The following is a 144179-nucleotide window of genomic DNA, read 5'->3' as shown; positions in this document are numbered from 1 at the left end:
GAAAATGAACGATAGCTGTGATGCATCCTCGGAACTTCCCTAATGTTACGCTGTCTGCTTATCCCGGAGAACATGAAAGGACAAAAATGAAACTGTGTTATAACCGGTCCGGTTGTAATTTTCTTCTTTTCTGTAAGTACAGTCATGCGCGTAAACCTGGGAAGGTTTTTTCTTTTTCTTTTTTCCTGATATGGTAAAAATGGTAGCCCTTGTAAGTCTTTGTTTATTCTAGTTTTAATACTGGGAGATTTTTCCTTTTTACTTGAACGTTATTTACCAAACTGTTTCGTCAGTAAGGGCCCTCACTCCAAACTACAGGTTTGAGGTTTTTCCCTTAGAGCCAAATTACCATGCAGGCTCGAAAAAGGTCCATAGAAGGTGGATCTCATCTGTGGAAGTCACACGGTGTTAAAAAACGTTTTTCGTTCATTTTCTTGTTTAAGGCATTTGTAAATAGTTTGATGTTTAGCTGTTTTGTTAAACTACAGGGGAAATGTAAGCACAGTTTCGTTATGATTTGCTTAAGTGTTAATATAAACTTTATAGTACATGGTTGGCTCAGACTACACCTTTAAATTAGTTACATATAATATAAATGGAGTCCATAATCCCATTAAGAGAACTAAGATTTTGTCAAAACTAAAAAAAGATAAGGTTCAAGTGGCATTTCTACAAGAGACCCACTTGAATCAGACCGAACACTCTAAATTGGCACGGAATGGATTTAAATATGCATTTTCTTCATCACATGTTTCTGGCAGGAGGAGGGGAGTTGCTATTTTAATATCAAATAAGCTTGGGTATGACCATCGGACCGAAATTAGAGACAAAGAAGGTTGTTATATTTTAATTAAAGGACAAATTGAAGGTTCTCCAGTTACATTCATAAATGTCTATGTTCCTCCAGGTAGCAAATTTAAATTCTATCAAAAAATCTTTAATATCATCTCAACTGAGGCACAAGGAACATTAATTTGTGGGGGAGATTTTAATACAATCCTCAATTCAAAAATAGACACTTCTAAAGTGACAGAGAAATATGTAACTCCTATGGCAAGAAAACTTAAAGCTTTATTAAGAAATCTAGGACTGATAGACCTGTGGAGAGATTTTTTCCCTAAAGGACGCGATTATACCCATTACTCACACCCACATTCAAAATACTCAAGAATAGACTATTTATTTATATTTAATAAAGATCGACATAAGATAATTAAATGCAACATAGGAACAATGGACCTATCTGACCATGCACCTGTATATGCTTCAGTGTGTTTAAATAGAATACATATTAATACAATATGGAGACTGAATTCTAGCATTTTAAATAATGAGCAGTTTGTAGTACGTATGAGGACTGAAGTTAAACAATATTTGGAGGAGAATGACAATGGAGAAGTTTGCCCTACTGTACTATGGGATGCTTGTAAAGCTGTCTTGAGAGGAAAAATAATTGCAGAAACCGCATTAGCTAAAAAACTAAGACAGGAGAAATTCATGAAATTACAAACAAAGTTAAAGGAGTTGGAAATGAAACATAAAAACATACAAGTTCATAGACCTGGCCTTATGCAAGAAATTGCAAAAATAAAAGAAGAAATTAATGAGCTACATAATGTGGAAATAGACAAGAATCTCACATTTTTAAAACAACGCTACTATGAAGCTGGAAGTAGGTCAATAAAACTCCTGTCATACAGGCTTCGAAAACAACAAGTTGATAACACAATCTACAAAATCAGAGATCCCAAAACTAAAAAAAACTCTTCACAGATTGTCAGAAATCCATGAACAGTTTGAAAAATTTTATAAGAAACTATATACAGAAAATTCATCTGGATCAGAAAATGTTGTTAAGGCATTCATAAGTTCTTTAAAATTACCTAGATTAACAGAGGACCAAAACGAAAATTTAATAAAAGATATAACCTCACAAGAACTGCTAAAAGAGATATCTAGATTAAAATCAAACAAATCACCAGGTGCAGACGGGTTTACGGGGGAATGGTATAAAAAATTTAAGGAGCAACTTGTCCCTATCCTCCTTCTTGCCTGTAATACTTGGATAAAAGGACTTGGACTCCTGCGTCGATCGCGGTATATTCACAGAAGTTGCAGTCGGAAGTTTGTCTATCACCAGACGGACCGCTCTGCTTCTGCCATTCCATCTATCAAAATGTCTTCAAAGACTTCAAAATGAAAACGGGACCTGTACGGGAAATAGCGCGAGATCGCTTTACACTGAGCAGGATACAAACTGTGGAGTGGATTTCAGTATACTACGGCCTCTGAAGAGATTTGTTAATCCATCAATGGTTAAAATTGAACTGTTTAATGCACAATCTCTTACGAACAAGTCAGCCTTTATACAAGAACATATGGAAAAGGACTTGGACTTTATGTGCTTAACAGAAACATGGCATCAACCTGAGGTTTACTCAGCATTAAATGAAGTCTGTCCCCCTGGCTACAGTTACTTGGAGAAAGCCCGTACTACTGGTCGTGGTGGTGGCTTAGCTGTAATATATCGACAGCAAGTAGAGCTGAGTCTACTTCCTTTACCAACACTGTCTTCATTTGAGTGTCTTGCATTTAAATGTAAACCTCCTCTCTCACTGACAATACTTCTTATCTACCGGCCCCCCAAATTTAACTCAAAAATTTTCTCAGAGATTAATGACTTTCTCACGACACTTTGCTCTACTACTGGTAATATTTTAATACTTGGAGATTTTAATATTCATATAGATACTCCCTCATGCAAATTTGCAGCTGAGTTTCTGCAAGTATTGGAATGCCTTGATCTCCAGCAACATGTTGATGTTCCCACACATTCTAGGGGTCACACACTGGATTTGGTCATTTCAAATGCTTTTGACATTAGTAACCTTCTGGTGTATGACCTCGGTGTGTCCGATCATAAGGCTATTTCAATCGAACTGCCTATTCCCTGTTCCCCAATTAGAGAAAAGCGTCAAATCTGTTTTAGAAATTTGAAAAAGATAAATGCTGACTCCTTAGCAAATGATCTTGAGCATCTATCCTCTGCTAAATTTCATTCTGTTACAGAGTCAGTTGAATTTTATAATACATCCTTGAGCAGTCTTTTAGATTACCATGCCCCACTTAGAACTAGAACGGTTACCTTTCCGCGTTCTGCCCCATGGTTTACCTGTGAGCTGCGAAAGGAAAAGGTAGCTGGACGTGTTCTTGAGCGTCGTTTTAAAAGCACAGGACTCTTTGTTCACAGAGAGGCTTACAGAGAACATCAGAGGGCCTATGCAAAATCCTTAAGAGACGCAAGGTCACAATTCTACTCTGGTATTATTAATAATAACCCTGGAAACTCAAAACTGTTATTTTCTACTATTAATAATCTCCTTAAACCACAAGCTCACCCTCACATGGAGGCTTCTAAGGAAAACTGTAATAATTTTATTAATTTCTTTAGAACAAAAGTAGACACTATTCGTTCTAATATGTCCAGCTCCTGTGCTCTACCGAATTTGAGTGAAGGTTTACATTTTGAGACACCTCTACCTCTTTCCACTTTCTCTGATACCTCACAGCCAGAGATTGAGGATATAATCAAAAAGATGAAACCATCAACTTGTGCCTTGGACCCTCTGCCTACAACCATGGTGAAATCCAACATCTGTGCTATAAGTCCTTTGATTGGCAAGATTGTAAATCACTCTCTCCAGTCTGGGCATGTTCCAACTGATTTGAAAAGTGCTGTCATCAGACCACACCTCAAAAAAACATGCCTAGATCCAGAAGTCATCGAAAAACTACAGGCCCATCTCAAATCTCCCATTCCTTTCCAAAGTGTTGGAAAAGGTAGTTTCTGCACAACTTCAGATCCACTTAAAACAAAACAATTTGTTTGAGAAATTCCAGTCCGGCTTTCGCTCCGGCCATAGCACAGAAACAGCTCTGGTGAGGGTCACAAATGACCTGCGGATGACGGCAGATGCTGGCTCTCCATCTCTTCTCATCCTTTTGGATTTGACTGCAGCATTTGACACTGTGGACCACAACATCCTCCTGCATCGCTTACGTCACACCGTCTGTTTGTCTGGTTCTGTTTATAACTGGTTTTTATCTTATCTAACTGGGAGAAAGGAATATGTCGCCCTGGGAGAGTTTAAATCCTTAACACACAATGTTACCTGTGGTGTTCCTCAAGGTTCAGTGCTTGGTCCCATTCTCTTCATACTATACATGCTCCCTCTCGGCCACATCATAAATCGATATGGAATATCATTTCACTGCTATGCTGATGACACTCAGCTTTACATCAAGATAAACTCAGACAATCCTGCTGCTCTGTCTTCCTCTATCTTAACTACATGTCTTGAGGAGGTAGAGAACTGGATGAGACAGAATTTCCTTCAGTTGAACAGCTCTAAGACTGAAGTCATTCTAGTGGGCACTCCACACCAAGTTAAGACATCTGTTATTTCCAGCATTACTTTTTCTGGTCAAACCATTCCACTCTCAACATCAGCCATAAATTTAGGCATTAAAATGGACTCTCATCTAACATTTGAAGCTCATGTAAATCAACTTTGCAAGACTTCTTATTTCCATCTTAAGAACATTGCAAGACTTCGTCCTATGCTCACTCTGGCAGATGCGGAAAAGCTTGTTCATGCTTTTGTCTCCTCCAGACTGGACTATTGTAATGCTCTATTCATCGGGTTACCCAGCAAGAGCCTGCAGAGACTGCAGTATATCCAGAACAGTGCTGCCAGGATTTTGATGAGAGTTCGCAAATATGACCACATTACACCCATCCTTAAAACACTACACTGGCTTCCTGTATCATCCAGGATTGTTTATAAGGTCATTCTTATTACCCATCAGTGTGTCCATGGAAATGCTCCATCTTACCTCAAGGAACTTCTTACTCCACAAACTACGGAACGTAGACTTCGATCTGCTTCAACTTACCTTTTAAAAATACCCAGGACTAAGCTGCATACTATGGGGGATCGGGCCTTCTGCTCAGCTGCTCCACGTTTGTGGAATGCACTTCCTGAACATTTACAGACTCCACAACCACTGGATGTTTTTAAACGTGGGCTAAAAACCTATCTTTTTCGAAAAGCTTTTAAATGATTTTATTGTATCTTATTTCTGTTGATTTTTAAATTGTAGCACTTTGGGATTCTGTGTGAATATAAAGTGCGTTATAAATAAAATGTATTATTATTATTACTGCACTTCATGGCAAGGGAATCCCTATCTCATGGAATGAGGCGATCATCTCCCCTATTCCAAAGGAAGGAAAAGACAAATTAGACTGTGGCTCATATAGGCCCATTTCAGTCTTGAATGTTGACTATAAATTATATACAGCAATTTTGACTAGGAGAATAGAAGGACTACTTCCAGAGTTAATTCATAATGATCAGACAGGGTTCATTATACAGAGACAAACACAAGATAATGTCAGACGCACACTGCACATATTAAAACATATAGAGGAGAGTAACATACAAGCAATGATAGTAAGTCTTGATGCTGAAAAAGCCTTTGATTCGGTCAGATGGTCATATCTATACATAGTTTTAGAGCATTTTGGCTTTCATACAAATATTCTCAAAGCCATAAAGTTATTATATTCCAGACCACAAGCTAGAATTAAAGTGAATGGTAGTTTGTCAAATTTTTGTAATCTGGAAAGAGGCACAAGACAAGGGTGCCCTCTTTCCCCCTTCTCTTCTCATTATACATTGAACCCCTTAGTCAGTGGATACGCCAGAATCATGATATTAGGGGAATAAAGATGGGTGAAGAAGAACATAAAATAGCATTATTTGCAGATGACGTTTTAATATATTTAAGAGATCCTGAGATTTCATTTGTAACCCTTATGTCAGCTTTAGATACATTTGGTTCTTTATCAGGATACAAAGTAAATGTGCAAAAAACACAGGTCATGTGTTACAACTTTACCCCCCCAGAAGAAACAAGAGTAAAGTACAAGATTAATTATAATACAGAGGTAATAAAATATTTGGGAATATATCTACCAAAGGATACTAGAAATTTGTCAGATGTAAATTATAGAATCTTAAATACTAAGCTACGAGCAGACATTCAAAGATGGAATGTCATCCCTTTCCTGAATTTAGGGGATAGAGTGGATATTATCAAAATAAATATGTTTCCAAGGCTTTTATACTTATTTCAGACACTTCCCCTGAAGGTTCCCGAAGAACAATTTAAAGATTGGGACAAATGGATAATAAGGTTTATCTGGCAAGGTAAAAAATCCAGAATTCGATATAGAACACTCCAGTTACCAAAAGAAAGGGGAGGCTTAGCTCTCCCATCCCTTAAAGACTATTTTATAGCTGCCCAATTAAGACCCATAGTTTGCTGGTGCAACCCAGACTATAACGCTAGATGGAAACAGATTGACTTCTCTTTTTTTTCTGAAATACCGATTCAAGCTGTAATTGCAGATTATAATTTATTGAGAAAATATATAGATAAAGAATACCCATGGATAACTACTATCTTAGAAATATGGGCCACAGTAATTAAAAAATATGATTTGAAAGATGCTCTAAAGATAATAAGGTGGTGTGCATACGATACAGATTTCACTCCAAATATTCTAGATGAATCTTTTAAGAACTGGAGTAAGAAAGGTATTACATCATATTATTCTATTACAAACAATAATACTTTCTTAACTTTCCAAGAATTTAAGAATCAGTTTAAGTTAGATAATCATGACTTGTTTAGATACTTTCAAATAAGACACTATTTTAATTCAAAAGTGAACAAGAGCGGGGAGTGGGCACAAAATGATGTAGTGAAGATATTCCTGTCGGCATATAGGGCTAGTACTATTAGTAAAGTAATCTCCAAATTTTATCATTGTTTTCAAGATTACAGATTAGATTCAACCTCTTATGTCCGAATTAAATGGGAGAATGAAGGAAAAGTTACTATAACAGAAGAGGATTGGTTAAAAACATGTAAATCCCAATGGGAAACTACAGGCTCACACCAGTGGAGGTTATTTGCCTGGAAAAATGTAATTAGATTTTTTATATCTCCGGCTCAAAAGTGCCATAGTGAAAAAGGAACTGGATGCTGGAGACACTGTAATACAGAAGTAGCAAACCATCATCATATATTTTGGGCATGTCCAGTTATACAGCCATTTTGGAAAGATATCCACCGGACACTGGAGGCCATATTCAAGATCAATATTCAATTTCAGTTTCATGTGTTATATTTGGGTATTCTGGATTTACATGAAACAAACTTTACTTATCTATGGAAAATATTCCTTGTTGCAGCTAAAAAAGCTATTACTCGTAAATGGCTTCAACTTAATCCTCCCACTCTCGAAGAATGGAAAGCAATTGTAATTGAAATATGTAAAATGGAAACCCTTACTTTTTCTTTAAAATTAAAAAAGCAAAAAGGGGCTTTTTTATGGAGTATATGGAAAGACTTTTTGGACTCTGAGAATTTGCAAGGTTAAAATAGTAAAGGTAAATTCAATGTAACGATGCAAGGTCACCATTACACTGTGTCTTACGCGGTTGTTATGTTTAATTAATTTATTTATTTCCCCTTGTTGTTCCTTTTGTTTTTGTTTTTTGTTCTTTTTTTCTCTTTATTATCCAGGTTCTGTAAAATGTATCCTGAAATGTATAGGAAGTCAGCTCAACGGATTGTAACTCTTTTCTAGTTTTTTTTTTAAATTTTGTATTGTATATTTTGACTCCCTTGACATAAATAAAATATAAATAAATAAATAAATAAATAAAATTTAGTAAAAAAAACTAAAAAGCATGAGACCATAACAATTGACAAAGTCATGAAGACCCCAAAAAATGAAGTGCACACAAAATTCAGAAATAAAATGATAATAATAATATTATACTTACCTACAGCGTTGCGTTAGTAGACTCGGCCTTCAATGGAGTCAGGTCTCTAAACCACCACAAAAAAAAAAAAAAAAATTATATATTAATAATAATAATAATATCATCTACCAGCCTGGCACTGAATATCACCAAGACCAAAGAAATCATTCTGGACTTCCGGCGGATCAGAGCCGCCCCTGCCCCCCTGTACATCAACGGCGAACGTGTGGAGCGAGTGGAGTCCTTCAAATTTCTTGGGGTCCACATCTCTGCAGACCTCTCCTGGTCAGTTAACACCTCAGCTCTAGTTAAAAAGTCCCAGCAGCGGTTATACTTCCTGAGGGTGCTCAGGAAGCAACAACTACACACAAGTCTGCTGGTGAATTTCTATCGTGCCACCATCGAAAGCTTGCTGACCTACGCTGTGTCAGTGTGGTACTCTAGCTGCACAGAAGCTGACAGGAAGAGACTGCAGAGGGTGACCAATACTGCACAAAAAATCATCGGCTGCCCTCTGCCCACTATTACCTCCATTTATAACGCCCGCTGTCTCAGCAGGGCCAGGAACATTTTAAAGGACAATACTCACCCCGGTTTTCAGCTCTTTAACTTGCTGCCCTCTGGCAGGCGTTATAGGTCTATACATGCCAGAACAAATAGACTCAGGGACAGTTTCTTCCCCAAAGCTGTTTCCATGTTGAACTCGGATTTGCACTGAAAACTGTTATATTACTATCACATTGCACTTACATTATACCTCCATTTTTGCACTATTTATACTACCTCTACCATACTGTATGCTGCTCGCCATTTTGGATCATAGTATGTCTAATCTGTTTTATTGTACGTCTGTGGATGTCTGTTGTAGTTGTAGTTCTTTAGTACAGTACTTATACATTGCGCTATGTGCACTTTTAAGGAGCTGCTCTAAATCTCATTGTACTATGTATAATGACAATAAAGGCTTTCTATTCTATTCTATTCTATTCTACAGCGTTACGTTGCTAGACCCTGCCTTAAAAAAGGAGTCAAGTCTCTGTACCACCACCACAAAAAAAAAAAAAAAAAAAAAAAAATATAATAATAATAATAATAATAATAATAATAATAATAATAATAATAATAATAATAATAATAATAATAATAATAAACTTACCTACAGCATTGCGTTGGTAGACTCGGCCTTCAATGGAGTCAGGTCTCTGAACCACCACCACACTTCTCTCAGTAAATGGTCCCTTGAAACTAGCATTAGTTGGTCAAAGGCTACACTAAAAACAGCTGCATTCTCCATCATTATGCTGACGGGAAACACTACTCAACCGAGTAAAGCGCCCAGAATTCACATATTAAAACCAGGAATAATGGATTACTACAATTAAGTCTACTAATGAAATGTTCTTCAGATTTCCAAAGGACAAATAGGAATAAGGCTACAAAAGAGTTAAGCATTTACCTGAATGAGCCTCATGCTGAAGTGAAACAAGTAGACTGCCATCAAGGTACAGGATAACAGCACATTTAGCTCTTCCACCATGTCCAGCTGACCTAAGGACAAAATAGCACATGCAACGTTAAGATTAATATTCATTGCACATTTAAAAAAAAAAAAAAAAAAAAAACTGCATACTTATTTTTCTAGGTATTAAACACAAGCAAATGACATCAGCTTTGGGACTATGGAGCTACCAGACAACCTGTAAACCCAAAGAGACGTGGGTGATGCAGTCCTAATAAGAAGCGATGCCTGTGACAAGAATGTTCTCAAAAACCAGAAACAAATACTACAAAGCGCAAGCTGTAACTGGTTTCTGGGGGTGAGGAGCCAGAGGGAAACACAGGGAAGCCAGGAGTAATAAAAAAAAAAAAAAGATTTAATTAAACAAAACAGGAATCCAGGGAACAGCAACCACAACGTCACATAGTAGACAGGACAATGAAATGACTATCGCTGCGTCCCAATTCGCCTACTTATACTACGCCCTAAAAGTATGTACTCTTTTTGTGAAGAAAAAGTACATACTTTTGAGTATGTAGCAGAATAGTAGGCAAGCTTTGGGACATACTACTTCGTCGTAACTGTGTCTGTAACGGACGCTCTGTTGCTTAGTTACCTTAATCCTGTCACTGTTTAAACTGCCCTGTCAATCATCACAGTTAACATTATCTACATTTCGTTTAATTTAATTTCCTACCGTATTAGAGAGAAATTAAGAGGCACGTTCTTTCAGGAGTCTTTCACACCGATAACTCTGCTACTGTTTGCATAATTATGCATTTAAACGTTAATGACCAAACATACCATTATAAAAGTTCATAATGTTGCTGCACATGAAATATAACGAGGATAACATTTAAAAAAAATAGTTTTTTATTAGGTTACACACTGATTATTTATCACTCAAACCCCTTTCTCTACCTGTCCATTGGTCGCGCATATCCTCCATGTTTGTAGTTTAACACTTTTTATGCGTGTTTGTAGTTCTAATCGAATCCTCGTTCACCGCGCAATGTGTTGTGGGCAATATTAGCCGTTAAAGTGCGCATTGATCCGCACTTCGAATTCCGAAGTTAAGTAGTAGACCATCCGGGAATCTTTGGAATACTTTTTTAAACATACTACGATTTGGGACATACTAATTCTATTTTCGAATACTATTTAGGACGGATAGTATGCGAATTGGGACGCAGCATATATAAAGAGTGGCGTAAGGGAGTGGCAAGGAACAAGGACAGGTGTAGACAATCAAGGTAACAAGGGGGAAGTACGAATATGGGCAAAAGGGGCAACCAATACAAACTGAACAATAGGGGGAGACACAGGGAGAAACCAAACCATTGAAACAACAGGGGGGGAATTGATTTGTACAAACTTTCAAAACAAGTTCAACAAAAGAAACAAATCATTACTCCAGTAACTCACCATTTCATAGCTTAATTTATCCAATTAAACATTCAAACACATAGGCCAATTAATACACTGTAAAAAGAAAAAAAAAATACATTAAAAATGTAAATCTCTTCACAAGTTAATGTGTAGTATAATTAACGGAATAATTGCGTGGAAAAAACAAATTAACAATTGAAAATTGCCATTAATCATTTAAACAAAAACACTGTTGTTTTTACAGAAAAAAAAAATCTGGCAGCTGTGGTTGCCAGAATAATTCTGTAAAAAATACATTTTAAAATGTACACAACTTTACAGTATAAAACGGTAAATATTATTGTAAAATGTTTGTGATCACAAAACAGTACTTTTTTTAAAATAGCAAAACCAAGCTTTTATTAAACTAATTTTAATATTATCAGTAGTCATTGCTTATTGTTTCTGTCATGAGATCAAACATTCATCTTACTTTCATATAAACTGTACCACCATATAAACTGACCCGAAATGTGAAAAATATAACCCAGTGTACACAGAATAGGCTTTGAAATACGGAAAAGCTAAAGCTAGGTATGCATTAAGAGATACTGCACTGAAAGACTTAAAAATCCAATAATAATTTGCCCTTCAAAGCATTCATTGACCTTAAATGAACAAAAAAAATCTGTCAGTTCTCAACAGAACTTTGTAAAGTGTACTTTCTTTACAAACAATACAATAAAGAGCATGTAACAGATTAATGATTATTTTACTGGAAATCAAAAAGGAAAGATGGAGGGACTAATCTCTTAAAATTGTTCAAGAACAAATAAGAGTTGTTTTATGAATAATAGTAACATTAACAGTCTTTAAGGATTACTGCATTTCTTTGGAATATCAGTATAACAAATGTACATGAGATACAAGTATGTGAATCATAAAATACTACAGCCATAGCAACTATAACATCTGTATACACTGTAACTTAACTTATACTGAGCATAGCAGCTGAAACAAACCTTCAAACTGAGAGTATGCCACAACATTCATTAATTATCAGAAATCTTACTGACTTCACTTCATGTTTCCCAGTTCATGTTTAGACATCACGCCACTCGTGATCTGAAAGGTCCTGAATCAAGGTAAGGACTAAAAGCAAAAACTTTTTAATTTTTTTTTAATTCAAGCTATTAATAATTACTTTGTCATTATTTTGATCAAAATAATGACAAATACATTTTTAATTATAGACAAGTACACGGTGAATCCATCTCACAAAAATTAGTATTTTTTCTTATCCTGAATCCAAACAGTGAGCATGCAAATAAGCATTTATATGGGGATTACTTTAGATCGGTTGCTTTACTTCTGCTGTAACCTAGTACCGGAGTGATTCATCAGATTAACAGAAAGTAGCAGCCCGACCTACAGTGTTCTTTCACAAGAACTTATTTATTAATCAGTAGAGCTCCAATATACATTATATATTTACATGTATATCCGTATGTGTGTCTTAATATATACAGTACATACTCATACAGTTGTGGTCACAAGTTTACTTACCCCTTGAAGAATATGCTAAATGTTGTTCATTTTAACAAAATAAAGAGGGATCATAAAACTGTTTTTAATTTAGTACTATCCTGAAAAAACTATGTCATATAACATGTTTACATTTACTTCAAAAGACAAAATAACTTAATATAAAATGACCCCATTCAAAAGTTGACATACCCTTGAATCTTAATACTGTGCGTCATTTCCTAGATGATCCAAGACTGTTTTTCTCTTTAGTGATAGTTGTTCATGAGTCCCTTGTTTGTCCTGAGCAGTAAATCTCCTTTCTGTTCTTCCTCCAGTTCGTGCACATTATTTGGTTTTTCTAGCATCTTCTGCATATTTGAACAATTTCCTAAAGTGATTTCCCTCAGTGCGAAAAGTTGGATCTCAAAATCTTACATTCACTTTGGGAAAGGCTTCAAATATGCAGATGCTGCTGGAAAACCAAAGAATGTGCAGGAGCTGGACGATTTTTCTGAATAACAGCAGGCAGCTGAACAACAATCACAAAACATAAAAACAATCATTGATCATCCAGGAAACAACACACATGGGGTCATTTTAATAAAATCAGCTAATTTGCCTTTGTGGAGTATACATAAACAGCTGGGTAACACTTGAGAACAAGGTTCATTAGTATCATTTTTGCAAACTAACAAAATCACTTGGTTTTTTTAAGCCTTTAACATTTAACTCACACCGAGTCATTATTAATACGACAGCAAAAAACCCTCGGACACATACAGGTGCCTGTAAGTCTTTAAAGTTTAAAGTAAAGTACTTTTCTCTCACCAGCTTCAGTCTGTGATTTTGCAGATCGTCACACTTCTCCAGGCGCTAGCAGATTGGGCGCGCACTCACTGAACTTCAAGAAGGCAGCTCCTGCAAAAATCAGAAATCAGCTTCACTGGTTAGTGATTGGAGGATGCAAAGCTCATTCGAAATTCAAATGAAGACGTTAAATGACCCTGAGGTATTATGAATATTACTAAATTATGGAATTCTGTAAAAAAACAACCTTATTTTGTCAATGAATTTACAATTATCGTTCAAAAAAAAAAAAAAAAAGAACTGACGAATAGCTAGACTATGTAACAAATTACCCTTAACTTTATACTTAATTGTAATATTTACTGTACAATATGCAATAAACATTTTACACCCTAAATATAAAAATAACTTGATATTATTGATTATGATATTCTATTGTTTGGCCATGTTCAATGCTATAATTTTTAATGAACTGAATTGCATTGCTTTCTTATTACAGCTTCTTTTTCTATTAAAATCACTGTGGTGATGATTTTTAAAACATTTATACTGTATAATTAACAGTTTTGTTTGGTTCAGTATTTTACAATTGCATTTTTAATACTTACAAAATATTGCTGTAAATTTAACACTATTTCATTGTTTTTCTGTATACAAAATTTTGATGTCATGATTTTACAAAATTTAGCTGTTAATTTCATGGACATTTTTTACAGTGTATGCATAAAGCCTAGTGAATTGTGTTTGATTTTAAAATTATACAAACACCTTGTTAATCAAAACTCATGCATTCTAAAGAGCCGAAATAAACTCATAAAAGCTTTGTGTGGATGTTTATCTGAACATTACACCGGTTTCACACTGCACGCGTAAGCAGGGCGTAAGCAGCGCGTAAGCAGCGCGTTTTTTTTTTTTTTTTTTTGTTCTTTTTGTTTTTTGGCGCGCATGTTAACAGATGATATCATTCACACCGCGGCAGCGCGGAGCAGGAGCAGAGCAGAAGCTTCAATGCAGCGATCGTTTTGGCGCCGAGTCTATTTTTGCTGCGCCGCTTGCGCTGGATTAAAGACACAGTGCATCGTTCTTGATCAAATTTGACTTGATTCACACGAAAAATACCAAGTAATCCATAAAAACATGTATCATATGTATCACAATCACGGTTTAAAAGGCTCACCAGCAAAAATAATGTAATTTTTTTTGTAAATAATGTCAAACCAATCACGTAAGCAAAGTTTGTACTATTTTCTGCTTGTTTTGATAAATACAAGAGTAAATAAATATATACTACTGCCATTAAAATGTTAATATAAAACATTTTAAAATACAGAAATAAAATCATTTTTAAAAGTAAAGATTCTAAAGGTATTGAAGGAGATCCTATAATTATTTAATATAGATTTACAGTAGTACCAACAAATTATATTTTTATATGAGATGTCTTATAATGTTTTGAAATATAATGGTTTCATTATAAACGTGGTGATTATCTCAAAGTTGGACAACCAGCATAAAAAAATATGAAATATACAATATGAATCTAACCATGTCATGGCAACAAATGTAAAAGTCATCTATTACTGTATTATATCTTGTAAATTATTGTGTCTTTAGCCCCAACAGCAGGGGCAATTTGTACCCCAAATACCATACTTTTACATTTTCGTTATTGAAAATCTGTTGCTATAATTATCATAAACCTAACTGGTAATCATTAAGACGATCTTTGTCTAAAAATATATTCAATATTTTAGCGTTTCTCATTTGCTACTTAAATCTACAACATACAACCATATCAGAAATCAAAGCACATGACAGACAGTTGTTGGAGAACACCTGAAATGCGTGACTGAATGAACTCTACTCGTCTATATTAGAAGTACACAACCTGCGGTTCAGCTGCGCGCGACAAACGCTGCCAGTGTGAAAGCAAAATGGATGCGCGCCGCTTCTGCTCTGCTTACGAGTGCAGTGTGAAACCGGCGTTACTCACACATTTCCAATGAAGAACCTGAAATAGCAATTTACTATTAATCCTGAGATACACAGATCATTTGTGAATTAAAAAAAAAAAAAGTTCATTCAGAATGTGGCAGCATCGAGTCTTATCCGGGAAAATAAAACTACACAAACTACACTAGTGATAGCTTAAAGAAATGCAAGTAAATGTATAATTAAAACTTACAATGTGATAAAAATGAAGAGTTCCTCACCTTTCTCTTGATGCAGCTCTTAACATCTGGGTCTGAACTCCAATCTTCAGCAGACTAATCACTCTCCAACTTCCATCTCAGACTGAGAGTCCCATTCAAGTTCAGCTGCTGGGCATTTATGCTCATGGGCAAAACCACTGATAGGGATGCAAGCAACCAGGAAATTAAATTTAACAAATAAACAAACCTTAATTTTACAAGTTTTTGGGATGGGCTCTGATTTAAAAAGAAAAAGAAAAACTGACAACATATTTCATCATTGTAAAGCTGTTCAATTAAAAAACACACTCACAGAAAAAAACACTCACCCTCAGTCTCCACAACTGGTTTCTCCCACCTCCCATAATGCACCACAGCAAAAAAATAAATAAATACATAAATAAATAAACACAACCTATTGACACCTATTAAGGTAGGGAAGATTGTGTTACACTTTTAAGAAAGATACGACGTCCGTTCTTAGAGCAACACATTTATTTTCTGTTAGAAAAGATAGAAAAGAGAGGTTAAGCAAGGAGCGCATCTGTTCGTCTACCATGAAGCTCATCATGTACTGAATACTATTTCTTTGTTATTCTATACTGATGACTAGCGCAGAGCGTGGGCACCCCTTTGCTGACGAACCTGAGTTTAACAAGTCATTTTACTCTCAACAGAATACAACAATTAAACTGTCATTATTTTCAGATTGGACAAAATTCTAAATTTGAAGAGGGTGTTTTTTTTTTTTTTTTAGTCTCTAAGTTATTTAGGGCTACAATTGCATATTCCCTAAATGGCATTTGGCACATAAATTACTGCATGACATATGTTAAACAACACCATACATTCATCATTTGGCTGTTTTTATAACTCAGAGCAACATATGTTCATTTTTACTTTGTATCCTCTTTTATGGTTCACTCTGTTACTAACCATTGTTTGTGGTTTTGCTGTTGCTACGATTGTAACGGCAAATTATGCACTGATTAAAATGCTGAAACTGATTTTCATAATACCTGCTGTAAGTTTTATCAGCAAGATATATGTCAGTATATCCTAATGTGTGAATTCACAACTGTGTATTGCCTGTGTTGATGAATTAGAAAAGGTATCGGTATCATCTATGAATGAGTAGCTCTGTAGTCTGTTCATGTATTATGATTTGATATATTGTAAATTAATTTGAATTATTATACTTTGTTTTAATTACACTAGGATTTTTTTTAGCTCCCTCGTCTAACACACCTGATTCAACTCATCGGTTCAGTCATAGAGACGACAAGACCTGAATTTAGTGTCTAATTAGGGAGACATGAGAAATGTGCAGTGATGACGGGACTGAAAACTCCTGCGTGAGGGTGTTTTGTACAATATAGTATTTTTTAGTGCAAAAATTAAATATTAAATATTGTATTTGTACACTAGTAACACATACCGTAATCAAGCAAAAATGATTAAAATGTTATGTTCGTAGGAGTATTTGTCTGATTGATCTGTTCTGAGTCTGTCCGTTCATCTGTAGATGAATCGTCCAGCTGTGATTTCATCGACATCCAGATTCAAACTGTGACAGAGCTCCTGCTCCTTTCACGCTGCATATAAAGAGGCAAAATAACTTTATTTACAGTGAAGAACTGTCTGTGAGACCTAGTTCTACAGCAGTTCTAGAATGTAGATCATCCAGAATCACTGTGTTTTTGTAGCTTTATGACCAACTACACACATTTCTGTTACATTTCTGAATGCAATGGCGTTTTCTGTTTAATCACAACCTTTGTTCAGTTTTCACGTTCAGAGACTGAATTCAGTGATTTAAACAGGAGTTTCTGTGTGAGCGCTGAACTCTTATGACCACTGAATAAACTTTTACCCACAATATATGACAAATGACTTGAGAATTTTCATGATATCACTCTTGAATAAGTCATCAACAGGTTTTCTGAAGACATGTCATTACTTCATTTTGATAATGAAACATTTCATACAGTTATTTCTACTTGCCACAAACAGCACCGTAATTTTGTTTGTTTTGTGACTCACTTGACAATGCAGATCTGAATCAGACTCTTTATGATAGATGTGGAGCTCAATAAGCCTTCAGTGCAAAACTACAGCATCTATTAAAATACAACAAACGTTCAAGCTAAGCACAGGTTTCATTTTATTTTTGAACAATTACAAGTTGTTTATTATTATGCAAGTTGTAGATTATTCAACAGAGGAAACAACACAGGCACTCAGGAATGAAGGCAAAAGGTAATTTTCAGTAAAGGGCAGGTCAAACTGGACTTTCGTCTGAAACCTTTGAAAGACCTGAACCCTGACCCCTCATCTGCCGGCATTACGACTCGTTCTAAACGGATCAAACCCGTCATAAACCTGTGGGTGCTGTGCGCTGGAGCGTCAAGAGCTCAGGGAGAGCAGACGCGTCTGTAGAACAGAACGCTCTTGGAGGGATTGTGGCGTATGAAGAAGAGGAACGGGTGATCGGCGTGAAAGCGCTCTGGACGCATCAGGCAGCGCATCATCATGACCGCACCAGTGGCCGCAGCGGCTTCCGTCCCCTCCTCGTTCACCTCAACAAATGACTTGTGCACCACCTTAGACAGCACCAGATCGTTGTTCGGGGACAGGCCGGAGAAATCGGCTCTCTGCAAGTCAAACGCGTCCACCATTCCCAGGCTCATCAGGAGAGCTTTCATGTCGTACGTTTCCTCCAGTCTGAATCTGGGCAGAGCCACTTCCACTTCCACGAGATCCATCATGTCAGGTCGGGTCCACTCCACAAAGTTCTCGTAGGTCAGCGCGCTCTCCAGCTGGACAAGAGAGACGTGTTAAAGCCTGGCATCTGAGCAGAAGACTCGACGCAATAAAAACCACAGGTGTTTACTGTCTGAGTTAAGCCTTCTACACACTGTGTGATTTTAGCAATCCTAGAAGTAGAAATCCTGTGTGACATGGATCTAATAAACTTGGGTATGACATGCATGTAAACTATACCATGTTTAGTGACAGTGACAGAAAATGATCGTAGGCTATCTTTGGTCACAAGACCGTGACAACGGCCGTCTTTGAACCTCTCTCACTGTACGACATAAAACTGCAGATTAGGAGCCACGATCACAGAAATCGCCACAATTGTTTCACGATTCTAAGCTTTCATCTGGAACAGCCGAAAATCGTGCAGTGCGTGTTGGGCTTAAGACATCACACCAGACCCACTGACAAAACACCTGTGGTCTCACCTTCTCCAGGCCGGTGGTGTCGTCCTCCATGGCGTTGGGAAGCATGATCAACATACTGAGGTCTTTCCCAGCGTACGGCAGCTCCAGAATCTGACATTTCATAGCAGGAATGAAGGCCAGAGGAAACTTGGCCTTCTGGAACATCATCTGCACTGGCTTCGATTCATTCTGTCAACCATCAATGGAAACACATGACAGTCACGCTCACTCATATCACAAGACACCTGATGCAGAAATCATCAAGAACTAAACATTTCTTAAATTAAAGAAAAACATAAAACACTGGACGTATTGTCTGGCAGCTGAAAGAATCACTGCCTGCTGTCTGTTCTTCATCCAAGAAACGCATTTCAAAAGAGCACAATCAAAACCAACAGCATCTATAGTCTCCTTTTTATCAGGAATGAAATGCATGACAACTACAACTAAAACGAGACAAAAAGAACTGATTCTTCCCCTGCTAAGCACAACTCTGTTCTCTGGAATTGTCTGACCCATCTCAATACTACTGAGCATATGTCACACACACTGACATTTAATTATACTGATCTATTTTATATTTATTTTATTTTATTTTATTGAGGCATTTGGGAACTGCTGCCTACTTATTTCCAATATTTCTAAGTTCAATATCAGCCATTACCAAGTCAACTGTTTTACAAGGCATTTGTTCATTTAAATACTGTGCATCTCACAGACAAAGGCCACAAACTGAAGAAGTGAACTGAAGTGCAAACTTACCGGTCCAGTACAAAGCTCTTGTGAAATCTCACCTTGTTGATCTTGAACGGCATCTCTCTGGTGTGTTCCTCTCCAAACTTCCTCTCCCAGTTCCCCTTGAAGTAGATGGCGTTCACCAGGACCAGTCTGGTCAGCGAATCCACGTCTCCCTCGGCCAGGAGATCCTTGATCTTCTCTGTGATTATAAATGAACATTCAAACCGACACAGCAGGAATGCAAAGTTTATTATTACTGATACAGCACATAATCAGTCGATAAAGTCGTGGCACATTAAAGGGATAGTTCACCCAAAAATGAAAATTTGATGTTTATCTGCTAACCCCCAATGCATCCAAGATGTAGGTGACTTTGTTTCCTCAGAAAAACACAAACGATGATTTTTAATGAAAACCGGTGCAGTCTGCCAGCCTTATCATGGACGTGGATGGGCACCAAACCTTTAAAAGTAAACAAAAACATGCACAGACAAATCCAAATTACACACTGCGACTCGTGACGATACATTGATGTCCTAAGACACGAAACGATCGGTTTTTGCGAGAAACTGAACAGTATTTATATCATTTTTTACCTTTGATACACAGCCACGTCCATCTCTCCTGAGCACAAGTTTGGCATCAGTCACGTCACATGAGCACGCGCTTCTGGCGTAGTATACGCAAACGCCGGAAGCGATCTGTCGCATGAATACGACACTCATTGTTTCCACAGTCGAGTCAAGTCAAGTCACCTTTATTTATATAGCGCTTGTAACAATACAGATTGTGTCAAAGCAACTGCACAGTATTTAAACAGAACAATAGTGTGTAAGTAACGCATTATTGAAGATAATAAATTTTAGTTAAAGGCAGTTCATCAATGAATTCAGTGATATCATCGTCAGTTCAGTTCAAATAGTATACGATATCGCTGGAAAATGTCCCCAACTAAGCAAGCCAGAGGCGACAGCGGCAAGGAACCAAAACTCCACAGGTGACAGAAATGGAGAAAAAAAACCTTGGGAGAAACCAGGCTCAGTCGGGGGACCAGTTCTCCTCTGGCCAGACGGAACCAGCAGTTTGTACTAATGTCCAATTGTAGGGAACTCACCAGGTTCCTGTGGTGTAGCGCCGATGGCTATCTAGGTTGGCGAGGTCTTCATTGATGATCGGTCTCTGGAGCTCATCTGGTTGACATCCATGGCTATTGAAGTCATCTCCAGGTGGTGATCCATGATCTAAGCTGGGTGCGGACTGGATCCGGGGGACTGCAGTGACCATCTGATCCGGATACAGGCTGGGTCTGGTGGCTACGGTGACCTCGGAATGAAACAGACTAATATTAGCGTAGATGCCATTCTTTTTACGATGCAACGAGTGCATCAGATGTAATGTGAGGTGTTTTCGGTTCCGGTTGACCTAATTAATGCAGCCTAACAATCCTTTAACGGATTTGAATTATAGGAATGTGTTAATGTTTTATGTGTAAGCCAGGTTAAACAGATGTGTCTTTAATCTAGATTTAAACTGACAGAGTGTGTCTGCCTTCCGAACAGTGTTTGGTAGATTGTTCCAGAGTTTAGGCGCTAGATAAGAAAATGATCTGCCGCCGGCAGTTGACTTTGATATTCTAGGTATTATCAAATTGCCAGAATTTTGAGAACGGAGCGGACGTGAGGGACTATAATGCGATAGAAGCTCACTCAAGTACTGAGGAGCTAAACCATTGAGGGCTTTATAAGTAATTAGCAAGATTTTAAAATCTATACGATATTTTATAGGGAGCCAATGCAATGCTGACAGAACCGGGCTAATATGGTCATACTTTCTAGTTCTAGTAAGAACTCTAGCTGCTGCATTTTGGACCAGCTGGAGTTTGTTTATTAAGCGTGCAGAACAACCACCCAATAAAGCATTACAATAATCTATCCTTGAGGTCATGAACGCATGAATTAATGTTTCAGCATTTGACATTGATAGCATAGGTCGTAATTTCGATATATTTTTAAGATGGAAAAATGCCGTTTTGCAAATGCTAGAAATGTGGCTTTCAAAGGAGAGATTGCTATCGAATAGGACGCCTAGGTTCCTAACTGATGACGACGAATTTACAGAGCAGCCATCTAGTATTAGACTGTTTTAGGTCATTACTTGTCGAGGTTTTAGGTCCAATAATTAACACCTCTGTTTTATCAGGATTTAACAGTAAGAAGTTATTCACCATCCAGTTTTTAATATCAGCTAGGCATTCTGTTAGTTTTTCGAATGGATATGTTTTGCCGGGCTGCGAAGAAATATAGAGCTGAGTATCATCAGCGTAACAATGAAAGCTAACACCATGTTTCCTGATGATATCTCCCAAGGGTAACATGTAAAGCGTAAAAAGTAATGGCCCTAGTACTGAGCCTTGAGGTACTCCATACTGCACTTGCGATTTAAATGATACCTCTTCATTTATTGCCACAAACTGATGACGGTCAGATAAGTACGATTCGAACCAAGCCAGTGCACTACCATTAATGCCTACATAATTTTCAAGTCTATTTAAAAGAATGTTGTGGTCAATAGTATCAAATGCAGCACTAAGATCCAGTAGCACTAATAGAGAGATGCAACCACGATCGCTTGACAATAGCAGGTCATTTGTTACTCTAATTAGAGCAGTCTCAGTACTATGATATGGTCTAAAACCTGACTGGAAATCCTCACAGATACCATTTTTCTCTAAGAAGGAGCATAATTGTGAGGATACTACCTTTTCTAGTATCTTTGACAGAAAAGGGAGATTCTAAATTGGTCTGTAATTAATAAGTTCATTGGGGTCAAGTTGTGGTTTTTTTAATGAGTGGCTTAATAACAGCCAGTTTGAAGGTTTTGGGAACATATCCTAATGATAGTGACGAATTAATAATATTCAGAAGAGGATCTATGACTTCTGGAAGTACCTCCTTTAGTAGCTTTGATGGAATAGGATCTAACATGCATGTTGTAGGTTTAGATGATTTAACAATTTTATACAATTCTTCCTCTCCTATAATAGAGAATGAGTGGAATTGTTCCTCAGGAGATCTACAACGCATTATCTGATGCGATACTGTAGCGGGCGGCTGTATGGTTACAATTTTATCTCTAATAGTGTCTATCTTGGAGGTAAAGTACTTCATAAAGTCATTACTGCTGTGCTGTTGGGAAATGTCTGCACCTGTTTCTGCTATATTTTTCGTTAATTTAACCACAGTATTGAACAAATACCTAGGGTTATGTTTGTTTTCTTCTAAGAGAGACGAAAAGTAATCCGATCTGGCAGTTTTTAATGTTTTTCTATAAGATGAGTTGCATTCACGCCAAGCAGTACGAAAAACCTCTAGTTTTGTTTTCCTCCAGCTGCGTTCCATTTTTCGTGCTTTTCTCTTTAGGGCGCGAGTGTGATCGTTATACCACGGTGTTACACTGTTTTTCTTAATCTTTTTTAAGCGCATTGGAGCAACTGTATCTAAAGTGCTAGAAAAGAGTGATTCCATAGTTTCTATTACATCATCAAGTTTTTCTGAGCTATTGGATATGCTGAGGAATTCAGATAAATCAGGAAGATTACTTACAAAGCAGTCTCTTGTGGTAGAAGTGATGGTTCTACCGTACTTGTAGCAAGGAGTTGAATTTACAGTTTTAGATATCTGGATTATACAAGAGACTAGATAATGATCTGAGATATCATCGCTTTGCTGCAGAATTTCAACACCATTAACATCAATTCCATGTGACAGTATTAAATCTAGAGTATGATTTCGGCAATGAGTAGGACCTGACACGTGTTGTCTAACCCCAATAGAGTTCAAAATATCTATAAATGCTGTTCCTAATGCATCTTTTTCATTATCAACATGGATGTTAAAATCACCCACTATTAAGACTTTATCTGCGGCCAACACTAACTCGGATAAAAAATCAGCAAATTCTTTAATAAAGTCTGTATGGTGCCCTGGTGGCCTGTAAACTGTAGCTAGTACAAACTTCACGGCGGATTTATCATTAGCACTAGTTTCTTTGGATAATGCTATATGAAGCACCATAACTTCAAACGAGTTATATTTGAAGCCCTTTCTCTGAGAGACATTGAGAATATTGCTATAAATAGTAGAAACACCTCCCCCTTTACCTTTTACACGTGGCACATGTTTATAACAGTAATCTTGGGGGGTGGACTCGTTTAAAATAATGTCTGGTTTTAGCCAGGTTTCTGTCAAACAGAGCACATCTAGCTTATGATCAGTGATCATATCATTTACAAAAAGTGCTTTCGTAGAAAGGGACCTGATATTCAATAAGCCAAGCTTTATCAATTGTTTCTCTGTATTATATATATTTTTTATTTGTTGAACATCAATTAAATTGTTAGTCTTGATTTGATTCAGCCGTTTTTTATATTTTCTTGCTCGGGGAACAGACACAGTCTCTATAGTGTGATATCTAGGTGAAATGGTCTCTATGTGCTGAGAATTAACTGATTTCTGTGACGTGAGGCGGCTAGCAGACGGTCGGTTTAGCCAGTCTGTCTGCTTCCTGACCTGGGCCCCAGTTAGTCAAGTGCAAACGCTAAGACTATGTGCCATATTTCTAGATAGGAGAGATGCTCCACATCCGGAGGGATGAAGACCATCTCTTTTCAACAGGTCAGGTCTGCCCCAGAAACTCATCCAATTGTCTATGAAACCTATGTTATTTCGCGGGCACCACTTTGACATCCAGCCATTGAGTGACCACAGTCTACTATGAATCTTGTCACCACGGTAAGCAGGAAGGGGACCAGAGCATATTACAGTGTCTGACATCATACTTGCAAGTTCACACACCTCTTTAACATTATTTTTAGTGATCTCCGACTGGCAAAGTCGAACATCATTAGTGCCGACGTGAATAACAATCTTACTGAATTTACGTTTAGCATTAGCCAGCACTTTTAAATTTGCCAAGATGTCAGGCGCTCTGGCTCCCGGTAAACACTGGACTATGGTGGCTGGAGTCTCTATTTTCACGTTCCGTACAATAGAATCGCCAATTACTAGAGCACTTTCACCAGGTTTCTCAGTGGGTGCTTCACTGAGTGGGGAGAACCTGTTTGATGTTCTGATCGGAACGGAAGAGCGGTGTTTTGATCCGCGACTATGCCGTCTCACAGTCACCCAGTTGCCCTGCTGCATGGGCGTTGTTACCAGAACCGAACAATGTACAGGGCTTTCTGAGCTAGTCACATCCAAAACCGTATCTAAAGCCCTCACATTCTTACTATCCTCTATTAAAGTTTGGATGCGTGACTCTAGTTCTGAAATCTTCTCTGTCAGCCTGACTATATTCCTGCATTTATCACATGTATAAGGCTCACTGCTGACAGAGATAGATAAGCTATACATGTGGCAAGCAGTGTAGACTACAATTGTAGGAGAAGAAGCCATTACTCACCGTGATTGTGGAATGTTTCCAACTTACCAACTGTTGTTGTTCGAATTCCTGAAAAAACGGAATGGAACTGGCTAAAGGAGTACTAACGATATCAAACACGAGAGAAGTTAAAAGCGTGAATGGAGTGCGAGTAGAAAGTTAACTGGCTAATGGAATGCTAACGTGCTGCACTCGTGATTATAGAATAAGGCGAACGATCAAATTAGTCAGATTAGTTTGATGGATAAGCCAGGAATCAAGTTAAGATATATCTATCAATTTAAAACGGCAGAATTAACAATAAGATAGGGAATCAAAAAAAAAAAAATCGAAGCTGCAGGGAGCAACAAACACAGATCACTCTGCAGCAAGGCAAGGCAAACAGGAAGCAGGGAAAACAGCGAAACAGCGACACCCACAGGACAGGACCTTGCAAACCAAAATAGTGTCATTGCATCTGACAGTTTTTCAGCACTTGAAAGTATAAAATCTGGCAGGTCATCAGCTAGGATGGATATTGTCTATAATATATTTTGCAAAATGTACGATCTGAAAGTTAACCCCTTAAGCTCTGCAGCTATTTGGGGGATTTCCGCCTGCATTTGGCCTACCTAAATTCAAATGGTTCCCCTATACACATACAATGGAGGAAATAAAAAAAAAATGGTTTCATTGTATAGAAAACCTTTTAAACTACATAATATCAGTGTAATTCTTTATAAATAACATTATATAGGTTTCAAATATTACAATAAAAACAAAAAAAAACATTGATTTATTTTTCAAAAGTTTTTTTTTGAAAGTCTGTAACTCAGGATTTAGGTGTCTCAGTTCTTTGCAAATTGTTTTGTTTGATTCCACTAGGTCTCAGGATATACCAGAAAAAATATTTTTTCATATAACAGTTTCTAATTGAAAGTAATTGAATTATAACCGAAGGGAGTCGCATTAGCCCATTTTCCCCCTTTTTCCCCCTAAAAGTGTCCTTCTGTTTCTTTGCAAAAACAGGTTTTATAAAGCACATTACCCCTTAGAATACTATTTTACTATGTACCATAGCACTTTTCATGATAATTGACTGAATTATGTTTCATTTTTATGTTTGCCTGTGTATTTACTGAAACACCTACTGTACTTTACTGTCAATATTCAATATACACTCAATACATAGCTTAGCAGATTGTTTTGGTGTCTTTTACGTTTCAAAGTAATTATAAGAATAAAACAAACCTGAATAGAAGCACTGTTATACTTATAGACGCGCTTATGAGCCGCGGATCCTCTGCTCTCCATGGAAACGGCCCGTTATTTATTCATTTAGCGTCTATTTTGGCTAATGTCGACGGCTATATTGCTCCGAGACACATATCTCCGGTTTAAGAGTCCAAAAACTACATATCCCACAACCGACTGCACCGTCGAAGCATCTTTTGTGACCCGGAACCTCTCCATGGCTCTGCTTCTTCTTCGCGTCTGAAGAGACGGAGCTGTCATCACAGCTCTGAGCAGCACAGCATGCGGCCGGAGAGTGTAATCTGATCTACTGAGACGCTCTGAGGGCAGCCGAAGACACACACACACACCTGTTTGAGCGGTTTTCAGCGCGTTTGGAAAGCCGCGCTCCCTGCTTCGAGGAGCGCATCTGGCAAAACAACGGATTTCTCAGCAATGGAACAACGCAGAAACGTGAAAATGGTCTTGTTTGAAAGAAGAGATCCTAATCTAAAAGATAAAATGGAGTTTGTGGCTATTTGCGGCTAACTGAAGCAGTAGTATGTGGAGGAAAGTAATAGAATATATTATCATATACTTCAAGTATATTCTGACATCGCGATTCAATTGAAGATTATTTGATCTGTGTTTGTCACACAATAAAATTTACATGGTCAGATTCTTGAGAATGAGCACTTTCTTGTGATATATGATTTGTCTGTTTTGAGAAAAAAATAAGAAATACACATTCTTTGTAATAATTCTTCACAATCGTTAGGCGGAAATTTGTGTGTGGAACGACATAAATTCTAAGCATAATTTTACTACTTTATGAATCATAAAACTAAAAGTTATGGTATTCCTAGTAAAGAAGAGACTCTAAGCTTTCAAATGAGATCATTTATGGGCTGATACTATATGAGGAAGGTCATGTAAATGAAGCAGCAACATTTTGAAACACTTTTTGGTGTTTAGAGGTTTAAGAGGTTAAGGGCATATCTTTTTTTATTTATTTATTTATTTGTTCGTTCGGGACAGTGCACATTAATGAACAATCTAACATTTCTGTACAGACTGTAAATGAGCCAGGTTGTAGCATAAATGCTAATTTTCACCTGTAGTCCCGAGGCAGGAAAACAACAACATAAAAATAATACAACATAAAAGAACAGACAATATACAATATCAAGCAAGAAACACATTAGCACACATTCAGGCAGATTACATCAATAAAGTTAGTCAAAATGAGGACATATCTGGGAACCTTTAAGAAACTGTTTAAGGTGCATTTTAAATGTACAGTAAGTAGGACATTCTCTAATAATTGTTGGGAGGCTGTTCCAAAAATGACCTCCTCTGATAGACAGAACAGTTTGTCCAAAGGTAGTTTTTCTGTGCGGGTACACAATTCATTTGGGTTCCTGCTCATACTGGAGTGGAGGGAAATGAGAAGGTGGATATTCTGGCTAAACAATCTCTGAGAATAAAGGAAATAGATCTATGTATTCCGTTAAGTAAAGCCGAAGCGAAAGTATACATCAGGAAATATACACAATCCGTTTGGCAGATGTATTGGGATGACCATGAAACAGGCAGACACTTATACAATATACAAAAATCAGTTGATGCCGGGAGAATAGGGAGTAGGAATCGAAGGGAAGAAAATATTATTGGACACACTGGACTTAACAGTTATATAGAACTGGCAAGCACCCGACTGGGGAATGTAGACACTGTAATCGACAAGAAACAGTTGAACATGTTCTACTTCAATGTACCAAATACAACAATGAGAGATATCGTCTCTTTCAGTCAATGAAAAAGGCAAATCATCATGACTTTTCTTTATCTGGTTTATTGGGGAAAACAGCTAATAAGGTATATGATGATATTATGGTCCGTGTACCTACGTATAATTGGTTTTCTCGTTTTTGTTTTCAAAACAAACAAACGAATAAATGATTGGTTTATGCAATATTTACATTTTCTCTGGCACAAAAACGAATTTCATTCATATTTTCAATTTTGTTTTCATTACACGTCGTTCAAATGCAGATATTAAAAAGTCAACAAAACCAAATCGAAAAATTAGAGTTTTTTTGAACAAAGCGCGTTTTAGTACACCGGAAGCTCGCTGCTGCCGCTGAAGGTTTTCACTTGAGACGGGTGTAAACATACGGAGCCCGCTGTGTCACCTGCAGGAGAAAAATAATCAATCCGTGGCGAAGGTTTTGCAATTCGTCCCCTGAGTTTATAAACCGTTTCTGAAAAATTATAGAGTTTGGAGAGGAGAAGGTAAAAAGCAATACAAAACTGTACCGGTTATGTTAATTATTTTGCTTTCAAACTGAATGCAATGTAATAATATATATTTAATAATAACATTAACAGCATGCATCTATCTCTGGGTGAAAAGCTTATAATAAAATCACCAAAATATGTCTTCATAGAATGAATAGTTCGCAAACACATTTCTAGGTTATTTAAAAATAGAACATTCATGAATTATTGTATTAGAAACATTTTACTGTCTTAAGTGCACTCATTTATTAGCCTATAAATTAAAATAATAATAATAATTACTATTAGTAGTAGTATTATTTATTCACGGTGACGCAAACAGCTTATATACTGTTTCAGCTATTAAAATAATTCAGCAAAAGGGGTTGCTTCATTTCGTTTTTTTATTAAGTTAATTTAGAAAAACGTTTAGAGCATTTTATTGTTCGTTCAATATACATTTTTTTTTAAGTAACGACCAAGCAGCCAGTGGCAGACAGTGAGTTGATCATAGCTTGTGTTTGATCAGTTTTGCCTTCTCAAATCATCACGACTTGCCTACAATAAAATCTATAGGCCTAAAAGTTTTCAAGTATAAAACAATCTTAATTTCAACATTAAACTAATATAAAAGTGTTTATATTCACCGCCTGTGTTTTATCCCATTGGCAAGTAGGCTATTGTAAAATAAAGCTAAAACGCTTGTGTTTTCTGAGTCAGTGTCTCGCAAGGATGAAGTTGCCGATCGCCATTTCCTCTTTGGACGCGCCTTTAGAGAGAAATTAATCTTTACAGACTACATAATGAAATAGTTTTTGTTTTTGATTTGTTCTCTTTCGTTAAGTAATAATTTAAAGCTTTCTATAAATAGCTTGTCTTTGAGTTAATTCGCTGAGTTTTGCTGAGAAGCGCTCCTTGAGATGACATGAGGGGATCATGTTTGTTTTCAATGTTTCAAGCACCGTTTGCAACATTTTGTTGATATTGTTGATGGATTAATATTTACAGTTCCGAATAATGTATTACTCGTACCTTTATGAGCAAAAATAACGGAATATTTTAAATTGTATCCACTGCAAAAATGCAAGTGATTGCGCTGGCTCCTCTATGTCCTGCAAAGCGGCTCTCAGCACGATTGCATTTGTGCCTAATACCGCACATTTATATTATTTTAACGTTGATTTAACATTGTTTTATATTTTAACTCTTTTAGGCCTAGATCTATATTTATTTTAGGCAAGTTGTGATTATCTGAGAAGGCAAAATTGATCAAACACAATATGATCAACTCATTCTCTGCCGCTTGCCGCTTGGTCGTTACTTTAAAAATCAAAAACTTATATTTAACGAACAAAAAAATGCTCCAAATGTTTTTTTCTAAATTAACTTAATAAAAACGAAACAAAATATAATCACTTTGCATTACATACAAAACTGGACTATTTTAATAGCTGAAACAGTAGTATACGCTGTTTTGTGAGAAGAGGGGGAAAAGACGGGTTTGGTCGGATTGGGGCCCATATTACTGAATTCTGATAAACTCGGGCCAGCATCTAGGGCCTATAGATTTGAGGCCTGTGCAGGGTTCTTATGTCTGTGACAGCAATGCTCACCGTAAATAATACTAATAATTGTAATTATTATTTTAATTTGTAGACTAAAAAAATGGAGACATTAAGACAGTAAACTGTTTATTATAATGAATGCTTTATTTTTAAATAACCTTTTACAGCTTTGGAAATTATACTCATTCTTAACACGTAGACGAATTTTGGCGATTTTATTATAAGCTTTTCACCCAGAGTTAGATGCATGCTTCACTGTTAATGTTATTATTAATTAAGGCCTCTTATTACATTGCATTCAGTTTGAGAGCAAAGGAATGACAACATAACCTGTAAATTATTTGTTTTGTATTGCTTTTTACCTTCTCTCCAAACGTTTTTTTTTTACAAAATTCAGGCGATTTTATATTTTGAAAAATAAGGCAAAGCCGTTTGAAGCCGCTCTTCAATTGTTATTTTATTTTGGTGCGTTAAATTAGCATGATTTGCACTTACAAAATAGTCCTCTTTTTAGCGTTTATTTTACATTAATCATCATTAGGATAAAACACAGATGTGGTGTTTTAGCAGCTATTCTATTGGTTATTAATGTAAAATAAACGCTAAAAACATTGTTTTGTCAGTTGTATGGTCTCATATAGCCTACTATGAAAAATAAAGTTTAATAAAGGCAATACAATGCATCCAGCACCTATAAACAGGTAGCCTTATTGAATCTGGGGGCGGGGCCACAAATCCGTGAGTACAGTTTACAAACCCGTGGGAACTGATTGCGAAAGCGTGCGCACAGATTATGAATTTGTGGGTACGGATTCAAAATCCGAGGGAACGGTTTACAAAATCTGAGCTCCAGGATTGTTAATCCGTGGGCACGATTTATTAAACCGAGGGAACAGTTTAAGAATTCGTGAGTACGGTTTATAAACTGAGGGGACGAATTGCAAAACCGTCGCCATGGATTGATTATTTTTCTCCTGCAGGTGACACAGCGGGCTCCGTATGTTTACGTTTATGTTTTATATCTCAAGTGAAAACCTTCAGCGGCAGCAGCGAGCTTCCGGTGTACTAAAACGCGCTTTGTTCAAAAAAACTTTAATTTTTCGATTTGGTTTTGTTGACTTTTTAATATCTGCATTTGAACGACGTGTAATGAAAACAAAATAGAAAATATGAATGAAATTCGTTTTTGTGTTCCGGAGAAAATGTAAATATTGCATAAACCAATCATTTATTCGTTTGTTTGTTTTGAAAACAAAAAAGAGAAAACCAATTATACGTAGGTACACGGACCTATTATTAAGTTTATACAAGAATGTGAATTAAGTAAAATAATATAGAATATACATAATGCGTTTGGTCATTTGATTATTATTACGAGGGTCTTTTAACTGAATAATCGTATATTGGTATTATTAATATAAATGAAAATGTATTTATTATTATTATTATTATTTTTTTTTTGGTTTGTTTGTTTTGTTTTCCCTATGGCCTTTCCCTTCTCTACCCATCATATTAATAAATGCATACATCCTGATCCACACTCCAGTCCAGTCGGTGGCGGTAATGCACCATTAAGCTGGTTTGCCAACCGCCATAAAACACCAGAAGAAGAAGAAGAAGAAGAGATCATCCGCCCTCGACTAGAGCATGACGTCATCAGTCAGCGCGGGGTCTCCTGAGGTAAGACAGTCAGTTCACGGTGTTTCATATCATTGTACAATTACAAAAACACAGTTTGTTAAAGCAACATTTTACGGAGTCATTCTGTATCGTTTTCATCTGCTTCAGTGCTGTTTGTGCGTCTTTTCTGGCGTCTGCTGACTGATCTAAACATTCAGCCTAGCAGACAACAACAATGTGAGCAGCTAATGCTAAACAGTTGCAGTTCTTTGTTGAGTTTACACCATCACAGTTAACCACATAAATATGTCTTCAAACTTTACGTTGTTGTTTTTTTTTCTTTTTTTTTCTCAAATACCCCACAAACAAACGGATAATTAGTTACATACAAAGATGACTTTGGCAAATTGGAATGAATATACATATTTTCATGAACTGGTACTTTAACGGTGTTCTTATTGGTACTTCACACACACACACACACACACACACACACACACACACACACACACACACACACACACACACACACACACACACACATCAAGAGCTTAATTAACTTTCTGTAAAATAAATAATATGAATGAAATGAATATAACATCAATTTGTAAATGCACCAGTTTGCAGGCATTTTTTATTGTGTTTTACGTACATAAGATGCAGCAAGAAACTGACAAACGCAGTATACAAAGATGCAAAATAAATAAACAGTGCTGCTTTGTTTTTGTTTTTTTCATGGAGATCTTCTAACGTTTTTGTTCAGGTGTAATATAGTTACAAAAGAAATCGAGTTAAGTAAATGTAAAACAACACTGCAGTTTTAAAGCTAACGTGTTCAGATTAAGAACTGTGAGGGAGTTTTTCTGGTGTGCCGTTTATAAGCAGAAATTGATTTTGGTGTTAATATGATATGCAATTGTTGACGTTTATATGATACGCAGTTTTGACATGCAAATAATACACACCATGCCACTAATCCTAACCCACTGCGTATCATATGCACACCAAAGTCAATTTCTGCGTATAAATAGTACGCCAAATAGAAACAGGATTGGTGGTATTAATAAGCACATCCAAGACATAAAGGCCCGGTTTCATAGACAGGGCTTAGCCTGAGCCAGGATTAGGCCATAGTTCAATTAAGACTTTTAAGTAATTTTAATAAACACGCCTTAGAAAAAACATTACTGGTGTACATATTGAGACAAAACAAAGGCACTGAAATATTTTAGGATCAGTCAGTACACGTTTCTTTAAGTTGAAACAGCTCAGACTTACATTTTAGTGTACGACTAGGCTTAAGTCTTGTCTATGAAACCGGGGGAAAGTGTGTTTAAGTGAATAGTCCCCAAGCCGGCCACTTTGACACATTTGTGTGTATTTTGTAGTTTGGAGCAAAATGTGTATTTTCTTGTCCGTTTTGGAGCACACAGCTGCGCCACACACAAGACTAGGGAACAGCATCTTTCACACGGATTATTGTGATTAGGGCTGGGCGATATGGCAAAAAAAATTATCACAATTTTTTTCATATCAGTCGATATCGATAATTATCACGATAAATGTCAAATCTTTGTATCTATCAATTTTAAAGGCAGATTTTTACTCCTGAATGAAAGAAAAACCAGACAGTTAATTATTATTTATGGTTTATTGTCAGAACATGACATACTTTCCAAACAAAATATACAAAACGTTTTTTTTTTTTATAAAAAAAAAAAATAAGATATATAAAATAAACTAAAGTATATTTTTCAAGTGTTCAACAACCAAAAACATTACCCTACAAGTTACGTGCAAGAAAGACAAGTCTGTCTACAGTTTTCTTGTCAGCAGTGAGTACCTGACTGATAGCTTTGTGCTGCTCAATCACCCTTGCCACCATCTTTTGACGTGAGCCCCAGCTGGTAGGTGATTCTGGTATCTTGTGTCTGGGCAGTTTAAGTTCTTCCTGAGCAGTCACAAGGTCTCTTTTCTTTTTCCAAGAGTAAGAGAAGGCAGCCACTGCTTTTTTTACACAGCCCGACAGCTCGTTCCACCCTCTTGTCCTTCCCCGCTTTCTCTGAGGAAGGAATGGAAATAGATACTTCATTTGTCTTTTTTCAACACAATATTTTTTCAAATTTGTCCACAATATGTAAATAAAAAATAAAAAATATATAATATAGCAACACTCGAGCAGCACAAGGCCATCAGCATTTTGAGTAACCAGAAAAGCGCTATATAAATTAGCTTTTTACATCAGCATCATCAGGCACATGCAGAGGGGTAGGGGGGCTGCCCTTTTTTTCTTCTGGAGAGAAACTGCCCTTTTTATAATTATTATTAATATATGTAATATAGGGCTGGGCGATTAATCGAAAAGTAATCGAAATCGACATTCAGAACCTATAATCGATCAAATTTTTCCAGGTCAATTATTTCAATTACTTTCCCTTTAAAAACATTATTGCTTGTGGAGTCAGGTGACCCTGCTCCGTTACGTTATGTTTTTCCTCCGACGTGTCGATGGAGAGCTTAAGCAGTATTTATACAGTAAAAAGTATTTACAGGATATACAAGAGTAATTTTATTTAGAAGAGATACTGCTTATTTTCTACTTTTAATATTTATTATTATTTTATAAATAATTTATTTTGTTTCCAAAAGTGCAAGTTATTTATTTTCACTAATTTAAGAAAAATGTGACTTTTCGTTTTAAGCAATGTGTGTTTTAATTTCAGTTGTTCAACACTGATGTTCAATAAATAATCATAGATAGTAGATAGTGTGTGCACCCTTCATTCAAAAATCTCTCACTTGTAATATGTGAGCATATTTACTGTACAAAACTTGTCAGTGAACTATGAGGGCAAAAAAATAAATATTATTTAAATATAATTTTATTAATGAATAAAATAATCGTTCATTAATCGTAATCGGGTTAAAATGTTCAATTAATCGAGATTTTGATTTTAGGCCAAATCGCCCAGCCCTAATGTAATATATGTATATGTGAGTTTCCCTGTCAAACAATAAAGAACCCTAAATATTAAAGTACATCCTGGTTCTAGTAAACCGCCTCAAACCAGCGATTACTGCGAGGCGAATGTTCTAAAAAAACACTATTGCATTGCGATGCGCTCGCCACGAAAATATCTTTTTGTGTGTTCAACATAAGAAAAGAACTAAAACAGGTTTGAAACAAGTAAAAGGTGAGTTAATGGTGACAGAATTTTCAGTTTTGGATTAACTATCCTTTTAATGGTCAATTTAGGGTGAAATATCCTTTAATATATTTTATTTATTAAAAAGTACAAAAAGTGCCCTTTTTTCCACTTGAGCCCCTGCCCCTTAAAATGTCTCTGCATGTTCCTGAGCATCATTACTACTACCACCACCACATTAAATATAGGCTAATTTATGCATTTCAGTTTTACATATTGCTGCTTGTAATCACTAATGTTTAAGAACACATAAGTAATACAATATTGATTTAATCGTTTTAAAATTCTTTTCTTTTTATTATCATTGTTATTGTTGTTGTTATTATTATTATTACTATAACTTTTTTGTTATTAGATGGAAAACGGAGACTAACCCTTACCAATAGCCAAGTGCAGTCGATGTCCAAAAAACTGAAGTCGTGTCCATTTGTTGAGCGATGCAGCTTTTACCATGTTTGTACCACTATCAGTTGTGATCCATACTTGTCTGTTTTCACTCAGCCCCCAGGAGGTGAGTGCTTCAGTCATTCCTTGGGCAATAACTTCACCGGTATGACCTTCAGGACAGTAAGCCGTTTGAAGGCATTTGCTCTGAAGATTCCAGTCTTTGTCTATAAAATGAATTGTAAGGCTCAGATAAGGCTCCGATGTGCGACTGGACCATATATCCGAAGTAGTAGCGAAGAATTGTACATTTTGCAGCTGCCGCTCTATCGTCTCCCTACACTCAGTATACAACCGCGGAAGCGCTGTCTGCGAGAAATGTTTTCGGCAAGACTAATGGGAAGCATGTCTTTTGCAATGCAATATGCAACTGCTTTTGTGATGTCTCCATGTCTTCTCGTTTTTTTCTCGTAAGGCACGGCTTTCGAAAATGATGACATGAGACTCTGCTGGGTAGTTGCGCTGATGCTTGTACATGGTCCACGTTTACAAACACTTGTTTGGGTCTGTAGTTTCTTAGCCTCTTCGTATTCTGAAGGGTGACATTGTTTTAAATGATGAAACGGGTTTGTGGTGTTGCCTGTTTTTGATGGCACGAGTCGTCTGCACAGTTTGCGGTGCACGTCGCTCTGTTTTGTGTCGGATTTCAAAAAAACAAAATAGCTCCAGACTACTGAAGTTGAGTGACCTTTCTTATCAACAATGTCTATGACCTTCGAGCTAGTCGTGGATGGTGCATTTTCTTCACTGTCGCTCATTTTTCTTACTCCTCCGTATAGCTGTAAACTAATACTGCGTGCGGCATCTGGAAGTGCAGACTGGAAAACGCCTGCGCAGCATTACGCATAGTGCGTAAACATTATCGAGCGCTTATCGAACTGCCATTATCGCTTTATCGAAAAAACTATATCGTGATAATTATCGTTATCGAATCATCACCCAGCCCTAATTGTGATCTAACGTTTTATCAAATGTCCTGCAATTTAGCAACAGTAAAGAGTGCATTTTGAAACAATCACCAATTTAGCTGATACGTTTGGGTTTCAGGGAGGAGCGAATGTGCACCGCTGTAAAGGTAAAGAAGTGTCTTCTTTTTTTTTTTAATCATTGCAAGTCAACATCGAAAACAACAATAAAATTGGCTTAATATCACAGCTGCAGGTTTAAAGTGTAAGCAGACGTTTGATTATTTAGTTCTGTCCTCTATTGTCACAGTCAAACAGGGCTTTCATGTCCTGCGCTCTTTAGCTCTTCGCGTGAGCGTGATCTCTCTCCTGATTTGCAAATAGCAAAAATGCATCATAGACAAATGTCCTAATATTAATGCAAATAAAAACAGCTGGCGACTCTGGGAAGATACAATTTGCATGATAATGTGTATCTATGCATGTGTATGTTCTTTATTTCTCCAGTACTGATAGCAGAACGTCAGAGCTTATCGAAAGCTTATCTTTCATAACCAAGGCTGACTTAATTCTGACTTTTGGTGCCCATCTCTGTTTGTGGTATATATGCAGGAGTTTTGCTGAAACAGGGGTGCAACTAGGGAGCGATGTAATTTCTTCATTATCTTCATCTGGCGTGTTCCTGTGATAACACAGCATGGTGTTTATCTGCAGATGTCGCTGTTCTAATAGTATATCTTAAGCATAAAGCAGAACTGTTGTAAATAAATAAACATACATTTTATATTTTAAAAAGCTGCGTTCCAAACGTCTACATAATGGCACACATGCCCTGCTCACTCCAGACTCCAAGGGCTCTGTCACTTCCATTTAGAATTTGCCCTGTGAACCGCTTGGTACGAATACATGTACTGTTGCACCCCTAGTACGTATAGTGTAGGGCTGCACGCTTAATCGCACGATGTTGTGAGGCGCATTTAGTCCGTGAAGCCGGAACTTTGATCAGTAGTAAATGTCCATCACGTGCTGGAGCGGCAGTTAAAGGTGCGGTCACACTGCACTTTTCGTTCCATTGACTTCCATTCATACCCTTGCGAATGCATTAGAACGGAAACACAAGCCCGTGCGAAATATTTTCACATTTCTCTGCGTCTGAAAGTTCAGGCTTGGTGAACTCTGACCAACGAAGTCGCATTACATGACTCTGTGTGACCAACAGGAGATGGATACGTCACAGCATGACCTCTTGCTGAATGAAAATAACCGTAAATTTAAAACTCCAGCGATGTGATAAAGTGTAGTAGATTGCATTTTTGTACATTTGAAATGTATTATTAGTTGTCATATGCTGAATTTAACTTTTTAAAAAGACTGCATAGCATGACATCTTATCACAACCGTTGCAGCAGCATCCGAGGGAGTTCCGCATGCGCAAAGTCTAGTGTGACCGCGGCTTAATACACAGCCGTAAATCACTGACAAACTACGTCAAATCGCGCTCCAATTCGAATGTGATTTTGAGCATGATTTGGCTTAGCTTGTCAGTATAGTATTTATACACTATAGCAGGGGTGTCAAACATACGGCCCGCGGACCAAATGCGGCCCACTGAGGCGTCCAATACGGCCCGCAGGATGCTTTGAACAATAAAATTATATATTATTATTTTTTTTTTTTAATCATTATTATTACTTATTACACGGCTCTCTGGAATGCTTGATTCTGATTGGTCAGTTGAGACATTTGCAGGTTCATTCTTTTCAAATAATCACCGCTCCAAAGTAATAACGCATAGCCGGTACTACTTGTATGTTTAAAATCCCTCCGTGCCAACAAAGATTACCGTTTGGCGCCATCTTGTGACAAACACTGGACAACCACAATTAACAATGGAAAATTTCGACATTAATCTATTTAAATTGTCTTACTAACGTACATAGTTTGAATGTTAGTCACGTGGTACTATATCGCGAAATAAGCCCCTTCAGTGTGATACAAGACCCTCCGCGTCGGGTCCTGATCACACTGTCGGGGCTTATTTCTGCGATAACTACCAGCTGCCTGTACGTTATCCCTTACTAGTAGTAGTATTAAATAAAGTCTATGTAAGGTTTTTTTTTGTGGCAATATTATCTTTGGTTTTATTCATTTTTTAGTTTAACGTTGATTGATCTCTGACACCGTGTCTACACCGGACGCGCTGCAACAGCTAAAGTCTGTGTACACTGGACGAGACAAAGTGGCCGTTGCGAATCATTTAAATGTTGTGTGAGCACGTCATAAATAGAACACGGCAGCAGATTACTGTCGGGGATTTGCCGTGCCGCATCCAGTGTAGACAGCATAATAGCTTCTATTGTATTTTGCCGCTCGCGTCCGGTGTAGACACGGCGTAACACACATTCTAAAGCGGCGCCTAAATCAAATTTGAACACGTCGGCTAACTGAGTAACTGAGCGCGGCAAGCACTCGCGTGTATGGTAAAGGCAGCGAAGCTTGTGTGTCCTGAGAAAAAACAGGCTTTTGCCAGGATTAGCTTGTCAAGAAATACTGTGGCTAAATGAATTGAGGACCTTGCAAGAGACTTGGACCATCAGCTGAAAGACAAGTTACTTGTTGTAGGGTAAGGTCGATAGACGATGCCATCATACACCACCGATGGCCGATAGACATCAGGATGCTGAGCCGGCATCGCGATCTTCCGCCCCGCCGCAGCAGCGACCCGCTCGCGAAAAACACACACTTAATCACACTATACAGCCAGATGAAATGCATGCTTTCAATTTCTGCATCTTTATTATTATTATGAGGAAATAATAACAAGGAAGTAGTTAGTGATCACAATACAAATTACAGTGAACTCCAAACGAATTACATGAACTAGTTCGTTTACATTAATAAATGAGGCATACAAAAACAGCAGACAAAAAATCTAAATAATTTAAATTAAATTAGATCAAATAAACTACACCAAATATGCCTTTTTCATGGTTTTACCATAACGAACAGAGCTTGGAACAAAAAACGAGAATATCTTATTTTCCATCGAAATACGAACGTACAATACAAAGCCTAGTATACATTATAAATAACAGTTTATCATTCAAATACATTGGGAATATGGAAACACTTGGATTTGTGCCGAATTACAGAGATATGTGAGCCCAACGCCTGCTATTTTTAGTTTCGCTTTGTTTTGGTTTCTTAACTTTATATATATTTTGTTTTATTCCTGTTCTGTTCTGAATACCGTTACATTTAAATGATTCATTTTGGAGTCAGAGTAACTAACTAATATCTGTGTTTAGTAGCGCCGATTTAAAGTCAGGCACGTCTGCGGGCAGCCCCGTGTTGTTGGTGCGGTAAAACGCGCTGCTGTGAAGGACCCCAAGCCAAAAGTTTTGTAAGATTCAATAACAGTTCTGAGAGATAAAGGCAAGGCTTAAATTCTGATATTTCAAAATCCCATGGCCATATGTGTACTATATATTACTAGTAAACTATGAAGTGTTGCTTCACTTAGTGCAAGAAAATCATAGGTCCGTCAGGAACTGGCATAATGCTACGGCTAGTTAAAGGTTTGCTTACTTGCAGTTAAGTTTAAGGACTGTAGTCGAAAACGTTCAGCAGATTGCTAACATATTAGCCCCAATGTTATAAGTTTTGTTTTATTTTTCCTGTACTGGAGTCGGAGAATTTCACTGTGTCCGTGGGGTGGAGAAGGCAGCAGCGGCGGCTCTCACAAACAATGCAGCGTTGTGATACTCCGCCTCGCTCAGAGACAGTAATATGCGGAGGGTGGTTATATCTGAGAGAGAGAGGGTGGTTATATCCGCTGGTCTGGTAATAAAAAAAATGCATTCTAATTACTTGTGGGTGGGTCGAGCGTGGATGAGATAAATCAATAATGATGTAAACATTAACTACATTTTCTAAAATCTGAACCTGGGTTTTGTGGTCAGGACCGTGGCGCCAGCTTCCTTTTAAATATACTTTGATGATTGCACCTGATGCGACCGTCCTCTCCGTCACCTCAGATACTGCGAGTTTATACCTATGGTCACGTCCAAATGTCAGTAAACTTAATTTTTTCAGCATGGATTTGGCTTAAAAGCACGAGTGATTAAGTCCTATATAAGTGTGCAGCGATGGGAAAGTCAGCTGTTAAAATGAACCATCCATTTTTTTAATGCTGTATAGTTTACAAGATAAAATATCTTTCTCTTTTTTATGTTGTAGATTTAAGTAACAAATGAGAAACGCTAAATTATTTAATACATTTTCAGACAAAGGTCGTCCCCATGATTCCCAGTTTGATTTAAGATAATTAAACCAATAACGAAATAACATTCAATAATGAAAAGAATATGTAAAACTATGGTATTTGGGGTAAAAGTCGCCCCTGCTGTTGGGGCTGAAGACACAATAATTTACAAGATAATTAATAGATGACTGACTTTTCAATTTGTTGACATGACATGGTTCGATTAAGATAGTAAATAACATATTTTATTATGGTGGTTGTCCACCAAAGATAATCATCAGGTTTATAATGAAACCATTATATTTAAAAACATAAGACATGTCATATACAAATATAATTTGTTGTTACTACTGTAAATCTATATTAAATTATTATAGGATCTCCTTCAGTACTTTCAGAAATTTCACTTTAAAAAATGATTTCTATATTTTAAATTACGTTTTATATTATCATTTTAATGACTTTAGCCTATATTTATTTATTTTTTGATTCTTGTATTTATCAAAATAAGCAGAAAATAGTACAAACATTGCTAACGTGATTGTTTTGAACAGGTAGCCTATAACTACGACATTATTTATAAAACCCCACAAAAACATTATTTTGTGCTGGTGAGTCTTTTAAGCCGTGATTGTGGTGCATATGATACACACAATTGTTATTTTTATGTTAATCAGGTCAATGACGGTTATGCACAACATTCTTCCGGGTTACAAAACAGCCTTAACTACAGCGAAGTTCTTCTATAGCCGGTGTTTACAGGAGCTACCACAAATAACAGTTTCGGATGTACAGCCAAACGGACGTCCAGAGCCCAGAGTACTCTGTTAAATAAGGGATTTAAGTTTTACGCCTCCTCATTTATTCATAATTATGAAGATATGTAGTATAGCTTTTTCTAATGGCACCCAGCGATGACGTTACAGCGTTAACGTTACACTCTAAAAAGTGCTGGGTTAAAAAATAACCCAACCATAACCCAGCTGCTGGGTAACTATGGGACAGAACACGCGTTGGGTTGTTTTGACCCAAGTGCTGGGTTAAATCATTTGACCCAAAATGCTGGGTTGTTTATTTGACCCAACCAGTGGGTCAGATTAACTGTGTTGCTGGGTTAAAAACTACCTAAATATTGGGTTATTTGTTGTCTAATTGCCTTGCTACCTTTATATTTACCAATAATAATATATAAATCACAAAAGAATGTAAAATTATTATTGTTTTTCTGTAGTACAGTTACACAACACAAAAAAATGCATCTGTAAATGTCAATTTAATGAGTTTTCAATTTAATACAGTTTTCAAATAGGTGCAGCTGTCACACATTTTGTCCAACCCTTACAGACACAAATAACGGTTTTAGTAGATCAGTTTCCTTTAATCACAAAACTGTAAACAAGGCACAATATATTCCTATTCTTTATGTCAACATTGCAGCAGCAGAACACTCAAAAATGAATTATTACCACATTAGAATCATTCCAAACATCGTGCCATTAAAACTAAGCCAAACAAAGAGTCCACTAGACAATTCTTACAATTTAAAACATGTTACAAGTGGATAAAAAAAAAAAAAAAAAAAATTTGCCCTCAAAAACTTCACACATGAAGACTTATGTCCATCAATATGATATACTGCAAGCTGGAGAAATTCCCAGGCAACAAGTCCGCTTCAATGGCATGGCCTGGAAAAATGGCGAAGGTCTAGAAATGTTGTTGTCTCATCCCAAGGCTCAAATCCACCATGTTGGTCCCCACCTGTTAATTATACGGCATTTAGTCTTGCAACATTACATTTTAAGTTAAGTGTATTTTATGAACATAAACACAGAGGCATGAAATAAATGCTCATTTTACTTCTCAACTTTTTATACAGTTGTGGTCAAAATTATTAGAACATTAGTATTTTAACCAGCTAAATAAGGTTTTAAGTCAGTGATTTCTATCTTTTGCTGTAGTGTGACAGTAGGAAATATCGGTTTACATTTCCATTCATTTTGCCATTAATTGTGATAATCCAGTGATATTTTTGTTTGCACAACAGCCAGTGCTCCACACAGGATCTGTTCCCATCATCATCCAGAAGAACAGCGTCTCCAAGATGCTTCAAGAGACCTAACTGCAAAGCTACAGTACTGTTAAAAGTTTTAAGCACTTGTCTAAAAATGTCATAAAATGATGCTGTCACAAATAATGTCATAAATAAATGTTCTTTATCAATTAACCTTGATTAACTAAATTAAATCAACATTTGGTTTGACCATCCTTTTACGTTTAAAGCAGCTTTTGCCCTACATTAGGTGCACTTGCACATAGTTTTTCAGGTAGCTTTGCAGGTAGGTCTCTTGAAGCATCTTGGAGACGTTGTCACAGTTCTTCTGGATTCTGTCTCAGTTTGTTCTGTTTCTTCATGTCATTCCAGACAGACTGGATGATGATGAGATCAGATCTCTGTCTGGAGGATTGGCTGTTGTGCAAACAAAAACCTCACTGGATTAATTGAAGGCAAAATGAATGTAAACTGATATTTCTTATATCTGTGCTGACACACTACAGCAAAAGATAACAAACACTGACTTAAAATCATTTTTTAGCTGGTGAAAATACTACTGTTATAATAATTTTGGCCACCACTGTGTTTATATATATATATATATATATATATATATATATATATATATATATACACACACACCCTTATTAGAGCAGAAAACGTAAAACAAAACTTACAGGTTGTACGTCAATGAATGGCCTCCGGGATTTCGTGGTTGTGTGTCTGAAGACCTTTTATCCAGAGTGGGCAGGACTTTGAAAGCACTTTCCCCTTTAGCATCTAAACCATAGGAATAATATGCAAACTGTGAAACATATTTTATAATCAAAACAACAAACTGAAACACTTTCATATGAAGATTTCTTCATTCCTTTAAATAATGCAAATTAATTCCCACCCTTATTCAACTACTGCAGGTTAAGTTTAGGTATGGGGTCAGATTCAGGGATGTAGAATATGCACATGCAGAATAAGGCATCAGTATGTGCTTCATAAGTACTAATTAACAGCCAATATACAAGCTAATAAGCAACTAGTTAAGTGTTACTGTACCATTGTATTTACCCGTTTATGTGTGTCAAATACAGTTGCATATTGTTTTTACAGATTGACATATTATAAGAAAAAGCTTACCTTAAGTCATGTCACCCAGGAATGTCCCTTGCTGAGCAGCACTGGCAAGAATTAGGTCTGCAACTGTAGCCCAGTCTTCAAAAAGTCTGCCTCTGGATATAGCTTCCTAAAGTCTTGTGAAATCTGATCAAATCTGGAAAACAAATGTGGTTCAATAAGTTTAAGGTTTATACTGGTCTCCTAGTTTGTAATGCAACACAAGCATTCACTAAAATAGAGGAAGAGTAAGGGGCCGTTCACATGCCGCGCCTAAAAACGCGTGAAAACGCAAGGCGCGTCGCTTTCTCTCATTCTTTCCAAAACGCAGCTTGCTCTCCCATGGCGTCTGCCGTTGCTAAGCAACCATGTCCCGCGCCTGGAAAAACGAGCTTCCAATATGAGCCAGTGTTGCCAGACGTACGATAATTATCGTATTTGTACCATAATTTTGACCTCTGTACGATGTACGATCAATAATACCACAATGTACGATAATTTCAGAATTTTGTGACACCATGGTCGTTGTAATTATAAGAGCTTCTATTCTCAAAGATCTAGCTGTGTGGATACTACATCTACCTTCATGATTGTGAGGAGACGTGAACGTGGCGTTACGCATGCATTTCATCCAATCTTACGTCTTCTCAACCAATATCATTGTGGAGAATGGCTCTCTCTCACAAGCACAAGTTAACGTTCCTGTCGCACTTAGGTCAGTTGTTTCAAAACTGAGGTTGTTAGTTTAACAATAAAGTATAGAAAATGAGTGCTGAAAAGGATAAATAGCTGTAACATCTAGATAAATATCTTTATTTTGAACGTTTGACTCAAATACGATAATTTTCTCCCAAATACGATAATTTTGAGCTTCTGGTACGATACTTGGACATTTCCAATCTGGCAACACTGATATGAGCGTATATTGGCATCTACATTTTAAATAACGAACTTCAGTGCGCAAAAAACGCGACATGTGAACGGCCACATACACCACGAGAGATTAAGTCTAACTTTACATACTGTAGCTAAGACAACATTACATTTAAGTAATAAACAATAGTACATACCAGTCATATTGTGGTTTAACGTTATTAAAGTAAGGGACATAGCGTTTTAGCTAATGCAGATACCTCAAGGAAAAAAGCGCGAAAATGCTCAACATAAAACATATGGACCTATCGTTGGATTCGGCACGTCGCAGACATTTACTTGAAAAAATATGCCCTTAAAAGATCAATTTTTGTATGAAATTATCTAATTTGGACAAAACATTACAAAGCCATACAGTATGCAGACAGTAAAGGAACTTACCCCCGTATTTCTCTGACCTACTCTTTCCATAAGGCGTTAAAATAAAGGCCATATGTATACTGTAATTTATACAAATAACACTACACACACACACACACTTTATACAACAATAAAGCGATTGTTGAGGCAAAAAAGTACATCGCTAGGCTGCTTAAGTTACAACGTTCGTCATTCACGGAATAAAATGCCAACCCCGCACAGCGACATATCAAATATTGCATTAAACAGTGAAATCAGTGTGCTCTAAAACACAACTTATTAAAAATAAAGGTAAATAATTATATAATCATATTATTAATTTACCTTATAATCCTGCTTGCTGCGAGGTGCCTGACCGCCTGGCGACGAGACGAGTGAAGAATCCAGAATGTTCGATGAAGTGAAAAAAATAAACAAACCGGTTGGGTCAAAATAACCCAACCCTGGTGTTCATAGTGAAAGAACCCCTTATAGTCCAATTGACCCAGCATGATCAACCCAACTGTGTGTTTACAGTGCCTCAAACAACCCAGAATTTTGACCCAGCACAATTAACCCAGCAATGTGTTTACAAAAATAACCCAGCACTTTTTAGAGTGTAGCTACATTAACGTTAACGTTAGTTAGTTTAGACTTGTATGTTATCAGTACTTCAGCCTTTTTGCTCGCAGGCGATTACAACAATCAAATGAAGACTGCATTTTAGCGATGTTGTTATAGTACCAATTACTACGATGTCCGTGTAGTCAACCTTTTATGTTAGGTAATCCATCTGACTAAGTTAGGTCTAATGTTTAGGTAGACTGCTGTTCTTTGGTGTTTCACAATAGTAAAACATTGTTAGAATAATGACAAATGTGATGATCGAATGCTGTATCTTCTTGTCCACCAGTTTCAAACAAAGACAGGTTGACCGGTAATGTCAGCGTCACAGCAGCTTGGTCCATGCAGAAGAATGAGAAACCACACAGCTTGAGAGGAGGCTAATGTTTAGGGAAGGGTTTGGGTATTCTGTACAAATCTTAATTCAGGGTTATTTGTTCTGGTAACTGTTTAAGTTGCAAAATTCACTTCAAAAACACTTCAAAGGACACATCAGTGACAATCTTTGTCCAATTGTCAACAGACCATCAGTCAAACTCACTATGAAAAATGAAAGTTTTCATATGAAGTTCAAAATGAAGTTTTCATATATAAATTCAGGAATCACGAATATGACAAAATAATATTATTTTATATATATTAATTGTATAGCTATAATAGTTGTATCGAATGAGGTAAATGAGGAAATTACAGTGCCTTGAATTAATTAAACAATGTTTAATTTCGCTCTCTGGAAATGTAAAGAAAAAATACAGTTTTTACTTGGAATTCGTTTTTAATCCCTGGTTTTAAACAAGCATATACATGAGATAATTTATATATTATTGCTTGAATAAATGTTTCAAAATAGTGCTAGACATTTTATAATTAAGGAAATTAAACAGACCTAGGCGTTTGAAAAGACATAGTGAAATGTAGACAAAAAACAAAAAGGCCAAATGTGCTGCACTGGTCTCTCAGTGTAATCAACGGTGCTCTTTGGATATTTAGAGGTACATATCAAGCTAAGAAGATGAAGTACTCCAAGGCACTCGTGAAGTAAAAAGCCTTTAATTCAATGGGCTAAATCTTTTAAAAAGTTAAAAGAGTAGATCTACGCGTTTCGGCTCAATCAGCTTTCTTCAGGATACAGATCAGTAGTTCAAACCAGTGTTCTTAAACCATCAGAAACAATCACAAGCAGCTGGTTAAACAGTGGGAGTGGCTAGAGCTATCCTCCTTGTGCATGGGAGTGGCTAAAGCCTTCCTAATACCCAAAAAATAAAAATAAACACAACTAATAATACAACAATACTAATAGTAATATACATACCTATAAAGTCTGCATACATACAACAGTAGAAATATCAAGAGGAAATTGATAATCACAGAAAAGGTAAAAAATTAATTTCTTCATTAACTCCAGGAGGCTTAGTTCCCTTAAGTGTATAAATCCAGAAAGTTTCTTGTTGTAAAAGCTGTTTTAGTCTATCTCCTCCTCTTATTGAGCATGAGATAGATTCAATTCCAATCACCTTAAGAGAACTCTCACTAGCATGACCAGCTTCGTTGTAATGCCTTGCCATAGGATACAACATATTTTTTGATCGAATGGCATATTTATGTTCAGACACTCTTAAACGTAATTTCCTTTTAGTTTGACCAATATAAAAATGTCCACATTCACATTCTAGCCTATATACTACATATGAAGAATTACCATTAATAAATGACTCAATTGGATATACTTTGCCAGAAATTACATCATTAAAATTATTTGTTCTCACCATGTTGCCACAGTGTTTACAACTTCCACATCTAAAATAGCTGGTTAGAGAACCAAGCCATGTTTTCTTTTCAGGGGCTGGGAGATAACTACGTACTACCTTATTTCTTATAGTTGGCGGATGTCTATAGCAAATCAATGGTTTTTCTGGAAAAATTGTCCCCAAAGTACTATCACTCTCTACAATGTCCCAATTGGAATTTATAATATGTTTAATTTGTGTAGCTTCACGACTATATGTTGAAAAAGAAACCCGATTAAAATTAGCATGTGAATGTTGTTGTACATTTTTCTTTTTACTCAATAATTGTTTCCTATCCAAAGATTTCACTCTTTCCGAGGCTCTTTGTAAATCTTCCGATTTGTAGCCTCTTTGTCGAAACCGACTAGTCATATCATTAGGGGTGGGTATCGTTTGAATTTTATCGATTTCGATTCCGATTCCGATTCCACTTATCGATTCCGATTCTTTTCGATTCCCAGTTTCGATTCCGATTTAGTAAAAAAAAAAAAAAAACAACAAACACAAAAGTCAAACATTAATATATTAAACATGTTTATTTTCAGTGCTAGCTTGCAACATATTATTTTATTACAGGGGTTCTCAACCTTTTTTATATCAGGGCCCCCTTCTTCTCGGGTCAGTTTTGCAAGGCCCCCCTATGCCTGACATTTCCTCTAAAGGTGTTTATTTTTTAACCTTTTTTATTAACCTAAACATTAGTTTTGCCTTTTTATTTTCTCCTGCATGTTATTAAAAAAAATCAAGCAAACTTTAAATTAAAGCTATACTTTTGAATTTAAAAGAAAATCCTCTGCTCTAACTTTTTAACATGAATACACACATACAGATTTAAAGCACCTAAATTATTTAATTCAGACATTCTTCACAACTTCAGAGTACTCTTTCTTAAGTGACTGAATATCTACTGTTTGTATTCATTATAAAATAAACATATAAATGAAAAATACAGTAAATACATTGTAAATCTGTTTATGCTGGTGCTCATATGTGCTTAAACACCACAGACCCTTACAAGATCCACCTCTATGGGTAAGCATTCATTATAAAAAAACTCACAGGACATTCATTTTGAAAACTATGCAAATATTTTGAAATTTCACGCAAAAATACTATGGATCAGAGCACCGAAAGCATGAATAGTTTGTGAATCAACAGCGGACTTATGCGTGCCTAATGTACGACTCCGATATACAAGAATGAATACATTAGGCACGCGCGAGTTCGTTACTATTACTCTGGTCATCTTTGCCTTTACATTACCGGGAGAGTTTGTTTCATGCAGCCAAGAGATAAAGTAGATACCTGTCTTCCCGCGGGGGTATAAGTGACTTTTATGTGGGCTTTTGCAGGACGAAATAACATATATTCCTTCTGGAGTGGGCGGGCGCAGGACTAAAATCCGTCCCTTGCAGATCTCTAAGATGAAGTTTGCGTGCAGCGGTAGATTTGTCTTCGGTTTTTACAAAGCGTAGACACACTTTTAAACGCTTACCGTGATCCATCTTTTCGACTGATGTTTACATTACCACGTAAAGTCCTGGCAGATTGCACGCGCGGAAGGTCCTGGCAGATCACTAGATGGAAAAAATGCACCCTGGAATCGAAACGAGGAATCGAAATTTTAATATTATAACAAGTATCCGATTCTTTATCTTAAGTATCCGATTCCAGAATCGGAATCGATTTTCGATTCCCAACCCTACATATCATGTAATTGAAATTCAGAATCATTTTCTGAGTCACAAATACGTTTCAGTCTTAGGAATTGACCATGAGGGATATTATCGATCAACCAAGGTGGATGGAAGCTGTTAGCTCTAAGAATGGTATTTCGATCTGTTAGTTTCCTAAAAATAGAAGTATGTAAATCACCATTAACATCCTTAGCTATTTTTAAATCCAGAAAATTAATTTCTGACCCCGAATACTCCAGACTTAATTTCAAATTAGGATTGTGCCATTAATATATTCATGAAACAAGTGTAATTCAGAATCCGAACCTGACCAAATCAACAAGATATCATCAATATATTTACCCCAGAAAACAATTTTATCCAAAAATAGATGGAGTTGAAAAAATATATCTTTCTTCCCACAATCCCAAAAGGAGGCAAACTTCCTTGAGGTCTATCACCCAGATATCGTTTTGCAGCCTCAAGTCCCCTCTGCATGATCAATGTTAGCATACAACGATTCAATGTCCATAGTTACAAACAACGATTCACCTACATTTTTTATATCATTAATCTTATTCAGCACATGAGTACTATTCAATTCAAGTTTATTTGTATAGCGCTTTTCACAATACAAATCGTTGCAAAGCAGCTGTACAAAAAATGTAGGCTACTACAATATATTTAGTAGCTTATTAGTGGTGACTACTGTATGTTAAGTCGATGTACATATGGTATAAATATAAAAAAAAAGTAATGGTGTAATCAAAAACAGATGATGAACACTAATAGTAATGATTATGTGTTGCAATCAAACTTGTAGAAAATTTGTGTAGTGCTGTATGTTGTTTCAAGGCTGGCATCATCTGCGGTCCTCTGGGGGGTTGGCATCATCTCTTCTTCTGAATCCGGGCTGAATCTTGTGTAATTCCTAGTTACCACGGGATGGAAATCCTGTGGCAGAAACAGAGAAACAAATAGAGAAATAATTAGTGTAGCTGCTGTTCCAACCAAGCAAAAATTGTGTGTTTTGCCCAAGCTGAAAAATGTTGATGTATGTGTTCAGATGTAACTGAAGTACAACGTTATGAGATCCATTATGTGAATGCTTGGCTAAAGAGATGAGTCTTTAATCTAGATTTAAATATACAGAGTGTGTCTGAACCCCGAACGTTATCAGGAAGGCTATTCCAGATTTTTGGAGCCAAATGTGAAAAGGCTCTCCCTCCTTTAGTGGACTTTACTATCTTAGTACTCACATAGTGAAATGTGTCTAATAAATCCAAAAAGAAAGAGAAGCATTGGACATAATCAAAATATTCGAGTCATTTATTAGGAATACCATTTTGTTAACAATTAAGATGCTGCATGTGTTTATCCAGTCTAATCGAAGACTTTCCCAACAAAAATCCCAACCCCTGTCAGAAAATACATAAAACTGACATTACTGAGCTATATGCGTTTAAAAGTAGTCTAATAAAATGGTACAGTGGCATTGCTCAGTTCAACCTGTTGGGAAATCGGGCATTTTGTCCCGCGTCAGCATTTATTCAACAGTTAATAACGCTCAACATTCAAAAGATAAATATTATTCAGCCAATAAAGTGTAGGTCTATGTAATTCATAGAAAATTGTGTCTAGTACTATATAAATTGCAAAGGTTTAATTGGCATCTTTATTTCAACCGTCGTCGACCCCCTTCAATTATATCTTCTGTCATAAAATGCCGACTGCAGACAGTGGTGTGTCTCCTTATAACGAAATTATCACGTCTAATATTTCGGACCCAAATCGTCCTGACTGGTTCATCCTTTGGGAACTGGTGGAAACTTACCCCTGAGTTAATTTTCCCCGAAACAGAGTATCTCGGCACACAACAAAAACTGCTGTTCGGATGTTCCCGTTTCTGATATTTTAACATTCGTGACATTTTAATTAAACCAAATAGTCTACGCAAAAGTTTGATCACAAGTAAGAAGTGTATTAATAATTAAACGAAGCGAAATTCAACAGTTACATCAGAGATCACCTAGGCTACTGCTGCATCTGTGTACGGAAGTGAAAAGCGGAAGTGATTAGTCCTGTTTTCCGGTTCGAACGCTGGGCGCTTCGCATAACCCGAATTCTGGTGAAGAACAATGCCCTGTGTCAAAAATAGACTCGGCGCCGAAACAATCGCAGCACAGAAGTGCTTCTGCTCTGCTTCTGCTACGCGCCGCCTCTGTGTGTGGTGTGAATGCTCTTATCTGTTAACATGGGAGCCCAAAAAAATATGCGCTGCTTACGTCCTGCTTACGCGTGCAGAGTGAAACCGGCGTTATCGCGCTGATGTGACCGAGCCCGACCCGAACCAGAGCATCCTTTCTAAATATCTGTCTATCTTATCTAATATCTGTCCGAACCCAACCCTACCGTCGGGCTTGGGTCGGGTATCCATCCCCTAATGTACAGCTGTAGAGACTACTATGAATTGATGGAATTATTTTATGGTCCTTCAGACTTATCCTTTAATACAACATGAACAAATATATAAAGTGAACTAGAGTATTGTTATTATCTGACATACACTTGACAGTACTTTTTTTATAGTTAGCATTACTACTTCTGGTTTTCTGAAGTACATCAGCGCTTTTTATAGCAGAGAATTCTGGGCAGAATTAAAAGATTCTCACTAGATCTCACAGCAACCTTATTCATTGTGCAGCAAATTCAAGCTCTTTTCACTTCCTCCAGCAGTAACTGTGTTGCAAAATCAGCTTAGTTTGTTTGTGTTGCAGTCCGAGCTGATAAACGGTCCACAATGGGCAGATCAAGTGCAGCAGGGTTTAGTTTTGTTTGCCGTTTGATGTTTCTCATATGCAACATAAATGGCAGCACTTCTGAGTTGAACACAATGGTTGCGCCTGTGCAATTGCTCATAAAAAAAAAAACAGTCGTACCGCCATAAAAAATGGTTGCAGTCTGGGGCCCTGTAATAATAACGCAAGTGTCACGTCGTTTTGCAGCGGTGTGTACACAGTATACCATAGCGCATGTTTTCATATCAGTACTAAGTAGGGCTGGGCGATTTTGCCTAAAAAAAAATCTTCGATTTTTAAGGAAAAATTTGAGTTTCGATTAGATTTTCGTTTTTTTTTTTTTTTTTTTCTCCAATGCACTTAAATGACTGCAGACATCAGATATAGTGTCAAAAGTGCAACTTTATTGCTATGATTGTCCTCAAGAGTTAAAATGCGTAGAATCCCAAAACAAAAAGTAAATGAGGCTCTGTCATTCAACAATTTCAAGCTTTAACCCAGGTTTAAGCAAAAGTGCAACAACTTCAGTAGCTCAATTTTTCTGTTCAAGAAATCAGATAATTACAAATTTTGTTACATATAACATTAAAATTAAAAAATAAACTCTTCTCAGTATAGTGTGAATATAAAAAATGAAACATGCCTGTGGCAGACATATAGCCTGCTCAAAGAGTGAACAAATGTAAACTTCTATCTATAACAACAAAACACGTGCTTGTTAGATCTCTGAAACATTGTGCATGCTCATTCTAAACATTTTTTGCAAGAAAGATGAGCCTGTCCACAGCTTCTGGCTTAAGACAGGCCCGGTTGCAGGTAACTATTCCCCCACCCACACTAAATACCCTCTCTGAGGGGGCACTAGTGGCTGGAATAGAAAGATATTTTTTAGCCAGTAAGCTTAGCCTTGGAAAGTTGGGCTGATGCAGCTTCCACCATTCAAGAGGATCTGTGTCTGGCTCTATGTCTGGAATAAGGAAATACGTTGCAAGCTCAGTCTCAATTTTTGTTTTCTCAGATTGTGGGTGTGGCGTGGTGGATGGTGCACTGTTTTTAAAGAAGGCACCCAGAGTCATTTTCTTTTATGGTGGGGTGTTCTCTTGAACAGCTGAGGGACCAGCTTCCTCTGTGGTAGAGTTGCAGAGAGCAGAGATCTCAGAGACCGCTCTTTTTTTGACAACTTCCAGTTTGCTAGCATCAATGTAGGTTGTACGGAACCTCGTGTCTAAAAGTGTGGCCATGTCCAAAAGTTCCTCTTTCTCCAAATCACAGCTCACTGCGGATCTTTTCCCGAGTTGTATTGTACAGGTGAGGCAGCGCTACATCGGCGAAATACTTGCGACTGGGGACAACGTACCTCGCATCTAATACTTTCAGCATGTGATTAAAGCCTCGCTTTTCGACAGAATAAATTGGCAGCATGTCTGTGGCAATAAAACGTGATCGCCTCTGTAATCGCTTTCCAACGCGCTCCGTTCTTATCATAAGGCACACAGTTTGTAAAGCTCTCAGGAAGTGTAGTTTGCTTTTTAGCAGGTGTCCTAGAGGAGCCGTTTTCACTACGGAGCCGGCTGCACTTCTTCCATTCTTCGGGATGTTTATTCCTCAGGTGCTGGAAAAGATTTGTTGTACTGCTGCTTCCAGTAGCAACAGCCTTGAAACATATTTTGCAGCAAGGCTTCGTCTGTGTTTTGTCTGCTGCATCAAAACCAAACCAGTTCCAAATTACGGAATTACCTGTGCCTTTCTTTGGAAGTAGTTCTCTGCTACATGCTGCCATGTTGTTTTGACTGTGTTACGCGGGGCGGGGGCTGGCTCATATCGCGCTACGGTAACGCACAAGGACGAAACGTGGAAAAGTCCGAAAAAACTATTGTGGCAAAAAACTAAATAAAATAAAAATCGTTTTTAACTACAAAATCGATAAATCGATTACATCGATTTTTTGCCCAGCCCTAGCACTAAGTGATTAATTTAACAACATTTTCCCATTTGGTGATCAAATAAACTCTTGTAGACCACCGCTTGAATTGAAGACGACATGTCCTGGGAATGTGATGAAGGATAGCTGCGAGTTCTTCTCCACACAGCACTGCACTTTTGCCCGGTTCGTGACTAACATAATTTGATTAGATAATCGCAAAGGTTCTAGAATAGAAGCAGTTAAATTGTGAAAGTACACAGTTTCCATATGTATGTAATTTCAATACTGTGGCCTTCGTGTAGATATTTAAAGATGGCCATTTTTAGCTTGACTGTTGATGTAATGGTAACACTTTACAATGAGTCCATCTGTAACATTAGGATTGATAAAAGTTATTTAAAGCTATAGAATATAAGTATTGTTCCCTGATAGAGTGTGTTAATTTCTTTAAAAAATTGTATCTGTATTAGTCACTTTTTTTTTTTTTTTTTTTGCTGGATTAATAGATAATCCATATCAGAATGGTAATACATTTACTCACATGTTCACTTTCTAATAACCATGTATCCAATATCGCCACTTGCCATTATGTTGTGTATTCTGCATCAGTTAACTCAGTGACGGTGAAGCAGGTGCTGTTCAGTGGAATATGTCTGTATAGCCACGCTGCATGTGTCCTGGGGAAACTATTTTTTCTTTGACTATACAGCAAAAGTAAAAAATAAAATAAATAAATACATTTAACCATTAGCTGATATTATTAATCAGTTCAAATTCTTGTCGGTTTACAGTTAAAGGGTCAGTATGAGCATCCCTAAATACAAACTTTACAGTTTAAAAATGTGTTACTTAAATGTGTTATAAATGTTAAAAGTCATTTTAATTAAATTACATTGGACAATGTAATTTTCAGACGGTCCCTTACGCATCAAGCACTGCGATAGCGCGTCAAGGCTTTCTCCGGTTTACATTTGCTGCTACACCTGTGGTTTTAAAATCTTTTTTTCCTGATGTCTATATAAAGTGGTTGCATATTGTTAAACTAATTGTGGTGGTGATATCTTTGAACAGTGGCAATGTCCGGCGAATAACGAACTTAAAACTTTACCACGCAATCTTACAGATAATCTGTGTCGGTTAACAAGCAATCACAGTTTATGAGTTCTGACGTAGACAGTAAATTATTGCATGGTCAAATTAATGAACCATATTCCTATAGTGCTCTGTCTGTAGGCTAATCCAGCCACCCGTCTCCTCCCTCGACGGTAATGGTACAGACCATCACAAGTTGCGTTTTTTTTTTTTTTTTTTTTTTTTTTCTGAAATCTGAAGTCTTTTTTTTTTTTTTTTAAGAACAAAAACAGGTACTACTGCACCCCTACTGCAAACCGTTACACAGACCAAATTAATGGCGGTTAAACTTGATTTATTTTCAACATATTCACATATCCTGTGTATTTGTTTTTTGGCTGTGGGTTAATGTATTTTTAACATTATCTATTATGAAGAGGCTTGCTTGTTTGTAACACTCAATTTGATAATGAAAGCATTGAATTGATAACTGGTTTATTTATTCATTCATTTATTTTATTTTTTTACAGCAATTCACCTACAGTTTACCATTTGAATGCTGGAATATTCTCATTAGCCTAAAAGTGAAGAAGACAGTTTGTGAGAGAAAATTGAAAACATGAATGATCCAGAGTCCTGCAGAGTAAAACAGGAAGATACTGAACAACAAATAGGTTGGTGTTTGTTCTTAATTCTTAAATAAGCTTAAAAAAGGTTAAAAATGTTTCAAAATCCATTTTTGATCAAGTACATATAACCAATCAGTGTTTTAAAACTGTATCCTTACCTTTGCCTGATTCACAACAGTAAGCTTGCACACTGCAAACATAAAATTGTGTTCTAGTATTAAAATCTTGAATCAGGATGCATTTACTTGACAAATTGTGCAAATTGAAAATGTGGCTAATGGAAATGCATCAATTGGGCAAAACTCCCATTTCCAAAGTGTACGCTTGCACAAGGTGATTTTTCAGGCATTTCAAAAAAAGGAATATTTTGCAAAACTGCAATGGGAAGTTGTTGTTTTTTTTTCACGTTGAAAAGTCACATGCTCTAGTCATGTGATCCTCCTTCAATGTACTAAAACATCCAAGAAACACCTGGCTGCTCTCAAGCATAAGGGGCTTTACCTGTCATTACTGCTTAGACCATTTACACTGCACACGTCTGCGGCTCTGTCACAGCTACCAGAGCTGATCGCAGACACTCTAGCCAATGCTTGTGTTTACTAGGGGTGCAACAGTTCAACTTACTCACGGTTCAGTTTGTATCACGGTTTTAGAGTCATGGTTTCGGTTAGGGGTGGGCGGTACACCGGTGTCATAGTCAGCACCGGTGTGACATTGCGCCACGACATGAATTTTCTAAAACCGTCAATACCGTAATAAATCAATTATGTTCCTCGAACGGCTGCATTTACATCAGTAATAGCTAATTCTAAATAATAAGGCATTCAATTTTCTTCAAACGTTCAGTTGTGGTCTGAATACCTGTCCTTATACTATATATCTTGTTGTAAATAAAGTAAAACATATTCGTATCAGCTTTGTAGGTGGGAGGTAAAAGGGGAGTGGCCATTAAAGGACTGGTGAAACACCGTGAAGAAAATTCGGGCCTGTAGCCTATACCAGGGGCGGAGTGGCAATCGGGACGACCGGGACTTTTCCCGGCGGCCGGCCGAAGGATTTACACAGCGGATCACAAATTGAGCGGCGCGAGGAGAACGCGACCGGCCTGTTTACTTTTACTTTTGATTTTGCGATAGCGCACACTCTGTGTAAAGGGAGCAGCACATCTTTTAACGTTAATAGATATTTGTCAGTGAGTACAAGATTGCAGCAAATCCTCCAGTCTATGTTTGTCATCTCTCTTTACTTTCGACCCGTGATCATTTAAATCTAAAGGTCATTGTACACTGAGTCCGATTTTCGTATGTTTTTTTATTTATTTTTTTAGTTTTCTCATATTCGCCATCTTTATCAAAATGCTTATTATGGATGCGAACATGCATGAAAAACAAACACGATCCGATTTTTTTTTTTTTTTTTTTATGACGGACGAAAGTTTCAGAAGCAGTGTGTAAACTCAATTAACATAACCTGTATTTTTTTTTTTAACGTGCAAAAATCTCGGACGAAAATTTCGTACTCATGTGTGCAATGCCATTAACTCCAGCAGCTCGTGTTGGATGCAGGGTTGCCAAGTCCGCGTTTTTCCCCACAGAATTGGTCTACTTTTAAACTGTTGCCATGGGTTGATTTCCCCCAGTTATTTAAAGGTTTTAAATATTGCAGAAATTAAATTTCAATAAAAAATAATTTTTGTTTTGTTGTACACTGTTAAGTAAGATCTTTAGGTTTTTTGCTAAATAAATATGTTAAGAATGCACACTCTCCCATGTCTCTTTTTGATAAGGATACCTACCATTTACTTATTATATTATAAAAATATTAACTTTATTCACATACTAAAGGGACAGGACAGGCTGCTACTCCCAAAATGTACCAAAAAAAGTAATACCGTGATATTATACCGTCACCGTTCAAAAGATGAAAAATACCGTGATATTAATTTAAGGTCATATCGCCCACCCCTAGTTTCGGTACGGTTCAGTATGTGGTATGATTAGGGAAAACAAAAAATGTAAAAGTAAAGAAATAAGAATAATCTATCTAACTACAAACAACTGCACAAATAAATAGAATAGAGTAAAGATACAAATAAAATAAACAGATTTTTTTTTTTTTTTTTTTCTTCAGGTAGGTCTAACATTAGTTTTTAGGTACAGAAACTGAATAAAATGATCAAATGTAAAAAAGCATTGCAGTATAAATTGTTTATTAAAGTTACAAAAGCTATTTAATCAAGAGCAGTGAGTGATTTCCTTGTTGTTGCTGTTTGGTAAATGTTAAGAAATTGCTGTCATTAAGTGAATGTACTGATCCAGTGCACTGATACTTAACGCTTAGCCAGCTAAGTCTGCTAGGATACTTGCCAAGACAGGAATTTTGACAAATATTTAGCGTGAATTTGTCCATTCAAACAATAAAAGAGCTTAATATTTGTGCGCGTTCTGAGTCGCGAGTTTGCACGCTTCGGATGAGCGCACACACAGATCTTCTCACTTCTCACTGCATGCGCAGGTTTGCGTCTTATGGCTTTTAAATGTTGAAACTGGCAAAGCTTAAATGAGTTTAGTTTAAATCCAGATTAGGGCTGCAACAACGAATCGATAAAATCGATTACTAAAAGAGTTGGCAACGAATTTCATAATCGATTCGTTGTGTCGCGCGACGCAGAGACATTTGGTTAATTATATATAAAAAAAAAATGGAGCGCAGAGCGGAGTGGACCCATTCGGTCTCTCTCCCGCACTGATGCCAGCAGAGTTCGGCGCCTCATAAGCTGTTTCCATCCAAAACTGCGAATTTAACTTATGCGCAAAACTGGAACATTTGAGCATAAAGCACCGTTTCTACATATAATATATATATATATATATATATATATATATATATATATATATTAAATAGCTTGCACCTCAAGGTGAGCAGTAGGGATGCGACTGTGAGGAAATTTCCCCACCGGTTAAATTTTTTTCGGAGCAAAAATCAAGCACCTCGATCGGCCACGATGTTCGGCGGAGATTATCTGGTAATGTAAGGCGTTCGAAGATCGAATCTTGCACCTCCCGGTCTGCTAGCACACAGATCGGTGCTGCCCCGATTTATATCAAACATGTTTGATATGTAAGCCTACTTAGGCTGCCTACTTTCACAGCAGCCAATGCGCGATCGCAAAACAGCTGCTGTACGGGTCGTTGGATAGTGGAGATGGAGAAAACTACTTCTATAGTTTTTGTAACACTGTCTGTCTGTATAATGTGTCGAAAACATACCACAACCGTAAGGAGAAAGAGGAGCTCTGCTGAGGTGAAATCGTCTCAGTTTTGAATAGGGCTGTGACGGTGGCACGTTGTTGTTTTTTTTTTATATATATACACTTCAGTCAGCGAACAAGCAGCCTAAAACCCTAAATTAAATCAAAGAAATAATATATTTAATTAAGAAAGTAGCCTAAGAATATTAAATAGGCTATTAAACAAACATTCCTTGCAACAATGTCCGACAGTTAGTTCATCATTTCCAGTCCGACTGTCTTTTTTTCTCTTTCTCTTCCTCATTACACAGCTGCTGTTTTTAATAGCAAAGTGATTACATTTATTTTCGTTTCTTTAGTTTATAAAGTTAATTTAGAGATATATTTGGAACACTTTTTGTTTGTTAAATTAAAGTTTTCGTTTTTTAAAGTCATGACCTAGCAAACAGCGGCATACAGATCAATAGCCTGTTCAAGTCATCGCGATTTAAATTAAAATCCATTGATATAAAAAATAAACTTAACACATATCACAATATTAGTTTAATCATTCAATCAATATAAATCCAAAGTTTGTGCGGAGAGAAGCGCGCTTTGCAGGACATGGAGACGCCAGTGCAATGTGGAATTTCTTTTTTTGCACATAAAGGTAAGAGTAAAATACCACCCGGAACTGTAAAGGGTCTACCTTAGTTTCCATCCATAAAGATGCATTAGGCATTAATGAGCAGATGACAGGATCGTCAGCTTCATCTTTGCAACACTGAATCAGAAAATACTAGTTTATTAATAAGTAATTCAAATATTTTCTTAAATTTTGCCCTGACACATTCATGGTAATTACTTTTGCTGGGGCTTTGAGGCCAGTTTTGCGTGCATTTGAATGCGGAACTCTTCCAGCTGGTCGCTGCTGATGGCAGGACACTAAACACCGCCATGGCAGAATGAATGTAGCAGAAAGTTAGTCAAGTTATCCCGTTCCAGCGTGCAAAGTCACATGACTTTTTTAATGCGCACTGAGGAATTTAATTTGAGAGGCTTCTTGATGGGAAATGCATCATGTACACCACAGCAAGCCGCTGTCTTGACGGATAGTATTTTTATAGTTTATTTAGTTAGTTTATTTATTTAAAAAAAAGTCTATAAATTTGGCAGATGTAAAGCATACAAATGTATGTTTTTTGTGTTAGTCCATTTTTATTTTATTTTATTATTATTATTATAACAGTTCAAGGAGCAACTTGTTCGTGCACTTTCTAAAGATTTTAGTTCTGTTTTTGAATAAAGGGTTGTAAATTAATCCCTTTCTTGTTTTTTTGTTTTTTAAATCCGATTCATCGATTAATCGAAAAAATAATCGACAGATTAATCGATTATTAAAATAATCGTTAGTTGCAGCCCTACTAATTACAAACATTTTAAAATTTTGGAAATATTTTGAAAAAACGCATCAGAATATTTCTACTATTATGTCAGAATTCAAAGGTGGTGTGGTGTGTATGTTTGGGCATAAAAACATCTACAAAGTTACAAATCCCAAAGTCCACTCCGAAGGGAAATATTTAGTTTTTAAATAATCAATTTTCAAGAACTACAACGAACGGCTCATTTGGACTACAGCGTTTGTTTTCCAGATGCTATGATGTCACAATGTAAATCCCACCTACGGAATTCGAATTGTGGAAGAGGTGCAGGATTCGCCTAACTTTAGCAAAGTAGCATGACTAAAGTGTCCACAAACTGCTGCGATAGCCTTGCTGGAGCCGCGGCGTTGACATGCGGTATAGAGGGTCAAAACACAAGCAGAGGCTAATGTAAACATAAACACTGACTAGTGACGATCATCGGTGTCTGTGTCGGAGCCGCACCATAGACACGTTGTAACAGTCACGGTCTGTCACGGGTTTTGTCAGTACTGTTTTAGTTGTGTTCATACTAGCCACTAGAGGGACACGTGTAGCTCACTCTGGACTAGATAAAACAGGAAGTAGTAGAGTAAGAGATAGGTTCTGTTTGAAGCTGCCTCATGTTGCCTTTAGCCCCTGCTCTTTTTTGAGAAACCCTTTGTTTCCTGCTCAAACGTAAGTTATTGATTATGTTACCCCTTACTTTGTTTTTTCTTAATTGAGTTTAATTAGTTATTCTGTGTTTTCTCTTGTAGAGGATTGTTTATGTTGTAGTTCTTGCTCAAATACTGTGACTAGCATTGATGGACCATTATACTGCTGAAGCCAATTCTTTGGCATATATTGGAGCGGGTCCTTGGTGCAGACTGGACATTCAAGTTTAGGACATCAGCTTGCCATCTGCTTATCTACAGATAGGACTGGTTACTTTTGCTTCAGGAACTGTTTATGATCTCAACCTGTTTTGGACTCTGTGGACCGTATTAATTCTTCTCACACATGTACTCATACGCACGGTAGATTTATGGAATTGTATATATTTGTATGTGACTTGCACTGTCTGAAGAGTTGTGTCTGACCAAAGTATTGATTGAAAACATGCAGAAAGAAACGTCTCTAGGTTACGTATGTAACCATGGTTCCCTGAGAAGGGAACGAGACACCGCGTCCCCTAGGGGTCGCTATTGGGAAACGCTGCAGCGTGACTCGTGTCTGAAGAATGCATATAGAAAAACTCCATGAAATGGCCGGCGACAGCGTATGGTGGCGTGCACGTCGCTGCTGGTGCGTCACTACCGGGCGACACAGTATAAAGAGTCGCCGAAGTAAACATACACCCGCTTCACTGTCTGAAGCTTCTCGTCCGAGGCATGGTAAGAAGCGTAGGGGACGCGGTGTCTCGTTCCCTTCTCAGGGAACCATGGTTACAAACGTAACCTAGAGACGTTCCCTTCCGAGGGAACTCTCACAGCGTCCCCTAGGGGTCGCTATTGGGGAACAGTATACCCACGTCTCCATGCTGAGGGGAGTGCATAGTAGCGAGCACTAAGTGTAAATTCTGTGAGGAATTATCCCTATAAGACGAGGTGACAGCTGTCAGAACGTAACCTCCCCGGCCAAAGCCTGAACTTTTACTCACTTACCTGAATGGGTCAAAGGACCCAGAGCACAGCTCAGGTTGGAATCGGAGATTCCTTCGGAGGAACGGCTAAGTTAATACTTAGACTTAACTAGAACAGGAACTGCCAGTACTACTGAGTCTAGTTCCCTCAGTGAACTGACTCAGAAATAGCGACTAACAGGCCTATCCCAAGACAGAGACCGTTCTAGCAGGGGTTATCCTCAGATAACGCACCCTGGATAACAGATGGTCAGGAGATATCTGAGGTGATATCGATTGAAGTTGGGCCCAGGGAGACCGGGGTTTTAAACCAACTCAAAGAATGGGAACGAGGACCGCGTAACCCATACCGTATAGGATTTTAGAAAGAACCCAGAAACTTGGTGGGAACTTACCACTTATGTGGATTTTAGGAAGTGCACAAAGATTCCGTGCGCACTTACCACTATTGTGGATTTCAGAAAGTGCCCAGGGTTTAGCGTGGGACACTTACCCTAGTAAAATGGGATTTGGAGACTGTGTTTTCCCCCATTTTGGGGGTTTCATATTAAAGCTCCATATTTGTCATAGGATGACAAGAATTAAAATAGGGGAGGAACCCTCCCTGCTTAGAGAGGGGAGCAATGCTACACCCCAATCAGGACAGACAGTCCGCAAACTGTTAGTCGACTGATGAAATCATGGAGCTACTGACCATCATGATAGTGGATGCAGACAGCGGACAGACCCCTAACCCCCGACTTGCAGGGAGGAACATCCGTCCTTAAAAAGGGCAATGCTCTGAAGGGACCCTTTAGTGTAAAGGGGAGCATACTAGACCCAGTACACATGGATGCTTACTAGGAGAAGGTGGTGCTCAGGAATTACCCTTCCTCGGAAGGGGAGCATACTCATCCCACTAGGAGCCGTGCTCTAAAATGGGACCCTTGCGAAGGGGAGCGAACGTGCTCAAATCAGGACCTTGAGAAAGATAGAGGTTATTTCTTCCTTAGCCAAGGGAGAAAAATTCACCATGCGGCAGTGGCGCTGCTTTGAGGGAACCCTAAAGGGTGAGCTGCCAGCAGCCTGAAGAGGCTTTAATCGTAGGAGCCTTCGCTTCTAGCATGTTAAGGGTAGGTTTCAAAACCCTGAGAAACAGGGAGAAATGCCAACACCCGCCAGAAGGTGGTGCTCTAGTAGGACCCTTTCCGCAGAAAAGGGAGCAGCCAAGGTCATTTCAAGGTCCTGAAAAAGGGGGGAACTCCTAGTTAGTCATAAAGCCTGAAGGGGAGGTGACACTTGACCCGGAAGTCAGGCGCAGACAGGCTCCTAACCCTGATTAACAGAGAGGAAAACCCGCCTGCCAGGAGGCAGCGCTCGGATTTCACCCTTCCTCAGAAGGGGAGCTTACTCCTCCTGCCAGGAGCAGCACTCGAGAGGAACCCTTTCTCAAAAGGGGAGCAATCATACCTGACTCAGGAAGCCTGATGACAGATTCTACCCAAACAAAGGGGAATTTGTCCACACGACAGTGGTGCTACTGACGAACCTTGAATTAAGGTGAGCTGCTGTCGTTGAAGAGCTCTGAGAGGACCCTTTCCACGGAAAGGGGAGCTACTAAAGTTACTTCAAGTTCCTGAGAAGGGAGCTCCTGGATAGTCATGGTGACAGACTCCTAACCCTGAAGGCCAGGGAGGAACGCCCGTCCTGACGAGGGGTCGCTCATTGGGGACCCTTTCCTCGGAAAGGGGAAAGCCCAGCTCGTGCATGAGGCCTGAAGAGTGAGAATCAGCCTGGACAAGAAGGACAGGCCCCTAACCCAGATGAACCGGGAGGAGAACCTGGCTCTGTCAGCGAGAAACAGTACTCTAAATAAACCCCTTCCGCAGAAAGGGGAATACTACCTCGGTTGAATCGACCCTGCCCTCGGGCTAACAGGGGGATCGACAGACCCCAGTCTAGGTGGACTTATGTTCCTGTCTCAACGGGACATAAATCCCCCGGAGCAGGAACTTATGAGGATAGACTCCTAACCCTGAAGGCCAGGGAGGAACGCCCATCCCGCCGAGGGGGCGCTCGTTAGGGACCCTTCCCTTGGGAATGGGAGAGCCCAGCTCGAGTGTCAGCCTGAAGAGTGAGAATCAGCCTGGACAAGAGGGACAGGCTCCTAACCCAGATGAACCGGGGAGAAAACCTGGCTTGTCAGCGAGAAGCGGTACTCTGAATAAACCCTTTCCGCGGAAAGGGGAGTACTACTTTAGTTACTGGAGAACTGAGAAATTGCTCCTTGGAGACAAAACTCAGGAGGTGCTGGAAAGAACCTTCGGCTGATAAGATCACTTCACAGGATCTAAAGTCCACAGAGAGAGTCTGGAAGAGGGATTCTCAGAAAAAGGCCTGCAAAGGACAAATGTTAAACATGCCAAGGGCAATCCTAAGAAAGAAACTTAGGGAGCTTACCTTGAAGAGGACATAAGTCCTATGTCTAACATATGCTGAGAGGGTGGTTTACCGCACGACCTGTAGCGTGGATAGGACGAACACTGCCGTAACCATAACCCGTAGGATCAGAGGGGGAGCATCCGCCGTGAACTCGTCGTGTTTTTGTCTGAGAAGCAAAAACACAACACACAGGCCTGAGACAGTATTAAGTTCTTTTTCTTTATTAAAAGAAAAATATGGATCGTACTCACCCATGAGTGACCTGCATTTAACTCAAACTTAAACAAAACCTGTTTAAGGAGTTAAAATCCAGACCATCGGTAATGGAGGTTGTTATGGGACATTAGAACCGCTGCGTGCAGGGAGCTCATGTTGTAGGGCTCGGACCTGGGCCTTCATGGAGTGAAGGACTCAAAGGCAGTGATCTACCTAGCCCAAGTCACATAAATCCAGAAAGGCCAATGAGCCTGGGAAAAACTAACAGATCAGTGAAAGACCTCCGGTTAGTCCTCCTGAAAACAGCCCAAACCAGCAGAGTGGGCTGTCTATTTAAACCCTAGCAGGGGAGACGGCACCATCTAGGCAAGAGCTTAAAAGAACTGCTTTTCTGTTTTCAAACAAAAAGTAATCAGTAAGCCCACACACAGATATCCGCAGATATCTGTATGTGTAGGAAGGACTACCAGAGGTAAAAACTGACTGAAAGCCTCCAGCCCTAAAGTAGGAAGAGTTAACATACAGCTAGCCTCAGACAGCTGTAGTTAATAAGACTGTTCTGCCATGATCTGCATAATTATGGTCGAACTAGTCTAGGAAAATCTCTCCCCTTTATATGTACACATATACGCATATATAACATGCATATGTATATACATATACATGCACACACATATTTTATGGCAGTAAATTAACTCCACAATCGCGACGCGCAGCACATATTCGGCTCCCGCGGGAGCTAAACAAACTCCGCCCAGACGCCAAATTCCCTCGGGAATAAAACGAGCAAGGAGCCGCTGGCGACGCCGCGAATGCGTCTGTTAATGCCGCGAGAGGCAAACACACTCATGCAAAATGAGGAACAGAGAAACTCACCTCCCTCCTTCGCGTACTGCGTTTTCGCGATAAGCCCATTAGTCCCTCGGGAGCTGAACGAGCTGTAATTTACCACACCCACGTAGCAGAGAGTCGTAGCAAGTGGGTATGAGAGCGTGCCTCTCGTTACAAACAAGCAATGAATGCACCGATCGCATTCTACTCTCTCAAGAGCTAATCTTGCTTGCATTCTCCCCTCACAGCTCGGGCAGTGTGAAAGTGCGGGTATCAGATTACCACACACGTCACCAGCAGGCCTCAGGTGAGAGAATATGCACTCCTAGACAAAGAGAAAGCTGAAGACAGCGAAGAGGGTGTATGTTTACTTCGGCGACTCTTTATACTGTGACGCACCAGCAGCGACGTGCGCGCCGCGGTGACGTCATACGCTGTCGCCGGCCATTTCATGGAGTTTTTCTATATGCATTCTTCAGACACGAGTCACGCTGCAGCGTTTCCCAATAGCGACCCCTAGGGGACGCGGTGAGAGTTCCCTCGGAAGGGAACATCGTTGTTTTTGGATGTTTTTATTTGTCGATTTAACTTTCACGTAAGATCAGTTTGATATTTGCAAAGTAGATGATTTCCCCCCTTTTAAATTCTCGTAGCTTGACCAGTGCAAAGTAACTGGAAACGTTACAACGTGCAGTGTGTGGTGAGAGATTTATTGATCATACAGTGTAGATAGCTTCACTAGCCTTATGCTGAAGCCGGTTTCAGGCATGTAAATAATAAATAAATGTGCACAATAATGACAATATCATGTATCTGTGATCTCGTAGGCTGACGATAGGACCATTTACACCTAGGATGCATGGAGGCTGAGTAAATAATACCCTGAGTAAATGGCTTTCAGACGAATGCAATCATTATATAAAGAATAATCCAGCACTCCCAAGTTTAAGAACTCAATGGCACAGACAAGTGTTTCTCTCCATCAGTCCAAACCAAGTCGATCCATAATAAAAAAGTCACTCACATGGCTCTGGAGGGGTCAGTATAAGCTTCCTTTACCAATCCGATGTGTTTTTGTAAGGAAAATATCCATATTTAAAATGTAAGAATCACTTTAATCTAGTTTACTCCGCTGTACAAAAGACTAGCTGCTTTGTGAATGGGCGTGGCAGGACTGAAGCACCATATAAGCTGTTCATCAATCCCAACGCAGTGGGACTGCTAACCAATCACAACACATTTGGTTTTTCGGAAGGCAGACCTTCACCAAACCCCGGAACTAATCAAGCCATTTATCGAAATTATGTAAAAAAATAATGCATTTTTCGAACCACCAAGCATGAGAGCATGTTCTAGTGCATTCCCGAAACTAAATCAAGACCTCGTAAAAGAGCATATTAGGCCCCCTTTCATTTATTTGAGTAATGTTTTAGAGATTTGTTTAAAATCAAACTTTTGAAACATTTTAAACCTATTACTTTTTACTTTAATTTCAGACCTGATAGAAGAGAACAGCCAGATTGAAGAATTAATTGAAGTGGGAAAGAAACATCAGGTCAAAACTGAAGAGAGATCGTGGAGTTCCTCACAGAAAATTTTCATAATAGAAGAAAACCTTTTTGAACGCATGAAAAATCACACTGCAGAGAATCCATACCCATGTGATCGATGTAAGAAGAGATTCCCACAAAAACAAAACCTTGATGAACATAAGAAAACCCACACTATGGCAAGGCCGCACGAATGTGATCAATGTGGGAAGACTTTCACATTTAAAACAAACCTTAACAAACACATGAGGACCCACACTGGAGAAAAGCCATATACATGTGATCAATGTGGGAAGAGTTTCGCATATAAAGAAAACCTTAAAGATCACATGAAAATCCACACTGGGGAGAAGCCGCACACATGTGATCAGTGCGGGAAGAGTTTTGCACATAAAGGAAACCTTAATGTGCACAAGAAAATCCACACTGGAGAGAAACCATATGCGTGTGATCAATGTGAAAAGAGTTTCGTAGCAAAAGTGTCTTTTGATGAGCACATGAAAATCCACACTGGAGAGAAGCCACATACATGTGATCAATGCGGGAAGACATTCACTCAAAAAACAAACCTCAACCAACACCTGAAAGTCCACACTGGAGAGAAGCCGCACACATGTGATCAATGCGGGAAGACATTTACTCAAAAAACAAACCTCAACCAACACCTGAAAGTCCACGCTGGAGAGAGGCTGTTCGCGTGTGATCAGTGCGGGAAGACATTCACATTTAAAGCGAACCTTAAAAAACACATGAAAGTCCACACTGGAGAGAAGCCGTATGTGTGCGATCAGTGCGGGAACAGTTTTAAACGTAAAGCGACCCTTACCAAACATATGACAATTCACACAGGAGAGAAACCACACACATGTGCTCAATGTGGGAAGAGTTTTACACAAAAAGGAGGCCTTAAAGAACACATGAGAATCCACACCGGAGAAAAGCCATACACATGTGATAAGTGCGGGAAGAGTTTCAGAAAATCAAGTGTTTTTAAAGTACATCTGCTCTCTCATTCTAGAGAAAGGCTATATAGCTGTGACCAATGCGATAAGAAGTTTTTCAGGCCAGATTTCCTGAAGGATCACCTGACAATTCATACAGAGGTGAAGCTTTACGTATGTTCTTTGTGTGGAAAGAGTTTTAGACAGATGGGTACTTTAAAATCTCACCAGAAAAGATGTGAAGGTTCATGTTTGCTCTGAATGTGGTAAGGCTTTTTTTTTTTTTCAAACTGTGACGAACATGCTCAGAACATCTGAACATATACGAGAGGATCCACGCTGGAGAGAAGCCGTATCACTGCCATTCATGTGGGAAGGGTTTCACTCATTGTTCTGCTTTAACCAGTCATAAAAAAAATGCATGTCTGAAATTATAATTACAGAGTAGTAGTTTGAGTTCTGATCTGTAAGACTGCTTAAAACAATTATATCAATTAATCGTAGATTACTAGAACAATTAGTGAACTGATTGTTGATTATTTCAGATCAATGTTTTGTATTAATCATGTTATTGGTCTAATCATATTATTATTATTATTATTATTATTATTGTTCTTCATAACAGTTTTCCCCAGACACAACACACATCAGTACTGCAAGCACATTCACAGTTCTGTCAATGGACATTTTTCTTTTTCTGTTTATTTTTATTACTATTGTTATTTATAGTGTGTTGTTATTTCTTCCTAATATTAGTGTTTTATTACCTTAGTTTTATGTGTGTACGCTGTTTCTGCACTATACTTTCTGTACTGGAAGCTCCTGACAGACAAATTGTGAAAGTGTAAACACCTGATTCTGATTCATACGTCTTTCTATGTTTTTAAACTTATATCACGTACTGTGTGTTGCAGAACTAATTAAGGATTTGTTGGTTTGGGTTTAATATTAGATTGAGTCGTGTTGTACCACTTAATTTTAAACACTCTAACATGCGATTAAAATCTCCGGCTATGATTAGTTTTCTCCACCATGATGTAATGTAATATTAATATTCCTTATCCTAAACTCTGTCTCTGACAGAAGTTGCTTTTGTATAAACTTGTGAAAAGTCAGACAGTCTTTATAAACTGCTTTGTAGAGAGACAATTGATCAAACATCTGATCAAGCAAGTAATTAAAACAATGAGACAGTGCATATGCATTTACTATGGGCTGCCAAGACCCTCACAATTCATGTTAATTTTTATTTTTATTTGTAATAAACACCTCTGAGACCTGATGACACACACCCATTGTTTCCATCTTCGTTCAGTCAGCCGCATATTGTAGCTGTAGGTGCACTGTTATTTAAAGGTTGTATCAGCGATTTCTAGCCTAAAACATAAAGTGTCAATTTCAGCTGACCTTTCTTCACGATCCGCTCGCTGCCTGCCCCATAAATTGTCTGTGAAAAAACCGCGTCTCTCTGGTCAGCCTAGGGTCCGAGATATGCCAAAAAAACAATCGGCACTACCAACCTTTCCACACATAAACAAACAGTGTTCCAACCAATCAGCGTCAGGGGTTTGGTGTTGTGGACTTTCCTACTGGTGCTGGGATGTGAGGGAGGCGGAGCGAAAGTCCACAACACCAAACCCCTGACGCTGATTGGTTGGAACACTGTTTGTTTATGTGTGGAATGGTTGGTAGTGCCGATTGTTTTTTTGGCATATCTCGGACCCTAGGCTGACCAGAGAGATGCGGTTTTTTCACAGACAATTTATGGGGCAGGCAGCGAGCGGATCGTGAAGAAAGGTCAGCTGAATTTGACACTTTATGTTTCAGGCTAGAAATCGCTGATACAACCTTTAAACCTCCATAACTGTAAATTAATCCCTAATTGAGATTTAAATGTAAGTTTGGAGATATGCAAGCAATATTTATTTATTTGTTTTTAGTAGACATTTATTTATTTCACAAAAAGGGACAATGTACATTCATCAACATTCATGAATGTGAATGTACCCAAATTAGCCCGAAGGCTAGTTTTCATTGGTGTTCCCTTTGCCAGATGTTGGTAGGCAAAAAAGAAAAGAAAAAAAAGAGAAAGAAAATAAAAACACAGCTCTCTAAAATAGTTAAACAACAATTTATACAAAATGACAATAAAAATGAAAGGCATTAGTAATAAAGTAAATATAAAAAGCAGCTTATCAGGATAATTAAACATCATGATGCTTAAATGAGTTCAATGATGTACATTCTCTAACTGATTGTGGTGTTGATTTATAATGTAGTTGAGGCGCAGAATCTTTTATTCTTTAAAACCACCAAGAAATGCTGCTTGGAAATGCTTAAAAGCGTCTGTCACCTCTCTACTGCAATCTTGGCCCATTCCTCAGCCTCTCTACTGCAATCTTGGCCCATTCCTCGCCTCAAAAAGGTTTCAGATCACTGATAATCTTAGGTTTTAACTTTGCCACAGCTCAACCAAATATTTTCAGTGAGAATTAAATCTGGAGCCTGAACAGGCCACTCAAGAACATTCTATGACTGAACCCTGAACCAAGAATAAGTAGATTTGGATGTATACTTTGGGATACTTTCCTGCAGCACCTGCTTCTAATGTTATCACTCAATTGAATGGGCGTTATCAGTGGTTATCAGCTGATAGATATGGGTCAGTAGGGGCCTGCTGCGCCTACTGGTAGGCTCAGAAGGCTGTTATCATCCATCCACATGGTTAATCAGCTATACTAATAGAGAAGACTCCAGATCCAGTCCCAGAGGAATCCAGCTCACCGGTAATCGGAAATCTATTGGATGACGCGGGAACGTCGCGGCCGCGCAGTTTTTCCCGTTGACATTTTCAGGTAAGATCATTGAAATGAGCATGTAAACTGTAATTAATTAGTCAATAAGCCACAACAATACAGAAAATGTGTTTTAAGGTGGCGTGACACGAGTGTTGACATGAAATAACCATGTTGCAATTGCGTTTGTAAACGTTATATATTACGTTATAAGCCTGTCGTTACTTTATATGATATATGTGAGCATTAGCGTTGCTAATTAGCATGTTTTTTTACGTGTCTGAAGCTAATGGGGAAATTTAGTTTACTAGTTAAATGCAAAATTAGCCTGTAAATGACTTATTTTAGTGTATTGCATATATTGTGTCACTGAAGCTATATCATACTCATATTGAGTGAAACATTCAAACCGAAGACCTATTTTATGGCTCTTTGGTATGTTTGGGATCTTCACTATAATTTAAAATAAAGCTTGACTGCATTTGTTCCCACATGAGGAAGCTTACAATTACATTTCATGCAAAAGACGAACACTGGCAATCTATTAGAAGTAAATAGACTGAGGTGTCTCTGTGTGTCACATATATTGCTGTCCTCAACATTGAACTTGAAAAATAAAACCCAAAGTCACAGGTCTGCCTGCCTGTGAAACATTAATATCTCCTTACCTAACTTGTTTTCTCCATTTACCATTTCCAGCAGGTTGCAAGGAGTTCTGTGGTAAGTTTGTTTTATTACTTCCATGCTTTATGTCTATGTTGAACAATCTAAAATTGGTTTTGGGCTGTTTAGAGAGAGGGCCCATTCACAAATCTGTCTGTGCAAGTTTCTCTCTGTTTATGTCTTAGGTTAAAGGACTTTTGCTAATCTAGAAGCATTAGACAAGTGTGTCTGAGAACGATGGTATGATCTGCAACACTGTCTTTTTTTATTACTGATTTATTACTGACTAGCTTTTTCTTTCTTTGTTTTTATTCAACAAGAGAGAACGCACATTAATGCAAAGCAAAGGGAGACCTTGATTTCTTTTTTTCAGGAGGGAATGAAGCATGTCGGCTCACCCTTAATAGCAAGAGTTGCATCAGCTACATGTTTGGACACCAGTGTCATAGAAGTAAGGTTTACTTTAGTGCCACACTAACAATCAACATGTCAAATAAATATAGCATTCTGCTGAACTGCTTGTATATATTAAGTGTTTTGTTAACATTCAGTTTAATTGGTCTAATACAGGGGTGCTCAATCCTGTTCCTGGAGATCTAGCATCCTACAAAGTTCAGCTCCATCCCTGATCAAACACACCTGAACCAGCTAATTTATCTCTTGATAATCACAGACAGCTGTGTTGGAGCAGGACTGGAACTAAAGTCTGCAGGTAGGTAGATCTCCAGGAACAGGATTAAGCACCCCTGCTCTAATACTTTTGTTATTTTTTTCTTTTTCAGAACTGGATCGTTAATTACAAAAGGTCTGTAATTACAAAAGCTTCCTCTGAGCCCCCGCCATCAAAGGCCAAAGTTCATATCAGAGAGCATCACCTTATAATCTTTTTTGTAGAGATGTATTGAGAAACAAAGGTGAGAGACAATATTTAACGGATGCTTTCAATTGTTATACTAAATGGTTTGTTGGTGTACATAGCAGCCCTGTTTACATCAGGGCTTTACAAGGGTTGTGAAACAGATTTTCAAGGTAGTATTTGGCAAGTACTTCACTCACGCAAGTTGCATTCATCAGTGTAAGACTGCTGTGTGTCTTAAAAAGAATCATCAGGTCATCTACTTTACATGTTATCTTGTTTTAACAGAGTTGTTATAGAGAAATGGCTCACTATTCTCACGTGGCGGGGCTGTCAGAGCACGCTTGCAAGGAGATGCCTCGGGTGGAACAGATGCTTGCGAGCTATCTGTCCCCCGACGCGGCATCTTCTTTGAAGGCTCCAACCCTTCCCTCTAAACCTCTGAGAACAACTTCTGCTCTCGTTGGGAAGGGTTATGCGGCAGCAGGTCAGGCCGGTGCGTGTCTGCACACCATGGCGATGTTACAGGCGTACCAAGCCGACCTGCTGAAACAGCTGGATGAGGGCGATGGAGTTCAGCCTGAAGATCTAGCCGAGCTCCGGAAGACCGCTGATCTGTCCATTGGGCGGTCTATGGCAACCCTGGTGGCCGTGGAGAGACACTTATGGTTGACCCTGTCTAGTATAAAAGAGAAAGACAGGGTCTTCCTTCTGGACGCCCCGCTTGTGCCCTCTGGTCTTTTCGGCGACGCCGTGAGTGCCGTCGTCGACAGGCACCAGGAGGTGCAACGACAAGCGGTTTCTTCCTCACCATCCTCCAGCTCAGGGGGCCGTTGGGCCTCACACAGGGAGGCACAAAAGCAGAGCGTCGCCTCCCGTCTTCCCCCTCAGAGCGGGAGTTCCAGCGGTGCTCTAAGCTGAGTTCCTCAAAGCCCCAAACCGACCTGAGGGAGGTTCTGAGGGCCAAGAAGAGCTCGGCCAAAAAAAACCTGATGGTTGTGGCCCAGGGCTAATGAGGACAGTCCCCTCTGGGGAAGGGCGGTTCACACCTCGTTATACGGTGCCCGTCTCTCCTCAGTGTCCTCAGGGGGCCGCTCTGCCAACCCTGCCACCTCGGGTGTTTCAGGGCACAGTGGTCCCCAGCAAGCATATCTCTCAGCCACCACCCGATCTCGTAGCAGTGCTAGGAGGCTCGCGACCTCATCAGAGGTCTTTCAACCAGCTAGTTTGGGACCCCCAGCTAGCCGTTCCTTTAAATCCAGAGGTCAGTCTCGAGAGGCTGATTTCCTTAGTAGATTTTTTGGCAGCAGTTTGGCTTACCTCCACCCCCCTTCAACGGGGTCTTTCCCACTGTGGTGGGTCCCGAGCAGGCTCTGGTCATTGAACAGGAAGTAAATACTCTCCTGGGGAAGGAGGCCATCGAGGTGGTCCCTCCTCACGAGCGAGAGTCCGGGTTCTACAGCCGGTACTTCATTGTTCCAAAACAGGATGGAGGGCTGAGGCCTATTCTATTCCGCACTTTCACAAAGTGTGTGGATGCAGTTCTGGCTTCTCTGCGACTCCAGAGCATCCGCATACTCAACTATATCGACGACTGGCTAATTTTGGCCCAATCAGAATGGATGGCAGTTCAACATCGAGATGTTGTTCTGTCACACATGAAAGTGCTTGGGTTAAGACTAAACGCCAAGAAAAGTGTGCTTTCTCCATTACAGAGAACCACTTTTCTCGGCGTGGGGTGGGATTCAACCACGATGCGGGCACATCTGTCTCCCGCTCGTGTCAGTTCAATTTGCACCCAAGTCGCGAGGGTAAAAGAGGGCCGGTCACTTACTGTGAAGCAGTTTCAAAAACTGCTGGGTCTGATGGCAGCTGCGTCCAACATGATTCCTTTTGGCCTGCTGCACATGAGACCCTTACAGTGGTGGCTCAAAGCCAAGGGGTTTTCCCCGAGGGGAAACCAATTTCGCATGATCAAGGTCACGCGGCGATGCTTTCGTGCCTTGGACATGTGGAGAAAACCTTGGTTCTTGACTCAGGGCCCAGTGCTAGGAGCTCCTTGTCGCCGCGTCACGCTTGCGACGGACGCATCCCTCACTGGTTGGGGAGCGGTCATGAGTGGCCGTTCAGCCCGAGGTCTGTGGAGGGACCATCATCTCACGTGGCACATCAATTGCCTGGAGATGATGGCCGTGTTTCAGGCTCTGAAGCACTTTCTCCCGGACCTAAGAGGTCACCATGTGTTGGTGCACACCGACAACACAGCGGTGGTCTCTTACATCAACCACCAAGGAGGTCTGCGCTCGCGCCCCTTGTACAAGTTGGTGCACTAGATCCTTGTGTGGGCCCAAGGGAAACTCCTCTCACTGAGAGCAGGACACATTCAATGGGCACTTCAATTTGGGAGCAGACATCCTGTCGAGGCAGGGGCTGAGGCCCGGGGAATGGATGCTTCACCCCGAGGTGGTGAAGCAGATCTGGAGCATTTTTGGCCAGGCTCAGGTGGACCTCTTCGCGACTCAAGAGAATGCGCAATGTCCCCTCTGGTTCTCTCTTCATCATCCAGCTCCCCTGGGACTGGATGCTATTGTATAGACCTGGCCGAGGCTACGTCTGTACACTTTTCCCCCGATCGTTCTGCTCCCGGGAGTTCTGGCGAGAGTGCGCCAGGACGGGGTCCAGCTTCTTCTAGTAGCCCCGTGCTGGCCAGGTCGAGTCTGGTTCTCGGATCTGATATCCCTCCTAGACGGCTCTCCCTGGGAGATTCCCGTCAGGCCAGACCTACTCTCACAGTCAGGGGGAGAGATTCTCCACCCTTGCCCGGAGCGGTTGAAGCTATGGGTGTGGCCCATGAGGGGGCACAGCTCGTAGCTTAGGGTCTCTCAACTGAGGTTGTAGAGACCATCCTCCAATCCAGAGCTCCCTCTACAAGGAAACTGTATGCCTCGAAGTGGAAACTTTCCACTTCTTGGTGCGGAGACTGCCACTTAGATCCAGTTAACTGCCCAGTTGGTACAGTGCTGGAGTATCTACAGGCCCGTCTTTCCGCTGGGTTAACCCACTCCACCCTGAAGGGGTATGTGGCGGCCATAGCTGCTTACCACACCCCTCTTGGTGGCACTTCAGTGGGCAGAGACCCTCTTGTCAAACGTTTCCTCTGCGGTGCGTCCCCTTACCCAGACCGGCAGGGGCTACTCTCAGTATGGCTGCGCGGGCTTTCTCGTCCCCAAAGCGTTCGACGCAGCTCGAGTTACCTGAAGGGAACGGGACGCTGCGTCTCTTAGCCATACTTCGGCATCCCTGCAGCGCTTGCCAGTGTTGGGCAGTAGCGTCGCTGCAAGTCGTCGCTGTTTTCTAAATCAAATAGCTTTTCAGTAGCTAAGTTATTATTTTGATCAAGTAGCGCTGTAGCGTCAACAAAAGCTACAAGCTATATATTTTCTTTACTTCAAGCTCAAATCGGAAATATAACTGCTACGGATCACTGGTCCTGGGTCAGTAAGCGACGTCACTGCCACTAAACCTTGTGACGCCATTGGCTCATTAAACTGTCAGTCAAACCATATTATTCCTCCCGAGTCCCGCCTCTCTCGTGAATGAAGTGCCGCGCGTAGTTTGAAGCATCTCAGCGTGTTTGCAGACTTGAGGTAAATAAAGAAGTGTTGATTGAAAAGTACATGTTTTCTGTATTTATAACACAGCACTGTATTTATAAAGGCTAATGTTTTTTTTGCATTCGAGGAGATGAGAAGAGTTTCTTAGTCTAGCACTTGCTGTCGAGATAACCAAATTGCTTATGTGAAGCACTGAATCTTTATATTTTAGCTAAATGTCAGAAAAAAACTGAGCGCCCACATAGCAACAGAAAACTGTATAATCTGCAATGCAAAACGTAGTATTATAACTAGTGATGGGCGCCTTGATTTTAGTCTTTGAGGCAGGCTGGTGCTCTGGGAAGATCTCAAACCTCAGAAGTACGAGATGGGCAGAGGGTGGGTGTCAAATTCATGGCGAAAGGCAAAATATTTCGGTTCGTTCTTAGCAAAAACAAACAAACAAAACACGACCAGGTTCCATAGCAAAATAATAATGAAATAATAATAATAATAATAATAATAATAGAGGGTCTGATTCAGACGACTGTCTAATGTTATTTAAAAAATATCAGCCCAAGAATCAATTATTAAACATCAAAATATTTTACTAGACAGAATTTTCGTATTTTTATTCATTTGCCCACTAGAACATGTGTAATAATTTGTTTCTGGAAGCATCTTTGCGATCACGAATGCAATTCCATTCATTAACATAGTGGTTTTGACCTTGGTTCTTATCAATCATTATATATATATAACTTGGACATTTTAAGATATGGCAGCAAAAATGCCCGTGACAGTTCAGCAATAAGACACGAGCAAGATGTTTTAGTTTCGTTTCTGTGTTCGAATCTGAATTCGCGTTAGTTTTGGGCGAATCACTGATTCACTAAGCCATTCATAAAAACGAGTCATTTGATTCACCCCTGAATGATTCAGCCGTTTTGAAAGAATCGTTTGAACAACTCAGTGATTCAATCATGAACACTGCTGCCATCTGCTGGCGGTTTTAAGTTTCCCGTCATGTTCCATTCTTTTCCAACATATTTCTATATTCAGAGTTTTGTATTTAAAACATTTATCTTATATCATTATTTATGCAATTATAAGTACAGTCTAAATGCATAAATACCACATCTAAATGTCACTCTATGAAGCTTCTGTGCAGTGCTCAGATGACTTTTGTTGACATGATTTCATGGATAACAAAAGCCAGTCATTTATTCACATTAGTGAAGTATTCAGAGAAAAATCTTGCCTGTTTTCATTTACATCTTTTTATTTATGAATTTTTTTATTCATTTTGTAGATTTGAATTTTAAATTAACAGAATACTGCATGGTATCGTGATACTTCAGCTGGTATAGTATCGTAAGTCATTTTTATGGTATCGTGACAACCCTACTAGCCGCTGTGACCTGTCGGTTTAATTTTTCCTCTCTTACAATTTATGTTAATGTGTTTTACCTTCTGCAAACGAAAATAGCCACTTGATTTGGTTATATATTCTGTCAGTTTACAAATTTACAATAGAATTTAGCTTTGCTTCCCAGATAGTAACAGGGTCTGGGCCAAATCGGACTTACATTCCACACTTGTCTTTTATTCACAGTCTTGACTGCAAATATTTGTGATTTATTTTTATTTTTGTATTTGTTATGTACTATAGATTCTGACAATTAAAAAAATACAGGCTCCTGTATTCATGAAATCAATCACTATCTTTGTTCAAAAATGGCAGTAAATTAAAGTGCTGTTTTTGTGCGGTCTGTCATATTTTAGTAGCTATATACAGCAAAATTACAGCGCTTCCATTAGGCTATTTTACGAAGCTGTCAACACTGTAAACTCTGACGACATGCAATCAGTTGATGAACACCCATTCATATATAGACTACGTTGTTCAATAATATATATAAAATTATTTTATTTACAAATTTCATGTTTTCCCTGTTTCATTCGTTTAATATTCTGAAACTGGTGCCATTTTTTTTTTTTTTTTTTTTTCTCAAGAAATAATTCAACCCCCCAAAATATAAGATAAATCCAGCCCTGTACATGATACAGATTTTTGTTGCTAAATTGGTTTGGAAGAGTGGTTGAATAAACAATTAAACTGAACTTGTATGCCTGTATGACTGACAATTTAATTGATCACTGAGAGAGCACTGACTTGGTATGATGTTGGTTCAAAAGAAAAATGAAGTTTAAAAAAATAGCTTAGATGTAGTGAACTACTTTTGCCATGATGCTGTAGCTTAGCTTGCTACATTACCCAAGGCTGTAGCTTTAGTGTAGTTAAGCTTCATTTAATGAAGAGTAGCTGTTAGCTTAGCGTTTTCCAAGTAGCTTGCCCAACACTGTATGTTATATATGCTACCAGTTATTGTATATTTATCTTAAATGTATCGATTTCCTTAAAATAAGTGTTTTTGCAGCATGGTTTCCTATCTAAATTCCTGGACAGTGAGGAACAACAGGACGTCATTTAGTCTGTCTGAGAGGAGTGCTGCATAGGACATCAACACCACTGAGCCTCACAGTTGGAGTGCAGTTCATCTGAGGCGTTCCTTTTCCAGAGGTATGCAGACAATATAATGTGTTTGTATGTGTTCCTCCTCCTGCACTTACAAAACCTACTGTATAAATTACAGTAACTACTCAAACTACTCATGTTTGGACCCATGTATAATGGCTTGCTCTTCAGTAGTGGTATAATTGCATGCTTAACCATTTTCAATTAACCATCTTTCATGGGCCATCAAGACATATGCTCTGGCTGTCCTACTGAATTCATCCTTGCAGGAGGCTGAGCAGGTCTTCTGTTCTGGTCTGGATCATCATTACAGGTCAGTGTTGTAGGCTTTGTGAATTATTTTTGCACAATCACATCAAATTATTTTACAAACCCTAACCATAACCTAAGCCTACTAATTCTCAAATGAGTTTTGCTTATAGACTAAATGGGACAATCAAAATGAAATGTATTTATAAAAACAAAAAAACTAACAAAAAAAAACACATAGCATTTTCTTTTTTTATTTAAATGTATTACATCTGATCTTGAACTAGCTCACTGCTATGGTATTCATTGTGTGTTATACATAATCATACTGTGCAAGTTATAATCCCAAATGCATAAGTATTATAATGTATTATGTATATTGTTATGATTATTTATGATATTATAAAACATATTATAAGGCTTTATGCATTAATTATAATTCCTTAAGAACACCCCTATAATGTACAGTAGGAGTTTTTTATAGTGTAGTTTCCATTCAAGCCACTAGAGGCACAAGGGATCTCTGTTGTTGATCGGTATAGTGACTGGGCATGAAGAAGAAGATCAAACTTTTTGGCCATTGTGATGGACTTGAGTAGTTAGCTTTTTTCAAACGACTTTATTGTTTGTTGCAGTTTAAACTTTTGAATCAAAAATGAGACAATAAATGGATTGTTTTTTTGTTTTTTTTTTGTTTTTTAAAGTATGGCCATTGCGTATAATTTTCAGTCTTCACGTTAGAAAGAAGTACTTATGGACACTCATCATCCAGCTACAAACATTCTGAACACATTGACTTCAGAGAATGGTAAGATAACTGAATTTTTTGTTTGCATAAACCCTCTGCCCCACATTTAAATTTTTGATTGTGAAATCATTCAGTTTGGATGTGTAGATAATATGTACATATCCATATGCCTGCATATATATATATATACCTTATAGAATAAATGTACCTTTCTGGCTGCCATTGGTCGTTAACTTTTTCATCTAAATGGTCAAAACACAATTTTAAATAGAGTACATTTTAATTTTAAATATTTAGAAAGTTTCATTGATAACATGTAAATGAAGGACACTTATATAAATATTTACAAGAATGATATCGAAGTCATTTTGATATTTTGTAAGTACATTTTGTACTTAAATGAGTAAATGTTCTTTTTTATTTATATATATATATAAGTAATTGGCTGATGCGACAACATCCTTATCTAATGATGCTACAACTTCAGAGTAAATGCAGACTGTTTTTAACAATGGGGCGTTTACGTTGTAAATGGTGAAGCTGTATGTTATGGGGAAACATGTTTTACAGTAGTTTAAAATATTGAAAGTGTTCTGTTTTTATGTGAATTCATACCCACAAAGGGGTGATGTATCCTGAGAAATAAAAGTCAAGTTTTGAAAAAACAAAACATTAAATCTTTTTATTTGAGTCCTAATAAGATGGAAAATAACAAAACATTATGTTTCTGATGTTTCTTTATGGTCTTCCCCTTTTTAGGGTTAATTAATGATAGGTAGGCAGAAAATAAATAGAAATAATAATAATAAAGTATAGAGTAGTTTTAGCATGTCTTGATTCAAATGCTGTTTCTAAACAATGAAAGAAAGTGTGAATACAGTGAAATCTCTCCTGACGATCATGTAAAGCTTTCCAGAAGTGCTGATTTCATGGTAATAGTTCCTGTTTTCACCTCATTCATGATGCTGTTGTCTTCAAATCACCTGTTAACTGCCACTTAAAGCTCATTAAATTGGTGTAAACAGACTGAAACCATCTAAATTCAACTAAGTTGAAATGTTTTTTGTTGCTTACACATCTGTACAATTACTTCTGAATCAGTTTATTCTTCTGTTTTGTTCATATGTCTTTATATTTTATATATTTTATTGAAATTTGTGTATTCATCTGTGTCTGTTAGTTTGAAAAAACAAAACATTAAATCTTTTTATTTGTGTCCTAATAAGATGGAAAATAACACTACATTATTTTTATTGAAATATGTGTAGTCATCTGTGTCTTTTAGTTTGTTCATAAGAGATGAACAAATGCAAAGTTTAAGGTTTATATTAGATTGTTTTGCAAAAATTCATAGAATGTGAAGTTTTACTTTTATCTATCCATCTATGAAAATGTGAACACAGAATATTGTTTGCTTTAAATATGTAAAACAATAAAAACATCAATTCATTAACTGATTATTTTGTATTCTGGCACATCTGCTGTTCCTGCCACACAGCTTAAAACTCCTCCCACAACAGCTCACCAATAAATGCTGGAATATTCCCATCAGCCCAGGAGTGAGGCAGAGCTGAACACAGAGAACATGAGCGATCCAGAATCCTGCGGAATGGAACATGAAGAGGCTGAAGAACACAGAGGTTGGTGCTGATTTCTCATTCCTCGTTAATGAACATCAAATTCATAATATTTGTATTATGAGAATTCATATGGGTCATGAAATGTTCAAATTTAGTTCAAATATCAAGTAACACACAGGACACTTTCTACGAACTTGGTATAAACGTTTATTTTCAACCAATGGTCAATGAAAGGGATGTGAGAAAAACCTGGAATTCTGATTATTTACATCTATATCTGCTTCAGAAATTTTGAACATTTAATAAATGAAGTAAAATCTAATTTATATTTACTTCAAATAAACTGAAGTTTATTTTAAATGATAGAAAATTGTTTACTCTTTTGGTAAAAGGGTTGATAAATGCAGTCTGGGTGTGTGTTCAGTTGGATGGGGTTATATCAGTGTTTCCCAACCCTGTTCCTGGAGGCACACCAGCAGAGCACATTCTCCCTTATCTGACCAATAGCGTCTCTAATGGGCCGATGAGTTGATTCAGGTGTGTTTGAATAGGAAAAGTTGGAAAATGTGTAGTGTTGGTGTGTCTCCAGGAACAGGGTTGGGAAACACTGGGTTATACAGTGCCACTTGAAAGTTTGTGAACCCTTTACAATTTTCTAAATTTCTGCATAAATATGACCCAAAACATCATCAGATTTTCACATAAGTCCTGAAAGTATACAAAGAGAACCCAGTTAAACAAGTGAGAGAAAAATTTTTTTTTGTCATTTATTTCCTGAGAAATTATCCAATGTTACATATCTGTGCATTGCAAAAGTATGTGAATGTTTTCTTCAGTACTTTTGCTGCAGTAACTGAAGGTAAAGTTTCTTGTAAATGTTGACCAGTCCTGCACAATAACATGTAGGGGTTTAAGCTCATTGCTATGTCCAGAACCACTTCAACTCTGTTTCCTCCTGTTTACTGCTTGCCTTGTCCTTCCACAACATTTGAATTGGATTAAGGTCTGGACATTGACTCAGCCATTCTGAAAAATTAATTTTGATCTTCTTTAAACATTCTTTGATAGAATGTTGATGGAATACTTTAGTTACGACTTTTATCAGGTAAATGGCTGGCCTTAAAACTTCACCATCAAATCTGAGGAAGCATATTGACATGGAAAAATTGCGTTTTCCCCCCAAAACGTTTTTTCATTATTCACTCTGTTTTTATAGAGCTATTAGCTGTGTAATATATTAGCTGAATGCACAACATTGAGTGCAAATGAAATCAGTGATTAGCATTTAAATAAAATTTATATTTTTGTTGGATTTTTTTTTTAATTAAATGTTACAAATCTCCCAAAAAAAAGTATTTAAATAAACATTGTATGTTAAATTAATTGTAATTCATGTTTAGTCATGTTCTTACCAGATAGTGGATAGGTTGCATTTACAATATGTATTATATGACACATTGAGTAGGAATTCATATTTTTAAAATCTTAATAATTACATTATTTGCTCATTAATTAATCTAATTAGTCACAAATAATTTATCAGTATTTACTGAGAAAAAAAACCTCTAAATATCCCAAATAAACAATTAAAAGATTAATGATCCTTTTAGACAGTGATGTTGAATAGACAACACAAAAAGGTGGCCTTACAAAATGTAAATGTTAATGTTTTATGTTTTAATTCTATGACTCTCCTCATTAAATCAACACATTCTTGTATTCTGTTTGAAATGTTTCTAGCCTCTGCATCACATCTTGCTCTTCAAAGGGATAGTTTTCCTAAAAATGAAAATTCTCTCACTATTTACTGAACCTCTTTCATCCCAGATGTGTATGACTTTCTTTCTTTAGATGAACACAAGTTTTTTAGTCAATATAATGCAAGAAGACCACTTCAGAAACCACCCAAAGTGAAGATGACGGTCAAGATTAAAATATTAGTATTTGTATTCTTCTTTGTTTCACTTAAGAGGACCCTGATTCATTAACAGGGGTTGCATAAATTACTGTCATATTCACTTTGTATATAGTTTTTGAAGTGTCATTTTTGGATGTCCCATACACTTGTGTTAAGAGATGTTTTAAAACACTTAGTTTGTGTTCATCTGATAAATGAAACTCATATGGGATGGCATTAGGGTGGAAAAGATGGAGTTTCCTTTTAGTTCCTTTTCTTGTATTTTTTTTTTTTTTTTATGTGCTTCATTTTAATTGTTGTTGTTGCACTAGATATACGTGTTTAACCTGTGCCATTGCATTTTGTTTTGTTCTCTCCCTTTAACCGTATGTCTGTCAGAAAAAAAGTACTTTTACCTTTTCAATACTTGAGTATAATTTAAAGTTGTACTTTTTTACTTGTACTCAAGTATGTTTTTGGCCAGATACTTGTACTTTTAATTGAGTAAACTTTTCACTGAGTATCTGTACCTTCACTTGAGTAAATTGTTTGGGTACTTTTTACACCTCTGCTTGAGACTCTGTTCTTAAACAGATGTCCTGACATTTTCCTTTAGAGTTTGCTGGTATAATTGAGAATTCATTGCTTTATTAATGATGTCAGGCTGTCCTGGCCAAGATGCAGAAAAACAGGCCCAAACCATGATACTACCACCACCATGTTTTACAGATGGGATGAGATTCTTAAACTGTCATTTTCTCTGAAATGTAATAGCTTCTCATTTAAACCAGTAAATTCAATTTTGGTTTCATCCATCCATTAAACCTTTCTTCAATAGTCCTCTGGCTTGTCCACATGATCTTTAGCAAGCCATTTTCTTGGCTTTCAGTTGCTTTCTTCTTGCAACTCTGCCATGCGCACCATTGGTTGCTCAGTGTTCTCCTGATGGTGGACTGATGAACATTAACATTAGCCAATCTGAGAAGGCCTTTAGTTGCTAAGAAGTTATCCTGGGAACTTTTGCAACCCCGCAGACTATTACAAGCTCTGCTTTGGAGTGATGTTTGTTGGTCAACCACTTCTCAGGAAGGTAACAGTGGTCTTGAATTTCCTCCATTTGTACACATTCGGTCTGACTGTGGTTTTGTGGAGTCCAAACGCTTTAGAGATGGTTTTGTAACCTTTTCTAGCCTGATGAGCAACATCAACTCTTTTTCTGAGGTCCTCAGTAATCTCCTTTGTTTGTGACATGATTTACTTCCACAAACATGATCAGACTTTGATAGACTGTCACATACTGACATTTGATAGTCATTGCACTGACTGAAAACACATCTGCACACATGGACTCTAATTTGAACTTTAAATGAACTGCTAATCCAAGAGATTCACATACTTTTGCAATGCACAGATATGTAACACTGGATAATTTTTCTCAATAAATAAATGACAAAGAAAATATTTTTCTCTCACTTGTTTGATTGGGTTCTCTTTGTCTACTTTCAGGACTTAAATGAAAATCTGATGATGTTTTGGATCATATTTATGCTGAAATACAGAAAATTGAAAAGGGTTCACAAACTTTCAGGTGACATTGTATGCAGAGCACAAATTAATCTATGGGACACATCACTTACACGATCCTTCCAGAAACTAATTATTTCACCTGTTCTAAAAGTGGGCAAAGGAATGAAAATACGAAAAAACTATAAATATGTTGAATAAGTGATTCTTGAACTGCTATTTTTTTTAAATAACATCAGACGGTCTGAATCAGACCCTCTCTTCTGATAAACTGCAGCGTGAACAACGACGTGCGCGTGCACCTTCTCATTTCAAACTGAACTGAAGCGTCGGGAAACACTGGATACCATATGAAGCTTAGAGACAGCCTGTACTACACAAAGCACAGCAGAAAGACATTTTGGTGTGCTGGTGTGCATGTTCAAATGAACGTTTTAAACAGTGTTCCTGCCGTGCATATACGATACTACCGTTTCAAAAATGCAATGGCACCGCGGGTATTTTTAAGCTTTAGTATCGCGATACTACCGTAGTACCGGTATACCGTGCAACCCTATTCACTACAGTTGTGTAAAAGCTGAGATTGGATTGAGATTTAGTGGGTCAGTGCTAATGCTAGAATGGTTCAATTAATTTGTTTATAACAACTGATCAGTGTGCCTAATCCATGAAAAGTTGCTTATATATAATTTTTATTAAAGGAGTAGTTCACCTCCAGAACAAAAATGTACAGATAATGTACTCACCCCCTTGTCTTCCAAGATGTTCTTGTCTTTCTTTCTTCAGTTTTAAAGAAATTATGTTTTTCGAGGAAAACATTTCAGGATTTCTCTCCATATAGTGGACTTCAATGGTTCCCCCAAATTTAAACGTCTAAAATGCAGTTTAAATGCAACTTCAAAGGACTCTAAACGATCCCTGATGAGGAAAAATGGTAATTTTAGGGTATGTTGAAAAACTCCCATCTCATTTTCTCCTCCAACCTCAAGACCGTCCTACATCGCTGCAGAAGTACCGACCCAATGTTTACAAAGTGATGATTTTGAAATTGGAGGAGAAAATGAGATGGGATTTTTTTAGAGATACCCTGTCTTGAACTGAAAAAAAAAAAAACATTTCACGCAGACCTAGACAACATAACTATTTGAGGTTAAAGAGTATATAAATAGATTTTTTTTGAGCTGCATTTAAACTGCATTTTGGAAGTTCAAACTAATGGGCACCATAGAAGTCCACTATATGGAGAGAAATCCTGAAAACATAATTTCTTTACAACTGAAGAAGGAAAAACATAAGAGAGAGTAAATCTGTACATTTTTGTTCTGATTGAAAAATTTTGTTAAAATGTAATCAAAATTCACTGTATTGCAATTGTCTATGCTCTTGTGTTATATTTGAGTTCACTTTGTCACTTTACTTTAATTTTTAAATGATATACAGAAAATAAAACCCCCCATGACTGGTCTGGAGAATATATGGATGAAAATATAACTTTTTTCTTTTAGACTTCATGGAACTGATTGAGGAGAGTGAAGAACTGAGTGAAGGAGATGAGAACAATTCTTACCCTCAGACTGGAAAGAGATTCCCAAACAAAAAAACTCTTAAACTTCACACGAAGGTTCATGGAGGAGAGAAGATGCACACATGTGATCAATGCGAGAAGAGTTTCACACGAAAACATAGTCTTATTGAACACAATAAAATCCACACAGGAGAGAAGCCGCACTCATGTGATCAATGTGGGAACAGTTTTACATCTAAAGTAAACCTTGAGAAACACATGAGGATCCACACTGGAGAGAAACCGCACTCATGTGATCAATGTGGGATGAGTTTTGCACAAAAAGGAAACCTGAAGAAACACATGGCGATCCACACAGGAGAGAAACCGCACTCATGTGATCAGTGCGGGAAGAGTTTTGCACGAAAAGAACACTTTAAGGAACACATGAAAATCCACACTGGGGATAAGCCGCACACGTGTGATCAATGTGGACAGAGTTTTTCACAAAAAGGAGCCCTTACTCGTCACATGAAGATCCACACTGGAGCGAAGCCGTACCCATGTGATCAATGTGGGAAGAGTTTTACAGATGCGAGCACTCTTAAATTACATCTGCGTTCGCATTCTGGAGAAAGACCATTTTACTGTGATCGGTGCGAGAAAACTTTTACATCAGCTTCAGTCCTAAGGGTCCACCTGAAAATTCATACAAAAGAAAAGCCTCATATGTGTTCTTTGTGTGGAAAGAGTTTTAGCATGCTGAGTGGCTTAAAACTACACCAGAAAAGACACACTGGTGTGAAGGATCATATGTGCCTTGACTGCGGAAAGACCTTCTTTACTGTATCTGAGCTGAGAAAGCACCGGACAGTTCACACCGGAGGAAAGCCTTACAAGTGTTCACACTGCGACCAGAGATTTGATTGGCCTGGATATTTGAAAATACACGAGAAGATCCACACTGGAGCGAAGCCGCACACATGTGATCAGTGTGGGAAGAGTTTTACAGCGAAAGGAAACCTTAAGATTCACATGAAAACCCACACTGGAGAGAAGCCGTACTCATGCGATCAATGTGGGAACAGCTTTACATGTAACTTAAACCTTAAAATGCACATGAGGATCCACACTGGAGAAAAGCCTCACACATGTGATCAATGTGGGAAGAGTTTTGCACAAAAATCAAACCTGAAGACACATATGATAATCCACACTGGAGAGAAACCGCACACATGTGATCAGTGTGGGAAGAGTTTTGCAAAAAAAGACCACCTTAAGAATCACATCAAAATCCACAATAGAGACAAGTCACAAGACTGACACTTGTAGCTCTCTAAAGTTACATCTAAAGATCTCACTGTGGATGAAACCCATTCAGCTGTGATCAGTACAGTAAAAGAACAAGCATTTCACCTGAAAAAACATGGGGAAGTTTGTACGAAGTACAAGCCTCACTATTGTTTTATGGCTGGGTGTTGTTGGAAAACAGATGTAAGAATGTGTTTAAGATTAATTTGTGTCTTGATTTTACGGCAATGAAAAACTAAGGTGAATGACATTGTATTGGTCGATCAGCGATTAGATATTTCTCTTGTTTAAACCATTTGGGGTACTATTATCTTTAGGGGACTAGGTTTTCTAGAGCTCACAGTCAATGTCTTGTATGGTCTTTAGATGCATTGGTTAAGGAGTCACCTTTGAGTCCAAAACAGCACATTTTCAATAAAGAGTCCTGCTGAAGATATGCTCAGGTCTGTCTGTCATCAGAAAAGACAAAGGTGTGAAAGGTTATATGTGTTTTGGTTGTAGGAACACTAGGTACTGAAGAAAAGCTGCACTATCACAACTGAGTGAAACCTTATTACCTTTCACACTTAGAAAAGCAGTTGCAGTCTAAACCACAATAACTCCGCTCTAGTAAATTTATTTTGAGACGTAGGCTAATATTTTGTGTTGTGATAATAAGCAGTGAAAACATACTGCACTAGCAGAACATCATTGCATCTGATTAGGCAGAAAGGAGAAAATCAACATAACAGACGCTCAGTGTTGCTTTCATTGTAATGGCCATTTGTGGCGGTAAAAGGTCCTTGTGCTTTATACACCTACCCAGTAGATTAAACCATGAGTGCAGACTCCTGATTAAATGCTGTTGTTAAAAAGCAGCTCACTGCACCTCAGACTGGAATTAAGAAACCACACAATTTCCCCTCACACAGACACTCTTATGCTTTATCTACACAAAATAAAAATAAAAACACGAGTTAAGTTGAAGACTGAGGAGACACTGACCTCTGCTGGTGAAGGAACAAGTAATCACAAAAATAAAAGAAAACGCTTTAAGGTAAATAGAATAAAAGTAGTGCAAAAACTGTATACAATAGAGCTGAAACAGCAAGCGGACAAATTCAGCGAATGTGCAAAAAATAGGAGACATACGTGTAGACAAAGTTGATCTCCATTATTGGATGTTGGATCATAGGTTGTAATCAGTAAAATAATCAAGTCAGAACAAAGAAGCAGCACACAGTTTCACAAACTAATCTAATAATTACTGGTGCTAGCATTGCAGATATTTTGTTGTGTTATTGTTTTGTCTTTTTAAACAATGCTTGGTGGGTTGTCTTTGAGGAGGGCCAAAAAATCTTGCCCTCAGGCTGGAAAGAGTTTCACAAACAACGGCCCAAGCTGAAGGTGGATCCCGCACCTCAGGCGTCATCCAGATCCAAGGGACAGGAAGATGAGGGGGCAAAGTCCTGCAAATACCGGACCACCCCTCAAGCAGTGCCTCCAAGCAGCTTGTTCGGTTTTCAAGTTTGTCAAGTGTGCTGTTGTGAACACTGGACCTAAGGCTGCAACGATTAATCGAACGATGTTGTGAGGCGCGTTTAGTCAATGAAGCCGGTACTTTGATTAGTAGTAAATCCCCATCACGTGCGTTCAGCTGGAGCGGCACACAGCCTTAAATCACTGACAAGCCACGCCAAATCGCGCTGATCGAGCATTTGGCGTGGCTTGTCAGTGATTTACGGCGGGGTGTTTGAATTGCCGCTCCAGCTGAACGCACGTGATGGGGATTTACTACTAATCAAAGTACCGGCTTCATTGACTAAACGCGCCTCACAACATCGTTCGATTAATCGTTGCAGCCTTAACTGGACCCGTACAAAAAGCACCCACACAGTCGCTATTATAGCGAGAAAAAAAAAATGTTTTCAAACATTACCTCTTCCACTTATCACGAGTGCCAAGTCCCCACACAACGACCCACCATTCGAACCAATTAAACCCCTCAGCACATGGGCATGGCAGGCCATCCCTGGAGTGCCAGAATGGGTTTTTGGGTTTAAAAAATGAGTTTACTTACTCCAGTTCACTCGAAGACCCCTGTGATCCAGCGGTGTGGTTCCCAAGGATGCTCATGTCCTGCACTCCAAGATGATGAATTTACTGGCAAAAGGAGCTATAGATACGGTTCCACCAGCTAAGAGCGAGTCAGGCTTCTACAGCCGCTACTTCCTTATCCCCAAAAAGGATGGTGGCTTCCAGCCCATCTCAGGCACCTGAACTATGCCCTCATTAAATGGTTGTTCAGGATGCTTACTTTGACACAGATCCTCTTGCAAATATGCCCAGGGGACTGGTTGCTTTCTCTGGACCTGAAAGATGCTTACTTTCACATCCAGATAGCCCCCCCATCACAGGGGATTATTGAGATTCACCTTTGAGGGAGTTGCATATTAATATACAGTCCTTCCCTTCAGACTGTCCACACGCTAGTGACTCCTACTGGTCAGAACTGGTCAGTACTGGTCAGTAAATGCAACAAAACTCAGGAGACAGAAATAAAAGAAAAGGTCTTTTAAAAAGAAAACAGACAGAACTGAACAGGCAGGGATACAAGTGTGAGTACAAAGTATGATTAACAAAATAATAGAGGAATAATCAATTAACTTAACAAGGAAAGGAACATGACCAAAAGAAGAAACAGTAACAAAGACAGAAGTAAAACATGGTACTGCAAGATGGCAGTGCCCTTGCTCCAAAATCTATAACAAAACATCTTTTTTTTCTTTAAAATGGTTACATTAATAATGTTTTATATTTATTAATTAAAGTGGACATCACTTTACTAAACAATGTAAACTTAACTGACTGCTTCACTTCCACTTTGAGGGTAAATGGGAAGCTGAAATTGGCAGTGTAATTGAAACGGTGTCACAGATTTAGCCAGAGACAACAGGTAAGTCAAATAACAGGCAGGTTTATTGGCAGATTTGGAGAAGCAGGTTGTAAGGAGCAATGGCAGGTGATTATCAAATACAGTGGACAGTTCAAGAATTCCTAGCTGCAAGCTGATGTGTAGTTTCTATGCAGGGTGTGGAGATCGGTGACCAAGGACAAAAGGAGTACAGCTTCGGAGGATTCGTCAAAGGTAGAGTGAGTCTGGAACAGTTCATGGATGTGAATGGCAGACCGGACAGCGTGGGACTGAGAGGAGCGTCCTTATGAAAGTGACTTGATTGGAGACGCTGCATCCCTCTAGTGGACACTTTGGGGAAGGCTGCCAGTGCAAGGAGTGTCTGAAGCACATAGATGAGTCATTCTACCAAACGGGTGCCATTTGGGTCCGCAACGTTTGACGAGATGCTTAAGGCACAAAAAATGTCCTAAAGTGTGTTTTCAAAGCTTGAAGTTATTAATTCAAGTGTTCTTGTTAACATGATATATGACAAAACACTATTCTTAAAAAATAACATACTATTTTGTAATCATTTTTCATTAGTACATAGCCAATTTCACATGTCCCTGTTGACCAACATGATATTTTCATCTAAAATGTCACCAAATAAGTTGAAGATTTTTTTCAAACTTTTATTATTTTCAGCAATTTATGTTTGTCCCTGTTTACACAAGATATATTTATTCAAATTAAACATTATTTTTTTGTAAATATTTTATGATTTGTGTGTGTCCCTCATTTTAACTTACCACCCCGTCACACTAACTTGTTTTATCTATAATTAATGTACTGTTGCTTTAAATGACATCACAAAGAGGTAGTGATCTAATTACAGCCACCAAGAATGTATGCACAAAATTTAAAACCAGCAGTTCATATAGAGAAACGCTTTGTCCATACCACCCCGTCTCAGTGAACCACCCCATCACAGGGTCATTTTGTAAAAAGTTTATATAAATAAAATGAAATGTTACTTGATTTAATGTTGTATATGACATTCTTATTGTGTGGACTAATTAAATAAATGCCACTTTTATTTATGTATTTTTTGAGTGAACTTGTTTTATCACTACAAACAGTGAGGCCATTAAAATGTCAAATTCATTTTTTAAGATTAAAAATGTAACAATTAAATTTTTTATTAAATTACAGACTCTCTATTGATGGTTTGCATAAAAGAGACAATTCATTATTACGAAAACATAACATTTAAAAAATATATTTCATGTTTTACTACTCTAATGGCATACATATCGTCCGTAACGGGGTGGTACAAGAAAGGTGCCCTTGCCTGAAGAAAAAGGATAATATTAATAAGGAGTTTGTGCCTGAGGTGGGAAAATATGTTTTTTGGAGGGGTAACTTGTCTTTCAAGTTGTAGTCTTTTTTATAGAAAGTTTGTTCTTAATGAATTTTTTGAAAATTGCAAAGTGGAAATGGCACCCGTTTCGTAGAATGACTCAGATAGCCAGAAGATGCAGGCTGTCCTGTTTGTGATAAATGTACCTTTTGTAACATATCTTTTGAAGATATTGATTTTTTTTTTCAATGAAGCCGGTACTTTGATTAGTAGTAAATCCCCATCACGTGCGTTCAGCTAGAGCGGCAATTCAAACACCCCGCCGTAAATCACTGACAAGCCACGCCAAATCGCGCTCAAAATCGAATTCGATTTTCAGCGCGATTTGGCGTGGCTTGTCAGTGATTTAAGGCTGTGTGTATTAACTGCCGCTCCAGCTGAACGCACGTGATGGGGATTTACTACTAATCAAAGTACCGGCTTCATTGACTAAACGCGCCTCACAACATCGTTCGATTAATCGTTGCAGCCCTATCTTCAATTGTTATACCATTTATCATAAGTTTACATATTTTTTTCTTACTTTGTCTCTGTTTTTCAAGTCCGAAGAAATAAGTTGAACTTTTTTCACCCTTTTCAATCCATCTAGCTCTTGATCGAACATAAGCTCCATTTGCCTTTGTTGTGTACATGTCATCTAAATGGGACTGCAATAACTTTAATTCAGTAATGTTGTCTAAGGATAATTGTACATTACTTGTTAGTTGATTGATTTTGTCAATTAGATCCTTTTGCTTCCATTTCCTTACATGACAGTTTTTTACCTGTGTCAACTGCTATTTGTCTGGTTTTTAACTCAAACCATTCCCATTTACTGATATCACTCATGTCTAGCTTTTCAACCTCCGGGACAAGAGACTTCACCTGTTCACAAAATTCAGCATTTTGTAAGAAATCATTATTAAACTTCCAGATATTTGGAGAATTCAATTGTTGTTTGGATGTTAATAAGTTTAGACTAATCATGTGTTGTGAACTTTTCTCAGAGACCAGGAGACGTTTTGGATATCTTGAAGCAGAAGTTTCTCTTTATTGAGATCCTAGCTGTTCGTTCGCTGCAGTCATCAAAAGTCGTCTACTAAGGCATATACATTACAGTTTATATACCTTTCCAGGGGGAGGATTACATAGAGGTGGAGTCAATCTAAACAAAGCATGCAAATGCAGTACAGGAATCAGCCCGTTACCAGAGTTCCCCAGCCCTGATCTCATTATCATAACAGTGTCATTCAAAGGCACAGGTGCTAATTCAGTCAGTCTGGCAGTATTGCCCATACCTTCACATTATCATTGAGACAAAGGTATAATTCAAAGGCATATGTACTAATCCAATCAGTCTGACAGTATTGCCCATACCTTAACATTATCATAGAGACAAAGGAATAGCTGTAACAAAAAGGTTAATGTCTCAGACACCTGGGCTGCCTGATTTGATCTTCTTCTAATGTCAGCATCTGTACCTCTAAATTCAATGTACTTAACTTTAGATTTATCTGTGATGCCATGCAAGAATCCAGGGTCAGCATTATCACAAACAGATTCTTAAATTTGTAATCCCACAGTTCCCCCTTTGAGAGTTCTAATAACTCTCACATAATACAAATTTAAACATTTAAAAGTTCGTTCTTGTAACCTTTGATTGTTACAGGCACATAGTAATTGCTCTGTGGTGATTGTTTGTAACGGCATGTTGACACAGAAACAAACATGCAGCTAGGGCCCGTTAAGTTCTTACGGGTAATAGTCTTTTCTGGTTGGACCAGTAATTTCCTTGTGATGGTCGTGGGTCATTTGCTGAATGAAACACTTGATAATGTGGACGCATAGATAGTACACCAGTAGGAGAATCAATAGCAGAACTGCTATTTCCTTGATCCACAGCCAGGGTTTCCCTAACAAGTTTCCAAACCATGAAGAACTATTTTCAGTCATCTGGTGTAATTTTGCTGAAAGATCAAGAATGTCTTGTTGGATTCTGTTGCAATGTTCATGGTGATTACTAGAATGGCAATCTTGATCATGTTGATGGATGACTGAAGTTCTCTCATGTGATTCTCTGCGTTTTCATAAGTCCATTCTATAGCCTACGTTGGTTAACATAAGCCCCATCTTGCAGTCATGTAACTTGAAAAAGTTACAGGCACATACAACTTATTCTGTGTCTTGTCCTAGATTTACGTAGGTGTAATAGTTCTTTTCAGAACCATAACTGTTGACACATACGACAAGGGATGGTGAAATGTCGTACAAACTACATGATGTCACAGAAAATCATGTAGCGTAAGAGTGGAAGTCTTGAAGTCTATGGCGCCTGAATAGCTGTGAAGCTGTCTGTTTTCTGTAGTCCGTTTCCCACGTAGATTCACTCAGATGACTCTTTGTCCTCATGAAGCTTGTTCATGGATGTCTGAAGTGATGCTTCACACCAGGGTTTCTCTTATGAAGATGACTTGGCATAGACACCTGAAACACAAGAAAACAAAGAAACAGCAGACCAGCAGTATTCATGCATAGACATTTTTAGACTTCTGTTGATCGTATAGTGGTTTTATTTATTACATTAAAATTCTAGTGATCGTATAGTGTTTTTTTTTTTTTTTTTTCTTAACCTTATCTTAATTTGACACCTAATAGACCAGTGAGGTGGGGATTGAAAGTACTAATGGGGAAAAACCTATGAGGAAATGTTCACCGCAGGATTGGCCCCCGAGGCCTATTGCACTTCGGTTCTTTCCTGGGCTCCTCACTGGTTTGTGTGTCCTAATCTGTCCCTTTAAGTGTTGTGCACACTGTATAGTGTGAGACATAAGTTCTTAATGCAGAACAAAAATACATGTATTTCCAAAACAATGCAATCACTACATTTCAGTCCTCTAATTAGACATCAGTCCTGGTAGACATCATAACAGAGGATGGGTGACTGAATAAAATATTCTGGTATGGCTGTGAGTGTTCTTAACCAAGTGTCCCCAAGTTTGGGGGGAGTGATATTCAACTTCCCTTTGTTGTGTTAACAAAGAGTCTTTCATCTTTGTTGTAGATTACTGGGGTAATTAAGAATTCACAGCCTTAACGGTTAGCACCTCAGCAAGCTGCCCAGTGAGTTTGGTGTAGTGGGGAGGTGCTGTTTTAGCATTGCTAGCAGACTGTGTAAAAGCTGATTTACATTGTTCATTTCTTTTACGTATTTTTTGTTTTTCCTGCATTCTTTCATCAAGTGTCCAGGTTTACCGCAGTAATGACAACTACCCTCTCTCTTAGGACATTTACTTTCCTTTCGGTTCTCTGTTTTCAACTTAAAGGAAGCTGCTGCAATCTTTACTCTGGCTTTAACATCAGAGTTTCTTTCCCAAGTAGCTAACCTGTCCAAGTTGCTTTGCAGGGTTCTATTGGACCATGTGAGATCTAAGAAAGGCAGTGCATTTCTATATTCAATTAAAAGGCCATAAAAACCATGTACGAGCTAGTGGTCCTTTATCATCTAGCACCTTCTCTGGAGTGTCAACTATTCCACTGTATGCTGCAGCTGACTGACAAAACCTTTCAGTGTACTCACTTACAGTTTCATCTTTCTTTTGCACACAGTTAGTGATTCTGGACCAGTCTGTTTTGGGTCCTATGATATTCTTTAGAATTTTTAAAACACCTTCTCTCAAATCGCCTTTATTGGCATGTTGTAGTTCAGAAGTAACAGCAGACTCAAAACTGTTGAATTCAGATTCAGTTAGAATTTGTGACATCAGCTGTGTGACTTCTGCTAACGACATGTCATAAAGACGCATTTTGCTGTTCAATGTTCTTCTAAATTCTGAAAAATGTGTGCGTGCTGAAGGTAAGCTCTGGGACAATCTCTCTATGTCTTTAGGTCTTAGCGCTTTGGCAACCATTTGTACTGGGACAACAGAAGAGTTTGGAGAAACACCTTCAATTTTCTCAATTCCCTGAGATCTTCTCCTAGCACCACATACCTTCACTGAATTCACTGCATCTTTCTCCATTGTTACAGTATTGCCACTGTCTTCTGGTCTACATGAAGACTGTAAGTCAGGATAGCTTTCATCTGACTGTTGGTCTTTTGAATCACTTTTGGTTGAAGCCTGGTTATAGCCCACCTTTTTAGTGAAACGGGACAATCTAGTGTGCAGCTGTTGGTTTTGTTCTTTAAACTTAGTGATACACTGAGCTTGTTCTTGTGCTAACGATAGTGTAAATTCTCTGTGGCAGCAGATAATGCCTTTTAGGTTTTTCTTTCGGATACATGTTCCGAGTACCTTTTTGCATTCTTCAATTGACCAAACTTTATCTGGATCAATACCAAATTTCTTTGTCAAATCAAATTTTACTGACTCAGTTGTAGAGAATTTTGGTTAGCTCAAAGAATTTAAGATGATCAATATATGTGTGTATATGCATGAGACTGTTCCTCTCATCGCATATACACTGCAAACTCCACCAGGTCTTATAACCAATGAATAGGATGAAATGAGTTATTTAAAACATACATTTCAGTCAGGGAAAGTAGTTTAACTCACAGGAAATCGTGTATAATAATCGTCATTAAATATACGCAATTTCCAGTTTCTGATCAGTAACAGTAATAATGATATCGACTGGTTTCTTTGTCCAGTGATATCCATTACTCTGACGTTGGCCCGTCGTCACGGCAACGCACTTCTACTAACCAGAACGGAGTTAAAACAATTGAACAGAATAGGGCTTAAGGTAGCAATATGAGATCGAAACAGTTTAAGTGACTTTGTAATGTAAGCATTCAGCACAGAGAATCATTATATGTGAATATATGGTTGTTTATTAAACTATTCTACTTACAAACGATCGCACATAGACAAACGTACATAAAACACAAATAGACAGAGAACGCGCGAGAGAGAGAGAGTAAGAGAGAGAGAGAGAGAGAGAGAGAGAGAGAGAGAGAGAGAGAGTAAGAGAGAGAGAGAGACAGAAAGTGAGTTTGCAAAGGGACAGGAATGAAACGGTTCTGAACATCCTGAAATCGTTTCTTTTATAAAACGCCTTAAACGCAGCTATCTACGTTTGTAGAAAGGACGGATACTTGCAAGCTTGTTGTTGTTGTGCATTGTTCCGTTTGTGTTCAGTTCAGAAAGTCCTTTCCAGTATTGCAGGCCTCATCATCTCCTCCGCTAGGTGAGATCCCCCCCCCCCCCCCATGGATCTGGGGGGAGGTGCGGGTGACGTGTCTTTGTGTCCAGAAGGCAAGCAAAAGAGAGATGAGGCAAGGTTTATAAACCTGTAGGTCGTTCACGCCCACAGTTGGACCTTGTCCAATCCGGTTGATCTGAGTTTTGGAGGGAAGATTGAAAGTCTTTGTCTCTCACAATGGGGTTTCGCATGTGAAAGCTGATTGGTTGTTTGGCCACAAAACTTTCAAAAGTTCAATAATACCTATAAAGCAAGGAGTTATTAAGATGCCACAAACATTAACATTTAGGGAATAATAAATGCTGCTCATAGACACCAAACATGATCTATGTATCTTCTCGTTTGACTGAGTGATTCTAAATGTGAGAGTCTTAGCATGCACAATAATTCACCTATTGCGGATTAATGTTTGAGGCCGACATACATAACAGAAACAACAATATAAGAAAAGGTAACACATTGATACATGTACATTTCTATATAACTGTATGTGGGACTGCATGTCTGAATAAGGAAAGTCTATCTTTCCCTGAATTCCTGTAGGAGTCTTATCTTGATGGTGGGGGGATGAGCTAGATAGTGACCAAAGGTCTGGCTCATAGCACATAGGTGTTAATCATGGGGGAGAAGTCATTTAAGGAATATAACTAGTTATTTCATGTCTGATGGCTCCAGGCACTACATATCCCCTCTTTCGAACGTTGTTGTCCGTCCAACAGACAACAGCGAGCGACGTCAAAGGTGCGGAACAATCAGGCATGCACCCGGCACTCATGGCTGGAAGAGAGAGGTGGCTCTCTGGAGGTTGGTGCTTCAAGGAGTGGCTGTGGTGCCGTGGTCGACGTTATCAGGTGTGATAATGTAGACAGTGGCAAGGTATGGGTCCTCGAGCTTTGTGCAACAGGTGTCGAGGCACTGTCACTTGTCATCCTGACCCAGGTTGGTCTGTGTCAGGTGGTTGTTATCTAGTATCTGTGGTCCCTGCAGTCTGGAATCGCTGGTTGGACTCTCACTTGTGAGAGGGCAGGTAGTTCCAGCAGGTGTCTGTTATCCCGCTGTTTTGCTCAAATGTCATCAGGCGTCTGATGTTGGGGGTGTCGACACTGACTTGAGCGGGTCTGAGTGGTGTTGGTAGGGGTTTTGCTGTTGGGCCTGTGGGCCCGTTGCTCCATTCAACATTGTCTGGCTGCTCCTGAGGTGTCGGCTGGTCTCATGGGATGCTTTTTCCTTTTAGGAAGTCTAATGCGGTGTTGCGTTGGGCAGGGAGTCAGAAGTTGATCTTTCAGTACTTCTCAGTGGAGTTTCATTCAAGGAGCTCTTTGTTAGCATCAGAAACTCTGTTCTGGAAAAGCAGGCGTGTCCAGCTGTCCTTGTGGGTGTCGGTTAACTTTGGTACTCGGAGACTTGCAGGTTCAGTTCATTTACCTCCTGTCTGAGGCCCTTGAGGGTGTGGGCCAAGGAGAAGACGATGCTGCTCAGCTCCTGGTTGTCCAGGATGGATGTGAGTTGTCCATTCGTCGCAGTCCTGCTGTTCCTTTCTCTGCCATTGCAGGCCGTTGGCTGCTTTAGGCTGAAGGATGCCGTTCTCCGTACTCTGCTGAGTCTCCAGTTGGTCCTGGTGAGTGGCAGGGCTGGATGTCCGAGACACGCTGGTTCACAGTTCCTATTGTGAATCTCGCTGGCTGCGGCATGCTTTTGGCTTCCTGTGCTCTTTGGATGCAGGTGTCGCACTCGGGCATGTTTCACTGAAGTACTGGTGAGCAATGTAGGTGGTGACACGGGTGGTCTCTTAGTTGACACGGGTGTCGTTTCTGGTGCCATCTGGTGGTAAGCGTTCACAGATGTTTCTCGTCGACTTGCTGTTTTGCATCGTAGAGAGGCTGTGTCGTTTGAAATCCGCTGGTTTCGAGCTGGCATCAAACTTAGCATATTCTGATGTCCTCTGTCACTGCATGCTTGGCAGTGCGCCACTTTGCGTTGGTAGTGGCTTTGGTACTCTGGTGTATTCTGCACGGTGCATCTTGGGCATACATCAGCAATGACCCCCCTTTGTTCCTGGAAAGCTGGGAGCTGTGGCGGTGTTTGGTTATCAGGAACAAATGTGAGGATGTGTCATCTAGATGCGGCATGTGTGTGACGTCACTGAGTTGTTTTCGGCTTAGTGCCTTAGTGTGGTCGGACAGTGCAAGGTTGAGTGTCAGCATTGGCAGAGGCTGCTTTAGCAGAGCTATTTTGTAGGTGGAGCCAGTGTGCATGGGTGTGATGCAGGCGGCGTAGCAGCGTGAGGGGTTTGCTTGTGGCTTAGAAGCGATGCTTGGGTTGGGTGGGTGGGTTTTTTGTTGTTGAAAACCTTAGGCAGCCACAAAATCCCTCAGTTTTTTCTGGGCCTTTCACTGTTTTTCCACGAATAGCATGTAAATGTTCTTATTGTGATGGCACTGCTTGTCTGGAACAGTTGTTGATGCTCGTCTGTTTCAAACTGAGTGGTGTTGTTTGAAACTGAGCTTAGCCTACTTTGAGTCTATGCAGGTTAGTAATTTTCAGAGGGAGTTCTTGCGACTTGTTGTGACACAAGGGTTGATCCGATTGCCGTCACTCGTGCTGTGATGTCGGGTGGCCCGGCTTAAGGTGTTGCAGTGGGGGACAGGCTTGTCGTTTTCCACTAGGTACCTGCTCTGGGCGTGTCTTGCCTCGCTCTTTGGTCTATAAGCACATGGGTTTGTGTGCGTGGGACCCTTGGTCTGCAGGCATTGATAGTTATAACATCACACGTTGGTGGCAGGTCTCTGTGATTCCCTCTGTCTTCTGGTGCGATTGGCACATCGCTGGATGGTTAGTGCAGCGCAGCTGTTGTCATCTGGGTGCTGGGCTCTGCTGAGAGCCTTGTACATGACATTAGTTCTGCATCATCGTCATATGTGGAGAGCAGCTTGGCACCACTTCTGAGTGGCCATTTTCCTTTAGGCTCTTCATGACGGAATTGTTTAAAGTCTTTGAAATACCTGAATGGTATGTACACTGCAAAAGATTACTTTTCAGAAAGGGGGTGTGGCTTCTAGAGTGGGCACTGCTTCACGTATTCCATTGAATGTGTGTGCAGCGTTAGGGTTTTAGCCACACTGTGTTTTGAGCCGAACCGTGACCCCTTTTGGTGAATGCAGGTAGTTTGTTCGCCAGAGTGTAAACATCTGGGAGTAATCTTATCTAGCAAGGCTTTCTCGCAGTTGAGGGAGTATCGTAGGGCTGTGAGAAACAGGACGTAGCAGGTTTTGCATTGTCTATTCCAGGTTAAGTTCAGAGCACAGGTGTCCTCAGTGTTGGCCTGCACTGATCTCAGATCACTCCCACACAGTGATGTCGCTGCGTGTTCAGCTCCCATACACCACTGTATGTTTGTTCACCTTGGTCAGTCAGACGTCCCCCCTTGGCATGGGGCAGCTGGACAATCACTTTGCTAATCTTTATTGCCTTCTGGTGCTTGGCTGTTTTCCGGCGGTCTGTAGAGTCCGCTGAATCGAGCAACCGCTGTACGGAAGAAGGCTGTAGCATTTGGGTGGTGACTCACAGTGTGATGTGGATATCTGAGGGGAAAGATTTTCTGGCGTTGATGCCATCTTCCCTTGGTGCCTGTCGCGTTGTCTCACGTAGGCTTAGATGCTGGTCGTAGCAGTCGTGTTCTTAGCTGCTGTATTCAGTTTTGACAGTTTTGACTGCTGGGACAAATGGCTGGGGTCCTGTTAGCTGGAGGTGGAGCTAAGCAGATCTGTCTCGTGGTCACACTGGGCAATGTTCTTGCTTAAGAGTCAATGTTTTGCAGACAGGCGTGTGTTGTAGCCTACTGCAGTGTTCAGGAAGACAGCGTTTTGTGGTGACAGCTGTCAGATTCCCGGCCAGCTTGCTGGCGTGTGAGGTGTGAACGGTGGGCTGTTAGGCCCGGGAGAGATTTTGTGTTGAGCTCTCCTGTTTGTTCATATTGTTATCTGCAAGCATTTGAGTTCTTTAAGGTGTGCTGGGTTCAGCTCACTTTGTGTTTCTTTGCGGAGTCGTTACTTGAACTTCGGCGTAGGCTGCTTGCAGGAGGCCTTAAAAGGCTTTTGCCGTGGCATGAGTGTTGCTGTCTGCCTGGGGCCATTGTCTGTGGGGGTGTTGCAGGCATGTCTTGAAGCTTTTCTCCTCTCTCCTCGTGTAGGTCCTTGTCCTCTTCATCCGCTATCTCTGAACATCCAGATGGTCTAGGCGGTTCTGCGCGCTGTCCTGGTTCCGTCGTGGGTGAAGCTTTCTCCGCTGCGGCTTTAGTCAGACGATCTTGTTGAGGGCGTGGTCACTGATGGTCCGGGCTGTAGATGAGTTGATTGGTTCTCTGCAGCCGTAGCTCTTGACTGGATCGTGATCCATTCGCCTGTGTGCGCAGTCGTCCGGCTGTTCTCCGCTCAGGGGCTGTAGTCACTAGACCCAGGGCGGGATGGCCTCTTTGCCTTGTCTGGACTGGATGGCGAGACTGGACGGTGACATGTTGACACAAATAGAGAGGGAGAGACAAAGCACAACGAGCCAATGCAAGTCCGTACAGAACAAATGAGCTAAAATGTTGCTATGTGTTGCGTACTTAACTGATGTCATCAGATGGTGACGCAAACTAAACGCTTATTATCCTAGCTGTAAAGAAGGGGTCAGATAGTTTGTGTGGGTAAACACAGGAAACTATGAGTAAACTTAATGATGAGCGATTCACTTTGGAGCTATTCAGTTCATCGGTGTAGTTACCACAAGATTTCACTGATGTTCAGACAGGTTCAGTCTCTAATAGGGAGAAAAATAAAAACAAAATCCATCAGAAAGAGAGGTATAAAGGGTTAAAGCAAAAGAGAGAAAGTGAGCTGACTGCCAGCCCTGAGGTCAGTGACGGGGCCCACCGGGTGGGGGCGCTATGGAGTCGTCACACCTGGGAAATGGCAGAGCTGAGAGAGCAAAAGAGAGAAAGGCCCCCCTGGGATGGGCCGAATTACCCGGGGTAGTGAGAGTGCAACTTGATCGATTTGGTCAAAGTTTAAATTTTAAATCATTTTGTTTAATCAAAAATTTAAAATGAGCAAATACAATTATGATTGCTAAAGGGAGAGTTGAATCTAAGGCGGTGAAATAATTAGAATTAAATCACACAAAAAAAAAAAAAAAAAAAACATACATTATGTTAATTATCATTATGGTTTAAATAACAATAATTAATAATGTAACATCAAAAGGAAAAGAGAAGGGAAAGACTGACTGGGACTATCTATAAGCGTTGTTGCTCAAAGAAAAAAAATAAATAAATAAAAATAAAAATAAAATAATATGAAATCAGGCATAGGTATTGGAAGAGGTTTTAGACAGACTTCTATCTTTTAATAGAAGGAAATACCTTTTATGCGGGATTTCAGATTCCACCTTGTGTGGATTTGAACGCGCATCTAAGCGCAGTTACCATGGCGATGCGTTATCGCGGGTGTATATTTCTTGTGTCCGTTTTACTGAACACAGGTACATGTTTTGCAAACTTTAACTTAATAGGATGCTTACACTATTAAAAGGTTGCTTAGTTACGATGCGTGCACCTTGATCTTGAGTCAGCCTGCTGACACAAGACTTGTGTGTGCTTTGCACAAAACAAATAAATAACACTCGATCAAGATTTGTACAGTAATAACGCGAAGTTGTTTACTATATTAAATCTATTCGACGAGCAAACGGGGTCAACCTAATCAGTTAGCTAAACTGAGGTTTTAACCCAAAGGAGCAAGATAGCTGATTAGCATTGGAGTGCACATCAATGGCTAATCTATCTACACTCAAAATATAAAGATATGGCCATTGTAAGGTGAAAGAGGAACATCGCTCAATCAGCTTCTTCACGCAAAAATTGAGGTTTTCTTCGCTCAATTTAGGGTGGCTTTAGGACGCTCTATAAAAGATTTCTTCGTTTTATAGGGTCAATATATAAACTGCAGTTAAGTTACATCTTCAACAGTGGTTTAGTTTCTCTGTGCGAGAGGCTCAAACATCTGTGAAGGTGTTAAAGGTGGGCTTGGCCACACCGTTCTAACACACACACACACACAAACAAAAGAGACGCGAGTCGCGAGCCGAGTTTGAATACACAAGCATGCAGACACACAAATTATTCCTGAGCTGCTCACATCACATAGTTTAAAACTGCCCGCATTCTCCACCAATTAATGTAGAGAATTTTGGTTAGCTCAAAGAATTTAAGATGATCAATATATGTGTGTATATGCATGAGACTGTTCCTCTCATCGCATATACACTGCAAACTCCACCAGGTCTTATAACCAATGAATAGGATGAAATGAGTTATTTAAAACATACATTTCAGTCAGGGAAAGTAGTTTAACTCACAGGAAATCGTGTATAATAATCGTCATTAAATATACGCAATTTCCAGTTTCTGATCAGTAACAGTAATAATGATATCGACTGGTTTCTTTGTCCAGTGATATCCATTACTCTGACGTTGGCCCGTCGTCACGGCAACGCACTTCTACTAACCAGAACGGAGTTAAAACAATTGAACAGAATAGGGCTTAAGGTAGCAATATGAGATCGAAACAGTTTAAGTGACTTTGTAATGTAAGCATTCAGCACAGAGAATCATTATATGTGAATATATGGTTGTTTATTAAACTATTCTACTTACAAACGATCGCACATAGACAAACGTACATAAAACACAAATAGACAGAGAACGCGCGAGAGAGAGAGAGTAAGAGAGAGAGAGAGAGAGAGAGAGAGAGTAAGAGAGAGAGAGAGACAGAAAGTGAGTTTGCAAAGGGACAGGAATGAAACGGTTCTGAACATCCTGAAATCGTTTCTTTTATAAAACGCCTTAAACGCAGCTATCTACGTTTGTAGAAAGGACGGATACTTGCAAGCTTGTTGTTGTTGTGCATTGTTCCGTTTGTGTTCAGTTCAGAAAGTCCTTTCCAGTATTGCAGGCCTCATCATCTCCTCCGCTAGGTGAGATCCCCCCCCCCCCCCCATGGATCTGGGGGGAGGTGCGGGTGACGTGTCTTTGTGTCCAGAAGGCAAGCAAAAGAGAGATGAGGCAAGGTTTATAAACCTGTAGGTCGTTCACGCCCACAGTTGGACCTTGTCCAATCCGGTTGATCTGAGTTTTGGAGGGAAGATTGAAAGTCTTTGTCTCTCACAATGGGGTTTCGCATGTGAAAGCTGATTGGTTGTTTGGCCACAAAACTTTCAAAAGTTCAATAATACCTATAAAGCAAGGAGTTATTAAGATGCCACAAACATTAACATTTAGGGAATAATAAATGCTGCTCATAGACACCAAACATGATCTATGTATCTTCTCGTTTGACTGAGTGATTCTAAATGTGAGAGTCTTAGCATGCACAATAATTCACCTATTGCGGATTAATGTTTGAGGCCGACATACATAACAGAAACAACAATATAAGAAAAGGTAACACATTGATACATGTACATTTCTATATAACTGTATGTGGGACTGCATGTCTGAATAAGGAAAGTCTATCTTTCCCTGAATTCCTGTAGGAGTCTTATCTTGATGGTGGGGGGATGAGCTAGATAGTGACCAAAGGTCTGGCTCATAGCACATAGGTGTTAATCATGGGGGAGAAGTCATTTAAGGAATATAACTAGTTATTTCATGTCTGATGGCTCCAGGCACTACACAGTCACTATTGAGTCCATATGCTCTCCTAACAATGATTTAAACTCATCGTCTGTCCATAATGGCGTAGCTAGTCCACCTTTCTCTGTGGTTGGAATTAGCCTAGCATTCTTTCTAACCATTTTCAAGTTTCTTTGCTACCACGCAATCACAACACTAAAACTTCTCTGATCAACAGAGGGTACGCTTGTTAACACAGATCAACTATTGTTAACCTTCCCTGAATTAACAGAGGACAACACAAACTACTAGCACTTAATGCTAAACTTCTCTGCCAAAACAGAGGATAACAAATTTTAGCATTTTAAGGCTAAACTTCCCTGCTTAAAACAGAGGATAACAGATATTAGCACGTAATGCTAAACTTCCCTGAGTGAACAGAGGATAAACAACTTTAGCACGTAATGCTAAACTTCCCTGGGTGAACAGAGGATAAACAACTCTTCTCAAAGAACAACTTTAGAGGGTAACTTAGTTAACTAAACTGTAATAGCTGTAGTTAACCTTCCCTGAATAAACAGAGGATAACAAATATTAACACGTAATGTTAATCTTCCCTGAGTGAACAGAGGATAAACAACTTTAGCACGTAATGCTAAACTTCCCTGAATTAACAGAGGGTAACTTTTCATCTCTAAAAGAACACCTTTAGAGGATAACTTAGTTAACTAAACCCTACAGCTGTCTGTTAACTCTTCTCTGACGGCGCAGAGGATAACTATATGTACTGGTCTATAGCGGCTCTTTTGGATAGAGTAGCACTCACCAACCCTTGGTTGTAAAGGAAGATTCATGGAAATCTTTGTTCAGCTGGAAGTTTCGCTCTGGATTCCAAAAGATGTAATCTTGAAAGCAGATCTTCTGTTGAGCTTGCTGTTTCAATCTGGATTTAGGTGAGGAAGCTGGAACTCTATCCGGGTCACGGCACCAAAACTGTTGTGAACTTTTCTCAGAGACCAGGAGACGTTTTGGATATCTTGAAGCAGAAGTTTCTCTTTATTGAGATCCTAGCTGTTCGTTCGCTGCAGTCATCAAAAGTCGTCTACTAAGGCATATACATTACAGTTTATATACCTTTCCAGGGGGAGGATTACATAGAGGTGGAGTCAATCTAAACAAAGCATGCAAATGCAGTACAGGAATCAGCCCGTTACCAGAGTTCCCCAGCCCTGATCTCATTATCATAACAGTGTCATTCAAAGGCACAGGTGCTAATTCAGTCAGTCTGACAGTATTGCCCATACCTTCACATTATCATTGAGACAAAGGTATCATTCAAAGGCATATGTACTAATCCAATCAGTCTGACAGTATTGCCCATACCTTAACATTATCATAGAGACAAAGGAATAGCTGTAACAAAAAGGTTAATGTCTCAGACACCTGGGCTGCCTGATTTGATCTTCTTCTAATGTCAGCATCTGTACCTCTAAATTCAATGTACTTAACTTTAGATTTATCTGTGATGCCATGCAAGAATCCAGGGTCAGCATTATCACAAACAGATTCTTAAATTTGTAATCCCACACATGCAATGGTCTGTAAGCGGAGAGGCTGATATTTTACAATCTGAAATATCACTACATAACTCACATGAAATCAGCCAGTAGTCTAATCTTGAACATTGACCGTTTCCTGCAGAGTTATACCATGTAAACTGAACTGATGTTGGATTTAATGCTCTCCAATAATCAATTATATGCGCTATTATACATAAAGACAGTATAGTGTCGCTATATACAGGTTGAGAGTTCCTATGAGGTAGTCGGTCTAGCCATGAATCAGGGGCTATATTATGATCTCCTCCCAATATCACTTTATCTGAATCATATGTTGTTTTCCATTCCATTATAAGTTGGCTTAATTTAGCATACAACTTCACATTGATTGCTTGGTTGTTAAAGCCATAAACGCATATCAAAATATAACGTTTGTCATTTGTCTCCACAACCACCATTAACCAGTGACCTTCAGTATCATTTTTATGATCCATTATGTTACCTGGAAATGTATTAAATAGTATCATGACTCCTGCTGAGTGTGATGTTCCATGTGCAAAGAAGGCGTAATCTCCCCATTGAATTTTCCAAATTTTTTCATTATCCATAACAGAATGAGTCTCCTGTAAAAAGATGCATTGCGATTTCTGATCCTTACAAAAAAAAAAAAAAAAAAAAATAGCTTTACGCTTAGTAATGTTATTTAATCCCCTAACATTCAATGATATAAAACAAAGTATGGTTGTTCTAAATGCGCTTAACTTTGATTTGTTTTTTGTTTTTTGTTTTTGCAGGAATGAACATGTTATCCTGAGTAACATATCAAAAATATATATAAAAAAAAAAACTTGTAATTGAAGTCCTTCAACCCCTTTTAGCAGTTAAATCAATTAAACTTTCACCTGGTAAGATTCATACTAACAAAATATGTTTAAATAAAATACCTGAGAGTTTGTTTCTGTAAACTTAAATACACCTTACCATCTTCCTGAATTTTTGCTCTAAATAAGCAGAAAGTGCCTGAGCATTTGCTTACTACACAGCAATTAGGGGTCAACTCTGCGTCCATCAATGAGAGCATATCCTTCTCTTAGGGAGGCCTTTTTTCCATTTCTTCTGGCTTCTTGCACCTTAGGCCAAAGCTTAGCACGAGCCTCACGATCTTCTTTTGAGAAGTCCTCCTTGAACTGAATGTTCATCTCTCTGCACACTCTTGCCTCTCTTGATCTCCTCCATACTTCATCACAGACAGTTCGCAAGGCAAACTGGATGATTACAGGTCTGGGCATCCTGTTGGTAGCTGCATCGTTCTTCTTTCCCAAGCTGTGCACTGTGTCGACTGACTCACAGAGTTTCTCCACTGACTCCGGGATCACTCTTGTCAGGATGCCGATCACAGTCTCTCTTGTATCATCTTTGTCTTTTTCAGGAAGGCCCATCAGTCTAAGATCCCACCTTCTCTTATATCTGGCTTGCTCCAAACAAATCTGCTTCAGTGATGCATTTTCTTTTTTCAACAGTAACATTTCTTCCTTCACTTTGCTTATTTTTTCCTTATTTTCTCTCACTGCTTGTGTGTTAGCTTCCATTCGACTTTCAAAAGCTTGTTCTTTTTTTTTTTAGACTAACACAATACAAATATTTTTGTTCAATTAGTTTGAAAGAAGTTACATTGACATATTAAAATCATGTTAAATCTACAAATGTAAATAGTGTTCATATAACATATTAAAAGCAGTCCAAATTTACTTGATTTGTTTAGATGCATAATGGGTGCTACGATTAAATCACGTTCCTTGAACAATTTATTTATTTATTTTTATTTTTATTTTTTTATTTGGAGTGCAAAAACATACAACAAACAACAAAAACAATACCAACAACAAAAACAGCAATGATAATAAATGAAAATGAGCAAAAAAGATAATCTGAATAATAGTAATGTTATAAGTAGTATTAGCATGTTTAGAAATAATAGAAATAACCATAATTTGAAATAATCGATGATGATAACGATGATATTTTGTGATGACAGTAACAGTAGTATCAATAATAACAGTAATAATAATAATAATATTAACAACAACAATAATACTAAAGATGGTGATGACAATAATATGTTGTGATGATGGTAACAGTAATATCAATAATATTAACAGTAATAATAATAATAATAATAATAATAATAATAATAATAATAATAATAATAATAGTAGTAGTAGTAATGACAATAATAGAGACTGTGATGTAACGGTAATATTTTGTGATGATATTTTGTAATTTTGTAATGACGGCAACAGTAATATCACTATTAATAATAATAATAATAAATAACAATGATATAATCACAATAGTAGTTATATAAATATATTTATATAAAGGGGAAATTTAATAATGAACCATACCCAACACATACCACACCTATCCTATCTTCTGTTTCAGTGTGCATGTTTTTTTTTTTCTTCCTCCTTCTCTCCGTTCAAGGCAGCATTATAGACATCATATGTATGTAAGCTTAAGCTGAAGTGGTGCATTAAAAGAAGGGTGTGGTGCATTAAAATCAACATGCGGTGCATTAAAAACATGAGTGGTATTTGTTGGGTGCAGTTTTAATTTATTTATATTTATACACTTTTGATTATGTATATTCAATTATATAATCTTCATTAAACCATTACCGTTCATACAAAACGTCATCCCATCAATTTATTACTGCTCAATGTTTCTCTGATATAAATAGTGATAAAAATAATGAAAACAACAACAACTCTAATAATAATAATAATAATAATAATAATAATAGTAATAATAATAAAATAATAATAATAATGAAAACATCATCCCATCAATTTATTACTGCACAATGTTTCTCTGATATAAATAGTGAAAAAATAATGAAAACAACAACAGCACTAGTAATAATAATAATAATAATAATAATAATAATAATAATAATAATAATGAAAACACTTATATTACTAATACCTTGTATAAATATATATCATATTTGTGAATACATAATTAAGATAAGTGTGTCAGATTTGTAAGAGTTGAGTGAGGTCTGATGTTGAATGTTGTGGTTCTGATTAGAGCCCTGCACGGGCCTTAAATCTAAGCCCTAGCCCGGCCCTGGCCCGAGACGCACAGGCTGTAGCCCGGCCCGTCTCCGACAGCTTATCAAAAATTTTGGCCCGAGTCCGACCCGAAGCCCGTCTTTTTTTCCGCCAAACAGCTTATACTGTTACAGCCATTAAAATAGACCAGATTTCGTATTTAATAGAAAGTTTATGTTTTTTCGTTTCGGTTTTTTTATCAGAACAATTTAGAGAAAAGTTTGGAGTTTTTTGTTTGTTTGTTTGTTTGTTTGTTTTTTAAATGTAAGTTAGTTTTTTAAGTGACATCGATATCCAAGCGGTATGTGGTCCACAGTGTGTTTACTCAATTTAACCTATATATCAAATCAACACTTGACTAGTCTACAATGCAATTTACAGATATAAAACAAACATCAATATAGCAAAATGTTAGATTTAAAGTTTATTATCACCATCTCAGAACAAAGGCATTTCGAACAGGGCAGGCAGCTCTGCTGCGCAAAACCGGAACATACAAAGTCGCAGTGGTAAAGTAAACGAATATTGAACAAAAATATAAAGAATAAATAATAATATAGAAAACTTCAAAAACACAACTTTACCACGTGGCTGAAAATCTCTATGCGGTATGTGAGCACAGTGGAGCGGCAACAATTTCCCCCGCACTCCTTGCATTTAATAATCCAGCTCCACTCCTCGCTCACTGATATCAGAAACACCGCTCCGCGTCAAAAAAAAAAAAAAAAATTAAGTATGTTTGAAATGTAACAGTCCTGTTCATAAAATATAATAAAATAAAATAACAGGAGAGTTTCAAACATAGTGTGCAATATTTGTTCCGACCACAGCTAATAATTGTCAGCATTAAAAGAGTATTGCTGCTTTATCCAGTGCAAAGTTTGTAATGAAAATAATACGTTTTCGTCAGTTATTTTACCTACAGATCACATTATTTCTGATTTGAGTGATCCATCTCTATCAAGCTAAACAGCGGTGGTGGAGCACTCTTGAAGAGAGTGAAAACCATGACGCTCCGACTTTTAAAAAAAATCCGCTCCTTCCTCCATTCAAAATCACACCGCTCCACTCCGCGCTCCGCTCATACTCTGCTATGCGCGAGACATCACTGGCGCTTCCGGGGACGCACGCATGAAATCTCATTAAACTTTTTTTTTTTTTTTAAGTTTTTTTTCTAAAGCAGGCCCGAAGCCCGATATGTGTGCAAGTTATGACGTGAAAATTGGTCCGAAGCCCGGCCCTAGGGGCAAAAAAAAGTCGGGCCCCGACGGGCTCGGGCTCAAATGCAGGGCTCTAGTTCTGATGTATAGTTGTAAGGAGGTGAAAAATATTCTAGCGAGATGTATTCTGTAAGCAAATTTTTCCAGTGTGTTATATGAATAGTGTTTCAGGATTTCCAATTCAGGAAGATAGTTTTCTTGGCAATGGCTAGAGCTAGGAGGAGTATCCTTTTGTTTGTTATTTCCTGATTGAGTGTTGATAGATCGCCCAGTAGACAGAGTGAAGGGGATAATGGGATGTGACAGCCCAAAAGGTGGGATAGGGATTCAGTGACATCTTCCCAAAAGTGTTTAATGGGTGGGCAGTGCCATGTGGCATGGATATATGTATCCGGACTATTTTGTGAGCAGTGCAAGAAAGTTTCTGATGTGAATCCCATTTTAGACAGCCTTTCCCCAGTGTAGTGTGTTCTATGAAGGGTCTTATACTGTATGAGCTGAAGGTTGGCGTTTTTAGTCATGAAATAGATATTATTACAAATTTGAGACCAGAAGTCGGTATCAGGAGCGATAGAAATATCTTCTTCCCATTTGGTTATCGGTAAACTTAAGGTTTTATTTGAATTGGTTATTATTTTGTATAATTTAGAAAGTATTTTTTGGGGGGACGATATATTAACTAAATCTGCTACTGCGGAGGGAAGGTGAAGACTGATGGTTCTGGTATTGATTTTAGATAAAACAGCTGATTTGAGTTGCAAATACTTCAAGAATTGATTGCTCCCAATACCGTACTCCTGGACTAGGTAGGAAAATGAAACTAAATTGTTTGACTGAAAAATGTGATTAATATGTGTGATACCCTTTTCTGCCCATTTATGAAAATTGAGTGTTTTTTTTTTTGTTACTTGTGAAGTCTGGGTTATTCCAAAGTGGGGTGAAGTTAGATGGAGCCAGATTGGAGTCTGTCATCTTGTTCATCAAATCTCTTTATCAAAGTTTGAACTGCATCTAAGATGGTTTCATTTGTTATCTCACCCGACTGTTTTCCCACATCTTGATTCTTTGGTTTAATTTGGGCTAGGCAAAGGTGTGTGGTCATGAGACATTTTCCGATTTTCTTCCTCCATCGCCTCTATTTCTTCTTCCTCACATGCCTCACGCAGGGCCGTCAGGTTATAGTCGTGGTCTGTTAGCAGTTGAGCTTTAGTCGCTTTGCTAACGTTAGCCATCTCATTCACGTTGCAGAAAAGAAAAAGAAAAATCGAGTAGAGGTGGTCAGCTTCGAAAAACAAAACTCCGTGGGGCTGAGAGGTTGTTTGTGCAGTTCTTATGTGAAGTTGCTGGGGGTTTTTTCTGTCGTAGGTTAAATGTTTAGGACGATTTCAAGACTTTAATAGTGAAGCCTGCAAAAACGCTACCGCTCACTCCGCCATCATAACTCCTCTCTGCCTTGTTACTTAAGTTGTAAGTGTACTGTTCCAATTGTAATGTTTCTATAACGCCACGCCAGCAGAAGGAGCCCTCTCCCAAGTATTGACTGTGTGCCACTCCCTCTGCTTCACAGGTTACTTCCTGTTTGTGAGTTATTTAGCAGTGCCTGGCTAAGAGACCATTGCAAAGTATTGCCAGTTCACCTGCCTTACTGAGCATTCTATTATCATCGTCTTAACGTCTCATCGTCTTATTCTGTGTATGATCTTTGTATGAAACTTTTGCCTGCCTCACATTTACGCTAACTGCCTGCTGTATCGGACTTGTTTGCTGTGGGTTTTAATAAACTACTGCATATGGACCCTAACCCCTACTTTGCTGCAGATGGATCCAGCAGAAGTTTTGAATCTACAGGTGGCGTTCGCTTACTAGAGCGACATTCTCAAAAAATATCAGGAACAGCTGTGTAAGCTACAAGCTGCTAACGACTACCTTAGGCAGTATATCTGATCTCTACCACCCTCTATGCCCAAGAAAGTAAGCTTTGCTTTTCCCGATAAATTTGATGGTTCGACTGAGCAATGTAAGGGATTTCTTTGACAAGTAGAATTTTTTTCAAACACCAAGGGGATGATTTTGAGTCTGATGAGAAGAAATGTGCTTTCCTCATGTCTCTCTTAACTCGTAAAGCAATTGATTGGGCTGCAGTGTTCTGGGAAATGGACATTTTGTTTCAAAGATCGCACAAATATTTTGTCCAACAACTCAGAAATGTGTTTGAGCATCCAGCAGGGGGCAGGGATGTCTCAAAAACAACTCCTACAACTATCTCAAGGCCACCGATCAGCCACTGATTATGCCATAGAATTCAGAACACGCTCAGCTCAGAGTGATTGGAATGACGTTGCACTCAAGTCCCTGTTTCAATGGAGTTTGAATGTAGAGTTACAGGCAGAACTTGCATGCAAAGGAGAAAACCAATCATTCTGGGAATATGTATCACTTGTTATCAAGATTGAAAACCTCATGCGCAGCAACCCCACTAAATCCAAGTTATCATCACTGAGAATCATTCCTGCCAACCAAGCCTCTCCTGTATCTATTCCAAATATACCTACTGTCCAATCCAACCCTGAACCAATGCAGCTAGGAGTTACTAAACTCTCTACGTAGGAAACTCTCTACTTTTTTACTGTGGAGAGGCAGACCACGTTAACGCCGTATGTCCACTAAAAGCATGGAGGACCAACAAAATGACTAACCGGGTCAATGTTGACAGTCTTTCTCCCCTGAATTCTCTGACTATCAGTGTCAAGATTTCTCCTGAAAATTACTCTATTGATTTCATAGCATTGATTGACTCCGGATCTGCACTGAACCTGATCCATCAAGATCTCATCAGGAAATTCAACGTCCTTGCGCAACCCTGTGATCCACCACTCAAAGTGAATGCTGTTAACAATAAACCCATTGGAGATGGAATCAACCAAACAAACTCTGCCCATGCAACTTCAAGTAGGACTATCTGGAAACCATCTCCTTCTATGTGATTGATTTCCCCACACCACGAAGTTATCCTAGGATACCCTCGGTTATCTGTTCATGAACTCTTGGCATGATGGTGAGATTACGCGATGGTCACAATTCTGCTTTACTTACTGTCTGAACACCATAATTACCAGGTCTTATCTATCCACAAGTATTGTAAGTCCCAATTCCAAAGCAGTCACCATTTCCTCATACTACCAGGGGTATCAAGAAGTCTTCAGCAAGACCAAAGCCACCCAACTTCCACCTCATCATTCCTAAGATTGTGCCATAGACCTACTACCCACTAAAAGTAAGATCTATCGCTTATCACGTCCAGAAGCCAAAGCAATTGAAGAGTACATAGAAGGAGCTCTCAGTTCAGGTTTCATTCACTCATACACTTCCCTTGTGGCTGCAGGCTTCTTCTTTGTGAAAAAAAAAAGATGGAGGACTTCGTCCTTGCATTGACTACCGCATTTTAAACAATGTCACAGTTAAATTCCGATATCCATTATCATTGGTGCCCTGGAACACCTTTGAGAAGCAACCATTTATACCAAGTTAGACCTCCGGAGCACCTACAATCTCTTCAGAATTCAAGAAGGTTATGAATGGAAGACAGTATTTCTGACCACTAGGGGGAACTTTGAATACCAGGTGATGCCTTATGGGCTAGCTAACACATAACAGTGATGGAGTACTCGAGTCCTGGACTCGGACTCGAGTCCGACTCGAGTCACTATTCTTTGGACTCGAGTCCGACTCGAGAATCCACTCTCTGGACTTGTGACTCGACTTGGACTCGCGGATTGATGACTCGTACTTGGACTCGGACTCGAGGATATATACAATCCGACTTGAGCATTCATCACTTTGTTTTTGACTAAATATGTTATAAAAAATAAGGTGTTACACTTTTCCTGTTTCGTGCCCAAGACCGGCCGCGATCTCCCTTCACAGAGACTGCTACCTCTCGCTCTCTTTGCTTGACAACACACTCACTGACGTCACTCACTTTTACGCTCGTACAATGCATGATGCGTGATTCGCGGGCTAAATGTTAATGTTAATGTAAATGTGAAGTTCGCCTACGCAAAATTTTGCTTCTAATGCTGGAAAGAGCAGCGCTAAATGTTGTGTGTGTAATCGCTCAATTGAGGAAAAGACAGGGACAACCTCAAACGTTAACAGACACCTGTCACGGATGCACCCAGAAAAGAAAGTAAAATGCTTTCCATTGCCTAACGTTAGCTTTTTTCAAAAAAATATTATTGACTAATGCATATATGATAACAAACAGAAGAAGCTAGGGTCAATGTATGTCTGGTTCAAGTTACAGCATTTTTTTATTTTTTTTGTCTGTTGATAACGTTAATAGTCACTGTGCCTGATCAGATTTTTGCGATATTTGTCTGTTGCGATAGTCACTATGTCAGATTAAACATTTTTTTGCAATTTTGACTTTTAAAATCCTGTGGTGTCGACAAGAAACATATCAAACTAACGTTACACGTTGCTTTCTGACCAGTCGCTTGCCGTCACACACACGCACACACGCGCGCACGAACGCACGCACACGTTAAATAATTCAGTCACACACACAATCTCTCTCTCTCTCTCTCTCTCTCTCTCTCTCTCTCTCTCTCTCTCTTTCTCTCTCTGCATATCGTATTGATTTTTACGTTTTAAGTATCTTTAAAATACAGTGTCCTGTAATATGCAGGTTTCTTTTCTTTTTTTTTGCTAAGTGTATTTCTGTAATACAGTGTTAAAGAATTAGTTCACACAAAAATGGAAATTTCCTAATCATGTACTCCTCCCACTGCCATCCAGGATCTTTTTTTTTTCTTCAGTGTAAAATAAATTGTTTTCTTAAACATAAATAAACTCCCTTTGCAATTCTGACAGTGGTGTCATTTTTGTTTAATGTAGAACCTCTTTAATAAATTTTATCAGTTTTTTGAAGGTCCCAGAGTGGAGATGGAACTCTCAGACTCGAATACGGGACTTGAGACTCGAATCGGACTCGAACTCTGGGGACTTGAGACTCGACTCGGACTCGAACTCTGGTAACGGTGACTCGACTTGGACTCGACTCGGACTCTTCTTTGGTGACTCGGACTTGGACTCGGACTCGAACACTGGGACTCGAGACTCGACTCGGACTCGACAGTTGGTGACTCGACTACAACACTGACACATAAGCAGTCTTTCAATCTATGATCAACGAGAACTTTAAAGACCTTTTAAAAAAGTATGTAGGGCATACTAGCCGCTTTTCCACTGTCGGGCCAGTGCGAGCCAGTGCTAAGAGCGTGCCGGGCGGGGCCAATGGCCTCGAGTCGCAAGCACTAAGGCCAAAAGTAAGCTGCGTTTCCACTATCGAGCCAGTAGCCTCGCTGCGCAAACCTAAAGCCCGCCCTTCACACACCTCATTGGATCAAACGTCACGAAACCCCTCCCCTTTCAGTGGGGAGATTGAAAGTTAGTCAGGTAGGCATACATAGTGTGATTATCGAACGTACTAAATGGAGAGAGCCGAAGCAGCTGTTTGTTTGCTCCTTTCTGTGTTTTCTTGGTGGAAGATGAGGCCGCGAAACCCAGATGCGAAGATGGAAGCTTATGTTAGCTGCAATGCGAAAAAAAGAACAATACAGCGACGTGGAAACCGGATACAGCGAATGCAGAAACGCCTTGTAATGTTGGCGATGTCTGTTCTGATGCAAGAAATGCTCTGCAACAGTTGTTAATACAGCAGCAATATTTGTAATATATTACATTAATAAATCACGTGAAAAGATGCTTTGTTTTTAAGACCTACACACAATTCTTTCGTCTAACTTTGCATCACATAAAACAAAATGTTGCATAGCCTACTATCTACACCCTACTGCAAAAAAATAACGACACCTTTGTACTTCTAGTATAATCTTTTATGCCTTTATTAAGGTACAGATACAGTGTATGTTAACATGTTATCAAGGTGTGTTGGTGAGTTTTTGGGGGGTTTCTTTGGACGATGTAAATCAACTTATACATCAGATCTCATTTTCATAGGATCTTACTTGCAGTTATCCAAATTTAAATAAGAGTATACTCATCAGACATGCGTTTAAATAATGTTTTCATCACATAGTTGTCTGTAACAACAGTTAATGGTGCAACTATTAATATAGGACCTGATTTACACAGGACACAAAAGGTGCCCCATCAGATAACCATTTAAGTAATGTGCCCATCAAAACGGCATAGATTTCCATATCAATATCTGCCTAATGTAAGTGTCTTTTCTGCATGGGCACTGCTTTGTCCATTGTGCGTTTTTATGGCTTTGTACTGCGCCCGCAATTTTTTCAACTTGTCTCAAACTTAACTGGATAAGCTTTGCGAGTTCAGCAATGATGTATTTTATCACGTCTTCGTATCTGCAGACGCCGTCAAACTGGCATTGTACATTGTCCTCGGCCCAAATACTCAGAAGAGCCCTGGTATCTTCCACAGACTAGTACTGACGATTCTCCATTTGAAGTTTTTGAGTTCTTTGCACGACGTAAAAATGCGCATTACCGCAGACACACTTTTACCTGACTGCACGCTTATCGAAACATTGCATAAACTCCGCCTTTCACTTTGACCACGCCTCAAGCCCCAGCTGGCCTGCTTTGGCCCAAGATTTTCGTGGGGCCGAAAAACCGGGGCCATTGGCCCTGAGGAAGCACCGACGAGGCCCCGGAAGTGACAGTGGAAACGCGACTGGCTGTGGCACGCACTAGCACGCCCGCTTTTGGCCCGACAGTGGAAACGCGGCTACTGTGGTCTTGAACAGCATCACTGGTCTGAATTTCTATGGGTAGAGTACACTCAAAACTCTTTAAAATACTCTTCTACTGGTTTCGCCCCATCTCAATGTGTGCTCGGATACCAACCCCCTATGTTCCCGTGGACAGGAGAACCATGCACCTGCAGTTGATGACTGGATTTGTCATAGTGAGAGGGTGTGGGACACTGCTCATGTACATCTGCAAAGAGCTGTCAGGAACCAGTAACGCCTGTAACGCCATGCCAGAAGGGAGCCCTCTCCCGAGTATTGCATGTGTGCCACTCCCTCTGCTTCACAGGTTACTTCCTGCTTGTGAGTTATTTAGCAGGGCCTGGCTAACAGACCATTGCGAAGTACTGCCAGTTCACCTGCCTTACTGAGCATTCTATTATCATCGTCTTGATTATTCTGTGTATGACCTTTGCCTTCCTTGCTCTGTTTTTATGTTTATTGGATTACCCCTTGCTTTGTTCCTGTGTACAAACTTTTGCCTGCCTCACGTTTACTCTAACTGCCTGCCATATTGGACTTGTTTGCTGTGGATTTTTATAAACTGCTGCACATGGATCCTAACTCTGCTTCTGCCTCGTTACAACAATGTTCATTGGCATGGCTGCAGATGGTTCAGAACGCGGTGACTAGACTGTTAACCAGCACCAAAAAATGCAATCATATTTTGCCTGTTTTAGCGTCCCTTTATTGGCTTTCTGTCTTTTGATGCCACCTGTTGTATCCATTAGCGTTCTTATTATTATTCTTCCGCTGTTGAAGTCTATGGCAGCCAATAGAACCGCTTGCGGGAAAGTTGTATAATTTGGCACACTGATAGAGGACAGTCTTAAATGTCACCATAGCCAATTTGGAGTATCTAACTTAAACTCTCTAGCGCCACCACTTGTCCAAAGTTTCACTTTCTTTTTGATAATAACTTTTAACGTAACGTAAGCCACAAAATCAAAATTCTTTTTTTCTCTGAATCCCTGGGTAATGCTGAGTCGAATGAACACCAAAATTAAAAAATCGTAAGGTTTAGTTTTTTTTCTATAATTAATTGTTTGTAAAAAACTACTTTTTCGAACTCGTCCTAGACGGTTTGTCTGATATTCACCTAAATTGGCTCAGATCATCTTCAGACCATGCTGGCAAAAAGTTATGGAATTCAAGTTGATTAGACAAACCGTTCTCGAATAAGGCGCAAATTAATTCTATGAAAAACGTGCAAAAATGGATGTGAGGCCATATCTCTGCAACACTTTGGAGTATTGAGACCAAACTTGGTTTGTGTTATAGCAAGCATGACCTGAGGCTACCTGCAATGTTACGTCACAGTGCCACCTAGTGGTCAGGAGAGCCTGACCAACAAATATCTTGAAATTGATCTTGTTAGATTTGGAGGAGCATGATGAGTTGAACCATATCCAATTTTCCCATTTCAGACATTTTGGGCGTCGGCCATTTAAATTTTTGTTATAAAATGCTATATTTTACGAACGCATTAACGTATCATTACGAAACTTGGTATGTATCTTCATCACCATGCCCTGAGAGTACTCAAAAAGTTTGGTGAGTTATAAGTTATAAGGAATTTTAGAAAAATGCTAATAACTTATGTGAAAAATGGCTTATTGTAATGAAAGTGATCTCAAAATATTCCTTGGGTCAGGCAGAGAACATTGGTACCAATTATGCCATAATTGGCTGAACTTCCTGTTCGCCATTTTGATTATTGTAGAAAACCTACTTTTTTGAACTCCTCCTAGACCGTTAGTCGGATTTTCTCCAAATTTGACTCAGATCATCATCAGACCATGGTGACGAAAAGTTATGGATTTCGTGTCGATATATGAAACCGTTTTCATTTAACGCATCAACGAATTTGCTGAAAAGATGCCAAAGTGCATCTGAAGCTGTATCTCTGCAAAGCTTTGAGATATTTGCACCAAATTTTGTATGTGGCATTGTCACCTCACACTAAACGCACCACATCGATTTGATAACAGCGCCACCTGTTGGTTAAACGTAATAAGCCAGTAAATCATATCAGTAGGCGTTCTACATTATTTTTCTGTCATTTTGACTAAAATCATCTTATAATGGCTTCATTTTACTCATTGTTGCAGTTGGTCTGCTGTTCCTGCCATCCTTAGCTCCTCATTTTCCCTTTTGAGTGCGTAGCCCCGTAATTGCTGCTTGCAGCTATATTTATTATTATATTTTTTTCAATTTGTATTTTATAATTTGTTGCATTGGTTTTGTTCAGTACTTTAGTCAGTGTAATGCTGAATTTAAATGTGCTCTATAAATAAACTTTACTTACTTACTAAAATTTGCAACAGTGGAGAACTCCTCTTCTCTGGCCTGCTGGCTCAATGTTCCCAAAGCAGGTATGGTAAGGGTATATCTATGGGTGGCCAGGGTTGGTTGCAGCATGGACCCTTTCTGTGTCATCTTCGCCTGCATCTGAATATCGTTGCTCAGTACCCTTGTAGCACGGGTGTTATCATTTGCTCACTTGCATGGAGAGGGGCCATAACACACTTCACCACCAGCAGGTGGCATCCTTAATCCTTAATGACATTTAGGGTGAGCCATAGGTAGATTCTTGTGTATTCAGGTGTCAAGAAGAAAATCTTTTGGTTCTAAGGGAATAACCAATTATAATAAGTAAAATGTTCACACATAATTTTAAAAGGAGGGGGTTCTAAATAAAATGGTTGAAAAATTACTGCCAAAGGGAGCAAACATGCTTTTATTCCAGTTAATTAAATACCTGGAAAAACAACCAAAATGGTTTGTCAAATCCATTAAAGGAGGTAAAGAATCAGAAGCATCTTTTAAGAAGAAAAAAACATTATCTGCACATAAAGTGAACCTAATCTATATTGAACTAGTTGTAGCACCACTAGAAGAATGATTCCAAAATTATAGGCAGTGGCTCCAGAGCCAAATTAAATAATAAGGGGCTAAAGCAACATCCTTGCCTTGTCCCACAATAAAGAGGAACATAATCCTATTTGGCCGAATTAGTGAGTACTACAGATTTTAGGTTTGCACCTTCAACATCAAAAGAGCCATTTTGGCCCCTTTTCCAGCAAATAAAATTCACATGGAGCCACAAAATATTTGATCCCCAAATAAAGATAACACAGCATATAGCTAAAGTTTTCATCTCCGTCCATCTCTCCTGGGCCTCCTTCGTCTCCGCTGGTCCCGTCCAGCCCTCCTGGGCCTCCTTCGTCTCCGCTGGTTCCGTCCAGCCCTCCTGAGTCACTGCTAGTCCCGTCCATCTCTCCTGGGCCTCCTTCGTCTCCGCTGGTCCCGTCCAGCCCTCCTGAGTCACTGCTGGTCCCGTCCATCTCTCCTGGGCCTCCTTCATCTCCGCTGGTCCCGTCCAGCCCTCCTGAGTCACTGCTGGTCCCGTCCAGCTCTCCTGGGCCTCCTTCGTCTCCGCTGGTCCCATCCAGCCCTCCTGAGTCTCCGCTGGTTCCGTCCAGCCCTCCTGAGTCTCTGCTGGTTCCATCCAGCTCTCCTGGGCCTTCTTCGTCTCCGCTGGTCCCGTCCAGCCCTCCTGAGTCTCTGCTGGTTCCGTCCAGCCCCCCAGTGTCCGCGCCTACAGAGTGCACTCCATTGTCCGCACCTCCAGAGCTCCCTGTTAAACCCCTAAATTCCTAAATTCATATGCCCATAGCCAACGTGGCCGGGCCGAGTGCTGAGGCAAAGGCCATGGGGGCCGTCAAGCCATGGCTCTATGAACTGTCTGCTCCGCAATGACCCCCTGAACTGTCTGCTCCGCCATTGCCCCCTGAACTGTCTGCTCTGCCATGGCCCCCTGAACTGTCTGCTCTGCCATGGCCCCCTGAGCTCCTTGATCCACCATGGCCCCCTGAACTGTCTGCTCTGCCATGGCCCCCTGAGCTCCCTGATCCGCCATGTCACCCTAAACTCCTTGATCATGTTCCTATTGTCCAACCCCCCCCCCCCCCCCCCCATGGACTGAATGTTTTGGTTTTTCCCATTGTCTCCCCTTGTTTTTCAGTTTGTATTGGTTTCACCCGTTGCCCATATTTGTATTTCCTCTGCTCATTAGCGTCATCTGCTCCACCTGTCTTTGTTAATCATTAGCCCTTTATAAGTCGTTTATAAGTCATTGTCCTGTCTTTAAGTTATGTTGTGGTTGTAATTTTCTGGATTCCTGTTTAGTTTTATTAAATATTTTGTTTGTTTGGTACTCCTGGCTCCTGCATGTTTCCCTATGGCTCCTCAACCCTGGCAACCCGTAACACCTACATCTACCCTAAACCTACCTGGTACTTTATTTTAAACTTTTTGGATTATTTCCTTTATTTTTATTGACAAAAAATGCCTTTCCGATGTGACACAGATTTGAACTCTGGTTGACCTGGTCTAAAAGTACTATTGTATGCACTTTACCATCTACACCACTGGAGCTGATGTTTGACTATCTTCTATCTTTTGTAGTGTTGACTACCCCAATCACATGTTGGTGGACGGAGTTAGTGTAAATAGTCTCTGCCAACAAGGCTGGCTATTTGTACCTAGTGTGACATGACTTATTTTTTTCTCACATCATGCTATGCACACATGGATTTAGGAATTTTCTGCCTTTTTTCTGCAGATCCTCTCTCTAGGGATGTTCAGTGGGTTCAAATGGCTCTGGCTGGGCCACTGAAGGACCTTCACTTGGACATGAACACATTTTGCACTTTTTTTGTTCTACAGTGTTATTAGTAACAAAAGTTTTAAGTTATATTACAGACGAGAGTGTGTTACAGCATACAGTAGCACAAACACCACAGTATTTCCTCCATTTGTCATGAATGTAACACTAAGTCTTACACACACACAAACACTGAATCAAAAATGAAAGAACATGAATGAATCATACAAGCAGAAGAAAAGTTTGCGGTAAGGCAGGAAATGTCTTGTATCTGACTGTGGGGATTTCACAAGTGCACTGACACAAACAAACACAGCTTAAAACCATTTCAGTGTGACCTAATTGTTTGCATTTGGTAATGAAGAATATATATATATATACATATGTATTTAATTTAAGTAAAATTTAAGTATTTTAAGTAAAAGTTGGTAATGAAAATAAGATTAATACAATTTGTGTAAATTGATGAATATGAGTTGACAATAATTTGTGCTGAATTTAAGAGATTATGCTTGGCAATTCGGTATAAATCAGTATACTTGTATTTGTTATATGGCAACATTACATAGTGAAAAAAAAATCTTATCTTTACCATACCATGTTCTTTCTGAACCATTTTCATTTCCATTTTTATGTTATATTGAGACAATAGTCTACTCCACCAAACTACTGTTATAAGCATGAACCCCGTCAGATTGGTCGTGGCGGTGGTGTTGCAACAATATATAGTGATATTTTCAATGTTACTCAGAAAACAGGGTACAGGTTTAATTCATTTGAAGTACTTCTACTTAATGTTACTCTGTCAGATATGCAAAAGAAATCTCTCCTATCTCTTGCTCTGGCTACTGTGTATAGACCTCCAGGGCCATATACAGATTTCCTAAAAGAATTTGCAGATTTCCTCTCAGACCTATTGGTTAATTTTGATAAAGCGTTAATTGCTGGTGATTTTAACATTCATGTTGATAATACAAATGATGCGTTAGGACTTGCGTTTACTGACCTGATAAACTCCTTTGGAGTCAAGCAAAACGTCACCGGACCCACTCATCATTTTAATCATACACTAGATCTAATTATATCGCACGGACTTGATCTTACTGATATAGATATCGTACTTCAAAGTGATGATGTTACCGATCATTTCCTTGTATTGTGCATGCTGCGTATTACTGATATTGAGTATATAGCTCCGCGCTATCGTCTGGGCAGAACTATTGTTCCTGCTACCAAAGATAGATTCACAAATAACCTGCCTGACTTATCTCAGCTGCTCTGTGTACCCATAAATACAAATGAACTAGACAAAATGACTAGTAACATGGCCACTATCTTCTCTAATACATTAGAAGCTGTTCCCCCATCAAGCTAAAAAAGGTTAGAGAAAAACATACTGTGCCATGGTACAACAGTAATACCCATTCTCTAAAAAAAAGAAACTCGTAATCTTGAGCGTAAATGGAGAAAAACTAACTTAGAGGTTTTTAGAATTGCATGGAAAAACAGTATGTCCAGTTATAGACAGGCTTTAAAAGCTGCTAGAGCCGAGTACATCCACCAACTCATAGAAAAAAACCAAAACAATCCAATGTTTTTATTTAGCACAGTGGCTAGATTAACAAATAACCAGACGCCGCCTGACCTAAATATTCCTGTACAGTTTAATAGTAACGACTTTATGAATTTCTTTACTGATAAAATAGACAACATCAGAAATACAATAACAAATATAGATACTACAGCAACTGATACTTCAGCATTATTCATTACACCCAAAGAAAAACTGCAGTGCTTTAAAACTATAGAACAGGAAGAATTAAATAAACTTATCGTCGCATCTAAACCAACAACATGCCTATTAGGTCCTGTACCCACTAAATTACTAAAAGAGTTGTTACCTGTAGCAGAAGTACCGCTTCTTAATATTGTTAACTCATCGCTATCTTTAGGTCATGTCCCAAAACCATTCAAACTAGCGGTTATTAAACCTCTTATTAAGAAACCACAGCTAGACCCTAGTGAATTGGCAAATTACAGACCCATTTCTAATCTTCCATTTATGTCTAAAATTTTGGAAAAAGTTGTGTCTGCTCAATTGTGCTCCTAATAATCTCTTTGAAGAATTTCAGGTTTCAGGCCCCATCATAGCACAGAAACTGCACTTGTAAAAATCACAAATGACTTGCTACTTGCGTCAGATCAAGGCTGCGTCTCATTGCTAGTTTTACTTGATCTTAGTGCTGCATTCAACACTATAGATCATGACATACTCATAGATCGATTACAAAGCTATACAGGTATTCAAGGGCAGGCTTTAAGATGGTTCAGATCATACCTGTCCGATCGCTACCACTTTGTTTATTTAAATGGGGAGTCATTGCAACTATCACCAGTAAATTATGGAGTGCCACAAGGATCTGTCCTAGGTCCTCTGCTATTTTCAATTTACATGTTACCCCTTGGTAATATTATTAGGAAATATGGGATTAGTTTCCATTGTTATGCTGATGATACTCAACTATATATTTCAACAAGACCAGATGAAACTTCTAACTTAGCAAAGTTAACAGAGTGTGTTAAAAATGTGAAAGATTGGATGACCAATAATTTTCTACTATTAAATTCAGATAAGACCGAGATATTACTTATTGGACCAAAAAAACAGTACACAGAATCTCTTAAACTGCAATTTGCAACTAGACAGATGTACTGTTATTTCCTCTACAGTTAAAAATCTGGGTGTTATATTAGACAGCAACCTGTCTTTTGAAAATCATATTTCTCATTGTACAAAAACAGCATTCTTCCATCTTAGAAACATTGCTAAGCTACGGAACATGTTACCTGTCTCTGATGCAGAAAAGTTAGTTCATGCATTCATGACGTCTAGACTGGACTATTGTAATGCACTACTAGGTGGTTGTCCGGCTTCTTCAATAAATAAGTTACAGGTAGTCCAAAATGCAGCTGCTAGAGTCCTTACCAGATCAAGAAAATATGATCATATTACCCCAATTTTACGGTCTCTACACTGGCTACCTATTAGGTTCCGTATCACTTATAAAATATTACTTCTTACCTATAAGGCCCTTAATGGTTTAGCTCCTGCATACATAACTAGTCTTCTACCACGCTACAATCCTTCACGCTCCCTAAGGAGCAAAACTCTGGACTTTTAGTAGTACCTAGGATAGCAAAGTCCACTAAAGGAGGGAGAGCCTTTTCACATTTGGCTCCCAAACTCTGGAATAGCTGATAATGTTCGGGGTTCAGACACACTCTGTATGTTTAAATCTAGATTAAAGACTCATCTCTTTAGCCAAGCATTCACATAATATATCTCATAACGTTGTACTTCAGTTACATCTGATCAAATGCACATCAATATTCTTCAGCTTAGGCAAAACACATCATTTTTGCTTGGTTGGAACAGCAGCTACGCTAATTATTTCTCTATTTGTTTCTCTGTTTCTGCCACGGGATTTCCATCCCGTGGTAACTAGGAATTACACAAGATTCAGCCTGGATTCAGAAGAAGAGATGATGCCAACCCCCCAGAGGACCGCCGATGATGCCAGCCTTGAAACAACATACAGCACTACACAAATTTTCTACAAGTTTGATTGCAACACATAATCATTACTATTAGTGTTCATCATCTGTTTTTGATTACACCATTACTGTTTTTAATATTTATACCATATGTACATCGACTTAACATACAGTAGTCACCACTAATAAGCTACTAAATATATTGTAGTAGCCTACATTTTCTTTTTTTCTTTTTCTTTTTTTTTGTACAGCTGATTTGCAACGATTTGTATTGTGAAAAGCGCTATAGAAATAAACTTGAATTGAACTGAACAATATACAGTTCATCATGAACTTTCAGCAGGCTAAAACCACATGTGTGGGTGCATTTAGTTATATTTTAGTTTTGAAATGTGCAGCATGTGGGGCTGTCCCCTCATCTTTTACATTCACTGACCTTTATGATTGATTTCAGCACGTTAATAATACATTTCGGATTGAGTGATTACACTAATACTAACAACACTGCAGTGCACTGGACAACACATCTGAATATCCTACTGCTCAACTCTAGTCCTGACAGAGAGAAAGACAGTTTCTTCACTTAAGATCAGTGTGCTGCTTTCTATGAGTTCTCTGGGTTTAGTTTTCTCTCTATCTGTCTGTTTATGTTCTTAACGATGTTGACTGCAGTATTCCATCTAAAGGTGTGTGTAAGTTCTGTCAACAGGTGCATCTATCACTGTGAGGTATGTTTTCAGCTTCTTGTGAAAGAGGAATGATGACTGTCTTCACACACATATACTCACGTTAAATGTCAGATATTAGCTGTTTCTGGAAGCCACTGGGGCTTAAATATTTGCAGCGTGTGCAAATGTGTGGGCAGTGCATCTGAGTGTGTGTGTGTGTGTGTGTGTGTGTGTGTGTGTGTGTGTGTGTGTGTGTGTGTGTGTGTGTGTGTGTGTGTGTGTGTGTGTGTGTGTGTGTGTGAGTCAGAAGCAGAGCTCAGAGCGGCTCTCACATGTGTGTGGGCAGCTTCCAGATGGCTCCTCCAGCAAGCACACAAATGTCACTCTGATAACAAGCTGAAAGAAATCGAGAAAAACAAGTTGTTGGAAGCATACAGATATTCCAACACATACACAACATTGTATATGAAATACTAGCACAGAAATGTACAGGGACAGATAAAGTCGACACCTATAAACTGTACGCGTGCCGTAGTTCAAACACAACTATTCCATTTAATATTTCACATGATTCTGCAAGAGAGCAATGACATTAAATAAAGAGCAAATTTATTTGTGCATGTATGCATAAATAGGAAAAAGAGAGGTTTTAAAGTGATTGCCTTAATATGAAGAGTATATTTGTGTATATGTCTTTTTCATGGTAATATATAATTAAAGGATAATTAGCAGTGTTATATTCAGTGATTTTGTGTTTGAGAAAGGCAAGCAGTGTTGGGTGTGAAATGCACCTGTGCTAGTGCTGACATGGCTGCATGGGCTCCTAGAGTTACATAGTGGGAAAAAAAACAATCCTGTGAAAATAGAGAAAGAGAAAGAGATGATGTGATTCAGCATTAATTGGCTAAATTTGACTAGAAACATGACTGTGAGACAGGCTTTAAGAAGTATGTTATACTAAGCACAGCAGCAGAGCCTGTGCCTGTTTAAAACCAACAACATTATTTTTTTCTGACAAAACTACTTCACACCTAGAAAACCCACTAACCTAAAACTCTCACAATTACTGGACAGAGCTTATGGAGCTTAAAGTAAAAAATGAAGACAAAACTGTCTAGTTTAGTCAAGAGAGCTTTATTATCACACCAGCCATATACAAGTATTTATAGAGGGGGTGATTTTTAAGGCAACAGGGGCCACAAGGTCAATCAAAAGGTTAAAGCAGACAGGGATATGGAAGAGGGAAACTAAGGTGTGAGGGGTCAGTGGATGCAGTATTTGGAAAGGAATGATGCATGATGAAGGATGCAGAAGAGGAAAGGAAACTCCAAAGTTTCTCCACTGACTTCACTACCCTATGCAGGGACTTACAGTTAAAGAGACACTGGAGGTCACAAACCAGACAGTGAAGCAGCTGCAGAGGATACTCTTTGTGGTTCTAGTGACTTTGAGGCGCCAGTGTTTAGCTTGCTGGCCCTCTGAGTGCTCTTCCCCATACTGACAGATGCGTGAGTATGAGATGAAGCACAATGGAGAATGCATGATCAGTGGAGCAGTTCAAACATTTTGTAACATTTTCGTTACATTAAGTTATATCCCATATACAGTGGTGGATGAAGTACCTGGAAGTCATGCACAATTGTGCATTTGCGCAACATCCTATAAGTTCTGTACAGAAATTAGTTCACCTGTTTCGAGTCTTCGGGTTTTTCAAGTCGTTCGTTCATCACATGACAGCCCCATAAGCTTAACCTATGCTGTCTGAGCCGGAAAGAGAATTCTTTAGAACTTCCGCATAAAGATAAGCCAGCTCGTAAACTTCCGCTGAAGCTCATTTAATATGTGCTATATTTAGGTGGACACTCTTGAGACTCCTCTACTGCCTCGTTCTTATCAGAAACTGAGAAAAACAATAATTGCAACATCGTAAATAATGATAGTGACCTGAACATATAATATATAAATTTAAATGTGGAGTCACAGCCTTAATACATTTAAATAATACATACAAATAAAGTAGATACTTCATTTAGATTTACATTTGTCCATTTTGCAGACATTTGTCAAAGAGCCTTAGTACACAATGGCAGGTTTATTAGATTAAACGAGTTTAGAAAAGAGGAGAAATGCACTGACAAATATTTTCTCTCTCTCTCTTAGTAAATGCATTGGTTTAAGAGTGTGGGGTGGTTAATAGAAGAGGTGTGTATTTTGCTGCTTTTTAAAGAATGTGATGGTCTCTTCGTTAATACATGGACTCATCAAGTAGATGGCTCCTCTCTTTTTAGAATCTACCTTTTTTACAATCTCTCTCTCTCTCTCTCTCTCTCTCTCTCTCTCTCTCTCTCTCTCTCTCTCTCTCTCTCTCTCTGTCTAATATAGCAATATTCAATTCTGGTCCTGGGGCTCTATTCTAAGTACCTCATTTAATATATCTGAGGTTATTTGACATATGCCAGGCCCTTTAATTAATAGCTATAATTAACCAATTTATGGAAAATTAGTATTTGAGAATTTGATTGAAATATAAGGATAAATTTGACATCTTTCTGTGCATCAGAAATAAAAAAGTAAAAGTACACAGCTTTAAAAATTGCGACTTTTGAGGGGCGCTGGAGCGCACACCGGTTGACCTACAGTCACCAAAATTCATACACATATAGACCTCATCGGGCCGAACAACTTTCATGCTCACAGTCCGTGCTTCACCAAACAGGAAGTCAGCTATTCAGGGATGTCTAAAAAGCGCATGCAATGGAATTTGAAATACTCCTCCTAGGCCTTTCCACCGATGGCCACCAAACTCGGTCAGCATGACCTCAAGACATTGGGGATGCAAAATTGGCAGGGGATTTTTGATAATTCGAACGGTTTGGCCGTGGCGGGGCGACAAAGTTATGGCGAGAAATGAGAAACAGGAAGTGCCTAATAACTTTGACACACTTTGTCTGATTTTGACCAAACTTCAGCAGTTTGTTCGTCGTCTGATGCCGATCACAGAGATGTCACTATTATGAGTCAAAGTTATAGCGCCACCAACTGGCAACAGAAAGCATGACGTTTTGGAAATGCTTTAAACTCAGCCTCTTAATTTTAGTCAATTTGCTTCAAACTTCATCCCAATAATGTCGAAACACGGCCGATGAGAATCTGTGAAGGGCATTATCGATAACTTTTATCATGTTGCCATGGCAACATGTCAAACTTTAACTTTAGTTTTTTGTGTTTTCGAGTCACTTAAAATGCTTAGAATTTCATGAAACACACATCAATATTAATGATATTTAGACACTGATAAAAGCCCATAAATGGGCGTGGAGGAGGCACCCACAAATATATTTAACAAATATAAATAAATGTACTAATGTACCTTTTAATAATATATGAATACTTTTTTTTAGCTTAATATTAATTAACATTAATAAATGCTATTTAATTATTGTTCATGTTAACTAATATAGTTAATGTTAACAAATTAAACTGGATGGCAAAAAAACCCAATGTCATTTTCAAAATGCTTTGAAATCAGCCTCTTAATTTTACTCGATTTTCTTAAAACTTCATCAAAATAATGTCAAAACACAGCCGATGAGAATATGTAAAGGGGTCGATGATAAATCAAATGCTGTTGCCATGGCAACGTGTCAAACTTTAAAATTAGGTTCCTGTCTTTTCGAGGCAGATAACATGCTTAGAATTTCATGAAACTCAACACACACATCAATATTAATGATAGTTAGACACTGGCAAAAGGTCATAAATGGGCGTGGAGCAGGCACTTTATAGCGCCATCTTTTGACAAAAGTTGGGGGGTTAGTTTTTCCTACAGTCACCAAACTCTGTACATATATTGTTCTCATCAATCTGGACAACTTTCTAAATTAAACTCATTAGCTAAGACCAACAGGGAGCCGGCTATTTTGATTTGAATGTGGATTTTTGGAAAAATCAGGCTGTAAACAAATTCATACTTCTCCTAAGAAGAACAAGCTGTTCACACCAAACTTTTTTAACTTGAAGAGAAGATTCTGAAGATGCTAAATTGCGAGCGGATTTGGGATATCTTGAACGGTGTTGACGTGGTGATTTTTTAAAGATATAGTAAAAAAGATAAGTGTAAAAAAAAAAGTGTAATTTTTTTTTTTTTAATCTTTAAAGTGCTGCATCCAAACTCTTTAAAACTTTTTTCACACAGAGATCTAATCATTCTGAGCAAGTGCTGTTAATATCAATTTTATACAAGCTTCTATGAATTAAAGAAAATTAAAAAAAGAAATCATAAACCAGCTCTCACTCTGCCTGACAGTCTATCTATGTGACAGTCAGAGTGAGTGCAGGGGGAAGGGGTGAAAGGGAGGGAGGGAGGGAGGGAGGGAGAGAGGGCAGTGGAACATGCTGTTTTGCAGACAATGTCTGAGGAAGAAATGCACATACATGTTCATGTTATTGTTCATGTTAACTAATATAGTTAATATTAACAAATGAAACTGGATGGCAACATTTTATATATTGTGTGTATGTGTCTGTGTGTTGATTTTAAAGTGTAACCCTTTCAATTCTGTAAACTTTAAATCCAAACTGGCAGAGGGTTACTGTGAATGCATGTGCCAACTGGGCACCATTTTCCCAATTGATTCTTAGTTATGTAGCGCTTAAGAGTGATGTCTTATAACAGGATTCACCAGCAAAGCAATATCCATACAAATTGTACAGATAGGTAACGATGACATTTAAGCAGAAATGGTGGACGTAATGCAAGCAATAATAACATTTTGTTATCATCATGAATTACATGTTCTTATCATCATCAGAAATAGGGAAAATGTAGCATATTGGTTCACAGTTGGCATTATCTGAAGTCCTTGCAGGGGGTTAGGTTTATAGCAAACTCCTCCTAGAGATTTAATTAAATCAACATTATATTTGGTCAGTCTGATCTAGAGGCCATAGAGATGTTAAATTGCGAAGATCTTGAGTTTTCGTTAAAGGGCGTGTCTGTGGCGGCCTGACAGAGTTTGTTGTTTCGCCATGGACATAGAAGTTGTTATAACTCAGCGCTAAAAATGTCCGATCTGCCTCAAAATTCACAGGTTTGGTAAGAGTCCTGGCCTGAAGACACCAAAAGGCCAATATTCAGATATTATTATAGCGCCACCTGTTAATAGTGAAACGTGACAACATGCCACCGTAGGTGGGGTAGATTGTAACATCTGAGGGGCACATTGTAACACGACCATGACAGCTTAAAATGTTATCTGATCGAATGAAAAAAAACAAACATACACAACAAACCAAAATATTGTCAGTAAAATACATGTGTTAACTTTTTCAAATGAAGTAATGACGTTTTTAAAAAAATAAATAAGAATAATCTAATTTTGGAGTATGACAATGAACACATCGCAACAATGCTTTGAACGGCCCTGATCGCAACACACAGCTGTACATTAGTTCAAAACAATGTGGACAAATAGATGAAACACATTTAGACATTCAGAAAAACACACCCCTCCCTCCACACACAGCTCTCACAGAACACGACACATAAACGAGCCAAAATGCTTTACATGTCTTGAAATAATAACTTCTGAACATTAAACATTGCTTGACTGCCTTTATTCACCGGCTTCTTGTGGTTTCTTATCAAAATCCTTAGAAGTAAGTAGTGTAAATTGCATCGCTAATGTCATAGAATAGCATAGTTTAATAACAGTGGGACAGTGTTACAACGTTTCCCATCTGCGCGACTGGAGTTTAAAACAGGTTAGTGTCTTCTGCTGGTTTGCGGTTGGGGTAAGGGTTAAAACCGGATGCATTTCAAAAATAGGCCGTGATGATTTGAGAAGGCAAACTGACCAAACAGACTATTAAAAAAAAATTAAAATAAAAAAACTTATATTTAACGATCAAAAATGCTCCAAACGTTTTCCTAAATTAACTATATATATATATATATATATATATATATATATATATATATATATATATAGTAGTCAACATTCGAAGTGGATCAAAAAAGTTAATCAAAAGTTGTCCTAAGATAAGAACGGGTATTCTTTTTGGTTTTAGGACAAATTTGATGAAAGGTTTTGATCCACTTCGAATGTTGACTACTGTATATATTGTCATCTATGGTCATACAGACAGAAGCTGAACATAATTCAAAACTGTAAAGTATTTGCAGAATAAAGAAAACATGAAGGATGCCGCTTAATATTTGTCTTCCTTTCTGTGAACTCATTCCCTCATTCCATTTGTTTTCTTTGTATTGTAATCTTTATATTATTTTCGTGAAATATATATTTTTTCTCTTTTATACCATTTTATTGATTGATTCGTTGTAAAATAATGCTTACATTGTCCTTGAAATATGCTATAGGAAAGCGGAACAGATACCTACGAGTTCAAAGGGGGATATTGCGTTATTCACACTCACGTGTTGCTGATAAACATGATATAGTTTCAGTTATGCTCCTTTTATATTCACAAGTTTATCATGAATAAACATAAAGTACTTCAAATTAAATAGCCCTACAAGAAACATTTTATGCATGGGCGTAAATTTCATTTAAAAGTAGGACAATAAATATAAAATTTCTCATGAGCAATTTTTGAAGGGGACAAAATAATACAGTCAAATTGTACTTATAAAGATACATAACAATAAAAACAAGGAATTAAAAAAAAGGTTTAAAATTTTATTTAAAGTGAGGTCAGTTCGGCTATTCACACACTGTAAAATCTAATTAGTTGGGCTTACTTAAAAAAAGCATGGAAACCGATTGCCTTAAAACAACTAAGTAAAGTGAAATAGAAATAATATGTTGTACTGACAAATGCTTAGTTAGTATAGTTTACTTACATGAGAGTTCTAGCAACTAAAAAAGAACTGTAGGGGCTACTTGATCCTTTACTTAAGGTTTACTCTTCACTTAGTATAGCTACTCACTGACTCCCAGAGTGCATTGCAGCATGCATAAATTATGCAATTGGTTTGTTTTACTGTTGTTATTTTTATTTGCTAAATTTATTTACTGTCTTGTGTCAATAGTAGCACAACAAAAGAGCAAATAAAATAATAAAATGGTTATTGTCACAATTAATAAAAATAAATAAAACAGAATTGTTACCATTGTTGTGATTAGCGTGCTGAATGTTGAAGTCTGTCTGTGACTCGAGCACATCACCACATATAGTTAATGATAATCTCAACCCAATTAGGTGTATCAAGGTGTTTATGAATATGAAGAACAATGAAGTTTTAAAAGATCATCTGTAAATAATATTAAAAACATATAAGCTAATGATTCATTTAAATAGGCTGCCTTCTAAAAGCAACCTGCATATTACTTTTTGTCCCTTGAAATCAATACTTATGATTCCATGTTGCATTGCTGCATCAATAGGAACAAAATTACAATAAAATAAATAAAGTTCCAACTGCCCAACCAAAGGGACCATTAATCACTATGATGGTAGGTACAAAAATTTTTTTTATGAAAAATTAACATCAATTTAGGTTAATGTGATGTTCTTTCAAATATTTCAGTTGTATTGAAACAACATTCAAGATGACTTTGGGAAATAAGTGAATGTAAGTTGTGAAAAATAACTGCAGATTAACTATTGACCCACCTCAAAAACTTTTCTTTTCTTCTTCTTTTTTATTTAGAAAATTAGCAACATATTAGTGCACTGCTGCCTCTCACTGGTTTATTAATGTCATTGGTTCCTTTGTGGCTACTTGAATATTTTAAGTAAGCGTCACTCAAAGCAGTAAGTAAATTGTTTTACTTGCATTGAAAGTAGCTGTAACTTAATACAACCTAGTAAGTATAGCAACTAAGTAAAGATAACTAAGTAAATCTAAGTAAGGTAAACTATTGGATTTTACAGTGCATAGCCTAGATTCTTTTGGGAATTATTTATCATCACACAGTGAAATAGGCCTGCATTCCTTCTATTAACTGTCTTTTTTTCTGTATTTGTATTAATATTATCATTATCATTATTTTTACTATTACTATTATTATTGTTATTAGCCTATTATTATTGCATATATTTTTATTTTCGTTTATATTCGTTCCCCCCCCCTTAATTTACTTAACGTTCATGTAAATAATACTATAAATGCTTGACATATGCTATATGACTGATTTTACTGGAATGTAGTTTAAAGGTTGAATTGAACATATATTTTATTTTGTTTCGTCTAATAGACTAGACTATATAAATACTATACTGTTTTACTGAGGAATGAATCATTCACATACATTTTGTTACATTTGTAAATGAAAACATGCTCATTTATCCTCACACACAGGCATAAATACAATCATAAAGTCAAAACTTCGCTTAATCTAAGTAACTTTCTGCATATATGCTATTTGCCATGTATTTTGCAAATATTGTAAACGACAATTATGCCAATAAAGTTTTGACTTTATGATTGTATTTATGCCCGTGTGTGACCATAAACGATTTACAAATGGAACTAATGATTCACTCGTCAATGAAACACTATAGGTATTAATTAGACGAAATAAAATGAATATATATATGAATATATATATACATACAGTAAAAATCCCAGCCATATAGCATAATCAAAGCTTTAATGGCATGTCAGTATTTATCATTTAGATTCAGAATGTTAAGTAAAGAGATCGAAATGATGGGAAAAATAACGAATATAAACTAATAATACAATTATTACGGAAAAAAAGAGGATTGGTTAATGGATAAGACTGTGGGATGCATAAAATGTTTCTTGCTGGGCTATTTCATTTGAAGTACTTTATGTAATATTTATTCATCATAAACTTTTGAATGCTGTCTACATCGCGCACAGACAGCATTCGCATATACAGCATTGCCTATATAATTATTTAATATTGTATTCATTTCTATAACAATTAATATAATAATTTCTTAACTCAAAATAAAATATTAATAAACCTATCTCTGATAATCCTGGGTTACCACAAGAAATACATGTTCTTCCCTCAATATAAGAACTCCTTACCTCGACAAAATGATCTCGTGGCCACGACACAATATGACGTTCCCACAAGTTAATATTACGTTCCCACGAATTAATATCTCGTGGCAACGACATAATATGACATTCCCACGAGTTTATATGTCATGGCCACGACAAACATAAGTGAACCGAAGATGTCCCCTCAAGGTCACCGTACAAACGAATCTTTCAGCTTGCAGCGATGTTTGCTGCCACTTCAGTTCAGTGCGTTACATGACTGCCCCCTACTGATCATGTCTTTCCTGTGTCAGAGCATTTTCTAGGATCCCTCAGAATACACCGGTGTCATGCGAGACCACTTCCGTTCCCGTGCGCATTTTAAATGGCCAGATCTGTATATGTGGTCCACAGTGAGTTTACTCAATTTAACCCATATATCAAATCAACACTTGACTATCTACAATACAATCCACAGATATAAAACAAACATCAATATATCACAATATTAGATTTGTAGTTTATTATCACCATCTCAGAACAAAGGCATTTCGAACAAAAATGGAGAGCAGGACCAGCAGCTCTGCTGCGCAAAACCAGAACATGCAAAGTCGCAGTGGTAAAGTAAACAAATAATGAACAAATATATAAAGAATAAATAATAATATAGAAACCTTCAAAAACACAACTTTACCACATGGCTGGAAAGCGGAAACAATTTCCCTCAGTGCTCCCTGCATTTAATAATCACTCCGCTTCAGCTCTGCACCGGGTTCACCATTTCCCTCTCCCCCTCCACTCCTCTCTCACTGATATCAGAAACACCGCTCCGCGTCAAAAAAAATTCAGTATGTTTGAAATGTAACAGTCCTGTTCATAAAATATAATAAAATAAAATAACAGGAGAACACTAGTGTGCAATCTTTGTTCCTACCACATGCCAAGCTAATAATTGTCAGCATTAAAAGAGTATTATTGCTGCTTTTTGCAGTGCAAAGTTTGTAATGAAAATAACAATACGTTTTCGTCAGTTATTTTACCTACGGATCGCTGCATTTCTTACAGATTTCTGCTCATTCAAAATCGGATACGATTTCATTTGTTTTAATGCATTATTGACAGAGCGACTGCGTGTGAATAAGTGCTGTGCCTGTATAAATCATGCTTTCACCTGAAAATATTCAGTATCTTGAAGGAACAAACTAATTCCTTGTGAACTATAATTTACCGCTCATCCATTGCCGTCATCATCCGCTCACATACTCTGCTATGCGCGAGTTAGGCATCACTGGCACTTCCGGACCGCACGCATTAGATCTCATTAAACTTTAATTTTTTTTTTTTTTCTAAAGCAGGCCCGAAGCCCGATATGCGTGCATGCTATGATGTGAAAATTGGCCCAAAGCCCGGCCCTAGGGGCATAAAAAAGTCGGGCCCCGACGGGCTCGGGCTCAAATGCAGGGCTCTACCCTGGTGTAGGTGCTGAAGGCGCTTAGCTTGGAACACGCAAGCAAAAGTACCTGATGTGAAGGTTTGCTCGCTGGAGCTTAACCTTGTTGCAAATGTCTGTTTGTCTTCTGCTTCTCTGGGCTAGGGACTCTGAACTTGGTCAATCCATTTTGTCTCTCTTGGATGAAGACTCAGGACATGCTGCATCTGTTGTTGTCTCGCTGGATGAAGGCTCTGAACGTAGAAAATATCTTTTCCCTCACAGGCTGGAGGCTCAGAACGTGGTCGTATCTGCTGCTGCCTCAAAGCTGAAGACTCAAAGCGTGGATCGTCTGCTTCTGTCTCTCTGGACAGTAGACTCAGAATTTTGCAGTTTCTGTTAGTGTCACTCTGGATGTACAGGAAATGGTTGTGTCTGTTAGTGTCTCACCCTTGCGGGTCGCAGACTCAGAACGAGGTTGATCTGTTGGTGTCTTTCCCCTTCGGGACTCAGACTCAGAACGGTTATCTGTTGCTGTCTTCCCTGTAATGGGCAGCTGACTCAGAACAACAGTGTATCTGTTAGCGTCCCCTGGACATGCTGGAGACTTAGAACTTTGTTTCTGTTACTGTCTCACCCTTGCGGGGCTCAGACTCAAAAGGAAGGTGTGTCTTTTGAAAGGGTACCTTTATCCCTTTCCGATGAGGAGGAGATTACAAATTGTCGCTTCTCCATTTTTCGTGCTGTGATTGGTTGGTTCCATCAGAACGGGGGACTTGGGTGGCCCACCCTTCTTTCCTCTTGTGGAATTTATTTGCATAGTCCAAAACACAATCAGAAAACTTTTGGCAATGTTATGAACACATTAGGTCAAAACATGATGGGAAAAGATATCATGCATGCATTAATTTGTCCATTAACCCTCTGGGATCTGAGGGTGTTTTGGGGCCCTGAGGAAGTTTTGACATGCCCTGACATTTGTGCTTTTTTCAGTGTCTTAAAAACATATTAATGGCTAAGATCTGATTACATTGTAATCAGCACAAACTGGGATACAATAATATACAAGAAACATGAATGTACATGTTTGTGTTTTTGAGAAAACAACATTTATGTGTGGTTAGTGAAAAACGTCTCAGGTTACGTATGTAACCCTAGTTCCCTGAGGGAACGAAACGCCACGTCAGGAACGCTATGGGGAACTCCATTGGCGGGCAGCACTCTGAATCATTGTCTAACAACCAATAGAACGACGGGAGTGACGTCACAGGCGCGGTGACGTCAGCGACCAGGAAGTATAAAGCACGTGCGTTTGAAGCCGGCGACAGCTCTTTTAGGAATGAAGCGAGCGCCGCAGGGTGCGGGAATTATGGTCCGAGACGCGGCGTCTCGTTCCCTCAGGGAACTAGGGTTACATACGTAACCTGAGACGTTCCCTTCCGGGAACTCGAGCCAATGCCCCCATAATTTCCAAGCCCTGCCCAGTGTCTGCTAGGACCAGGGTGGAAGAAAGTTGTGTCTGGTGGTTCTTGCCAGAGCACAGGAAGAGACTCGGCCTGGGGTATAGCCAGGTCGCGAGTAGGATGAGCCTTTGTCTAGTATACCACGGACAAGAGGGCAAAGTGATCCTCAGCCCTCGGGCACACGAGGAAGGTAGTAGACCTCTGTCTGGTCGCCAGCCAGAGCCAGAGGTACTCCTCGGCCCTCAGGCTCACGAGGAGTCTTAGTCCTTTGTCTGGGAAAGGCCAGAACAAGAGGGACTGAAATAACCATTGTCTAGTGTTCCACAGACAAGATGGTGTAAATGGTCCTCGGCCCTTGGGCACACGAGGACAGGGTACTCGACCTCAAGAGTGCTCCTCAGCCTTCGGGCTCATGAGGAGAAGTGATAGTCCTTTGTCTGGGGTATCGCCAGAACGAGAGGGACTGAAAGACTCGGCCTGGTTACCTTGCCAGGACGCGAAAAGTATGAGCCTTTGTCTAGTATTCACGGACAAGAGGGCGGTATGATCCTCGGCCCTTGGGCAACGAGGAAGAATGATACACCTCTGCTTGGTAGCCAGCCAATGCAGGAGGTACTCCTCGGCCCTCGGGCGCACGAGGAGTCTTAGTCCTTTGTCTGGGAAGAGCCAGAACAAGAGGGACTGAAATGACTCGGCCTGGTGACCTTGCCAGGATGCGAGAGGTATGAGCCTTTGTCTAGTGTTCCACGGACAAGAGGGCAATGTAATCCTCGGCCCTTAGGCACATGAGGAAGACAGTGATATGCCTCTGCCTGGTAGCCAGCCAGCGCAAGAGGTACTCCTCGGCCCTTAGGCGCACGAGGAGTCTTAGTCCTTTGTCTGGGAAACGCCAGAACAAGAGGGACTGAATAAACTCGGCCTGGTAATCCTGCCAGGACACGAGGGGAATAAGCCATTGTCTAGTATTCCACTGACAAGAGGGCAATATGATCCTCTGCCCTTAGGCACACGAGGATAGTAGTGGACCTCTGCCTGGTCGCCAGCCAGCGCAAGAGGTACTCCTCGGCCCTCGGGCGCACGAGGAGTCTTAGTCCTTTGTCTGGGAAACGCCAGAACAAGAGGGACTGAATAAGCTCGGCCTGGTAATCCTGCCAGGACACGAGGGGAATAAGCCATTGTCTAGTATTCCACGGACAAGAGGGCAATGTGATCCTCAGCCCTCAGGCACACAAGGATAGTAGTGAACCTCTGCTTGGTTGCCAGCCAACGCAGGAGGTACTCCTCGGCCCTCGGGCGCACGAGGAGTCTTAGTCCTTTGTCTGGGAAACGCCAGAACAAGAGGGACTGAATAAGCTCGGCCTGGTAATCCTGCCAGGATGCGAGAGGTATGAGCCTTTGTCTAGTATTTCACGGACAAGAAAGGCAGTGTGATCCTCGGCCCTCAGGCACACGAGGATACAGTTCTCTAACGCTGCTTGTCATGTTTTGACCAATCGCAGGGGGAGAAATACTCCTCGGCCCTCAGGCACTCGAGGAGAAGATGGCGAAAGGACTTCTCTTCTTTCTTAAGAGAAAGAATGCGCCTTGAAAAGTCTCCTCCTGGCTAGGGAGGGGGCTGAATCTCTCCGGGCTTAGCCTTGCTAAGGCGAGAGGCTTTACAAAGGAGCCAGAAGTGGCTCTGAGGTCGAGTACATATAATCTGACGAACGTCAGAGGTGAGGACCAACCCGCAGCACTGCAGATGTCATGGCTAGGGACACCTGCCACCAGAGCTTTTTAGAGGCGAACAGCCTCAGGAGGAGTGAGTCTTGACTCCCCATGGGGATGGGAGACCAGAGGACTTGAAAGTAGTAGAAATGGCATCTATGATCCATCTACTGATAGCTCTGTTTATGCCACATGCTTTTGTGGCCGTATGTGCCCAGTGCTCACACTGGACACATGCAGTTATACTTCCAATTTTGGTCGCGCTCCAAGAGTGGAGAGAATAGAGGCTTGGGACCCCTCGGGGTCTCAACCTGAGTGCACCGCCGAGGAAAACATATGACCAAGGGGCTTTTATCCACCGACAAGCCACTGAAAGGGGCGTGGTAGGCCAGTAAGTCGCCACGAACGCCTTCAGGGTGGAGTGAGCTGGTTTTGTGGACAGGTGAGTTTGCAGGGACTCTAGTACTGTACCAACGGGCAGTAACTTGGTCTAAACGGTGTTCGTGACACCACGAAGCACACAGGTTCCACTTAGGCCATAAGGTTTCCTCGTAGAGGGAGCTCTGGATTGGAGAAGGATCTCAACAACCTCGGTTGAGAGACCAGCTTCTATGAGTTGCGCCCCCCCAGGGGCCATACCCATAACTTCCACCTCTCCGGGTGGGGGTGGCAGATCGCGCACCCAGCCTGAGAGAGGAGGTCCGAGAACCATACTCGGACCGGCCAGTACGGGGCTAGAAGTAACAGCCGTACCGATCTTTCCAGAACTCCTGGGCGCAGAGCGATCGGTGGAAATGCGTACGGATGAAGCCTCGGCCACGTCTGTACTATGGCGTCCAGTCCGAGCGGAACTGGAGGCACTAAGGAGTACCAGAGGGAACATTGCGATATCTCTCGAGTCGCAAGAGGTCCAACTGAGTCTGGATAAGAATTCTCCATGCTTCATTACTTCCTGATGAAGCCTTGATTTCCCGACCGTGGAGGAAAACGTATGACCAAGGGGACTCTACCCACTAACAGTCACCAAAATGGGAGTGGCAGGCCAATACTGCCGCCACATCCACCATCAGGGTGGAGTGGGTTAGCCATGCGGTCGGTGAGACTGCAGAGACTCCAGTACTGTACCAATCGGGCAGTGAACTGGGTCAAACTGGTGCTGGTTATACCATGCAGTAGACCACTTCCTCTTAAGGTCATAGGGTTATCTCATAGGGGGGAGCTCTGGAGTGAAGGATGGTCTCAGGCACCTTGGTTGAGAGACTGGGCTCTATGAGATGTGCCCCCTCAGGGGTCACACTTATTCCAGGCATTCAGACGAGGCCTCGGCCACGTCTGTACTATAGCGTCCAGTCCCGCAGGAGCTGGAGGCACTAGAGAGTACCAGAGGGGACATTGCGATGTCTCTTGAGTCTCAAAGAAGTCCACTTGAACCTGGCCAAACACTCTCCAAATCTGCTTCAGCACTTCTGGGTGAAGCATCCATTCCCCGGGCCTCGGCCCCTACCTCGACAGGACGTCCGCTCCCACGTCCAGGGATATTGGACTGCTCTCAGGGAGAGAAGTTTTCCTTGAGACCACAGGAGGATCCGGTACGCCAGCTTGTATAAGGGGCGTGAGCGGAGACCTCCTTGGTGATTTATATAGCAGACTACCGCAGTGCTGTCTGTACAGACCAGCACGTGACAGTTTCTCAGGTCTGGAAGGAAACACTTCAGGGCCTGGAATATGGCCAGCATCTCTAGGCAGTTTATGTGCCAGGAGAGATGGTGATCGCTCCAAGGCCTTGGGCTGAGCGGCCACTCATAACCGCTCCCCACCCGGTGAGGGATGCATCTGTCGCTAGTGTGACGCGGCGACAAAGAGCTCCCAGAACCGGACCCTGAGAGGGGAACCAGGGTTTCTTCCACATGGCCAAGGCACGTAGGCAGCACCGCGTGACCTTGATCTTGCGGAATGGGTTTCCCCTTGGGGAGAACCCCCCTGGTTTTGAGCCACCACCGCAGTGGTCTCATGTACAGCAGACCAAAAAGTATAACGTTGGATGCTGCTGCCATAAGACCTAACAGTACTTGGAACTGTTTGACAGTGAGTGACAGGCCTAGCTTGATGCATTTACTGCAGTAAGGATCGACTCAATCCGAGCAGGTGACATTCGTGCCAGCATCGTGGTCGAATCCCAAATTACACCTAGATAAATGGTTCTCAGTAGTGGAGAAAGCACACTCTTCTTGGTGTTGAGTCTCAACCCCAATTCTTTCATGTGAGCGAGAACAACACCTCAATGAGTGCGTTTACATGGACCCTCTTAATGCGATTATAATGAGATTTTGGCAATATTGCGATTAAACTTTTCCCCATGTAAACGCAATACTTCGATTATAATAATGCGATTAAGCTCATAATCGCAGCCAGCATAATCGTATTAACACAGGTGGCGCACGCCGATTTTAATCGAAGTATACCGGCATGTAAACACCTTAATCGCAGTATTGCCGCTTTCACCAGAGTGCGCACGTGCTCCTGACCACGCACTTGCAGACAGGGACTGCTCTACAAAGGGGCTAGGGGGCTATATCCCCGTTAGAATTTTGATTATCTCGGTTTAGCCCCCCCAACCAGCTGAGATAGAGGAGTACTGCTGTCCCGTGCTGTATTCTTACACACGCCTCATGTGAGCGCAGTTTCGTGCATTAGGCTATTTTTTAATCCATTACATCATCACTAAGATTGAGATGTGCCGTTCATTTAATTTTTAATATAAGTGTAAAGTAAACACAGTTGAATTACGCATTCATATGAATTGTGTTAATGTTGAGCGCACAACTCAGTCTCACGGAGCGCATGGTGCTGTCCAGCTTTGAAGTCTTTCCTTTGCATGTAACAGGTTTTTTCGTTGTTTTGTGTATAGAGCCCTGAATAGGCCTAAAATCTAGCCCAGCTCTTGGCAGAGTCTGTGGCACAGCCGTCAGGGCCGTTTAGCCGAGGACCTCTTAGACCAAAGCACGACCCTCAGATCGGGCTTAGTCATTGAAGCCCCCGGTCAGGAGTGTTGCTAGTCCTGCCCTCTAGGTCTCACCGGAGGGAAACGGGCTGCAATGCTCCTAATATGAGCCTCTTATGTGAGGAGCTGGTACACGGCTGGGGTTTTATGCTCCCGAGCAACCCCGACACGTGTGCAATTTGCCCATCAAGCCTGAAGTTATTTAGGCGGCCTGGAAAGCAAAGACGGAACTTTCAAGGATGATGCCAGGCTGGGTGACAGATAGCTGGCTAGCGTCTATTCAACCCGTGGCATCATCTTTTCCGTCTAGTTTTTCCCATGATCTAGACAGTTCAGCGTGCAGATCGGGGAAGAACAGAAAGCTCCGCTTTGGAAGTGCTAACTTAGTCCGCAGAGAGCATAAAGTTTGCTTTTCTGCGGCTCATTTTTATTTTATATTTAGCTACTGCATTAGTCAGCACGTCCAACAGCTCCTTGAAGAGAGCCTTCCAGGGACGGAGCACCCGCAGTGGAAGTACGCTCACACTGTGGACAGTGAGCCTTTTCGAGGGCTGACTGTGCGTGCTCCGCACCCAAGCAGACCACACACAGACTGTGTGTATCCCACCAACAATGAAGTGTTGGCAGGGAGGAACACACTATCTATGGGGCTGCTGTACCGCCTTAGTTTCTTTAACTTTCTTTCCCCCTTTGGTTGACATATTGCTCAAAATAAAGTTGTGCAAGCTGGCATAAAAAACAGCAATATGTTTAAAGACAGACACAGAGCGTTCTCGCTGTCGCCGGCTTCAACGCACGTGCTTTATACTTCCTGGTCGCTGACGTCACCGCGCCTGTGACGTCACTCCTGTCGTTCTATTGGTTGTTAGACAATGATTCAGAGTGCTGCCCGCCAACGGCGTTCCCCATAGCGTTCCTGACGCGGCTCGAGTTCCCGGAAGGGAACTAAAGTTTTGAAGTCACTGAAATAAGGCCACGAAACACATACAGAACATTTGTTCACAAGACTTTTGAGAATTGGATGTGGTAAGTTAGAATTTTTTCAAACAAATAATGTGAAAATCATCTCATTCACTCCTTCAGAGAAAACGTCTCAGGTTGTGTATGTAACCCTAGTTCCCTGAAGGGAACGAGATGCTGCGTCGAAACGTTATGGGAACACCTTCAGCGTGAGCACGCTCTGAATCATGTCTGTAATCAGTCCAATGGAATCGCGAGACGTCACGGGCGTGATGACATCACCGACCAGGAAGCTTAAAAGCACGTGCGGTGAGAGCAGTGTCAGCTTTGGAATGAGGCAAGCACCGCAGGGATGCCGGAAGTATGGCCTCGAGACACAGCGTCTCTTTCCCTTCAGGGAACTAGGGTTACATATGTAACCTGAGACGTTCCCCTCCAGGAACTTCGAGCTGCGTTGAAACGCTATGGGAATGAGAATGCCCATGCCGCCATACTGAGGAAATGTCCCTGCCCGAAATTAGGGCAAGAGAACGAAGGAGCCGGGAGCGGCTCGGAGATCTAGGCCATAGAACCTAGCAAAGGTTAGGGGCGTGGACCAACCCGCAGCGTTACAAATCTCTTGAAGGGAAAGACCCAAGAAGAAAGCTTTAGAGGCAGACACTCCACGGGTAGAGTGAGCCTTGACTCCCAGAGGTGAGGGGAGATCAGAGGACTCATAGGCTACCGAGATAGCATCCACAATCCACCGGCTTAAGGAGGGTTTAGCAGCAGGGCAACCTCTCCTAGGGGGGCCGTAGCAGACAAGCAACTGGTCCCCCTTTCTCCACAGGGCAGTTCTGTGGACTTATGTGTCCAGTGCTCACACTGGACACATACAATTAAGCTTCTGCTGGTCAGGCTCCCTAAAGGGAGGAGGATGAAAGGCCTGCAGTATGACGGGCCGAGGTGCAACCGTGGGGACCTTAGGGAGGTATCCTGCCTTGGGATACAGAAAGGCTTTGGCCATACCAGGCACAAAATCAATAAAAGAAGGAGCCACTGAGAGGGCCTGAAGGTCCCCAACCCTCTTAAGAGAAGTGATGGCCAGAAGAAAGTCTTAATAGTAAGAAGGCGATCAGAGATCTCTTCTAAGGGTTCGAAGGGAGGCTTACACAGAGCCTCTAGCACCACAGCCAGGTCCCAGCCTGTACAAGGGACGTGAACGCAGACCTCCTTGGTGGTTAATGTAAGAGACCACCGCTGTGTTGTCGGACTCCCTTTCATGAGGAGGGACCACCTCGATGGCCTCCTTCCTCAAGAGAGT

General features: G+C 39.2%; 1 protein-coding gene, 1 long non-coding RNA gene and 1 pseudogene across 2 annotated transcripts; 2 read left to right on the top strand and 1 right to left on the bottom strand.

Annotated features, from left to right (window-relative positions):
- Positions 1 to 17433: 17433 nt before the first annotated feature.
- On the bottom strand, positions 17434 to 19528 carry LOC141291444 (leukocyte elastase inhibitor-like). The gene is made up of 4 exons (XM_073823606.1): positions 19516 to 19528; positions 19315 to 19457; positions 18542 to 18709; positions 17434 to 18112 (listed from the first exon to the last, which is right to left on the bottom strand). The coding sequence occupies exons 1-4, from the start codon at positions 19526 to 19528 to the stop codon at positions 17708 to 17710; spliced, it is 729 nt and encodes a 242-aa protein (XP_073679707.1). The 3' UTR covers positions 17434 to 17707.
- An 11888-nt stretch (positions 19529 to 31416) lies between these two features.
- On the top strand, positions 31417 to 87143 carry LOC141291443 (uncharacterized; annotated as a pseudogene).
- Positions 77330 to 79137, top strand: LOC141291319 (uncharacterized). Its single transcript, XR_012340317.1, has 3 exons — positions 77330 to 77864; positions 78050 to 78132; positions 78773 to 79137. It is a non-coding gene; the product is annotated as an uncharacterized lncRNA (long non-coding RNA).
- Positions 87144 to 144179: the final 57036 nt, after the last annotated feature.

Source organism: Garra rufa, chromosome 18 (assembly GCF_049309525.1).
Source record: "Garra rufa chromosome 18, GarRuf1.0, whole genome shotgun sequence".
Taxonomy (NCBI): Eukaryota; Metazoa; Chordata; class Actinopteri; order Cypriniformes; family Cyprinidae; genus Garra; species Garra rufa.
This window is presented reverse-complemented; position numbering and strand designations above follow the sequence as displayed.

Bases quoted from the DNA above. Each gene is read 5' to 3' on its own strand.
- LOC141291444 (XM_073823606.1), bottom strand. The intron at 18,710-19,314 runs GTGAGATTTCAC...GATGGTTGACAG, and splicing joins TGCCGTTCAAGATCAACAAG to AATGAATCGAAGCCAGTGCA. The intron at 18,113-18,541 runs GTGAGACCACAG...TCTCTTGTCCAG, and splicing joins ACACCACCGGCCTGGAGAAG to CTGGAGAGCGCGCTGACCTA.